The sequence below is a fragment of the Rhineura floridana genome, chromosome 15 (assembly GCF_030035675.1).
Source record: "Rhineura floridana isolate rRhiFlo1 chromosome 15, rRhiFlo1.hap2, whole genome shotgun sequence".
NCBI lineage: Eukaryota > Metazoa > Chordata > Lepidosauria > Squamata > Rhineuridae > Rhineura > Rhineura floridana.
The window spans coordinates 5,210,910-5,354,227 of NC_084494.1; the positions used below are offsets into that span (position 1 = coordinate 5,210,910).

The 143,318-nt window shown below is 45.4% G+C and overlaps 3 protein-coding genes across 10 annotated transcripts; 1 reads left to right on the top strand and 2 right to left on the bottom strand.

The window, feature by feature from the left end:
• Window positions 1-10,573: 10,573 nt before the first annotated feature.
• On the bottom strand, window positions 10,574-40,882 carry TRIT1 (tRNA isopentenyltransferase 1). Of its 4 annotated transcripts, XM_061596680.1 has the most exons (12): window positions 40,210-40,372; window positions 36,111-36,203; window positions 31,626-31,768; window positions 27,087-27,183; window positions 25,699-25,853; window positions 22,935-23,077; window positions 22,284-22,395; window positions 21,820-21,932; window positions 19,094-19,171; window positions 16,055-16,164; window positions 12,938-13,055; window positions 10,574-10,941 (listed from the first exon to the last, which is right to left on the bottom strand). In XM_061596680.1, exons 3-12 carry the CDS (start codon window positions 31,697-31,699, stop codon window positions 10,787-10,789), a joined length of 1,155 nt encoding a protein of 384 aa, XP_061452664.1. In that variant the 5' UTR covers window positions 31,700-31,768; window positions 36,111-36,203; window positions 40,210-40,372; the 3' UTR covers window positions 10,574-10,786. The 4 variants fall into 4 exon arrangements, with proteins under 4 accessions (XP_061452664.1, XP_061452662.1, XP_061452663.1 ...); XM_061596678.1 differs by lacking the exons at window positions 36,111-36,203; window positions 40,210-40,372 and adding an exon at window positions 40,513-40,882; XM_061596679.1 differs by lacking the exon at window positions 36,111-36,203.
• Window positions 40,883-50,741: 9,859 nt separating this feature from the next.
• Window positions 50,742-62,520, bottom strand: MYCL (MYCL proto-oncogene, bHLH transcription factor). The gene is made up of 2 exons (XM_061597347.1): window positions 61,767-62,520; window positions 50,742-53,483 (listed from the first exon to the last, which is right to left on the bottom strand). The coding sequence occupies exons 1-2, from the start codon at window positions 62,218-62,220 to the stop codon at window positions 52,888-52,890; spliced, it is 1,050 nt and encodes a 349-aa protein (XP_061453331.1). The 5' UTR covers window positions 62,221-62,520; the 3' UTR covers window positions 50,742-52,887.
• A 20,234-nt stretch (window positions 62,521-82,754) lies between these two features.
• Window positions 82,755-134,292, top strand: THRAP3 (thyroid hormone receptor associated protein 3). 5 transcript variants are annotated; one of them, XM_061596188.1, is made up of 12 exons: window positions 82,755-83,218; window positions 108,687-108,755; window positions 111,280-111,441; window positions 114,822-115,709; window positions 119,372-120,124; window positions 124,953-125,125; window positions 126,821-126,926; window positions 128,062-128,146; window positions 130,737-130,918; window positions 131,976-132,168; window positions 132,428-132,586; window positions 133,303-134,292. In XM_061596188.1, the coding sequence occupies exons 3-12, from the start codon at window positions 111,305-111,307 to the stop codon at window positions 133,303-133,305; spliced, it is 2,679 nt and encodes an 892-aa protein (XP_061452172.1). In that variant the 5' UTR covers window positions 82,755-83,218; window positions 108,687-108,755; window positions 111,280-111,304; the 3' UTR covers window positions 133,306-134,292. The 5 variants fall into 5 exon arrangements, with proteins under 5 accessions (XP_061452172.1, XP_061452171.1, XP_061452167.1 ...); XM_061596187.1 differs by having other exon boundaries at window positions 82,756-83,218; window positions 132,431-132,586; window positions 132,948-134,292; XM_061596183.1 differs by having other exon boundaries at window positions 82,757-83,218; window positions 132,948-134,292.
• The last annotated feature ends 9,026 nt before the right edge of the window (window positions 134,293-143,318 follow it).

A 143,318-nucleotide genomic window follows, 5' to 3' on the forward strand; every position in this document is an offset into this window, starting at 1 on the left:
TGGGTCATGCCAGGGGGTCAAGACCCTCCAGCCTCCCTCTCCCATGACACCTCTGCAATGGCAGGAGGAAAAGGAGCAAATCTTCTGCAAAGGCCGTGCCCCGTACAGATAATAACGATGCCTGGGGTAGCAGGGGAGGGGGCAGGGCTGGGTGGGGTGGACATGTATCCTATTTTACAGGGAACAGTCCTCTAACCTGAAGGGCTCTCCGGTCCAAGTCTGGATTAAAGATAAAGAACCCTAAAAGGGCTTGAAGTTGCCCCTCCACAGTGATCACTTGGACTCAGCTGAGCCATAAGATAATGGAATCAATTCCCTAGGGAGGTAGTGGGCTCTCCGACACTGGAGGCATTCAAGAGGCAGCTGGACAGCCATCTGTCGGGAATGCTTTGATTTGGATGCCTGCATTGAGCAGGGGGTTGGACTTGATGGCCTTATAGGCCCCTTCCAACTCTACTGTTCTCTGATTCTACGACTGACTGAGCAGGCACAGAGCTCACCTGGCCACAATCTTGTTTCCCACTATGGCGAGACGTAGCGTCGTTCCATTTAAATTATAGTAATCGTTCCTATATTTGCATCAATACATACAAATCAGGATAAGCACATTTTATGCAAACAAGTGCCCTCGTCTTTGGTGATGTTTCCACTTTGGGGGCAATGCCCAAGGCGCCACTGCACCCCCTGCTGGCCGTTTGAAGCCTGGCTGGCAGGGGCCAAACAGAAGAGGAGGTTCGGCTTGCCCCTGTTTGAACCCGAACCAGGTAAGGCCAGCCTCACCGAGTCTGGGGCCTGACAGACGTTTTGGACTCCAGCTCCTGTCAGCCCCAGCCAGCATAGTCCAAAACATCTGTAGGGCCCCAGGTTGCGGAAGGCTGGCCCAAATGACCACTCCTCTCCTGTTTGACCAGCGCATGTCCTGGTGCCAGCAGTGGAACATCCAACATGGACTTCTCCCTGCTCCCACAAATAGCAGCAGAAGAACTCTGGGAAGTTGTTATGTGCAAGGCACGTTGGAACGAAACAGGCCAAGAGCAGCCAACATGGTGCCTGCCCGATGTTGTGGAGGGCAACTTTCACTATCCTTCATCCCATGCTGGCTGAGGCTGATGGGAGCTGGAGTCTACCCACACCAGAAGGTCTAGCCTCGAGAAGACTGAGGGGAGATATGATAGCACTCTTCAAGTACTTGAAAGGGCAACACACAGAGGAGGGCAGGGATCTCTTCTCGATTGTCCCAGAGTGCAGGACACAGAATAATGGGTTCAAGTTACAGGAAGCCAGACTTCAGCTGAACATCAGGGATAACTTCCTAACTCTTAGAACAATGTGACAATGGAACCAATTACCTAAGGAGGTGGTGGGCTTCAATATGCAGCTGGACAGCCGCCTGTCGGGTATGCTTTAATTTGGATTCCTGCATTGAGCAGCAGGTTGGGCTTGATGGCCTTATAGGCCCCTTCCAATCCCACTATTCTGATTCCGAGGGCACCACCGTGACTATCTTTGAAACAGACTGCTGCATTCGCCTTTACTCTGGCAAGCTACCGCTTTTGAAGTTCTCTCCTCTCTTGTCATTGTTCACAGCACAGGACCCTTGTCCTAGATGGAATTGACAGCTAATGCTAGGGTAGCCTTCTGCAAGCTGGTGTCTTCCAGCTGTTTTGGATTATGGCTCCCATCAGCTCCAGCCAATGCTGGTTGGGCTGATGGGAGTCATGGTCCAAAACAGCTGGAGGACACCATGTTGCAGGAAGCCGTGCTGCAGTCAGAGGGGGAACACGCCGCCAGCTAGGATGTTTTGCTTTCCAGCTTCTAGCTTCAGTCAATGCACCCAATTGCTCTCTTTTTACTTCCTCAAAGCCTTTGTTTGCCCTGCTCTCTGGAGTGTGGCGTTGGGGGGGAGGAAAAGTGAGAGAGAGTACACGAGCGCTTCAGAATTCACTTCTTGTTTCCCTTTTGCACAGCACAGCAGTGAACATGCATAACTGCAAATCTTTGCCACCATTTCCCAGAGGTGTCTGCTCCATGGCTCCTGTCAGCGCAAGTTAATACTTAGCACTGAGAATCAACAAGATCTAAAGTTCACTTTTAAAAAAAAACCTTCAGTCTAAAAGGTTCTGCAGGAATTCCTTCTTTCTTTCAGGCGTCTCTTGAAAACTGAACTTTTAGACAGGCCTTTTAACATGTTCTTTCTCCCAACCAATACAGTAATATTGATACTTTTATTATTGTTTTTAATGCTATTTTCTTGTTTTAACATTTTATTATGCCTTTGTATGTGTTCCATGAAAAGTGCAACTTATAAATACTTTAAACAAAACAAACAAATGAAAGTAACATTTTCAAAATGACATTCTAAATTGTGCCAAATTTACGAAAAATTATAAAATATAGTACTAATCCTGATGGCTATCCCTGAGGTTCCTCTGGACCAGCCTTCCCCAACCTGGTGCTGTCCATATGTTTTGGATTATAAATCTAATAACTAGAACCTGGGAGACCAGGGTTCAAATCCCCATTTGGCCATGAAGTTTACTGGGTGACCCTGGGCCAGTCACTATTTCTCAGCCTAACCTACCTCATAGGGCTGTCTGTGAGGTCAAATGAGGAGGGGAGTCTTGTGTACGTCACCTTGAGCTCCTTGCAGGAACGGTGGCATATAAATGTAAAAGTAAATAAATAATAAAATAAAAATAGTCCACAATACCTGGAGGACATCTGGGTTGGGAGAGGCTAATCTAGAGCACTACTGCCTCTTCTCGATATATTCAGAGATTTTTGTTCCATTTCCCCAAATGTTCATTCTGACCACCTGCACCGTCAAGAGGTTTTGTTTGGGGACTTGGCAAGCGCCTCTCCCTCATAGCCACAAGAGAGACCACAAAGCTCTTTCAGTCAGTAGCCACACACACACTGAAAGAGGAAGAGCAGTCAAGACCCAGCCCCAGTCCTGGCCATCCACCCCGTGCAGACACTGCAAGGGACTAGCGCTGCCCCTCTGGGATCCCCCAAGGGTGCAGCCACGTACATACATTTATTGAAGGCATTTCTATACCACTTAATTAGCATTTCTAAACAGGGTACTTAAAAATAAACTATAGAGAAAATGAAACAATAAAACCAAACATTACCTTCAAATGCCTGCTGGAACAAGAAAGTCTTAGTCATGTGCCTGATGTTCAGCAAAGAGGGTGCCTGCCTAATCTCAGCCAGGAGAGAGTTCCACAGGCTTGGGCCTACAAAACTAGCCTTGGGATGGCTCCGCAAGGACCACCCTCACCACTGTGAACCCATCTGAGCCTTATGGCCAGTTCCAGAGGCTCTGCTCTGTTGAAAACACAGTCGCAGGCCGGTATAAGGGACAAGGCTGTTCACGGTGATGCGGGGGCTGCAGTTACGAGACAGGCTCCCTCTCGCCCTGCTTTTGGACTAGCAACTGAGTTTTTTCTTTCCCAGACAGGCATTTGGGGTTTGAGTTTGCTGCTGCTGCTGCTGTCGCATTCCCTAGTTTTGTGCCATCTCCGCTGCTCTAACTCTTCAGTGCTTGCTATTCCATGCTGTCATCTCCCCTGCCAACTCACACATCTTACAAAGTGCACTGCACTCCACAAAAGCTTATGCCGCAATAAATGTAATAGCCTTTAAGGTGCCAAAAGCCTCTTTGTGGGTTTTGCAGCAACAGACCGCTGTCCCTCTGGAAATTTTTCATAATGAAGTGATTTTAAGTGATCATGTGGTTATTTCATACATGGTTCTGTGTGCTGCATTGAACACAATTTTTCTGCAGAAAAGCAAGATATAAATGTCATGAAATAACACAAGATACAAACACCCAAATTCTGGAGTAGGTGTTTCAGAAGTTCAGACCACCTCCACCCCCAGCTCTTCATTTATTTTAATGGTACGAGGGCTTCAAGGCCACCCTGAAGACACGACTGCTAACTGGGAACCCTCTCTCTAACACCCCCCCATGCATGCCCTGAGTGGGTACTCAGGGACAGCCACTCTATGCATACCGAGGCACTCTCTGCCCCTTTTATTGCAAGAGACCAGGGTTCGAATCCCCACACAACCATGAAGCTCACTGGGTGACCTTGGGAGAGTCACTGCCTCTCAGCCTCAGAGAAAGACAATGGTAAACCACCTCTGAATACCGCTTACTATGAAAGCTCTATTCATAGGGTCGCCATAAGTCGGAATCTACTGGAAGGCCATCCATTTCCATTTCTTCAACTTCTCCAGTTAGAGGAAGGCAATGGTAAACCACCTCTGAATATCTCTTACCATGAAAACCCTATGAACAGAGTATCTAAAATGCAAAAATGAGATAGTGCTGGAAGATGAGACCCCCAGGTCAGAAGGCACTCACCGAGCTACTGGGGAAGAACAAAGGACAAGTACGAGTAGCGCTGTGACTAATGACGCAGCTGGGTCAAAGCTGAAAGGAAGCCCAGAGGCTGATGCGCACAGATGCGAAAGGAGAGTCCGGAGTTGTACGACACACACAGTAGGAACATGGAATGTGAGAAGCATGAACCAGGGAAAGTCAGAAATTGTCGAGCAAGAAATGGAACGTATCAACATACAATACGTGGCGTGAGTGAATTAAAATGGACGGGAATGGGACATTTTCAATCAGGCAGCTACAAAATATTTTATGCAGGAAATGAGAAATTAAGAAGAAATGGGGTTGCTTTAATAGTGAGAAGTGATGTAGCAAAAGCAATTAGGAGCTATAGCAAGATCTGAGATTAAATGGGAAATCTATTAACATAACCATCATCCAAGTCTACACTCCAATGGCAAATGCAGAAGAGGAGGAATTGGAGAGATTTTACACAGAAGTACAGAAAGAAATTGACCACACACCAAAACAAGATGTGCTGATAATCATGGGGAACTGGAATGCCAAAGTAGGGAACAGAGAACTAGAAATTGTGGGAAAATGGGTCTTAGGAGACAGAATGAAGCAGGAGACATTGAATTCTGTGAAGCGAATAATTTGTTTCTTGCAAACACGTTTTTTGAGCAACCAAAAGAGATGATTGTACATGTGGACATCACCAAATTGGAATCAAATTGATTATATAATTGGTAGCCGAAGATGGAGAAGTTCCATACTTTCTGCAAAAACAAGACCAGGAGCAGACTGCGGTACAGATCATGAACTGGTCATATCGAAAATCAGAGTAAAGCTAAAGAAGAACAACAAAGCAATCATAATGTCAAAATACAATTTAAATAACATCCTAGAAGAATATAAGGATCAAATAAGGAACAGATTTAAGGCTTTAAACGTAGTTGACAGAGAACCAGAAGAACTATGGAGTGAAGTCAGAGACAGTATCAGGAAAGAATGCAAAAAGACAATACCTCTAGTTAAAAAGAGAGAAAGACCTCAATGGATGACTGAAGAAACTCTCAAAATGGTTAAACAGAGAAGGAAAGCAAAAGCAAAAGGAGACAGAAACATGGTTAGAACCCTAAATACAGTGACTAGTATGTAGGGACAAAGAGAACTATTACAATAGTTATTGTATAGAAATAAGAGGACAACAAAAGGGGTAGAACAAGAGCCCTATTCCAAAAGATTAGAGAAATGAAAGGGAAATTTAAACCAAGAGTAGGAATGTTGAATAATCAACAGGGGAACACACTGACTGACCAAGCAATACACTGAAGAACTCTATGTACTGTGTACAGTTCTGGTCGCCTCATCTCAAAAAGGATATTATAGAGTTGGAAAAGGTTCAGAAGAGGGCAACCAGAATGATCAAGGGGATGGAGCGACTCCCTTACGAGGAAAGGTTGCAGCATTTGGGGCTTTTTAGTTTAGAGAAAAGGCGGGTCAGAGGAGACATGATAGAAGTGTATAAAATTATGCATGGCATTGAGAAAGTGGATAGAGAAAAGTTCTTCTCCCTCTCTCATAATACTAGAACTCGTGGACATTCAAAGAAGCTGAATGTTGGAAGATTCAGGACAGACAAAAGGAAGTACTTCTTTACTCAGCGCATAGTTAAACTATGGAATTTGCTCCCACAAGATGCAGTAATGGCCACCAGCTTGGACGGCTTTAAAAGAAGATTAGACAAATTCATGGAGGACAGGGCTATCAATGGCTACTAGCCATGATGGCTGTGCTGTGCCACCCTAGTCAGAGGCAGCATGCTTCTGAAAACCAGTTGCCGGAAGCCTCAGGAGGGGAGAGTGTTCTTGCACTCTGGTCCTGCTTGCCGGCTTCCCCCAGGCACCTGGTTGGCCACTGTGAGAACAGGATGCTGGACTAGATGGGCCACTGGCCTGATCCAGCAGGCTCTTCTTATGTTCTTATGTTCTTATAAAAGAGATGCCAGGATGACAGATTCATTCACGGAGGAACTGCATGATGAAGAACCAGTAATTTTAGAATGTGAGGTGAAAGCTGCTCTTAAAATAGTTGGAAGAAACAAATCACCAGGAACAGGTGGCATACCAATCGAGTTGCTACAACCTACTAAGACTGAATCTGTCCAAATTTTGACAAAAATGTGTCAAGAAATATGGAAAACTAAACAATGGCCCACAGACTGGAAGCGTTCAATATATATCCCAATTCCAAAGAAAGGGGATCCCAGGGAATGCAGGAATTATTGAACTATTGCCTTAATATCCCATGCAAGTAATGTAATGCTCAAGATTCTACAACAAAGGCTCTTACCATATATAGAGTGAGAAATGCCAAATATCCCAACTAGATTTAAAAAAGGAAGAGGCACCAGAGATCATATCACAAACATACGCTGGAAAATGGAGCGGACCAAGGAATTTCAGAAGGAAATCACCCTGTGCTTTATAGACTACAGCAAAGCCTTTGACTGTGTAGATCATGAAAAACTATGGAATGCTTTAAAAGAAATGGGGGTGCCACAGCATCTGATTGTCCTAATGCACAACCTATACTCTGCACAAGAGGCTACTGTAAGGACAGAACATGGAGAAACCGACTGGTTCCCCATCGGAAAGGGTGTGAGACAGGGGTGTATTTTATCACCCTATTTATTTAATCTATACGCAGAACATATCCTACGGAAAACGAGATTGGACCAAGATGAAGGAGGTGTGAAAATTGGAGGGAGAAATATCAATAATTGAAGATATGCAGACGATACCATACTCTTAGCAGAAACCAGTAATGATTTGAAACGAATGCTGATGAAAGTTAAAGAGGAAAGCACAAAAGCAGGACTACAGCTCATTGTCAAAAAGACTAAAGTAATGGCAACAGAAGATTTATGTAACTTTACAGTTGACAATGAGGACACTGAATTTGTCAAGGATTATCAATACCTCGGCACAGTCATTAACCAAAATGGAGACAACAGTGAAGAAATCAGAAGAAGCCTAGGACTGGGGAGGGCAACTAGGAGAGAACTAGAAAAGGTCCTCAAATGCAAAGATGTATCACTGAACACTAAAGTCAGGATCATTCAGACCATGGTATTCCTGATCTCTATGTATGGATGTGAAAGTTGGACAGTGAAAAAAGTTGGTAAGAGAAAAATCAACTCATTTGAAATGTGGTGTTGGAAGAGAGCTTTGTGCATACCATGGACTGCGAAAAAGACAAATAATTGGGTGTTAGAACAAATTAAAACAGAACTATCATTAGAAGCTAAAATGATGAAACTGAGGTTATCATACTTTGGACACATCGTGAGAAGACGTGATTCACTAAAAAAGACAATAATGCTGGGAAAAACAGAAGGGAATAGAAAAAGAGGAAGGCCAAACAAGACCTGAACTTACAAGAACTGAAGAGAGTGGTTCATGACAGATGCTCTTGGAGGTCACTGATTCAAAGGGTCACCATAAGTCATAATTGACTTGAAGGCACAGAACAACAACGACAGCAACAACAAACTTCTCCAGCTGAGGATCCTCACCGCTCAAAGCAAAGTACAGTATGAGGCAGAGCTTGCAGGTTCAAACGAGCCCCACCGAACCCTCCCTTTCCCATTTTAACCCCTTTTCCTTCTAGGGAGGCTGCAGTGAGGATGGCTGGGGTCAGGGAATGTACAAGATGGAATTTTGATAAAAGATACAGGCGGAGGGGAGGGGAGAGGAGGGGCAGTGAGGTAGGCTTGCACTGTCTTCTAATCCCACTGTAATTAATTACCTTAACTTTGGTCCAAGCCATTTAGCTAAAGTGGCTGGCAGGAAGGTTTGGCAGCTCAGGGAGGACAGATGGGAGATGGGCATTTGTCTGCAGATTAACTGAGGGCAGATGGAGCTAAGTGGCATTCCTGGTCCCCCCCCTCGCTTCTTTCTCTCTCTCTCTCTCTTGCAGAGACACACACACTGACACACCAAGTGATGACAACAATCGCCCCAAACATGGGAATGAACAATTGTGGGGGGGAGTGGAAGAGGGATTCTTGATCCTCACCATTTCCCTTGTATTATTATTGATTTATTTTTATTTCTTTGATTTATATCGCCCTTTCTCCCAGCAGGAGCCCAGGGTGGCAATGCAAGAGGCACAAGAGGCAAGGCAACAAACTGTCTTCGCAGAAGGGGCCAGCTCCAGCAAAAGAGGCATGGCTTATGGGAGAGCGCCCAGTTTGCACGCAGAAGGCCCCGGGTTTCAATCCCTGTCGGAAGCCCTGGAGAGGTGCTGCCCGCAAGAGTACTGAGCTGGAGGGGCCAATGCCACGAGGCAGCGTCTTATGTGCCAAGGCCCCTTTGGCACCTCGTCTGCTAAGGGAGCACAATGCGCTGCGGAGTCCTCCTGCATGCGCCTCACTGAAATGACAGGGAAGTAGCATGCTCTGGCCCAGCCCCCGTTTGTTAAGAGGCACTGCCAGTCACCTGTAGACAATACTAAGCTAGATGGGCCAATGGTCCGACACCGAGTCAGTAAAAATGGACATGGACTGCCTTCAAGTTGATCCTGACTCACGGCGACCCTACAAATAGGGTTTCATGAGGCTGAGAGGCAGTGACTGGCCCAAGGTCACCCAGGGAGCTTCATGGCTTGTGGGGATTCAAACCCTGGTCTACCAGGTCATAGTCTAGCACCTTAACCACTACACCACACTGGCTCAGTCAGTAGCCGGGTGCAAAACTCCCCAGGTGTGTCACACCTGAGACCCTCTCTTAATGGTACCCCAAATCTGCCGCCTCTCTGTGCCATGCCTTGCCATAGAGCCAGCTCTGGAGCTAGGCTCAGGCACAAACAAGCTGTGTCCATTCTGTGGAGCTCTGACCTATTGGGCCACACTGTGCTTGCCTAAACTGACCTCACCAGGCAACTGTGCCAGTTTTGACATTCACCAGCAGAGCTCTGCACAGCAACAGCTGATCTACCTGATGCATCCCCCCCCCAACTTACAACTCCATCTATCCATCCATCCCATTCCCTGCGTGGATGCTGCCTTGAAAGGAAGCCTGCTCCCAAGGGGGCATTTCTCCTTCCCCAACCCCATTCAGCATTTCTCTGGCAGCCACAGGAAGGCCTAAACTTTTAAAGTTACAAAAACCCACAGGGGAGGAATCATGTCACAGATCACGATTTAGCTTCCTTGGCAAACCAATCCCAAAAGGTTTGGTGGAGACGGCAGGAAGAGCAGAACTGTATTTATTTAGTTGCACACAAGGAAATGGTGGTCATTCCTTCCAGAACCAAATTCAGATACCAGCCAAGCTCTTTCAAGTACCTCCCAGAGGTTGCCAGATCCTTTCTTCGGGCAGATGCCAGGTCCCCATGCCTACAGTTAGGGAAAGGACACCACCGGCTCTGTAAGACTGCAGCCACATAAAGAGCCCTCCAAAGTTTTCTCACAAAAGGGCCCCTTTTTGTGTTCAATTTGCAGGAGATGAACATAGCAAGGTGGTATCGCTCCAAAAGTCTTCTGTAGTTACTTATTCATATGAAACGGGTTCCTACACACAATGCTACAAAAACATACAACTGCATGTGAAACAAGCACCGACAACTGAAGCTTGCAGCTGTGGTTGCCTCTGTTTCACCTCACGGGGGCACCTTCAAACCCCCTAAGAATTACAGCAGGGAGAGGGGAAACCCTTGGCCTTCCAGATGCTGTTGGACTACAGCTCCCATCAGCCCCAGCCAGTGCCGTTAGCAGAAAGGGATGATGCGCACTGGAGTCCAACGACATCTGGAGAGGCACAGGTTAGCAACAACCTCTGAGCTACAGGAGAATGTGGCCTTATGGCAGGATGGGGAACCTTTTTGGCTCCCGCGGGACAAGTTTGACAGTTGGGTGAGCCACTTTAAGCTCCTGATCGTTCCACTGAAGCCCCACCCTTACCTGTCACACACTTGGCATCATGCATGATGTCAGGTGTAGGGTGGGCGTGGCTCTGGCAGGCCACGATTGGCCCCGTGGGCCAGAGATTCCTTCCTGCTGTCTTATTACAGTGACATTTCTGTGTTAAAACCACTTGGGGATGTTTTGCAACGGAGCAATTCCTCACACATTTACTTGTCCTCTCAAGAGGATGCTTGACTTTCCCACCACTGCAGGCAGGCTGGTCTAGTAATAAAAAAAGGCACTGTAATCAGCTGTAGTGGAATATAAAAATATAGCCTTCATCTTTTTAACAAAATTGTAAAGAGGTAGATTGTCACCCTGGTATTCACACCTGGATCAGCTTGATTCTTTGTGTACAATGGAACTGTTCACTCCTGGAGAAAGGTGGCCTTGCATTTCTAAAGCTAGAAATCCTTGATGAGGAGAGGATCCACCACACACCCGGATGGCCAAAGGCCAAGCTGGGTCTACATTTCACAGGCTTCCATGCTCCTGTTCTCCTTTCCTTTGCTCTTCCCACCAAACTCTGCACTGCCATCGGAGCACTTTGTGGAACAAGGCGCTGAGGCCAAGCGACGCAGTTTCTTCTGCTGGAAAAGGTGGTTCTTGGATTTCAGGTGAGCTGCCAACACAGGTAACAGGAAGAGTCTTTCAGGATATTGTTTTGGAGACAAAACAATAAACAGTGTTGCTTTTCTAAATAATGCAATATATATATATATATAACATTATATATATGTATACACACACACTACTGTTTATAACACACACACACATATATGTTCTGCATGCCCGGATGTGTTTCAGGTGGGGGGGAAAGTACCTGACATTTGTGTCGTCTCACTAACTGTTAGCCACGTCCTCTGAGCAAGATGCTAATCAACAGTTACTTCCATTTATTCTAAATTTGCAGTTGTATGAATATACTGAGCACTATTATATAAAGGGTAATCATGACTCTGGCCTGGCCTACACGCACGGTACAGAAGGAAGAGGGCTTGAGACAGCAGAGAATTATTGTGGGGACGTACTGGACTGTATCACTTCTGATTGCAGAGATCACATTTTTGAATGCACTCCTATATAAAACATACACACAAAAAACACTCCTGCAAGGAGAAAACTGGCACAAAGTGAAGTGGTCTGTGGTAGCTGTGCTAGTTTGGTTTTACTTGCAGGGAAGGTTTTGTTTTGTTTTAACATGGGGAAAGTACAGCATTCTCCACCTACAGAATTAGGTGATAGATTCTGGAGAGAGTCACCCCAGACCACAGAGAGTTGCCATGTTTTTTTAAAAGAAATGCTCCAAGTAAGAATCCTGCATGTAGCAGTCAGCTGGGAGAAGAGGAGAAAATGACAGATGGCCAAGTATGTTTTATGTTGGATTCCTGCACTGAGCAGGGGGTTGATCTTGATGGCCTGATAGGCCCCTTCCAAATCTACTCTTCCGTGATTCTAGTCTAGTAAATACAAGAGGGCAATAAATAGCACTCCACACACTTTGCAATCGGAAAAGGTACATTCCAGGATTCTACCTCTTCTGCCTATTGCCTCATTCTGTATACAGTGTTCACCTGCTCTAGGCAGCCTGCACATATAGCAGAATCCTGGGGTGGCAGAGAGAGCTTTATTACGGTAAGTGGGAAGGACACATTTCAATGCTTCCCCCCTTGGGTAGAAGACCCCTGTAAATGAAGTGAGAAAAGTCCTATGTGCCTATTTTCTATCAGCAGGGAGGCTTTTATTTGTTTTTTAAAAAAGAGGGCTCATTTAAAAGATATTGTGATCTCCACCTGCAGTCTGAAGTGATACATTCCATTATATCACCGTCATGTCAGTCTGTTGCAAACGCAAACCATGACAAATCCCCATTGAAAAATCCTTGCTGCAACACTGAAAAAGAAAAGATTTGAAATCAAATTATCTCCCCACTACATTCATAAAGGGCTGACTTTCCAAACTTTTCATTTAGCTAAGACAGCCTTCCCCAACCAGGTGCCCTCCAGATGCTTTGGACTAAATCCTACAGTTGTGCTGGCTGAGGGTGATGGGAGTTGTAGTCCAAAACATCTGGAGGGCACCAGGCTGGGGAAGGCTGAGCTAAGGTCAAGAAAACCCAAGTGTATCCATTTCACCTTCAGTGACAGGTCGTTCCTAGTCAGATTCCTGCTGTCCTAAGTAAGTTGTAGGATCCTTTCCCTCTCCTTGAAGAAATGTTCAATTCTGCCCCTCCAATTTAACACAGAAACAGAGCAATCTGGGCCAACAGAGCTCCGTCTTCAGGGTCCCTTTGCCCAAGGAGGCAGCCGCGTTGACCGCTACAGCTGCTGAAGACAGGGAGGGGGAAGGGGAGGAGGAGAAAACGGCAGATGGCGGCTTCCAGCAGGGCTTATGTGGGCCTCCTCCCAGCTTGCAAAGTGGCTGCTTGTCAGGAGCTGATCACATGGGCAGAGGTCAAGGAGATCTTTTTCGGGGAGAAGGGCTTTGTTCCAGAGCACTGGGACAGCTTTGTTCCTTCTGTGGGCAGGGTTGGGGAGGGGAGAGCAGATCTCCACCTCCCACATTATGGGGGAAGAAAACTACTTAAAAAAAAAAGCTCCCGCAAATGGAACCTTCACCTTTCCATTCCCTGTCCCCGATGATGACTCTGCCGCACGGCTCACAGGTGTGGTGACTCCGCTTGTCCTCATCCAGCTTGTCCTCCATCATTATGGGCTCGGCCGGTGGCTGCTGCCCCTTTGGGAGGAAACAGTATTTGAACAAGGCAACCAGCTGCTCCTCCGTCCTGCCACGTGCCACGTAGACCTCGCCTCCGTGGCATTGGAGCTTAAGCAAGCCGTGCTTCCCACCCTGCAAAGTATCGCCGTCCCCCACCCCAGGCCCAGATACGGCAAGAGCTCGTCAGAGACACTTGTTCAGGGTGAACTTTATTGGACCTCTCTTTTCTTTGGCCCAGTAGCAAAACGCCAGGCAGACTCTGAGCAGGGAGAGGGAGCCCTGCAGGAGCTCAGCACGCCAACCTTGACAGCAACCTGGTGCCTTCCAGATGTTTTGGCCCACAACTCCCAGCACCGGCTGAGGCTGATGGAAGCGGCAGTGCAAAACACCGAGAGGGCACCAGCTTGGCAAAGACTGCTTTGCACATGGTTCCTTTACTCACACCAGCCCCGAGGAGTCCCTGTTGGTCACCCAGTGCCAAGAGGCGATGCCTGCCCCTGGCAATCCCAGATTTTGTCTCAACTCAGCCGTCTCCCAAATTATAGCCTGCTTACCTTCCTCACAGTGCAGAATAGGGTCCTAAGCTTGCCCGTTTGCACTGCCTCTCCCCACCCCCTTTATCAGCATGAGAGAACCCCAGACAATGGCCTTCTATGTATCTGTAAGCATATACGAACCAGGTCCCAGGTCCCATAAGAAGCTGCATCATACAGAGCCAGACCTCAGTACTGTCTACACTGACTGGCAGCGGCTCTCCAGGATTTCAGACAGCCCTGCCTGGACTAGGGATGCCATTGGGGGTTGAACCTGGCGCCCAGAACCTAAGGCGAGGCACGGCGTTGACCCAACTGGCAGCAACAGCCACAGTGCAATCAAATTCAGCATATGTGGAAGGGAACAATCGCCAAGAAAGCCCAGCGCGGTCACATTTGATTTCAAAAGAGGAAACTTCTCCAAAATGAGGGGATTGGTAAAAAGGAAGTTGAAAAAGGAAGGCCAAGAGAAGCAACCACCTCCAGAAGACTTGGGGGCTATTTTTTTAAAAAACAAAATCACAACAGCAGCTCGGCTTGAATGTCTCCCCAAGCTGCTGACCCTCAGCCCAGAAACATCGATGCAGGTGAAGGAGGAAGTGGGGAAAGTGTCGCCTGCCAGCAGCAGTCAGAAGCAGGACGGTTTTCATGGCAGGGGCTGGAAACTGGCCAGGGAGGGGGGACTGGGACGGGACAGCACAGCACCGGGGGGGGGGGGTCCTGCCCAGATGTGTATTAGAGGCAAGAAAGCTTTCTTGAGGAAATGGAAGTGTTGCCCAACTGAGGAGGAGAAGAAAACAACACAAAGTTTTGGCAAAAGAAACCGACGGGCAATAAGGGAGGCAACAGAAGAAGAATGAGAAGAGCACATTGCCAAAAAAGTTAAGACCAACAGCACCAAAATATGCAAATACATTAGAAGCAGGAAGTGGGCTAGGGAGGAGGGTGGACCTAGGAGTGGCAAGGGAGTCAATCGTGTGCTAAGAGGGGAGGAAAAGGTTGCAGAGGAGCTGAGGGACATCTCTGCATCTGTTTTCACACCAGAAGATGTAGGGCAGATGCTTATGCCTGAATGAACTTCCTCAGGAAGAGAGTCTGAGGAACTGAGGCAAATAGTGGTGAAAAGAGGTGAAGTTCCAGGCCTTACTGACAAGTTAAAACAAGTCATCAGATCCAAATGATATCCACCCAAGAGTTCTGAAATGACTCCTGCACTGAACATGGGGTTGGACTTGATGGCCTTATAGGGCCCTTCCAACTCTACTATTCTATGTTTCTATGAAATGTGAAACTGCTGATCTTCTAACAAAACTATGTAGTAATTCATTCCCGAGATCACCCTTTGCATCTGAGCAGCCAAGTGGCCAATCTAACACCACTTTTTAAAAAGGCATCCCACATCTTTGAGTGTGTTAACAAGCACAGAACAAAACAATGGGGCGATCTGGTAGATGCCGCATACTTGGACTTTAAAAAATACTTTTGACAAAAGCCCTCTTCAGGCGTTCTTAAATTCTATCCATGATGGAGGCTGCAGAGCAGTGGGCTGGTCCCTGACCCCCTTTCATGCATTGAGCGGGAAGGTTTGAGGAGAAGAGATTGTACGTGCCTTCTGGTGAATAGGCATACAGTCTTCCCTGCGACTGAGTAACCTGATCCTGGGGAGAGCTGTAAGAACATTCAGCCACTCAACTCGGGAAGGTGAGGAGTGGAGGGGGCAGGGTCAGCACACACAGCTTCACACCCCCTCCATGGAGGAGGTTTAAGAACACCTGAAGAACATTATTATCTCTCACTGTAGGCTTCTCAGAAAACTAGCAGTCAGGTGACAAGAGGGCAGGTCCTCTTACAGACTGGTAACTAGCGAAAAACGTGGAGAGCAGGAATACATGGACAGTTCTCAGAAAGGAGGGGTGGAAGAAGGATCCCCAAGGCTCAGTATTGGGGCCCATGCTTCTGAAGTTGTTCATGAATGCACGAGAGTTGAGGGTCAGCTGTGAGGTGGAGGTCAGGCTTGTGGATGACACCAAATGATGCAGATGACAAAAACCGACTGAAAAGAGCTCAAAAAGGCTCTCTCCCAACTAGGTGAAGGGCATTAAAACAGCAACTACAGCTCAATGTACTGATTGTAAATTGATGCACATTCACGAGATGAGGCACTTCAGGTGGCCTTCAGACTTCCGCGGGTTCCTCCAGGTCCTCCTCAGCTGCCCTGGGCTTCTTCTTCAGAGGAGGTTCCCTCAGAGTTTGGGTCAGGCAAGATCCTGTGAAAAGGCCCCTCTCTTCAGGCGCCTCCATGACTGGCAGCTGCCAGTCAGAGCTGACAAGACTTGGCTCGATGAACCAAGGACCTGACTCACGATATAAAGGTGGCTTCCAGCTCCCCAACAGTGAGTCCCAAATCCCCTCTGCCAATATGAAAAGGGGCCCTCCCCGTTTTTATTTTGATGGGTGATACAAACCCCACTGCCTGCTAGCTACCTGCGAGAAGCTCTTCACAATCTGGACAGCCGGTTCAAGCACTTCCTCTTCCCACTGAGAGAGATCCGAGACTTCCAAGCCATAGACGGGAGGCACGTTTGGACCTGGACCTGGAGAGACACAGGAAAGAAAAAGGCGGCAACAGCAGCAGCAGGGGGGTCAGGAGCCGCCCATCTGCCTGTCTCGGTCCCCAAGGACCATTTGCCTCTCTCCCCTTCCCTCCCCAGCAGCAACAATCTCACAGTGGCCAACGAGATGCCTCTGCCGAGCCCAGAAACAGGACCCGAGTAACAGCACTCCTCCCGCTTGTGATTCCCGGCAGCTGATTCTCAGAGGCCTCTGACAGTAAAGGTGGAACATAGCCATTGGCAACAAGGGAGACGTCCTTCTCAGTGGTGGCCCCCAAATTATGGAGTGATGTCTCTGACTAGGTGTGCCTGGCGCCAACACTGGTATCTTTTCGGCGCCAGGTCAAGACTTTCCTCTTCTCCCAGGCATTTTAGCCTGTGCTTTTACATTGTTTTTTAAAAATGTATTTTTAAATTTGTATATTTGTTTTTAATGTTTTCAATTGTTGTAAACTGCCCAGAGAGCTTTGGCTATGGGGCGGTATACAAATGTAATAAATAAATAAATAATCCTCAACTGGTCCTTGAAAAACACAAGAAAAGGAGGGATGCCAAGGATCTCTTTAAAGGGATAAAAACCACCACATGGATACGAAGGGCCAGAACAGACATTACTTTAACTGCATGGAGAACAGTCACGGTTGGGTTTTTTAAAAAAAGTTTAATAGCTGGTGCAAGTCCCCACCCAACCAGGACCAATTTTCATCACAATCACAAGGGGGGGGGGGTAGGAGAGTTTTAACCCTTCCCTCCTCCATCATGATCACAACTAAAAACCCCTCCCCCTGCATACACAGTTAGGTTTAAGTAGCTTTAAGTGGGGGGGGGGGGAGCTTCCATTAGTTGCCATCTCCAGCCTTTGTTGAGAATTGTGGTGTGGGGAGGCATTTTTTGTCATGATTGCAACTGAGGGTAGAAGGGTTAACCTCTCTGCACATTGCGGTCCCAGTGAAAAATCAGGTCCCTGTGCCAGGTACGGAGAAGAGAAAAATCTGGGATAAAATGACTATGAATAAAGCAAACAGTAATTACAGATGTATTATGACTTGATTCAGTTTCTATGTGTGGCTGTGTATTATGGAACTGGAAAAAACAAATAAAAAGACAAGGGGGGCAGACAGAAAGTCAATGCAGGCCCTGCCCAGGAGTAAATTTTATGGCCAGGAGAGGTGCGGCAGGTGTCTGTCCGTGCAATTAATATCCGCGTTGGCAGAGCCTGCCTAGATTCTCGGTGACTCTGAGTCGGCCACCTCCAAAACTCCAATGGGCCTCCACTTAAGTTGATTCTTCCAAGGAGCAAATCAGAGGCTGAAAGAGAAGCGACGACAAACCCAAGCACTCAGCTTGCCTCTCACTCTCCTTCATGGTCTCTGTGCCACCCAGGATATCCAGCGAGTAAACTCAAGAGACAGGGACTTTTCAGTGGTAATACCATGGCTCTGGAGTATTCTCCTGATCTAGATCCATCGGACACCTCCTCCCTGCCTCTTTTCAGTCTTTTCTGCAAGAAACTGAAGGCATTTTTATTCTGGCAGGCTGTGCGTGCATAGCTTTGCATCCTGCTGGTGTCTGATTTTACTGTGATTTTTTTCCCCCATGTAAATGCATTATCTTATATTGTTAAATGCTTCATTGCCTGGGCCCCTGGTCACCACTGGGCATGTGGCCCTCGGAAGGTTGACCAGACGGGAATGCAGCCCTTGGGCTGAAAAAGTTTCCCCATGCCAATTTAAAGCAATGTCCAAAGCACTGTGTCCATTCTCATGTCTAGACTTGTTCTTTTAAAGGCAACTCTTGTCATGAGGATGCAAAATCCTGCATCAAATTCAAAGATCCAGGGGCCTGCAGTCTCACATCCCCACCTGCAAAGTCCATGGGACTAGCTCAGGGAGACCCAGTCCCCCACCCCACCCCACCCCACCCCAATGGATGCTCCTTCTTGCTTCCATCCACCTTTCTTCCAAGGGCCTGGCACTTACCTGCCAGCTGGCTGGGCAACCTCAATGGCAGCCGGGACAAAAGGCAGGAGTGCCAAAATCTAAACAGGTGATGCCTCTTAGTGCCCTGACCACAAAAACCCACCCCACCCCAAGGCACACCTGTCAGCTTCTGGGCTGAGAAGCAAGCGCGGGCTGCCATGCACCTGTGCCGGGAAAAAACTCAGTGATCGAGCCAAAAAGTTCTTTTTCCTCCTCCCTTCTCGGGTTTCTTGAAGGCTCCGCCCCCTCGCCCCCACCAACCTACCAAGAACCTTTCAACAAGTGCTCGGCTCCCAGCTGTCAGTCCTGGCTCTCCTCCAAACCTGGAGCAAGGCAGGGAAGGAAGTCCTACTGGCTCCCAGCCAGAGCCATCCGCACAGCTAGCCAGGGAAGAGCCAAGCATGTTGGGAAAGGCGGCTGTCTGCTCGGCCTTTCACTTCAACAAGGCTCGGGGGGGGGGGAGTGGGGAGTGGGGAATGTGCGAGTGTGCGTAGAGGGTCTCAATTAATTTGTCTCCCTGTCTGGCCAGTGAATGCAAGGGAGCAAGGATAGATGAGTTTACAACTCTTACCCTGACTACACAGGCTGAGATATGGCAACGGCTCAGGCCGTCTGCACAAGGAGATCAGATCAAAGGTGGGACGGAGCTCAGAAAGGGAAGCCCCACCTTCTTGGGGGGGTCTGCTGTTGCTGTGAGGGAACAGCACTCTGCACATGCTCAAAGAAATGACACGTTTTCACAAAACTGAGCTCTGGTGCAAAAAGCCAGTTTGAATGCTTGCCCTAATTAAGAGCTGAGGGGAGAGGGTGGGTAGGGGGAGGGTGCAAAGCCTCCCACGAGGCAGAAGCAGGAAAGGGGAGGAGAAGGCAAACAGGTAGGAGAGAAGGGGCTGCCTCCCTCCCTCCCAGCAAAGGGACAGAAAAGGACTTACGCCTCAGGAAGCGGTTCCGGACCCACTTGTTCTGCTTCCTGGCATACCTCTTGGTCACTACCTTCAAGGCCTGAATTCCTAAAATAATAAAAGGCCAGGAGGCAGGGGGAGAGAGAAGGTAACAGTGAGGAAGGACCCCGGCAGAGAGCAAACAGTTATGCAGGAAAAGTTGCGGCATGCATGCATATTTCACTTGCCAACCCTGGAGGAGCATTCTCAGCAAGATTTGAGGGCAGAAAACAAAACACACATCCTCCTGAGAAGCTTCTGCAAAAGCAAGGCAGTGTTTACACCGCAAACACTAGCTGATTTCAAACCAGTTCAATTGCCAGGCACTGCCCTCCAAGAATCCTGCAGAGTGGTGCAGGGTCTGGGAACCCCTTGTTAGCGATCGCATTAATTTTCCCTGAAACGGTCCAATCATTTTTGGGGAAAGGACGTAGATCGGTGGTACAGCATCTGCTCTGCGTGCTGATGTGGTTCCAGGTGAAACCCCCAGCATCCCCAGGTCAGACCAGGAATCCTAGAGAGCAGCAGTGGAAATACGCTAGTTGCCAGATCAACACATTTCTATTAGCCACACCTGGAGGGGGACGAGCTGATCTGTTGCAAAATCTGTTTGAAGATGAATTAAAACACACACACACACACAAGCTACTTCCACCAGGTTTTACCGTAAAGAGGGGTGGGGTTTGAGTAGCTGTCATGTGCCCCCATTTTCAGAAGAAAGAGGTGGAGACGAGCTGGAACCGGCAGAACAGTAAGTGCCTTTCTACCCTGAGTTAAGCTGTGAGCACACTAGTCACCTACAGCAAAGCATTTCCACTGGCCATACCTGGAGAGTTGTTGGCAGGCTGGCTACGAGCCTATAAACCTGAGAGACACTCCACCCCAATGTGGCCTACATGATTTTTAAAATGGCTTCAGCTTGGTTCACTTTGCAAAGAGGCGGCTTGCAACCTGAGGGGAAAAGTAGCTGAAAGGTTAAGGTTGTCATCTCAGCTGAGAGGATGTTGTCAGTCATGTGCACAGGACATGGCCTTTGGCAATCCAATCAATGCAATCCCAAAAACAATTGTAAAAGTCTGGCCCTCAGGAGAGGAGCCCATTGTTCAAATCTTATCAAGCAAGCTAAAAAAGTGACCACCACCACCTGTCTTCAACAAAAGAAAAGCCCATTGCCCTGATCATTTCACTCACAATATGTATGGAAATTAAGGAAGGGCACCTGGCTGATCCAATCAGTTTTGCATCCTCCTTTCAGGCTTTTGTCCAGAAAGGTATAAAAACTGGACTCTGAGAGCCATTTACTGGTTCTGGGCTCTGGGCCCTGGTTGTCCAGTTCCATTATGAAATCACCTGCTGAAATCACCTGTTCTGTGTCCTGGTTGCTCAGTTCTACTTTGCTGAACATCGCTCTACCTGAAATCACCTGGTGAATCACTTAGCCAGCCAGAATCCAGAAGTCTGACTCCCCTGCTTCTCCGTCACTATCTCTGGACCTCTGCGTGATGCAACAGAGGTCTCTGCTTGCTGAAGCTGCTTCAAAAGCCCTTTTCAGGGCTCCAGTGCTTTCCCCGCTTTCCCCTGGACCTTTGCTGGCCAAAGCAGAGATCCAAGAAACCATTTCAGGCTCTGCCTGCTGCTTTTGCTGTTTACCTGCCTGACCCAGGAGTTTCAACATACTCCAGTTCTACTTCCAGATTGCCCACTAGCGATATCTTGCTTTCTACCCTGTCTTCTGGAGGTCCTTCCCCTACAAATTGTAGCCTCCACATCTGCTCCCTCTTCTGTCTTTGACTGTGTGTGTGACTGTGTTTCAGAAGCCACGCTCTGGTCCTCCCGGCTCAGCTGGCACATGACTGAGGCCTTGTTTGCAAAGTGAGCCCAGAGAGAGAGAAAAACGGCAGGCTAGCATGCCTTCCTTAGTTGTGCTGAATTCATCCATCCCCATCTCCTCTTATGCCTTGGGTGCTTGCTTCTTCATGTGTGTCTATGTTGAGTGTGTGTGTCAATTTAGTTTTATTTAGCTAATTCCCTCATGCATATTGTTACTAAATTATCCCCATTGATGTCAATTAGATATGTATTGTTACGGAGCTATTCCCCCATTGCTTCAATGTGTATATTTTGATTGTGTGTGTGTATGCTCAATAAATATCCCCATGTTTAAGATCTGTGTGAGTGTAAATTACTAGGTCAATCGGCCAACATGCACTATTGCCAATGTCTAAAAGATCCTGATTCACAAGACTCCTAGAACATGTGAATGTGAAACACGTGTCTACAGAGTCTTGCTAACAGGGGGAACGAGGTGATTTGCCAATCAGTTGTGAAATCTCTTTGAAGCTGGATTTTTTTTTAAAAAAAACGCACTCCCACCAGGTTTTACAGTAAAAGGAGGCGGGGTTTGACTAGTGTCGCGTGCCCCCTTTTTCAGAAAAGAGAGGTGCAGATGCACTGGATCTGTCAGAACAGCAAGTGTGACTCTACCCTTAGTGTCAACAGTGCTGACCTAGAGGGACTAAGGATCTGACTTGGTATGTATGTAAAGTGGAGTTTTCCAAAGTAGTGGAAAACTCATTCCATCTGCAATACAGAAATCCACTTTTTATAGCAACAAAACCCAAAACTCAGTGCCCAAGTGTTGCCTTTTCACGAAGAAAGCCCATGCGCTTCCCCTCACTGTGCAAAGAGCAGCCCCCTTCCTCTAAGGCAGGTCCCACCTTGGTCCAGGAGCTGGTGGCTCATCTCCTCTGAGCACTTGCCCTCCGTTATCAAGAACTGGTGGAATTCCTTGAAGCCGATGGACTGGAAAATGCCATGTTGATAATCCTGGCTAAGGAAAGAAGGGAAAAAAGGGATCAGGTCAGCCTGTTCTCTGTCTGCAAAACACCACAAGCCCCTCCATATATCAGGAGCCGGGATCCAGACCGGCCAGTCCATTGGGCAACAGGCACACCTGTTCCAGTCACTGGCCCAACACAGGCATGTTTCAGATTAAGCCATAGCCTTCAGAAGAAGTAAACCAGTGCATGTGTGGGTCTCTGCTCGGTGCACTGTCTATGGACCCCCACCCCCCACCGGGCACACTGCACCCACACAGACCCAGACTCTGCCCTCCATCCCACCCCTGGTGGAGGAACCCCAGGGCAGGTCATGGGCAGGGGGAGGATTAGGAAACACTCACCTGTTCTCATCCACCCTCTCCTGGTTATATCGCCGGTGAAAGTTTCGCAGCTCTTCCAACAGACCGGTCTCCAGCATCTCATCGACACGCTTGTCCAACCGTTCTTCTAGAACTGACAGAGACCACCACCACCCGGCAGAGGCAGGTTGAAGACGCAGCCACACAAAGACTTTGGAAGAGCATCCCACACCAACTCAAACCACGCAATGCATGCACAAGGAGCAAGCGGGCAGCAATCACTCTGGACTCCACAGAAAGGATCGGGCCACGTGTGGTGTTCGGCACCAGCCACGTCCCTGGCACATGATCCCAGACAGTAGGGAAAAAGCATCCTTTTTATTTTCCCTGATGAATTATCGTATTAATTTGGTGGGTTTGGAATTTACTAGGGAGCAGGGGAGGAAAGACTCCTTTCCAGGCCTGAAGTCCACCAAATAATTAAAAACATAATAATGCAAAAGCCCACAATATCCACACTTCTCAAGCCAGTAACCTTATAAAAGATTAAGAAAAACACTGCAGGAGATTATTGCCACTGCCCTCCCCAGAAAAAGCACGAGGAGGAGTATAGGAGAAATGTATATAAAGGACAGAAAAATAACCAGCTGAGGCCTTAGCTTGGAGCTGCCTCCACCTCTCCCTCTTTTTTACCTGCCTGTTCAGCATAAAGCCATAAGATGCAAGGGTTGGGGTACTTCAGGGGGCCCCCCAAGGGCCCTCCCCCTTCTTCCTCCTGCTGCTGTTGCAGGAGCTCACTGTGGGGGATGCCAGTTTCTTCAAACACTTGCAAACTCCTGTAGGCAAGAAAGATAGAGAGGCAGATTCGGGGGCAGAAGAGTGTTTTGCCCACCTTTGACAAGTGTCATGCCTGGTGGAACACGGGCACAGGAACGGAGTGGGGCAGAAATATCCCCCGCCCCCAATAAGCAAAATTCTTTTGTACTGTACAAAAAAGACTTTACAGCTTTTCTTTTCTTTGGGTATGGATGATCTTGCCAGTTGCTGAGCAGACTTGTGACCCTCCAGACATGGGACCAACTCCCATCCGCCCCAGCCAGCATGGCCAATGGTCAGGGATGATGAGAGTTGTTGGCATCAACATCTGGAGGGCCGCAAGTTCCCAACTACTGCTCCATGTGGAAGCCTAGAGCAGGGTCGTGGACCCTGGGGCCCTCCAGATGTTGTTGGAACACAGCTTCCATCCACCCTGACCACTGGCCTGCCGGCTGGGGCTGATGGGAGTTGAAGTCCCGCAACGTCTGGAGGGCATCAGCTGCCCAACCGCTGGGATAAACAAGCTGATTGAGTGGGTCATTTAAGCCATGGGAACCTCTTCAGACCACTTTGTCCCAAAGCCCCTGGAACGCGTTAGACATCCCTTAAAGCTGCCAGGGCAACACATTTCAGCTTAGTGGCAGCTCTTTCAACCGCCTTCTGGGCTCACAAGGGCCCTCTTGCTCAGACAACCAGTGTGACACGCAAGGAAGGGGATCACAAACCTCAGCCCCTTTTTGGAGCTTTGATGATTGAAAACGCCCCACCAATGCACTTGGTTTACAAGTTTTCATGAAACAGTATTCACAATAATAATAATAAAAAGCATTATTACGGTCAAAAAAAGCTGAAGGAAAGCAAGATCACCCAGCGAGGTGGTTCAACATGACACAAGTGCCAGGGACCCCCACCCACACAGAATGGGCTCTCAGAGGCCGGTGTGCCACTAACATGGTATTTCAGCCAGCCTGATGTGGCCTGGGCTTGTGATGTGCCCTCTTTTCTCGATGTGTGTGGCACAACAGCCAGCCAGCTTTCTTTGTGAAGTCATCCATGTTGCCTGTTACAGCTCCACTCAAAGCCCCAGCATTTGGGACAAGGCTGAAACAGTTCATAGTTGCCAGATGGGCAAAAGCAAAGTGTAGGGACAGGCTTGACACTGGGTACGGCACCTTACAGGGGACAGTCTCCTGGGGGTGGGGGTGCAACTTTTGGATGGCCATAGGATTATTTCAAGGCCCCCCCCCCCAATTATTCCTTGTTCCTAAATTGTGACCTGTTGCCCAAGAGAGAGAGAGAGAGAATCTCAAAGGGGATAGTCTCCTGGGCATATCCACACTTAGCAAGGGGCAGCCTATGCTTAACACTGGGGCTGCAAGGACATGCATGCAAACTGAGGCGGCTGAATCAAATAAGAAACTGAGGACAAAAAGTTACTTTGGCCTCACATATGGGGGGGGGGAGAGGAAGCATGCAACAACCCCCAACCTTGACTTTATGCTTGGCTTGTAAGGCAGAAGGAAGGCTGTCCCTGCAGCCTCCTGCTCCTTTTCTCCAGCCAGCAGCCAGCCAAGAAGTCCTGGGGCTGTGCCGCTCAGCCCCATCACAAACACGCCTCTGATCCATGTGAACAGGGTGGGTGTCTCTCCGCCGGGCTCCCAGGCAGGGCACGGCATGGCAGGTCTGGCCAAGACGGCAAGCTGAGGCTCGCCGCAGCCCTGTTTTCCCACAGAGCCGCGGCACGCAGCTCAGCCAGTAGGGCTACTTTCTCTCTCACGGCAGCTGGAGCCAAGAGCACCCACAGTCTCCCAAAGCCAGCCCAAGAGGTGGTGGCGCTGGAAGCTGCTGCTTTACTGAGTGCAGGGAACAAAAGGTGGGGGAAGGAAGCAGTTCACCTCGAGGGCAAGAATAGGTGCAGCTCCCTCAAAGGCCTGGAAGGGAGAACTGATCCAGCCTAGCCGATTATAAAAACAGAACAATCCTTCACTGTAGGCTAGGCAGGAAGGAGGAGGGCAATCCCATGGCTGGCTGGCTGGCTTTGTGGTTATGGCTGTGCAGGCCCTGAGCAGCTGCAGGATGCTGCCCATGTGCTTAAATGGATCTGGGACTCTCACTCAAGCTCAGGCCCAGAGCCGGCAAACCTGCTGTAAAAGGAGAAGAGCATGTGCAGAGTGTGCCTCTCTCATTTTTGTTATCACAGAAAGGTTAACCGAAAGCATACGGTCACTGAGGGCCACAGGGTTAGGCGGCATTTGGAGGCTTGGAAAAATTTGTGGTGAATAAGATTTGCAATTGACAATGGCTATTACTTGCAACAACCAAATGGAGCTTCCATTCTCAGAGGCAGTGTACCTCTGAATAACAGACGCTGGGGGAAAGCACCAGTGGAGGACTATTGCCTCCATGCCCTGATGCTCGTGAGCTTCCCAGAGGCATCGGGATGGGCAATTTGGAGAACAGAACGCTCAACAGGAGGGACCTTTCGGTGTGACCCCACAGGCCTCTTCTTATGCTGTGTTCTCACACAAATCCATGACTGCGACCCCACGTAGTCACCCTTTTTGACTGACCGCAGGCGACCAAGGGGGTGGAATAACTGGAAGTCTCCCTCACATCAGCACTCCCAGCCGGGGAAACAGACCTGGCCACTTTGCGTTTATCATGAGGATGCAGTTTGGCTGCCATTCTGGGGTCCACCTGGCTCAGTCGGCAATGGAGCTCTTGGCAATCCAGTTTCTCCAGTTCAACTTTCCGATCAGTAGTTCCCTCGGCCAAGCCTGAATGCCTGGCGACCTCCTGCAAGGTGAGAGACAATATTCTGCACATAAGCCAAAGCTTTGACAGGTCACCACAGGACTAGACAACCCTGCAGCTTGCAATGTGGCCCCCTCCTGTTCTTAGTAAGGGGTGCCATAGTGAGGCAATGGGTGCAAAAGGGAGGTGCTCCAACTTGTGTCTGACTGCACCAAGCGGCCCTCCCACTCACCCACCCCAGCTAGCATCAGTTAAGGGCAAGCAGTTGGACAAAAGGGCCATGCAAATTATGCTGCAGAAATAAGAGAAAACAACCAGCAAGGTCTTGCAAATTCTTCTACTACACGGGGCTGTCAAAGACAAAGATTTGCACCCTCTTCCACTAACAAAAGTTGAGCAAAGGGGCAACAGCCCTCTAAATAAATAAATATGTTTTTTAACCTTTTAAACAAAAAGTCTTCAGGGCTTTTAAAAATATGTTTTTAAAGTTGTTTTGTTTTAATGTATTTTAATGTCTGTTTTTATGATGTTTTAAAGTGTTTTTAGTGCTTTTGTTTGCTGCCCTGGGCTCCTGCTGGGAGGAATATAAATCAAATAATGGGCAGGATATAAATCAAATAATAAATAAATGGTGCTTCACCTTAGCAACCGGAAAGCATTATGAAGAGTAAAATGCATAATGAACATTTGGTTTCCTCACAAGCAAATCAGCAATGCATGACTTAAAAAAGACCATCTGGGGCAAACACGTCAGAGGGCCAAGAGCTGTAGCATCAGCACTTTGATACTCGCAGCCAGAGGATTTTGCAGGAATTCCAAAATGAGGGGATTTTTGCAAACATTTCTGTGACTGCAGAATTGATGGGGCCTGGGTGTGTGTTAGGAAAATATATTTGAAAGGGTAAAAATTGCCCCATTACCTGCTCAGACCCATTCCCCAAACAGACTCCTACTAAGCCACTAAGAGCCCTCAGCATGCCACTTGCAGAAAGGAGAAGCCCTGCATGAAGGTGCATGTGGAATACATGAAGCAAGCAAGAAATGGGAAAGCCAGAGGACCAAAGGACCCTTGGTGAACATCCTTTCCCACAACTCAGCCAAGCCCCAGGAGTGAACCGGAAGCCCTTCTACCCAAGGCTTACTTGACTGGGCACGCTTCCATCCATCCAATCCATGCTCTCAGACACGCCACAGCTCACTGAAAGAGCACCTGCCGTGGCGGATTGTGGCATCCACCCACGAACTCAGTGCTTCCACAGAACAGGCCACTGTTACCTCAGTGTCGATCAGAACTTTCCGGAGCAGGGACTCAATGTAATAGTTGGTCCCTCCAACCACAATCGGGATCTTCTTGCAGGCAAAGATGTCTTCAATGTGAGTAGTTGAGGAACATAAGCGAGAATGACAAGGAACAGCCCCATAAGATGTGAGACTTTTAAAAGGAAGGGGGGGGAAAGCAACCCTGAGGACAAATGGGCAATTTGCTCGGCTCTCAAGGGCTACCCTGGAAATTGGCGATAAGCTGGAAGGCTGCTAGTAGGCAGCATATTTGAGTGGCATGCACTTGACGCGACTTGCAACTAGGCATGGGGGAGAAATTTGATTCAGTCCACATTTGAAGCTGATACGGAGGTGTAGTCGGCCAGGGTCCCAAGGGGTCTTAAACCCCTCCATATACCAGGTCTTAAACCCCTTCCTTTTTTGGAACAGGGTCCCAATGTCTCCAGCATTTTTTCCTGCTGATTGGAGCCAATCAGAGAGAAAGAAGGCAAGCCAGCCACTGAGAAGACTCTTCTCAGTAGTTAATACACTCCCCTTTAATGCTGATTGGCTCCTAGGGATGTTGTGGGAGAAGGCACATGAGATGACAACAGAGAGCAAGCAAGCAAGGGAAAATGGAAAGCAGCAAAAAAAGGTGGGGAGGGGGAAGATATTATTATTATTATTATTATTCAATTTATTAGTCGCCCATCTGGCTGGTTGACCAGCCACTCTGGGCGACGTACACAATAAAATGATACATTAAACATTAAAATTTAAAAACCTAACAATAAAAACTTAACCCATCCCAAAAGCTTTCCTGAAGAGCCAAGTATGTGGTTAGTTCTAGCCCAAAGTCAGAGGTAGTAGGAGAGAAGGAGGGAAACGGAAAAAATATAAGGAGGTGGAGAGAAAGTGTGTGTGTGTGTTAGTGTTTCAGGTTTTAATTATGTTCTATATATTGTGTTGTGCATGGTAAAGTAAAATGCAAATGAATATGCCTAAGTAAATGTGGTGGTGCAGCTAATACCAGAGCTTAGGATCAAGAATTTCCATGCTTAAGTTTCCTTCTAAAACTCACAAGCTCTGCTCAAATGCAGTTACTCTGAGTAACCACTCTGAGACAACCAAGAAGGGAAACTCAGTAAAGGAAGTTCCTTATCTTACAGTATCGTAGTACATTTGCCCATGTAGGTACAAAGAAAATAGTAGATCTAGCAGAAAAGCAACACATGGGAGATCTGCATTGATTGTTGCAATGCATCAGTAAGGGAAAGTACTCCAAACACAGTAAGAGGCTGGAAGCTCATTTTAGTGCATAATCTTAGAAAGTGGTGTGGCTTTGCGGGGGCATTACTGTGAGGGGGTGTTTCATGACTGTCATTAAGGGATCCTGCACTTCCGAATTTGCCACTACACTACCGAAGCTGAATCAATCAAATTAGCAGTTTATGAAACAATATGTGTTTCCAAAACACAACCATCCTTCAAAATTCACACTTATCTGAATTTTGCGATGCCGTTCCCCAACCAAATGTTTACAAAAATGCATACATTTGAGGAAAGTGTGCATAAAATGAGTATATTAGTGAAAACAACAAACAAAAATGCATTATAATACAAGAAATTGCTTGCAAAAATGTGTACATTACTCAAAACTGCACACAAAATGTGTTTATTACGAGAAATTCACATGAATATGCTGAAGAATTTTCATGAGCATTTAAAAGAAAATCGCTGCAGGAATGTGGAGAACTGATTTTAAATTAGAAAAATGAATAACTGAGAGAACCGAAATTGACAGATCTTTTCATCCCTAGTTGCAACGGAACCTGGCAGATTCTTGGCTACTATCATCACACTTGGTCTTTGACCTCTTTCCTCACCACATAGACCAATGATCCCCTTCAAGTGGCTTTCCCTGCTCTCCCCACAAGCAGCAGAGCTGCCCACATCTTCCTCAGCTGCTCATGGTGCTTGCTGGCACCCTTGTGCCAGCCTCTGTATCTCTAAATGATCGTGCTTGTGCATGTACCATTAGCAGAACTGGCGTGAAAGCAATAGGCAGTTCAAGCTGGAGGTGTACAGTACAAGTGTGTGCCTGTGTGAGTAAAAGCAGGGAGGGGCTGTCTACTCCACAGTCTGAATATCACTATTCTATAGTGCACCATGAGAACTTGACAACTACTTTTAAACAGAAAGAAAGCTTTGATTTCCAGAATTCTAATGAGAATCCAGTATAGCACACAGGGTAGCCAGGTCTGTACATAACAGTTAATGTAGATCAAGGCTTATAAACCAATAGGAACATGATTTGTTTGTGGTTAATAAACCATGGTTAAGTCACTGGGACACCTATGGATTATCAAATAAACCATGGCTTAGCATTTCGTGCGGATCAAGCTACCATCTACAATTTATTTATTTATTTTAGAAAGATGGAACGAAACCCCTAACGATTAAGATAAATAGTAAACTGTGAGCTGGACCTTGATATCTCTAAACTTTGAAATCATAAAAGGTGGGAGAAAAATTAAGAATTTTTAACTTCTTTTCACTTTCTGCCCTTCTAATTATTAGCATTTTCCCCTTGAAACATCAATGCACTATGTGAACGCGAAACCATTGTTTTTTTAAATAATTGATTCACAGAATTTCTTGTTATTTTCTTGTTATTTTTTCAAAAAGTATACCATTACATGAACACACTAACTGTACAAATAAGTATAAAATAAGCATTAAGTGATAAACAAGATACTGCCAGTTGGTTTCTGGGCCCAGTTCACGGTGCTCATGTTAGTGTTTAAAGCCCTAAGTCACTCAGGTCCCAAATATCTGAAAGGCAGCCTCCTCCCCTACAGACCCTGTCGAGTATTGAGATCAGCAGATCAGGGCCCATTTGGTAGTTCCGCCACCCTTGGAAGCTTGGGGGTGGTAGCCCGGGACTGGGCATTCTCTGTGGCAGCCCCTAAGCTGTGGAACTCCCTCCCAACCGAGGTGCGCCTGGCAACTTCATTGTATAACTTTTGGTGAAGGCTGAAGGTGGACCTCTTCAGTCTGGTGTTTGACACCTGAGATGTATATTTTTAGGACCCACCCTATTTTTTGTGGTGATGTTTAGGTTGTTTTAAAATTGTTGTAATCCACCCTGGGATCTCTTGGTGAATGGCAGGTAATTAATAACAATAACACTTAACAATAAATATCTATAAGATTAATTATGTAGAAAACTAGGGAACCAGGAATATTGCTTGTCAATTTTCTTTACACTGGCAGTAAGAGCAGAGAACATCACTTTATATAAGTAAAAATACTACATAATGCTGGGCTTTCAACCAAACATCATATTCCAATGGTTTATAAACAAGCTCCATTTTAAAAAAAATTAGGTCCTGTCCTTTATTATCACTTTTAAAATAGGTCTGTTAGTAGCGCTATATCCCAATGTATTATAACATTGTTTTACATCCAATAACCTATGCAGTTTCCAATTACTTGAAATTACCAATCTAACTGCAATCAAGAAGGCCACTGTCAGTTTCAAATCATCTTCCATCTATTATTCCTTTCAAACAGCCCAAGAGAGTTTGCTTTGTGTTGCTATTTGACTTCCCGTAATCTCCTTTATTACTGTCGATATTTCCTGCCAAAAAGTTTTAACTTTGGGGCAGGTCCAAAACATGTGCATAATATCTGCACCCAACTTTTGACACTTGTAAATTAAAATTTTTCTTCAGATGGGGAAGGTGTAAGATACTATCTGAATGGTATTTTGTGGAAGCTTTCCTTCAACATGTTTGGGATAACTTTTTTTGGTTACATCTGTCTTATAGAACCAGGCCACTCCTTCTTGGTAACTGAACTGTTTATACCTTGTTGCCATCTTTGTTCAAATTTAAGGTCTGTTTAGTCTAGACTTAATAATATTTTTATACCACCTGACTAAGATTCCTCTACCATTAAAGGTAGAGGAATTTTTCTGCTTCTGTCATTTCCTGAACATTTTTGTTTTCGTATTAGTGATAAAACATACACTTGTAGGTATTGGGAGAATATGTAGATTTCATCCCTCTATTTATGAAGGAATCCTGGTAAGTAATTTTGGCATCATCTCTCCATAAATTTCTAAAACTGGTCTAGACCAGAAACAAACCATAGGCTGTAATCTCCTGGTTTTTCATTATAAAGACCAAGGTAAGAGGTGACAAGGCTGAACTTAGTTTACTTTCCAATTTTTGTCAGACAATATATTTTGATGTTAGATTTTTCCAGTCTCCTTCCTATTAGATTTTGATTTAAGACACAAAAGGTTTATCAAAGGCACTTTTGCCTCCTCTGCTACCCTCCATGATTCACAGAATTCAAATGAGAAACCACAACAAGGACTGTCTTGTCAAAGGTAGATTATAAGCCCTCTGGTCTCTGTTCTGTACCACACCGACCGACCGACCGACCGACCGACCGACCGACCGACCGACCGCACGCACGCACGCACGCACGCACGCACGCACACACAAATAGGGAGGGAAAGGAAGGACTCCCCTGTGAAAGGATATGAGGGTTGTGGCCTTGTTCCTGAAGTCCACCACAGTGTAGTTGGTGACCAAGGGGTCCACGAAGCTGATCATGTGATGCTTGCACAGCCCCTGCTCCTGAGGGGAAGCTTTGTTGGTGATTATGTCCAGACCCTGGTAGACCTGAGAGAGAGAGAGAGAAAGACACTTTGATACTCAATTCAGATCTAGTTCTTACAGAAGTGGTTGATCAGCCTTTGTCTGCATTCCACTGCCGTTCTAGTACACTTGACATCTCCTCCATCAAAACATCCCCTTCACAGAAAACTAGTGTGTCAGGGACAACGGTGCTAACCTAGCCTCCTGACATGCTAGCTTTCTGCAGACAGGTGTGTGAAGTTGGGGGTCTACTAGGCCAGGAGGCAGTATACCTCTGCATACCAGCTGCTAGGAATCACAAGTGAGGAGGGTGCTGCTGCTGTGCTCAGGTCCCGCTCTTGGCCTGAGGGTGCCTGGAGAGGCAACACTGGGCAAGCAGCTTTTTATGTCCTTATGAAAATGGGGCCAGGAATGGGCAGAGGCAGGATGGGGAAGAGGGCCCAGAGGTGGCAAGAGGGGTGGACGGAGGCAGCAGATGCTGTGGAAAAGAAGGACGAAGAGGCAGGAGATGCCAAGAGAAAACCTGCCACCGAGGGCCTAACGCCAGTCTGGGGGGAAAAGCTGCAGTCCTCCAGATGCTGTTGGACTACAACTCCCATCATCCCTGACCATTGACCATGCTGGCTCAGGCTGATAGGAGCTGGAGTCCAAGAAGGTCTGGATTTGTTCTTGATAAATCCATGTTGGCTCCTAGTAGTCACTGCATTGTTTTCAGGGTGCTTACAGACTGACTGCTTTATAATCTGCTCCAGAATTTTTCCACGGATTGATGTTAGGCTGACTGGTCTGTAGTTCCCCGGTTCCTCCTTCTTGCCTTTTTTGAAGATAGGGACAACATTAGCTCTCCTCCAGTCATCCGGCACTTCACCGGTCCTCCATGATTTCGCAAAGATAATAGAGAGCAGTTCTGAGAGTTCTTCAGCCAGTTCCTTCAATACTCTAGGATGCAGTTTATTGGGCCCTGCCAACTTGAACTCGTTCAAAGTGATTAGGTATTCCTTGACCATTTGTCTGTCAACCTCAAGGTCCAATCCTGCCCCTTCAACTTCATGTTTACCAGGAGGGTCACAGACCCTCTTTTGGGAAAAGACTGAGCCAAAGCAGGAATTGAGCACTTCTGCCTTTTCTTTGTCATTTGTCCTAATTTTGCCATCCTCATTGAGTAGCTATCCACCATTTCTTTTCTGTCTTTTATTATGGATGTACCCGACGAAAGCTTTTTTGTTGCTTTAGGCATCCCTTGCTAACCTCATCTCATTCTCAGCTTTAGCCTTCCTGACGCCATCCCTGCAATTCCATGCTACCTGTCTGCACTCTTCCTTTGTGGCCTGGCCATCTTTCCACTTCTCATACGTACCCTTTTTTGTTTAGTTCACTGTCTCCTGGTCCTTAATGCACCAGGCAGGCCAGATGAGGTGACTCTGTGCTAAGCAACCAGGTTCTGCACTCTGGGGCTTAAAGTGTTATGAATCCTGCAAGACCTGCTCTCTGCTTGCCTGGGTCATTTCCCACCTGGCCTTGACTGATTCCAGATACAAAGGTTGTTTCCACTGTCCAGGATGTCTAGAGACCATCAGGGCAGCGTATTGTTTGGAGGCTGTTGCTCGGGTCAAGATTTAATTTTGGAGATGCTTTAATTTGGGTTATGTTCTTCTATTTTTAATTTTTAATATTTATATTATTATGAATTATCAGAAATACTTTACTGTGCATTTGTTCATATGAGGTGTTTTCATTAATTCATTGTTTATATGGCCATTTCAGTTTAGCTGTGTCTTGTAACGGCGAGCAACTAATGCAAAATGTTTTGAAGTTGTAGCTGCTTTGATCAGAGTTCACTACTGCATAAAAACATTAAAATAACAAATTAGAAACCACACCCCTGATCCTAAGCCCCACAATCCTAAGTAGGGTTGCACAGAATGAAGGGTCTGATTGTACTTGCTCTGGAGTGAATGAAGGCACCCTGCAAATTCTCAGAGGCACCCTTCTTCAGACAACCCGTCTCCTGCCAGCTCTTTGCCTAAAGGTGGAAATGATTTATTCGCTACTTGAAGAGGCTGACTGGGCTCCCGCAGAATTCTATCAATCACTGTGCAACCTTTTAAGAAATGAAGCCATGCTGTAAGAACCTATATTCTTCTGAAATACCAAACAGCAAGGTAATTATTATTACTAATTTTAGTACATTTATATCGGAGCTTTCTTCTATTACAGAGCTCAAGGCAGTGTACGTGGGGGCTCCCAGCTGGTCATTCCACCACATGATAGTTAAAAAGCATTTAATGACTTAAAGAAGTTTATATTTTGCATTGAAAATAATAATGTTCTTCACTTCTTTTGTGGGGGAGTGAAGGAAGACAGGAATTATTGCATCATCACGAATTTGACAGTAAAGACAACCCAGGGCTGCAGGAGACTCTACAGGACAGGAAGTGGGAAGCTGCAAGAACTACACCTTGATTTAGCTAGCCCCACAGCTGCGGAGTGACAGGCACTGTGCTGAGGCCGCCCTGTTTGTGTTTGGAGAGCATGCCATTTATGTCAGGCATGCAAAACATAGGGAGGGAAAAGGGATTCATTGGTAAGTTATAAATGATTTGGGGAAGCAGATGGTCCTCTTTCATCAACCTTAGCAAGCTCATTCCCCCTTCTCTCCCCCACATCTTTCCTGGATGAAAGAGGTTGGCAAGGAGCAGCCAGCCACTGCCCCCACCCCCACCACAGCAGCTCTTCAGAAAGAGCCCCATTGTCCCACTGATGGCCCTTTGCCCTCTCATTCATTCTTGCCAAGACAAATATCCTTAGTCCTCTAGGCCCTGGCACTGGTCTTGCACAAAGGGCCTGGGTGCCACTGGCAGGGAGCACCAGGCAGCATCTGCCAGGGATGCTCTGAATGGTCCCCAGACACAAACACGAGTCAGAAGGAGCCTGAAGGGCCCCGGTGGGTGCTCACAGAAAGGACGCCTGTCCAACCCACTGGCTGCAGTGCTGAGAATGGGAGGGTGCCTCCTCTGGGCAGGGGAGGCAGGCACGCATGCTGCTGCATAACCCCAGGATCTGGGGCTCCCCATGGTGGGGAGCAGATATGCCTAGCACACTTAAGGTGCTGCACAAAGGTTGTTTGTACAACTTGCAGGGTCTATTTTCTTGCAGGGCAAGAACATGTTATCAGATCAGAATACAGTAAACTGGAGGAAGGAAAAAAAGAAAACAGATTTAGCAACATCTTTTCTGAACTACCCTTGCGTTGCCTCTCACTGGCCTTCACTCTCATGTGCCTCTCCTCCATTCCACACCCTTCCTCTAGTAAACTGAGCCACAAGAGAAGTTCTGGTGTTCTTTAAGAAACGAATTAAGATCTCTGGTGGCACAAAGGACTTCATCCACAGACAAGGGTGCCTGCTGCTCCTCTCCCCTCTGTGAGTTGCAGCTCTAGCCTTGCCTTCCTTTTACCTTCTGCTCAGGGTGGAGTATGACGGGATCATCCCCCCATTCCCGGTGCAGCTGGATCACATGCCCTCAGAGGAGACTGCCCGCTGCCTCTCTGCATGGAATTATTCCTCTGGACTTGCTTCTTGCCATTCAGGGAGCTTACACAGAATGGCAACTGTAAAGAGACACAATGGGAACCCTCACTGGAGACTTACTCCTGTTCTCAAAACAAATCTCCTTGAGTATATGGATGGGGTGTCTGTCCTATTGTAATTCAGAAAAACAACAACCAGTGCCTCTCCTATTAACATCTTAGTGAACAAAGACAAGGATCAACGGACCTCTTCTGCAATAACACTCTTGTTTGTTAAATGTAGGCCAGCTCCTAGCATTTACTGCAGGCTGAACAGTAGTGGGCTTCATTGCCAACAACAGCAGCCACAGACTAGAGCCCTAGAGAGGCAAGAATGAGCTCCTTCCTTAGTGAGCTGGGGCAGTCTTCCCCATCCTGGTGCCCTCCAGATGCTGGATAGGGTTGATGGGATCTAGAGGGCACTAGCTTGGTCTGGAGGCAAGAAGAGGAGCAATGCTGGGTTAGGTACCAAAAAAAGGACTAGGATTTAAAGAGGAAAAATATAAGCGCATTCTCATCCAATGTGAAGGTGACAAGCAGGTTGTAATGGAGGGTTCCTTGCAATAAACACAGAAGTGGTGGCCTAAACCTTGCTAGGCAGCTCTTTCTATGTTAATTGCAGGAAAACCTGACTAATTAAACATGGAAGGGTCATTCACAATTAATGGTGCTGTGTAGCTTGGCCGTTCAACTCAGAGATTTTCCATACTGGAGTTGAAAAGGTACAATGTGAATCAGGTCTGTGTGTGTGGTCTGAGGGGGTGGGACGAGGGGGGGGCTCCGCACGCATGCACATACCCCAACATCAAGAGAAAAGCAACATCCCACCAGCTGGTTGCCTTCAGGACCTCCTGGTTGAACTTTTGTTTCACCAAGATCGTATTTCAGATACTGTATAAGAATTTCAGACAAGCCTTCATTGTACTACATTTATACCCCAGAGGAAATTAGCCCCCAACCCATTTCTTGATGCTGTGCAGAGCCAGAGGCTGAAAAGGACAATTGCTGGCAACTTACTGAGGGCATCCAACTAACCGCAAACCACTCCGTCACCCAAGATAACATTATTAGCAAAACCTCATTAACTGAATTGAAGGAGCATCCTTGTTACATCTGTTATCATCCAGAAGGGAGCAGTTAAACAACGGAGCCATTTTTCAAAGTCACATTTGAAAGGTCCAGTTCGCACATCACGTTAAACTGTAGATTAAAACAAACTATGGCTTAATGTGAACAAACAGCATGCTGGCACAGGCTGTTCATCAGCAAATGCTTCTCCCTGCTCTTGCCATGCCATAGACTCAAGAAGCCAGAGTCTGGCTTGCTGTGTCATCCAGTCCTGGGTTCATGGTTTGTTTCCTCCAAACAAGCCTCCACTGGTAAGCCAAGGACAAATCTTGGTTACCACCACTTGTGGTTTGATTGGAAGAAAGAAACCACAAGCCCAGATGTTAAGATGACATGACAAGCCAGACTCTGGCTTGTTTTGTCCATAGCAGTAAGTGAACAGCACTGTGGAAAAGTTTGAGTAACGCGCACCGGCATGCTGCTCATTCACATTAAACCATAGTCTGTTTTAAACAATGGTGTAATGCGACCTGCGAACTAGGCCACAAGTCCAACCCAAAGCCCTTCCACATTCCAATGAGCTCTCAGGCTTCACCAACTGGGGAGGTGTTGAGTGACTAAGTTCTAAGGGAAGCCTCAACTGGTGTAAAAACTTCACTTACCAACACACTTCAGAGTCCAGATAATGTGAACAATTTCAGAAGTAATACAAAGGACAAAAACGTGCTTGCTAACACAGGGAGGGTTTTTTGAACCTGGAAACACAGTTGACACAGTGTGCAACTGGGGAAGCAACCATTTTATAATTCAAGTGGCCATTTAATTCCAGTGTGTGTGTGTGTCGTGTCTCCCTGTTCCTCTGCCCAAACACCATTTTTGCCATCAGCAAAAACAGCATAAGTGAAAGCTGGCAAACTTGGACCGAACTGAAGGCATATAACAACAACAACAACAAAAAAAAACGATTTCTGCACCCAAATAAATAAATAAAGCAAACACAGCATTGGACAGCGAGGTTCAAAACCTCTTTGCTTATCCTCTGATGAGCTGCCACCCTCTGGTCATCAGATCAATAATCTGATGAGTGGAAACAGGGCAAAACCCTCCTCCTCAGCTGATGTGCAGAGACAACTGGGGTGGGGGACTGTGTGCACATGTGTGTGTGTTCATGTGAGACTGTGGGGTAACCACACCGACCTTTGGCCATGCCCAATGCTGGCATGCAGCCCCCAGCCCCCAGAGTTAGCCTCCCCTGTTTTAAACTGACTCCTGGGAAAATCCAACAGGAGTGGGGTGTGACCAGTTCTGGATGAATAATTCCTAACGGGTGAGAGTGAAAATATATACCTGATACTCCAAAAGGGACTGGGGTAGAACTAGGGAAGGAGCCACAGTAGAGCTTGATAGCAGGCAATATAATTGTTGGAGAAAACCTGTGTGTGTGCCAAAGACATCTGGAGAGGGACACCACATATAAGTGTTGATGTACTCCAAGTCAACGCAGGGGAGGCAGAGTGTTCCGTTTTAAAGGAGAAAGCAGGCATAATAGACAGGCCTATGCAGCTGTTTTAGATGCTTTTTAATAGCCAGCCATTTTAACAATGGTTTTGTATTGTTTTAAAATGTTTTTATGTTGTTGGACATCGCCCTGATGCTCTGCAAGATGGTGGAATAGAAATACTTTTATAAATAAATAAATAGCATAATGGAAGCCTGTTGGAATGCAGAGAACTAGTGGGGAATGGCTATCTCTGGATACAAACCCAATAAGAAGATCAGGAAAGGGTGATGTCACTCTATATATTAAAGAGGGCCAAGAGCCAGACAAATCAGAATTCTCAAAAGGAAGACTTCGCCACAAAACTGCTATGGGTGGGAATACCAGGCCCAAAACACAATTTAGTACTTGGGGACATTCTATTAGCCTCCAACAGAAATACTCACAGTGAGCTTGAGATGTAGAATGAAATCAGGGAGGCATCCAAAGTAGACTGTAATTACCCTCATGTAGACTAGACTTGATCACAGAATCACAGAAGAGTAGAGTTGGGCCTATAATGGCATTGAGTCCAACCCCCTGCTCAGGGCAGGAATCCATTAATGTATGTCATGTTCTGGATACAACAAAAAAAGTAGTTTCTAGATATACCCACTGGTGGTGCCCTAGGAGAGTCGGCCACGGAACTGATCAGACAGGTAATCCTGAACTTAATTCTAAGTGGAACCCAGAAACTGATGTGAGATGCAAGTGTTGTTGAACCAACTGGAAATAGTGGCTACAGTCAAATTATGTACACAGACAATTGCCAGGAAAGTGCAGCAAAAGAGGAAACTTCTCCAAAATGAGGGAGATTGAAAAGTGAAGAAAGGTCAAATCTCTGCAGAACACTTGAGGTTATTGAAAACCATAGTAAGAGAAGCTCAGATAGAACGTATACCTCAGATCAGGAAAGGTACCATCAAGTCTGTGAGGATGCCAGCATCGAAAATGGAAAATGAAGGTAGCAATTAGAGGCAAGAAACTTTCCTTCTTATTATTTTATTTAAAATATTGATTAACTGCTTAAAGAAAATGGAACTCCTGCCAAAATGAGGAAAACAAAAGAAATGCACACAAACAATAAGGGATAAGAAAAAAGAATGTGAGATGCACATCACTAAACACTAACAATAAAAAGTATTCACTTTTGTCTGTTCTGAGTAAACAGGCAGAAACATTATTGAGAAAAAATGATCAAGCACATAGAAGGTGGACAAGTCTTGTACCATGGCTTCTGCAAAGGAAAGTCCTCTCTCACTCCTCTTTTTGAGAGTGACACAAGCATGTGGATAAGGGTGTACAACTGGACTTTCAGAAAACTTCTTGAGAAAGCCCCTCACCAAAGACTCCTCAGAGAATTTAGCAGTCGCAGGATAAGACAACAGGTCCTTTTATGGATTGGTAAATGGTTAAAGAACAGGAAGCACAGAATAGTTCATTCATTATCTGGTGTTAGGGTAGAGCGGTGATACAGCCAAATTTGCCAGGGACACAAAAATTATTTAGGGTGGTAAAATCAAACATTTTTCAGGGTTTAAAACAGGCAGGAAACCACCATGAGTGCAGACAGTACCTTGCAACAGACCCGTGCCTTTCAGGAGCTGGAAGGCAAAAGGAATGGTGATGGGGGGCAGAGTTAGGGTGCTCAGTCCCACTGGCCCACCCCACATGTTTAACTGACCCAACTGTAACACCCGAAGAGGGCTCACAGTTACAACCAATCCCACAAAGAGGAACTGGAGAAGAAGCAGACAAAATTTGTTTTAACGAAAATTAGAGATTAGCGAAGAGAGAGGCCAACTTTTGCATTTTCAATTTTGTGAATCTGTAAATTCCACGCAACCCTTTCGAACTGTTACCAGTTATGGGTTGTATTATGGTTGGGGATAGCCTAGGAGGGCAATTTTTTCATGACTGTCGGGCAGTAAAGGATAAAGGAGAAGACCCAACTAGGGAAGTGAAAAAACCCTAAGAGTTGTGTTAGTCCATCTTTGCACAGCCCAGCCCACTTGGCTACCAAGCCAGCTCAAAGAAAAAAAGAGGAGAAAAGCAAAGTGCAGATTTAAAAATGTCCCTGCTTGGTTGCTTAGAAGAGGCTCTTCTTCCTCCTGAAAAGTGAGCTGCTGCCTACCAGCTTACCCTCGCCCAGAACCGGGGCTTCTCTCTAGGTACCGGGAAGGTGTTAGCAGAGTGCCCTGTTGGCCTGCGAAAAGCACAAGTCACTGAGCAGGCACCCTGGAAAAAAAGGGGCCAGCGCCCCCAATTCCCTCCCTGCCCTGACAAGCCTACCTCTTAAGCCCAGCTTAATCTGCGGGGGCTGGCTGTCATTGCTGGACGCGCGTGCTCAGAAGCACTCTCTCCATTACCACACCTGATGGGCCAGCACTGACAAGAGGTCCCGGGGCTAAGCCCTGCCTCCGCCCCCTTCCCTTGCATCAAGGGAGGCGCTTCTTTCCTCGCCAAGAGGAGCAGAGGCTCCAGCCCGCCCAGTGCCTGCGTGGACGGGCTGGAGTGAGAAAGGTGCTCTGCACGCGCTCAGGGACACCCTCACCCCGATGGGCCGGGCGGGGGCGTGGCGGGCCTTGCTCCTACCTGCATGGAGTCCGCGCTGATGATCTCGCCGCCCAGCCGGAGGCCCAACTGCAGCGCCAGCCGGGACTTGCCGGTGCCCGTCGCGCCCAGGATGACCACCAGAGGCAGCGGCCGCGCCGCCATCGCGGGAGAGCGAGCGAGAGGCCTGCCTGGCCGGGTGGGCAGTCGACGCGCCACAAGGCCTCTGTGGCTCTGCTCGGCCGCTTCGCAAGGGCCGGAGGAGGAGGAGCAGACAGGCAGGGAGGCGGAGTCGTGGAGGGGCCGAAACGCACGCCGGGGCCGCCGGCTCCGAGAGGGCCTGGCTGAGCCAGCCGCAGCCAGCGTCGGGTCTCGAGCCGCGGCGCTTGCGCGTTCTCGGCCCCCTCCTGCCTTCCTGTGGCCCCCAGGAAGAGGAGAAGGGAGGCGGGAACATCTGTGGTCCTCCAGGGGTTGCCGACCTCCAGCTTCCCTCAGCCGCAGCCAGCGCGGCTGATGGCAAAGGAGTGTGTAGTTAGTCCCATCTGGCGGGCCAAAGGCTCCCCACGCCTGCTGTGAGCCAGCGGGCGGGGGGCATCTGTGGCCCTCCAGGTGTGGCTGGGCTCCCGACTGTCTTCGTCCCGACTGTTGGCCAGGCTGCCTGGGGTGATGGGGGCTGGAGCTCAGCAGCCACACCTGGAGGACCACAGATGTGCCCCACCCCGTTACTGCAACAGCAAAAACAGGCCCTCACTTTCTGGTAAAGTACTCTGCACATGCTCGGCGTCAGGGTGTCCCTGTGTGCTGCTGCCGCCTTGCTAGCCTCTTGCAGCACAAGAGTCTGGTGGCATCTTAGAGGCGGACAGGTTTACTGGGCCAGGATTAGAGCCTATCTCCTCCTCAGATGCATTAAGAGTTCTCTGTCTGGTCAGAAGCATTTCCGTAGTGTAGTGGCAAGTTCAGAAGAGCAGGGTCTCTTCATGTCACACCCCCTCACAGCCATGTCCCCACAGAGCCACACCCTCTTCTAAGATTATACAATAAAATGAGCTTTCAGCCTCTTACTTTGGAGTACTTTCCCTTATTGATGCATTGCAACAATCAATGCAGATCGCCATGTGTTTGTTGCCTTTCAGCTAGATCTACTATTTTCGGTGCATGTACATAGGCAAAAGTGCTAAGATTGTGTAAGGTAAGGAACATCCTTTGTTGAGTTTCCCTTCTTAGTTGTCATACTAAGAGTAACTGCATTTGGCAGAGCTTTTGAGTTTTAGGATGAAACATAAGCATGGAAATTCCTGTTCCTAACCTTTGGTGTTGGTTGTACAATACACTTAGATAGTACTCCTGACTTTCGGCTAGAACGAAACCACTCATCTTCCCCTCCCCACCTTGTTTGCTGCTGGGTTGAGAATGAGATCCTTGTTAACAAACAAACTGGAACCCTTGCAGAAGAGAGACACCTCTCCCCTACATCCTTTTCCATTTCCCCTTGCTTGCTCTCCATCATAATCTCCACACTCCTCAGGCCTTTCCTCACATGCACCTTCTGCCACAACAACAGATTTCCCTAGGAGCCAAATAGCATGAAAGGGGAGTGTGTTAGTTACTGAGAAGAGTCTTCTCAGAAGCTGACTAACCTCCCTTCACTCTGATTGGCTCCAATCAGCAGGAAAGGATCATAGAATAGTAGAATTGGAAGGGGCCTATAAGGCCATCGAGTCCAACCCCTGCTCAATGCTGGAGGCTTTGGGATCCTGCTCCCAAAAAAGTAAGGTGTCTAAGACAAACACACCCCAGGATGACTAAACCTCTGATTTTTCTACAGCATGTCCTTTTCTTTAAAAAGCACCTCCTTGTCATGGGAGTTGGAACAGTGGGGAAGGCAATCTGTGCTCTACATGGGGGGGGGATACAAGGAAGGACCTTCTAACCAACACCTGTGTGGAAGATGTACATGAGGAGTGAGGAGGAATGCTTCACCTGTGACTATTCTGCACTGAACAGGGAGCAAGACTGGACTGGATGACCAGTGAAGGCCCTTTCCCCTTTGTGTGGAGGGTGTTGGCTGCCATTTGGCTACTTGTAACCAACTTGGAATGGTAGCTTCAGTGGCATAGACTCCATGTGATTATTCTCGTAAACTGACACATCTGGGATTTAGGTCCACCCCTCTGCCGCTGACAGCCATCTGGATCTAAAGTAGCGTTGATGCTGGAATTAATCACAAAATATGGTACTATGCCATACCAGTATTGTCTAAATAAAGGGCCTGGCTGGAGAACTGCCATAGCTTAGTGGCAGGCCCTAGCCTGGGAGCAGAAGGGATGGAATAGGCTGTTCCTAAAAAAAATTCTGCCTTCCCCATTTTTAAAAAATAATTAACTTTATTACAGAAAAATATCTGCCCCCCTAATTTCCCCTCCCCCAACTTTTAGGCCAACCATGGGCGTGCCCAGTGGTAGAGCCTCTGCTTCGTATGCAAAAGCTCCCAAATCCAGTCCCCAGTGGCATCTCCAGGTAGAGCTGGGAATGTCCCTTGTCTGAACCCCTAGAGATCTGCTGCCAGTCAGAGAATACAGTACTGAGCTAGCTGGACCAATGGTCTGACTCGGTAGAAGGCAGTTTCCTATGTTAAGGGTGTGGCCCATAACAACTGGAACTTCCAAGCACCTTGGAGCGTGAGTGAACATGGAAAGCCCATAACAACAATGGGTGGTATTCAGCTAACTTTTACTCAGCGCAATGAACATGACTAAGACCCATCATACATCTAATCCACTTTAAACAGCCGTGGCTTCCCCCAAGGAATCATGGGAAATGTAGTTTGTGAAGGGTGCTGAGAGTTGTTAGGAGAGTCCTATTCCCCTGACAGAGCTGCAATTCCCTAAGTGGTTGAACAATCAATCCCTTTTCCCAAAGAACTGAAGCTCTGTGAGAGGAATAGGGCTTTCCTAACAACTTTCAACACCCTTCCCAAACTACATTTCCCAGGATTCCTTAGGAGAAGCCATGGCTGTTTAAAGTGGAATAAATGTCTTATGTGAATGTGGCTTAAGTTAGGTCCATTAATTTCAGTAGGTCTATTCTGAGTAAAAGTTAGCTGCCAACCATCCAATACAAACCAGGGATAGGGAACCTGTTAAACCCCTCCAGAGGTCACTCCCATCAGCACCAGCCAACATGGCCAACAGGGATGATAGGAGTCGTAGTCCAAAAACTTCTAGAGGGCCAAGGTTTCCCATCCCTGTATTAAACCAAAACTTTTTTTTAATGAATTGAGTCATATATGCTTATGTCAAGGGCTGAAGGAGATTATAGCCACATGCAGAGTGATAAAAAGAAAGGTTGACTTAGGGGACCAAACTTAGGAGAGGGGGAGATATTACCATGGCAACCATATTGGAAGAGGGAGAATCTGCCATTGGTGACTGGGTGAAGAGCAGATGCTCTGCGGAAGGATAAAGAGATGAACTTGTGACCAAAGACAAGAAGAAAGGGATTGTTACGGTAGCAACAGAGTCAGGATGAAAAAGGATGGGGAGACAGTCACCAGGGTGGGGGAGGCTATTGCCAAGGTAACCGAAGGGGTTCTGTGATTTTCTGCCGTGACAACAGAAGGAGGAGGAGAGACGGCTCTTCTCCTAGCAACACACATCTCTTGCCATGGCAACAGGAAGAGCAGAGATTCCTGTTCAAAAGCAGGAGAGATCATTGGCAGAGATGGGATTAGAGCAGCCTCAGCCAAAGTGACACAATAATTTACTATCCCAGTCACGAACCCACCTCCCTGTCACCCTTTATGCAAGATGAGGTGAAAAATGTGTGACGTTTTACTCACCCCATGTCGAAAATAAGTAAATAAATAATACCACTTCCTGAAAACAAATAACAATGCTTTCTGAAAAATTGTTCCAGATTTGGAGGAAGAATTTGAGCCTGGCTTTGTCTGTGTATATATGTTTACATGTGCAGGATGTTTGCAGTAGTGTAATATGGAATATCTGAGGTAGATTTAAAAAAAACTGGTCTTCTGGTCGTGTTGCACTTAGGTTATGTATGTGGTGGCATTCAGTGCTACTCCTACTCAGAGTAGACCCACTGAAGTTAATAATATTGTTCTTACTAATTTCATTACCCACCCTTCCCCCTGATGTCCCAAGGCAGGTTACAACAATTTAAAATACATTCTTAAAAACAATTTATAATCACAAAAATAGAGTGGGTCCTAAAAATAGCCATCTCAGGTGTCAAAGGCCAGAGTAAAAAGGTGTATCTTCAGTTTTTGCCAAAAACTACAATGAAGTTGCAGGATACACCTTTGTGAGGAGAGAGTTCCACAACTTAGAGGGCACCACAGATAATGCCCTCTCCTGGGCTACTACCCCCCCGAGCTTCTGACTAACTTAGGTTCATTAATTTCAATGGGTCTACTCTGAACAGGACTTAGTTGAATACTACTCATGTTGTATTCACAGCCATAGAAGCCAAACCGTAGGAGGTTCAAAGAGGACACTGTATTTATAGAAGAGCCTTGGCTCACCTGCAGAGTGCAAGCTTGGCATCTCCCTTGGTGTGTCCCATTAAAGGCAGTCAGCCTGAGAAAATGGACCACAGCTCAGGCGTAGAGCACTTGCTTTGCCTGCAGAAGGTCCCAGCTTCAGTCCCCAACTTCTCCAGGTAGGGTTAAGAATATCCCTTCTGAAACCCTGGAGAGTTGCTTCCGGGATCAGGGACAGGAAACCTGTGGCCTTCCAGATGCTGTTAAGACTACACCTCCCATTATCCCTGACCATTGGCCATGTTGGCTGGAGCTGCTGGGAGTTATAGTTCAGCAGCATCTGGATGGCCACACATTCTCCATTGCGTAGGGCGTAGGGGCAATACTGAACTAGATGAGCCAATGGTCCAACTTGGTATGACGCAGCTTTCAGGTTCCTAGGCCCAGTGCTACCTCCAGACACCCAGAATGCCCTCAAACGGCCCACACACAGCCACTGTTGACAGCTACTGATGCTCCTCTGCTCCGTCAGCGCTATCACTGGCTTGCTTGCCAGAGTCAATGAGCAGGCAAATGGTAGCAGCTCCTCACCACTACCATTGCTTCCTTGTTCATCCCTTCTGGGCCAGAGCCAAGAGGCAGGCAACCAAGAGGGTTGCCACCTCGTCTGCTTGCCTCTTGCTCTGGCCCAGAAGGGATGAGCAAGGTTACAATGGTGAGGAGGAGCAGGTTCACAGTGGCTCTTGTCAGTGGGCTCTCAGCAGATGCCCAGCCGTGCCAGTTTGGCACCACCCTGCCTCCACCCCAGAGCACGGAAAGCTGCTGCCAGTCAGAAGGGACAACACCCAGCTAAAGACTGACCAACTCTGTGTAAGAGCAGTTTTCTCCCTCACTGCCACGAGAGGTTGATCTTCTCACCTGCTGCACCCTCTCCCTTGCCCTCAGTGAAAGGTTTGCGGCCATCTGAAGGCTCTACTTAAGTAAGCTTTTGGCTGGGCCATCTTTCTATTTGTATAATTCCCCCCAACACACTTTGGCATTATGATGTTGTTTTTTGTTACGGTTAGGGGTGTGGCTTCATTTTATTATGTAGGCTGCCTTGAGTGTTCCACTTTGGTATGTAAAGGCAGGAAGCACATCCACAAAGGATGCTCCACTTGAGAAACTCTGATTCATAAGGACTCTCCTTGCTTAGCCGGACCAAGACCTCTCCAACCCATCGTTTTGCTTCCAACAGCCTGATGCCTTGGGAAGCTTACATGCAGCTTATGAAAGTGATGCCCATTTCCTCTTGCCCTCAGCACCTCACATATTCTGAAGCATACACAACCTCTGTACTTGGAGATTTCTCCTCCATGAATTTACATAAGCAAGGAATACACAAGAAGCAACCTTCTATTCTCTTCTATAAAAATATAATTTTCACATTAGGTACTAAACGTCCCAAGCTGAAAGCCCAGACAAGCCCATGGAATGAGAACAAGGAACTACACTTTTAAGGTGGCCAGTGGCACATTATCTGTGGCTTATATGCAGAAGGTCTCAGGTACAATTCCAAGCATGTCCAGATGAAGACAGGTAGCATGGCTAAGGAACATCTCTCTGCATGACGCTGGAGAGCTGCTTCTAACCAGAGTAGGCAATACTGAGTTCAGTTTACCAGCTTGCCTTGGTGCAAGGCAGCTTCATACTCCATAGGTCCCCAAGGGGCAATTCATGCTACCAAGAGAATTCATAGTTAGCTGTTACTGTGCAAAATACTAGCATGTACACATTTATTGTGCAATTTTAAAACTCATCAGTCTTGAGTAATAAAACATTACTACATTATGTTTTGGACCTTGATCCAAATTCAAGCTCTGCCACTGGGAGGCCCAGGAAAATCACAACCACCGAGTATAATTCGTCATCTGTAAAATGGGAGTATTAGTAATCTACCTCACACTAAGAGCAAATAAGACTGTAAAGCACTTATTGGATTAAAATTATGAACAGGCTAATTATACAGCCATGAGAGTGGTTGTATACTATAGCCAGAGTGGATTTTTCACACTTTGCAATGTTGAATCAAAAATAACCCCCCTGCCATTCTGATGCTGCCCATAAGCTCACTGCAAAACAAAACCTTACAAAACTTATAGTCTTGAACTCAAAAATGCTTGCTTAACAACCCTCTAAATTTTCATGGAGATACACAAAACAGTCCGAGAGAATCGAGAGTTCAAAGTGTAAAATGAGAGAGAAAAAACCAGACCCCGTTTGAACTTTTTTCTGTCAGAGTTCTCATAATCTGTTGAAATTCATTAAAACTCAGCCATGTTCACAGAGTACCTGTAATCCTATTGCTGACCTTGCCCCATACTCTGACCTGCATCTTCTGCAGTTTAAAGGTAAAAAAAAATGCCTGGCTGATTTTTAATTAATTTAAGAAATTTAGTTTTGAATTCAATGATAAGGCCGGGCATGCTCAGTAAGAACCAACTGTCAGTGTTCTAAAAGCCAGACTCACAGCTGCTGGGCTTCCCTAATCAGGGGGCCAGAGTAGTTTGTGGTGCAGTGAGGAGATTTTTATTTCCCTGGCAGAGCTCAAGTGGCCAGAGTTGTTTAACAGGCAGCAGCTCTGATTGAAGCTCTGTGAGGGGAAGAGAGCATCTCCTAACAACTCTCAGCACCCTTCGCTAACTACTCTTCCCAGGATTTTTTGAGGGAAGTCATGACTGTCTAAAGTGAAATAAAGACCTGGTGTGGATGTGGCCAGGGACAGTTTTATTTTTAAATTTGGGTGGGAGGCTACATGTGCCTGCTATAGAATAAAAAGGTGGGGGAAAGCCTGAAAAAGAATGATACTGTACTGGGAAGGAAAGGGGCTTCCCCTCTGCCCATCCATTCAATCTCCATCCCTCCCCATTCCTCCCTCCCCCTCCCCTTCCTGTCCTCCTCCTCCCCCCACCCCTTCGCCAGGTCAGTTTCACTTATCCTAAGCATGATTGCGCAGGAGTAAACCCCACTGAACTCAAAAAGCATACAAATATTCAAACCTGCCCTCCTCCTCCCTCCTGTTCCCTCCCTCTTGCCCCTTCCCTCCCCCTTCCTTCCCTCCTCCCTCCTCTCCCCCTCCCCCATGGTCAGTTTTATTTATCCTAGGACTACGACCTGGTAGACCAGAGTTCAAATCTCCCACACAGCCATGAAGCTCACTTGGGCCAGTCACTGCCTCTCAGCCTCAGAGGAAGGCAATGGTAAAAACCACCTCTGAATACTGCTTATTATGAAAACCCTATTCATAGGGTTGCCATAGGTCAGAATCAATTTGAAGGCAGTCCATTTCATTTTCAAGCATGTTTCCACAGGAGTAAACCCCATTGAACTCAATAAGCATGCAAATGATCAAACCTTCCCTCCTATCACTTCCCTTTTGCTCCCTTCCAATCCCTCCTTCCCCTCCTCTCTCCCCCCTTCTTCCTTCCCTCTACTGTCCCCTCCCCCTCATGGTCAGTTTTACCTATCCTAGCCATGATTGCACAGGACTAAATCTCACTGAACTCAATAAACATGCAAATTATCAGGACTGCCTTTTTTTTTTGAAAAAGCAGGAAAACTGGGCAGCTATAGTGAATGCACCTGGCGAGCAGGAGACCTGACCTATATCTGGAGATATTGTACTGTCCTACAAATTTGTCAAAATGCAAACACAATTTGGGTTGCTCTTTCACAGTCTAATCCACTTCCTGTGTAGCTTGGAAGAATTTGGTAACGTGCCTCTGAGCATATGGCGAGTGGTGTAGCTGCCCAATTTCCCTGCTTTTTAAAGTTTGATAGAAATACCTGTTGGCTATAGGAATGTTCTTAAACTGCAAGATTTTTTTGCCTATAAGTAAATTTCTCTGCTTTTTAATCCGGGAGGTATGTTCTTAAACCGCAAGGTTTGTTGCCTATTAGTGAATATTAATAATAGTCTGCTTCATCAGCAGTGCCTATTTTTAGAAGTCAGAGCACTATTGAAGTCCGGAGGCACCTGACCTACATACCTGGTTTACAACACGACTCAGACCTGCCCCAGCCTCTCCTTAATCCTATAAAACAGGAACACTTTCTCACCTGCCTGTGGAGGATTTATGCTCCAATATTATTCCCAAACTGCTTGGTCATCATCTACTGCAAGGGCAAAGAACCTTTTTTTCCTGTTGAGGGCCACGTTCCTTCAGGTTTGCTATGTTATGGGCCACATGAGGCACAAGTATTCTGGATTAATTAACCAGGAATAAAGAGCTATAATCCAATATCAAGCTGACATTCTCAACAAAGATGATGAGGGGTCTAGAGACAGAGTTCTGGGAGGAAAGGGTGAAAGTACTGGGTATGTAGAGCCTGGGGAAGAGACAAGGTGATATGACAGCCCTTCAAATAATGATGTTCTTCGCATAAAAAACAAATTTGCACCATCTGTTGCTTCAGAGGGTTAGAACCCAAACCAATAGAGAAACATTATTTAAACCAAAGTGTGCGCGCGCACGCACACACGCACGCACGCACACACACGCACACACGCACGCACGCGCACACGCACGCACGCGCACACGCACGCACGCACGCACACGCACACTCTGCATGATTTTTAATTGTAATGTTATTCCTTTGTTTCTTATATTGGATTTTCTTGAATTGCAATCTGCATTCCATAGAACTCAAACCATAATACGGTAAAAGCAGCAATAAAATACAATTAAAAATCAATATGAATATCTAATGCAGACATGCGACAAACTACTTGAACAAAGGTCGCAGACCAGTTTGGGAACCACTGGCTTAAGACTAAAGACAAGGAAGAACTTCCTGATGACGTAAACTGTTTCACAGTGGAAAAGTCAACCTCAAAGATTGGTGGATTCTCCTTTGAATGAGACTGTTAAGCAGAGTCAGAATGACCCTAATAGAACTGAGGGGATATGAAAGGTCATCTAGCCCAACCCCCTGCCAATGTAAGAAATCTGCTATAGCACACCTGATGGGCTGTGCTGAAATCCTTGTCCCCATTTTGACTGCAGGGTGGGTGGGTAGCTGGAGGTGGAAGCAGACACAGAAATGGATGCTTTCTGCAGAGAACTGGATCCAGATCTGAGGGGAAGCAAAAGATTTGGGGTATATTAATTCCTACCAAAGAGAAGATTTCAGCTGCACTGTTGATGATGTGAATGATATGTGAGACAGGAAAGCGGAAAGCAGGCAGAGCAAGGACTTCCAGAGATGGGGAGGGAGGGTCAGTGTGCTTCAGACTTGGGCTGGTCCATCTCCTCAGGGCTAGTGGAGGAGGGATGATGGACAAATACAGTGAATTATATAATCTCAGACATAAGAATTTCTGCCCCTGCTGAAAATATGGTCTTGCCTCAATGTCTTTTTCTTATCCCAAGATCGTTACAATACTATAAAATCCTCCTCAAGGCCCCAGATTAAAAAGAAAAGAAGAATCGCACACCAAGAGCAGCAAAGAAAGAATTCCAACCTACAGAGGCACTTTTAATAGCTGTTTGTGCTGCGGGCTACGAGAGCCTTCCCACGGATCTGCTTCCCATGCTCTTTCTTCAGAGGCCATGCCAGCACCCCGGCCCCCAGTTTTGTTTTTCCAATATATTGCCCAAATCCACCACCACATCAACTATATAAACAAGAATTCAACTACACAGAAACCCTTGGACAGGTGTATCTTTTCAGATAAGCGTCTCATCCATTTCTTGGTTCAAAAGGGAGGGAAAAAAGCAAGACAAGCCTGTGCTTTTTGCAATTCATTTATTTAAGAATTGTGAGGTAACAAAGAAAGTGCTAAGCCTGACCACCCAGCATCGAAGCTCTAGTGGGCCAGTCAAGGAACGCCTGAGGGAGCCCCTGATGCATTGTGGGAGATCAGTCTGCACCCGCCAACTCTGTGCAAGCAACGATAAAGGGTCATCCATCACCTCCAGCTCTGCCCTCGCCCTACACAAGAGACAAAGGAGGATGGGTGGGAAGAATCTGCATAAAAGAGGGGAGGGACGGAGGGATAACACCAGCCAGCTCAACAAAAGCTCTCAAGGAACTGGCTAACCAGAGCATACCCCCAACACTCCTATTTATGCATGGGGGCGTTTCCTGGGAGTAAGCCCCACTGGACACAGTAGAACTCAGCTGTGAGTAAACATGCATTAATGGTGCACTGCACAGTTCCCCCAAAATACATCCACACAGCCCTTTTGTTTCCAGAGAAAGGGAGTGTGTGCTTGTCAAGGGAAGGTTTCCCATAGTAGAAGAATCAGCAGTGTATCTTCAGTAGAAACCTTATCTATTGGGGACAGTTGAAATTACATGGTTCCCACTTAAGGTAAGAGTCTCCCTCAGGCAGTTAAAACACCTTTAAGACTTCTGATATTCTCACCTTTGGAGTTTGGAAGTCAGGACCAGACCCCACTCAAACTGGTCATCCCAGCCAGCAAAAACCAGAGATATTTTTTCCCCATAGAATCTCAAGTTTGAACCATCCCATCTACAAGCAGTACAGGGAGCCCCCTAACCCTGTTAAAGGAGGAGGTGTTTATCTTTTTAAACATTGGGAGAAGACAGAGAATATTGTACCAAATAACTTCTAAAAAAAGGAGTACAAAAATACAGTATTTTTTTTAAAGCCATCCAGTATAAAGAATCAGGCAGTCACGACAATGGATTCTAGGATATACAAAATCAAAGTTAAGCAGCCACATTGCCAAAGTGGAAAAATCGGAATGAGGTAAATGAAATCTAAGGTGATCTCAGTGCATTTCCAGTGAAAGAGCTTGGGGATGCCATTTGTCTTAAACACAGACAAAAAGCCTCTAATAGCCCTTGTGAGAAAGTCCTACTCACCCTCATCTCAGGCTGGGCAAGTACCCTTGAGAGCAGATACTGGCCACTCTTTAAGGGTGATGGAGGAAGACTCACATCAGGTCTCACACTTGGGCACAATCTACTTGAAGGTCTTCTGAATTAATCCCATTGAAATGAATCTACTTCCAAATGTATTATGCCAAGTTTTACTTAGGCTGCCGTTAATTCCCCCCCCCCCATCTCGGGCATTAAAGGCTCTGATCTCAGCCTGAGGACGTGTCTTGCTGCAGATCTCAAGCTAAATCCAGGCTGCCTCCAAACGTCAACTGTGAAGTAACTCTCAGCACAAAGCAGCCTTTTCCAACCAGGTGCCCTCCAGATGTTTTGGACTACAGCTCTCATCAGCCTCAGCCAACACCGAAGCCTTTGAAGGTTACTGGAGGGAGCATTTAAAAATTCACCTCTAATAAAGTCCATGGGGGAAAAGAGCTCTAGATCCTGAACAACATGGAACACAGGGCAGGGAGTGTGCTAGGGGGAAGACAACAGAATATTGGGTAGAGTTAGTTGACGCACTATAAAAAGGAGCAAATTGCACAAGAGATTTGTCCAACAGCAAGAAACACAGCCTGGAGAGGAAAGGTGCCATGTAGAGATATCTATGGCCAGCGTTTACAATCCAACCTTGGGGTAAAAAAGGGAAGCCCCTCAGGACAAATGACCACAAGGTCCATCCTTGCCCATCCTTGACTTAGGGCCCTCCTTCAGAAACTGTTGTGAAGTACATTCCACAATACGCTCTTCTAGAGAGGCACTCAAGTTTGTGCTGATCCCAGCCTGAACAGAGGCCCACTCAGCTCATGTAGAAACTACCATTTCGCTGTAGGAGCTGAAATCTGAGTAGTTAGAGACACACACACATGCCCTGATCACCATCACTCCTGTAAAAACAGAGGAGATTCTCCAGCAACCACAGCTGTATAAGAGTGGACCGGGGGAAACAGTGTCTGGAATTCTGGGAACTGAAGTTCATAAAAATAAAAAAGTGCAGATCAGCCTAGACAGCAGTATGGAGTTCCTGGCAGCTAATGTGCACCCTTGAGGTACGAAATCCGTTTCAACAGCTGAAGCTGATGCAATTTTAGCAGCTTCTTCTCAGCAACCATCTGCTGTTCAGTGCTGATTAGCGACTGGAGATACTCTGAAGCTTTGCTCAAGACCACCACTTTGGGGGTTTTGGGGCAGGTTGCAAGACCAGGCACCTGGTCCCTCAGCGCCAGGAAACGTGAGCGAAGGTCGTTGCGCCGCTTGCGTTCCAAGTCATTGTGATTTTTCCGCTTGGTCACATCCTCACTGTCCGAGCTGGGAGCGCTCCCGGATTTCAGGAGGAAAGGTTCAAGAGAGGAAGCTTCTGCCACTTGTCCTAGGGACTGTGCACTGTGGCAACCATGAGGGTCATTGTCCTCCTCTTCCTCTTGGGTGCTTTCTTCCAGGACAGCCTCATGGGAGCAAGCCTCAGGGGGTGAGCGGGCCGCATAGTTGTGCTGCTGCTGGTGGATGGAGATGTGGAAACGTTTCATGCATGGGTCCAAGGGGTCGGCTCGCACAGTGATGGTGACTGGCTTCCTCACCCCTAGTGACTGCCTCTTCTCAACTGTCACCACATCAATTTCTTCCCCTTCTGCGTAAGGAAACACAGAACAATCAGTTAAACTTTGGCAATGACCATAGGCTGTTTTAGGTGGTAACACATATGAGTCTTTTTTTTGGGGGGGGGGGAGTACACAAATGTTGGCTTAATGCATCCTCTTCCCCAATCTGGTGCTCTTCAAATATTTTGGACTACAACTCCCATCAACCTCAGCCAGTGTGGACAGGGACGATTGGAGTTATGATGCCCTCCAAGTGTCATTGGAGTACATTGATTGCAGAAATCTGACTTCTAACATGCCCCTAGAATCAATTTACTTGTTTACTGGATTTATACCCTGCCTTTCTCTCATCATGAAAATCAAAGTGGCACATATACATGCAGGAGCAGCAAGGTTCCAAGGCGATCTCACTGACTAGACCCAACCTGCTCAGCTTCAGAGCCAGCTGTGTGTATCAAGTAGAACTGGATTGCTTCAAAGGGTCTGGAGCTAGTTCCCAGGTCCTTATTTGAAAGACAGCTGCAGGAGCAGCCTGAAAAAGAGCCAATGCTTTAATTTTATGATAAGAGAGGAGATTCAGAAGCACAAAACCCTTGATTGAGGCTGCTCATGCAGCTCCATTTCAAGTAAGAATCTGGGAACTGGTAACGAACATCAACCACATCACAGGAGCACCACATTTGGGGCAAGTTATCACCTTCCGAGAACTGAGCCATGAAATACTTCTTTTAAAAAAGACACAAAGAGCTCTACTAAATCCCCCTGCCCCAAACTGAGCATTTACAAAAAGAAACACACACACACGAGAGAGAGAGAGAGAGAGAGAGAGAGAGAGAGAGAGAGAGAGAGAGAGAGAGAGAGAGAGAGAGAGAGAGAGAGAGAGAAGATAATGTTTGCCCAAATATCAATCAATAATGATGAAGAAATGGGGACCTCCACCAAATGTCTTCCGCTCTGTCTTAGCCATGGATTCTGTGAAATGGCCTTCTGCAGCATCAGCAGAGAGACCCTCTGCCCAATCCTTCTGATGGGGTACCGGTGTCATGTGAGAGCAGGCGGGCGACCTTCCTCCTTGTCTCCTTTGGTGCCTGAAACTACCACAGAGACTAGGCTGAAGCAGGAAAGGGCTAGGACCTATGGGGATGAAGTGCAGGGGAGGGTGGTTATTCAGAATGCATCTGCAGAGTCAGTTTCCTGCGGCATTTCATGAGCCATATACTGGGATGAAAACTACAATGCAGCTTTAAGAACTGATGGCCGAGTTTGCTTATTTTCCTCTTCCCTTCACGTCCCTTTTTCCTTTTGTGTTGAGCCTTTGAGATTGTAAGCCTAAAGACAGGGACTTGCTTGTTCTTACTGATGTTATGTAAAACCACTCAAGAGCATTTTTGGTTGAAGAGCAGGATAACAGCAATACATTTAAACAAATGTTTAAATATATAAAGATACGCAATACTCTAGAACTGGCCAACCGAGCTTCAAACACCACCAATTAATATTAATTTGCAGGTAAAGAATAACAAAGATGAAAGAGAAGTCATCACCTCAAGGCCAGTCAAGGCAGGCTGGTGTTCTTTTTGTTTTAATCTTGCAAACTGAGAAATCCTTCCCAATCATCTGCAAGTCCCTTTGCTACAACACTCTGATCTACGTATTGCTCACTCCTATGAAGTGTTGGCCATGGTTCTGGGTTCAAATCTCACCCAGTAAGCTGCCTTAATTTCAAGGCAAAAACTGAATTCTTGACCTCCTGCATTTACTAAAAGGGCTAGAAGCCTGATTTACTCTGGCTCAAGCAACCTGACTTGATGCTATTGCAATTATCTGAGCAAATCTGGCATTGTGAGCTCCATTCTAGGGACAGCTGAACACTTTTGTCCCCAAGAGTTTGTTAACAATTGTGCTGGAATGAAGATTTTTGTCTTTGTATTCCTGGAGGGAAAGAGGTGTTTCTCCCAAAGGCAATTGTCAGGGACAAAAGGCCATACCAGCATCAAGGGATTCCTACCCTCCCCCCCCAATCAAAAAGACTGGGGAGGGGAGCAACAATCACCATTGGGCTGGAACAAAGTTTACTGCTCAAGCTCCATCTCTCTCTTCTCTGTCTCCCCCCCACTGCTCCTTCATTGTTCACTGGAATTGTAAATGAAGTGGGGAGAGATGGCCTTTGCCCCTACAGCTTCACACTTCAGGACGGATTTGCTACTTTTCACAAGTAGTGAATCCTATTCAAAGTGTCCCATTCCCACCCACCCCACATCCCATTTAGGAAGAGACGCATTCTTCCCATCCAATATACAGAAAGGGGATGAAAGAGAAGGTCCATTAGGTTTGGGTAACTTTCAAAAGACATCAGTTATAAATCCTTCAGGCAAACTGGTCAGGTTTTTAGAAAGAAGTTTAAGGGGAAAGGTTATCAAGACAAGCATCCCAAGTGAAGCCCTATTAAGTCTGCATGAGCAAAACAAACAACCCCAGCCATCTGGTTTACAGCAGCAACAGCTTTCCCAAAGGAAAATCCTTTCTCTATATTTGACAACTTGGAATTAGGTTCTGCGGAGGACAATGGGCCTTGTATGCCTAAAATTGCAACCTGTGCCTGTTTGCACAGAAAATCTTCCCTAGAAACTGACCAAGGGTCACTGTGGAGCAAGTTACACCTAGCAAGAAACAGGAGGAACGTTTTCACATAAACACACAATGAAAATAATTTCACGTTAAACAGAACTCGGTGCTGTGCCTCCTGAGCAGCTGGAGTGATTCAAAGCTTGCCTCCAGCATTTTAAGAGTGGGTCTTGCTTGCCCTCAGGAATGAAGATACACAGCAGGTTACATGCAAGTTCTTGTCCTCCTTTTTCCAAAAGCAACGCCTCTCTTCTCCTCCCCCCCCATCATGCAGCAGAACACAGGAAAAGTCAACACCACAGGGATGGGGAACCTGTGGCCCTCCAGCCCCAGTCTGCTTTGGCCACACCAGCTGACCCTGATGACAGCCGGAATCTAACAACATCTAGAGGGCCACCAGTGTCCCCACCTCTGCAACCCAGTCAGCATTGGAACAGATCAGGGTGGGCCAGTAAGAGCCACTCAGTCTCCAATGCAGCAGCTCTACAGAAAAGAACCTCCCTTCACACATGGGGGCAGGGGAAACTTGTGCTCTTCAACTGTGTAGGTGGGAAGAACTGCACTGCTTCTGTCAAGTCAGCACATGCTGGCTGGCACTGATGGGAGCTGTAGTCCAAAAGGCCTGGAGGGCACCAGGTTGGGGAAGTCTGGTTTAGCAGAAGTCAGCAGTCAGTGTCTTCACTACCAATGCGCCGGACATTCCGTCCTTGGTAAATGCAGACTCACAGAAGCAGCAGGGTACATGGTAGGCACCCACCCTTGCTCCTTCTCTTGGATCCTGTGGGGCACAGGAAGGTCTCCCGTAGAAGGCTCACTTTCAGTAGGGCTTGCGCCCCACATCCTTCCAGCCCTCCACAGAAGTTCTCATCTGCACCACACAACACCTTGGCGCCTCTTACCGAGTTGTCGGAGCCTTGTTTCTGCCTGCCCAACTTTGAAAAGAAAAACACAAACATACAGAACATGGGCCAGCTATGTTAACAGCCACGCACACACCTTGCATTTTGAAGTGTTCCCCTTTGAAAACTGTCATTGGGCAAACAATCAGCATGTCCCCACTAATAAAAGAAGTGTGACTGGCTGGCAAGCGCAACCTCCAAGCATCCTGGCAATCAGCCAACAGTAGGAATGCTGCTGTCGCCTATCCTCCATCCCTCCCTGGCAGTCAGAGAGAGAGACAGAGAGAGAGCGCGCACACGCAAGGTTGCATCTGTTGCTTTTTGTCCCGGAAGTCTCGTGACTGCATCTGAAGAAGGAGCCTGGATGTTGATGGGGTGAAAAGTCCAAGTCAGCACAGGAGCCCGATTAAATAAATCAATAATATTCCCCACCCCTTTTGTTAATTGTGATTAAGCCTCTTTAGAAATTGCCTCTCCTAATGTAATTAAATCTCATACCCCCTTTGTTTCTCAGCCTAGCCCCTATTCAGGCCATGTAACGAGTCATAAGCAGGTCACTACTTACTTACCCATTGACTGAACCCAACAAGGATGACCAACAAGACCAGAGTATTGGAAAGTGTGCCTGTTTCAAGGCTGTCAATATTTCAAGGGATAACCCCCCCCACACACACACACAGAGAGTTTATTATTAGCAATGTTACTCCTGAGCACAATTTGCAGGGTTGATGGGAGTTGTAGTCCAAACGCTTGGCAAAGGCTGCTATAGAGGCTCAACAATGCAGACTGCTCCTAAAGATGTCCCTGCAGTTTGTGAATACAGAAACATCCCTTACCTAATTCTGTTGCTTGCCTACAAATGAGTACCTTTCCCTTGGATTTCCTACATCAACCAGGGGGTTGGACTCAGTGGCCTTAAAGACCCTTTCCAACTCTGCTGTTCTATGATTCTTTGAGCAGATGTGCAAATGATGGACATAAATACACATGGAAGGAACACATTAAAAAACTTAAGATTTACAAAAACACAGAGAACAGATCAGCATCAGAACAAACTGGATGGGGTTGGGGGAGGGACAGGTTGTGAAAGATGCTCCTTGGAGATCTGAAGGAACAGAGAGGCAGGCCTCTAGCCAGGAGTGTTCCAATGGTATTCCAGTGGCATTTATGATCCAGTTCACACATTCTCTCCCCACATGCCTCCCCAAACGAGCAGAATAGCAGCAACTCTTTTGCTAGAACCATGTTAACATGGTTAAGCATGGTTAACGAGCAAAGTCAAGGAAGCTCTCAGAGGCAAAAAGTCTTCCTTCAAAAAATGGAAGTCTTGTCCAAATGAAGAAAATAAAAAAGAACACAAACTCTGGCAAAAGAAATGCAAGAAGACAATAAGGGATGCTAAAAAAGAATTTGAGGAGCACATTGCTAAGAACATAAAAACCAACAACAAAAAATTCTATAAATACATTCAAAGCAGGAGACCATCTAGGGAGACAATTGGACCCTTGGATGATAAGGGAGTCAAAGGTGTACTAAAGAACGATAAGGAGATTGCAGAGAAGCTAAATGAATTCTTTGCATCTGTCTTCACAGTGGAAGATATAGGGCAGATCCCTGAACCTGAACTAACATTTGCAGGAAGGGATTCTGAGGAACTGAGACAAATAGTGGTAACGAGAGAGGAATTTCTAAGCTTAATGGACAATATAAAAACTGACAAATCACCGGGCCCGGATGGCATCCACCCGAGAGTTCTCAAAGAACTCAAATGTGAAATTGCTGATCTGCTAACTAAAATATGTAACTTGTCCCTCGGGTCCTCCTCCGTGCCTGAGGACTGGAAAGTGGCAAATGTAACGCCAATCTTCAAAAAGGGATCCAGAGGGGATCCCGGAAATTACAGGCCAGTTAGCTTAACTTCTGTCCCTGGAAAACTGGTAGAAAGTATTATTAAAGCTAGATTAACTAAGCACATAGAAGAACAAGCCTTGCTGAAGCAGAGCCAGCATGGCTTCTGCAAAGGAAAGTCCTGTCTCAGTAACCTATTAGAATTCTTTGAGAGTGTCAACAAGCATATAGATAGAGGTGATCCAGTGGACATAGTGTACTTAGACTTTCAAAAAGCATTTGACAAGGTACCTCACCAAAGGCTTCTGAGGAAGCTTAGCAGTCATGGAATAAGAGAGGTCCTCTTGTGGATAAGGAATTGGTTAAGAAGCAGAAAGCAGAGAGTAGGAATAAACGGACAGTTCTCCCAATGGAGGGCTGTAGAAAGTGGAGTCCCTCAAGGATCGGTATTGGGACCTGTACTTTTCAACTTGTTCATTAATGACCTAGAATTAGGAGTGAGCAGTGAAGTGGCCAAGTTTGCTGATGACACTAAATTGTTCAGGGTTGTTAAAACAAAAAGGGATTGCGAAGAGCTCCAAAAAGACCTCTCCAAACTGAGTGAATGGGCAGAAAAATGGCAAATGCAATTCAATATAAACAAGTGTAAAATTATGCATATTGGAGCAAAAAAATCTTAATTTCACATATACGCTCATGGGGTCTGAACTGGCGGTGACCGACCAGGAGAGAGACCTCGGGGTTGTAGTGGACAGCACGATGAAAATGTCGACCCAGTGTGCGGCAGCTGTGAAAAAGGCAAATTCCATGCTAGTGATAATTAGGAAAGGTATTGAAAATAAAACAGCCGATATCATAATGCCATTGTATAAATCTATGGTGCGGCCGCATTTGGAATACTGTGTACAGTTCTGGTCGCCTCATCTCAAAAAGGATATTATAGAGTTGGAAAAGGTTCAGAAGAGGGCAACCAGAATGATCAAGGGGATGGAGCGACTCCCTTACGAGGAAAGGTTGCAGCATTTGGGGCTTTTTAGTTTAGAGAAAAGGCGGGTCAGAGGAGACATGATAGAAGTGTATAAAATTATGCATGGCATTGAGAAAGTGGATAGAGAAAAGTTCTTCTCCCTCTCTCATAATACTAGAACTCGTGGACATTCAAAGAAGCTGAATGTTGGAAGATTCAGGACAGACAAAAGGAAGTACTTCTTTACTCAGCGCATAGTTAAACTATGGAATTTCCTCCCACAAGATGCAGTAATGGCCACCAGCTTGGACGGCTTTAAAAGAAGATTAGACAAATTCATGGAGGACAGGGCTATCAATGGCTACTAGCCATGATGGCTGTGCTCTGCCACCCTAGTCAGAGGCAGCATGCTTCTGAAAACCAGTTGCCAGAAGCCTCAGGAGGGGAGAGTGTTCTTGCACTCTGGTCCTGCTTGCGGGCTTCCCCCAGGCACCTGGTTGGCCACTGTGAGAACAGGATGCTGGACTAGATGGGCCACTGACCTGATCCAGCAGGCTCTTCTTATGTTCTTATGTGTTAGCCATCTTATGGAAATTACTTTTGCTTCCCCAATCTGGGGCCCTCCAGATCTAGTGCTGCCTGGGGCTGATGGGAAACAGTCTAAAACATCTGGAGGGCACCAGGTTGGGGAAGGCTGCTCCAGACTGAGCCAGTGAGGCACATGCAGCAAAGTAGTGGCTGCACGTCACCTAATGTTCTTGTTATGCTTAACTTTCTGCTCAAATAAATGTGTGCAGTTAAGCCACAGAACCTCCATTCCAGGCACTATATGGTTGGCTTCCCTCAGTTGTAGAACCTGCATGGAGATGGCTTTGAGAGAGCATTGAACGCTGGATGGATGGCAGGCAGTGAGAGAGAAAATGGTATCATGAAGTCTATAGTATTTCCCATCTTAAATCCTTCCAGAGCTGTCTTGTTACCAGGGATGTAGTCGTCCAGGGTCTTGGCAGGGGTGTCTTAGACCCTTTACTTTTTTGGGAGCAGGTTCGCAGTATTGCCAGCATCCTGTGAGCCAATCAGCACAACAGGGGAGCATCTTCACCACTGAGCAGAGGCTTCTAACCTGCTTCCTTGACCTTTCCTGCCGATTGGAGCCAATCAGAGTGAAAGGAGATGAATCAGCCACTGAGAGGAGTCTTCTCAGTAGCTAACGCTCCCCCCTTTCCTGCTCATTGGCTCTGTATTGTGGGAGAAGGCATTAGCGAGGATCTCATTCTCAACCCCAGGGGGAGGGGCTATGACTAACAAGAAAGGACCCTGCACTTCTGAATTTGCCACTCTACTACTGCGTGTTACAGCTGCACAGTGGCAACCCCTGGACTCCAATCGGAAGCCTGCCACATTAACAGTGCCACCCTGTACCCCGCCTCAGGCACAAGTCTATTGCTTAGTTTCCTGGTTGTGTTCATAACTCTCTAGAGGAGCCAGGAAACTTTGGAGAAGTTCACTCTGCTAAAATGCAACAGTTCAAGAAATGTTCTGCCTTGTCTCCCCTTCCCCCCCCAACCCACTGAAGGGGGGAGGAGATTGTGCAAGTACTGCGCGCTTTTCCTTTTTGTTGTTGTTCTTGTGTGAGGCACCCCAGCTGTGCTGGAGGGTGCTAAATTGGGAGCGCTGCAAGGCGGCGGCAAGAGGGGTTGGGCTCAGCAAGTTATGCAAGCCCCAACAGCCTTGGAAAGTTGGGCTGGGAGGCCAGCGCAAACTTCCCCACGAAAGTAGAAGCTCTTGCGCAGACGGGGCGCCAGCCTGCGAGCAGCAGCGTAGAGACTTTTTAAGAGTCAGCTTCCCTCCACGGGGGATCCCGAAGGCTCAATTCTGCTTGGAAAAGGGGGCGGCGGTCACGGGAATTAGAGCGAGCGAGCGCCCGGTCCCGCGTCCGCCAGCCCGCGCGACTCCCCACTCCCCGGCCTTACCCGAGTCGCTTTGACTCTCCGAGCCCGAGGAGGCCGGGAACTTGCCGTCGGTCACCGCGGCGGGCCAGGCGAAGACGGCGCCCGGTGCCACGCACTCGCCCCCCAGCCCGGAGTCGTGCGGCGCTTGAGGCGGCGGCGGCGCCGGCAGCGGCTTGGCGGCCAGCTTCTCGCCCATGGCTTTCTCCAGGCGCTCGCGGGCCGAGAAGCCGCTCCACATGCAGTCGCGGAGGACGAAGGCGCTCAGGTTGTCCAGCAGCCCGCCGGACTCCAGCAGGTAGTCGGCGCCCGCGTCCTCGGCGGGGCCCGGCGGCAGAGGCGAGGCGGGTGGGCTGGGCAGCAGCTCGAACTTCTTCCAGATGTCCTCGCTGGGCGCGCTGGAGCGGTGGAACTCCTCGCCTTGCGCCTCGTGGTGGTCGTAGAAGTAGGGCTGCGACGGTAGCGGGTCCAGTTCCATGGCGAGTCCTGCGCCCGACGGGAGAGTTACTGGGCCAGCCGGAGCTCGCGTCGACTCGCAAGGCAGCCCCGCTGGGGTCGAGGGCGCGCGCTCCCGGGTATCGCGCCAGTCAGCCAGCCCCGGCGGAGCGGACCTCAGCCGCCCGCTCTGCGCGCACGGCAGGCGCTGCACCCTCGCCTTTCTGCGTCGGGCGGGCAGCCCTGAGCTCACCTGAGCGCACCGCGCCTGCAGCTCCGCGCGCAGACGACCGTCCCCGTCTGAAATTACGGCGTCTCTTCTTTCCCACCGCCAAAGCGACCCAGCCCGGATCCAGACGCATTGTTCGCCCGCTCCCTTATATCGCGTCTGGGAGGGGAGAGCCTTGTGCCCCGCCCGCGCCAGAAACCAAACCAATTAGGAGCGCTCGCTTCGCGAAAGGGGCGGGGGCAGGTAGCGGGGCGCCTGTCCGCTCCGCCCAGAATGAGCGGGTCATGTTGGCCCACCTTGCTGCCAGCCGGCGATGGGGAAGCAGCTGCTCCTGCAGCTGTTCCGGTGTGTGTGTCTCCGACCCGTCTCTAGTCTCAGGTAAATAAGAGTTGCCAACCGTGGGTGATTCCATTTGTTGCTGTCGTTATGTGTCTTCAAGTCGATTATGACTTATGGCGACCCTATGAATCAGTGACCTCCAAGAGCATCTGTCATGAACCACCCTGCTCAGATCTTGTAAGTTTAGGTCTGTGGCTTCCTTTATAGAATCAAACCATCTCTTGTTTGGCCTTCCTCTTTTTCTACTCCCTTCTGTTTTTCCCAGCATTATTGTCTATTGTCGTGAATCATGTCTTCTCATCATGTGTCCAACTCCAAAGTATGATAACCTCAGTTTCATCATTTTAGCTTCTAGTGACAGTTCTGGTTTAATTTGTTCTAACACCCAATTAAATGTCTTAGACCCTTTCCTTTTCTGGGAGCAGAGTCCCTATGTCTTCAGCATCCTATGAGACAATCAGTATGAAAGGGGATTGTGTTAGCCACTGAGAAGAGTCTTTTAGCATGTACCCTTGTCCTTTCCTGCTGATTGGAACCAATCAGAGTGAAAGGAGGCAAGTCTGCCAGGAGAAGACTCTTCTCAGCAGCTAACACTTTCCCCTTTCATTCTCATTGGCTCCTATGGATATCTGTTGTTGTGGGAGAAGGCGTTAACAAGGTTCTGATTCTCAACCAAGCTGCAGAAAAGGGGAGGTGTGGCTGTGACTAACATGAAGGAACCCTGCACTTCTGCATTTGCCACCACACTACTGTTCTTGATGTATGCTTCTCTTTTTTAATTGCAGTGTCCACACACACATTTGGCATCAAAATACCAGCACGTATTCACTCCCCACACCAATTTGATCCAGATTTTTCTTTTTTTAAAAAAAAATCATTGAAAATATATACAAATACAATAAACAGATCAAAAAGGGAGAAAGAGCAATACAAAAAGACATGAACCCTCCTAACATTATAGTACAAATAGCATTGTTGTTGTTGTTATGTGCCTTCAAGTCGACTACAACATATGGCAACCCTATGAATCAGTGACCTCCAGGAGCATCTGTTATAAACCACCCTGTTCAGATCTTGTAAGTTCAGGTCTGTGGCTTCCTTTATGGAATCAATCCATCTCTTGTTTGGCCTTCCTCTTTTTCTACTCCCTGCTGTTTTTCCCAGCATTATTGTCTTTTCTACTGAATCATGTCTTTTCATTATGTGTCCAAAGTATGATAACCTCAGTTTCATCATTTTAGCTTCTAGTGACAGTTCTGGTTTAGTTTGATCTAACACCCAGTTATTTTTCTTTTTTGTGGTCCATGGTATGCGCAAAGCTCTCCTCCAACACCACATTTCAAACGAGTTGATTTTTCTCTTACCTGCTTTTTTCACTGTCCAACTTTCACATCCGTACATAGAGAACAAATAGCATTAGGAAGTAACAAAACACCTGTCCTCAAGGACATCTAGGCTGCAATCCAATGCATGTCTACTCAGAAGTAAGCTCCATCGGGTTCAATGGGGCTGACTCCCAGCTAAATGGGTATTGGATTGCAGCCTTAGTCAGCAAGTAACAATAAGAAGAGAAAAAGAGGGAGGAAAATGCTGAAGCCAACATAAATCACGACCCTCCCAAAGACACACAGTTTCTCCAAAAGGATGGATGAGCTAGTGGAGGCTGAGGTTCATATGGGCAGATGTACCTTTTCTGGTCAAAATCCACTAGGTAAAAACAAACCCATTGGCAATGGCCCCTTGCAATAGCTCAGTAATAACCTGTTTTCAAATTAAGTCCCCATCTTGGGGAAGGGCCCTAGCTCAGTGGCAGAGCATACTCTCTGCATCTAGAAGGGCCCAGGTTCAATCCCCAGTGGCATCTCCAGGTAGGGCAGAGAGAAATCACCTGCCTGAAAACCTGAAGAGTTGCTGCCTGTCAGTGTAGACAGTACTGAGCTGGATGGCCCAACGGTCTGACTGAGTGTAAGGCAGCTTTCCATTTTCCTGTCTGGAAGCACTTGGCAACTCAGGCATAACCACAAAGCAGATTCTCTGCACATGCTCAGAGGCAGTCTCGCTTACATGTTATAGGACTGAAATTAAGCTGTAGTATTACTGTGAGAGCCAGTGTGGTGTAGTGGTTAGAGTGCTGGACTACGACCTGGGAGACCAGGGTTCGAATCCCCGCACAGCCATGAAGCTCCCTGGGTGACCTTGGGCCAGTCACTGCCTCTCAGCCTCAGAGGAAGGCAATGGTAGAACCACCTCTGAATGCCGCTTACCATGAAAACCCTGTTCATAGGGTCGCCATAAGTCAGAATCGACTTGAAAGCAGTCCATTCATGCTACTGTATGACCACAGCTATGCTGCTGCTCCAAATGCATGCTCAGCCCAGATGGGTCAGGGAAAAACACACCACCAGAAAGCATAAAACCGGTGCAAAGATGGCAGACATGCCCACCAATCAGGGACTGTGCTGCTGATGCCACCCACAGACAGAGGGAGCCAATCTGTGCAGGCCGCCCTGGGGCCATGTTTGTCATGTCACCACACCCACAACAGGCAAGAAACACAGAGGACGAGGCAGCACCACCAGCACCGCCAAAGGAGCCGTGTAGTACTGTCTGTTAAAGTAGCCATAGATACACCAGGGAGGTTACTGGTTCATGTACAGTCTGCAAAGCAGGCAGAGAAGTAGGCAGGAGGTTGCTGGTTCAAACCCACACGGTATTTTTTTCTTTCTTTCCTGCTAAACAGGAGATAGTTGTGGATACGCTCAAAGAATGTGCAAACATGTTCCCAGGATCATTGGTTCAAGTACTACCTGGGCTAAACACATTATGATTACACACAGCCCACACCCAATTTTGACTGGGACACGATGTTCCCAAAATCCCACTGGTTGGTGAGGAGGAGCCAGGATTGTACCAGGGCCAGGATCCACATGGCATCACAGTCCAGCAGAGACGCCTCTCCAGGGGCTGGGGGTCAGCCAGTAGCAGCCATGGGAGGCAGAGGGAGTGCCCCTGGTCCTCAGGTTGCTGGGCCGAGGGGAGTGGGCAACGGGAGCCTGTGCTATGACAATCTGGGATGGGAAGCAAGAGGATGAGGGTCCACCAGGCACGGCAGGGCTGTTGGGGACAGGAGTCCACCAGAGGGCAAGCTGTAGCAAAAAGGGCAGCCCAGAGGAATGTCCCCCAAGACGAGGACCACCCTGTGCCTTCAGGATGTCCTGAGGTGGCATGATCAAGCACATTGCTGCTGGAACGGTCTGCTGACCTCGTTGCCTTAGGTGGCCCCAGAATGTGTCTGGCAAAGGCCGAAACCTGGGGGACACGGCCTACGATTGGGTCTAGAGGTCCTACGAGTCCAGATGGGGAGTTTCGCAGCCCTGAATGCAGAGGGCTGGGGAGGGGTCTGAGCCGGAAGGACCACAAAAACAAGGCTCCAGGCAGCTTCATTGTTGGTGGACGCCAAGCAAAGGGCCTTTCACAGGGAATATCACAGGGCTCCTGGTGCTGATCGCCCACTTTCTGTGACTTGATGCTCCAACCGTGGGATCAGCAGCATACAGGTGAGGGGCAGGGGGCCTGACCAGGGTGGGGTGGACCCTGCAGGTGCATCACAGCTGAGCCCCTTCAGGGCCTTTTCTCACCCTTCTCCCTACAGCCACTTGGCTCACTGCTGTTGCAGAAGGTGGGCACCACAGCTCACCACGCTGCTGACGCCAAAGGAGGCCCACCATCTCTCCCACCCCATTGCCACAGTTGGTCAACAGTGGCAGTGAGGGTAGTAGTGACACCAGGCCACTTTTCCCCAGCAGGGACACCCCAACGGGGCAAAAGCAGCCAGCAGAGGAGCAGCAGGTGCAATAGGCAACCCCCTCACACACCCCATGGCCGCAATAGCAGCAACTCTCAGGACAATGTGATCATATTAATAGGATGCTGGACCTGCTTCTGGCTGTAGGGCGGGAGCGGAAAGGGTGCAGCAGCACTCACCCAGATCTGGTCCCCATTGGAGGGGTAGGATGGCCTTTCTGATGAACCTTGGCTGCTTGCATGCCTGCAGATTGAGGGAGGGAAAGAACAGAGCTTCAGGCAAAGCTCCCAGAGGGAGGAGGCTGGTCCCCCAGATCACCCCTCCAGTTTCTAGGGCCCTCAGCATCCCTCCTGTTGTGAGAGTGCTGCATTCAGCCCCCCTGTGCATCAGTGCGCAGATGCACACACAGACTTGGTGGCCCCATCCTTGGGTGGAAGGGGGAAGTGAGCCCCCTTCAGCGGTCAGCATGTTCTGCTTGGCACACTTGTCCAGCCCATTTCATGCAATGCCATTAGCCCCTCCCTTCCCTGTGGCATGGCGGGGGGGGGGAATCAGAGATAAGGGGGATGCTTGCCCTTGTGCGAGGCTACAGCAGAGGCCATAGGCAGCACTTTGCTGATGTTGCTGCCCCCTGGTGCAGCTGAGCTTAAACAGGAGAAGGCACCTTTCCTCTCCCCTGGGATTGTGAAATGGGCTGGAAGGAGCAGCATTTTCCTGCACGCAGGGCTGGGCTGGGGCTGGGGGAGCACCCCATGTTTCCTGTATTTCCCTCCACCACCAGCTTCTCCTCTCCCTCTCCTGATCTCATGACATGTTTCTTGGTGGGCAACACCAGAGGGGTGATGTGTTGTGGTTTCATGTCTTCTTTGGTCAGGGTCACCCTCTAGGGCAGCGGCTCTTGTGAAAGCAGCAACCTGGTTGAGTAGCCAGCTGCGTAGGATCTCAGCAGGTCTGTGTAGGGGGAGAAGCCTCCAGTGAAATTCCCTCGGCCAGTGGATGGAGTTGCCACATAAGGGGCAGCAATTGCCGGCTCTCCAGGCCGCACTCAACAGGTCCTGAGCCAGCAATGCTGAGCCAGCAATGCTCCTTTTCTGCCAGGAGTCACAGCAGGTGGGTGGCTGGCCAACCACATCCAAGTGATGGAGACAGCACAGCTGCCCTCACCAGCTGTGCTAGGCATGGGGAGCCCCTCACCCTGAGGCAGCCCACTGCCCACCCTGCTACTCCCGTCACTGTAAATATCACTTGTTCCCCTGGCCACTCTGACATCCATCCTCTGCTCCCTCTCCCCCAGTAGCCAATCCTTTTCCAGCAAATAGCAGTTTGGTGGCTTTGTACCAGTGTCTACGTCTGTGGTTTTTCCCTGAGGCCCTGGATGGGGAACCTCAAGCCCAGGGGCCACACGGGGCGCTCCAGGCCTCGCTGTTTGCCCCTTCCACAGGCCAGACCCTCCTTGAGGGCTTTTGCCTGATTGGAACGTGGTCTTGAACGGAGATAATGTTTCTTGCTTGCCTGGAAGGAGGCTGGAAAGAGTGGGGTGTATATGTGGAGAACTCTGGTTTTTGCATGGCTGCAGTGTAACCTACTGTACAAACAGTAGTGTAGTGGCAAATTCAGAAGTGCAGGCTCCCTTCATGGTAGTTAAAGCCACAACCCCTTTTTTGCTGCTGGATTGAGAATGAGATCTTTGTTAATGCCTTCTCCCACAACAACAGATGTCCCTAGGAGCCGTTCAGCATGAAAGGGGAGAGTGTTAGCTACTGAAAAGAGTCCTCTCAGTGGCTGACTCACCACCTTCCACTCTGATTGGCTCCAATCAGCAGGAAAGGACAAGGGAGCATGTTAGAAGACTCTTCTCAGTGGCTAACATGCTCCCCTTTCATCCTCATCGTCTCATAGCATGATGGAGACATAGGGACCCTGCTCCCAAAAAAGTAAGAGGTCTGAGATCCCCTGAGACCCTGGACGACTACACCCCTGTGTACAAAGGTAAGATTCACAACCATTTCTCTATCCACTTTTGCGTCTGGCCCTGCCCACCACCAGTAACAGCCTCCAGAAGGCTGCCCATGAGGGAATGGAACCTGAAAAAGGGTCCCTGCCTCTGCATGAGGTGAGCAGCTTGCCCCTGGCTTTGCTGCTATTTCCCCGGGTTGGTTAGTGGACAGCAGAGCACTGGCTCCCAAACATTTTCCCCCATGGCCTACTGAGTGTCTTGGCAGACCACTTAACTATGTTTCTGCCTGCTGTAGCCATCGTCATGTGCTGTGCTAGAGGCTGTATGATTTTTCATTGTATTTGTATTGCGTCTTTTATGTCTTATGTATTGTATTTCTTGCATTCCATAGAATTAAAATTGTAATACAAAAAATACAATGTAAGAAATAAGAAAAGCACTAACAATATAACTAAAAACCAGAATGAATATTTAAAGTGATGGACATGGCATCTCCCATCTTCAACCACAAATCCACAGACTTGCTGGCCGTGGGCTATCAGAATGAAGCTCACAGACCACTGGTGGCCCATGGACCACAATTTGGGAACCCCTGGCTTGCAGTGACCTGCAAGCTCCATTCAGGTGGCCCATGGTGTCAATTTATTTCAGAGTAAACATGCATATAAACTAGGACCATATCAATAACCATTAATTAATTAACACAGTGATACACAGGAAAACAGTCATAATCTAAAGACATCTGCATTTTTGGACCTCTCTGAAACTTGGGATCTTTTCCACTTGGCACATTCTTAATCCTGTTCATCTGCACAAACTGCCTCCAATGTCATTTCAGGAACAAACTCCCCGCAGGGCAAAATTCCACCCCACCCCCAAATTGGGTTTTGCTCTCATTTGATTTTCTTTTTGGCATTCAGCCTGAAGAAAGATTGTGAGGAACTCAAAAGCTTACCCTCCACACACTGAGAACCGTAGATGGTCCTAAATATGAGATATTACTTTTAATGTTGCTGCTTTGGTTTGGGGCTTTTTGGGGTTGCTTCAAGACCTGTTTAATGAGCATACAGACTGAAGTGTTTGCAGAGAGATTAGAGGAGGTCACCTGTGTAATGAGTATTCATCCAGGTTTGCTTGTGTTCGTGGGGAGATTAGACAGTGTTGCATCAAGTGGTTATCCCACACTTTCCAGTGTAATTTCTTATTGCAAAAAGCACAATCTTTTGATGAAGTGAGTCTGTTTCACAGGAACTCCAAATCAGCTTCTAATTGCACAACCAGAATTTGCCCAGATGCGATTGAATCCCACCCCAAATGAGTGATAGTCTGGAAGCGCCCCGGTGTGATTTGCAGTAGCCTCAATGGGGGCGGCAAACAGATTGTTTAAGGAGCTGAATCTTAACTCGCTGATCAATACTACCATCATCTGGTGACTTGATGGCATTGCATTGGAAAAATTTTCTACCTGAGGAGCATCAAACCCGTTGAGAGAGCCAAACTCCTCACAAAGCAGTTGCCCACAGGCTGCAGCTAGTTGTTTTTGCTTCCCAAATTGGCACTTGTAATGTGTAGGGTGACTTCTAAAGTGCCGTTTGCTGACTTCCGGGAAGGGTGACTTCGCTTGTGCCTGCTTTTTGAGATGAGCTCTCGTCTCAGAAGAAGCTTTTTCAGTGTTAAAATCAGTCAGAACGTTCTTTTTGACTGGTAAAGATTTTCTCCCGGGCAGGGAGAAACATAGAGATTAACCACAAAAGCCTGTTTTTGTTGGGAGGACTGGATTTCATTAATTTATGAGAGAAGGTTCAGCCAACAATGCCGGACGGACTTCCAACAAGCTCTAACTGATTAAGCGACACGTTTATCTTTTCTTCAAAGAAAAATGGACTTTAACAGGCAAGCATCCTTCTTTCTGTTTTTTTTCACTTGGTTTAAATTGTTGCAGCAAAAAGAGATTTGTCAATGAATCAGCTATAAAGAATTTCTGGGTGAGTTATAACTCTTCTCTTTTATTCACGAAATTAAGGAGGAAAGAAATTGAAAAAGCTTATCTTTGTTTTTATTGCAAAAAGCTGGCCTGGAAGTGCATTCTAAAGATACAAACGGAAGAGGGATTTCTATTTCGAGGAGGGGAAAAAAATAAATAAATTTGATTTATGAACTTTGGAGTATTATATGTCCGGGACTATTTTCTTTTTGGTCTATTTCATTTTGACGAATCTACTTGTTCACGACACCACTAACTGTTTTGAAGCTGGGAACTAAATTTGTTTTGTATTCCTGAACATATAAGAGATAAGGCAGGCTGTACTGTCTACACTGTGATGTCATCAAGCCTGGAATATTAACCCAATTGTGGCTGAAATAATTTTTGTTTTCGTGGTTTTAAGAATGGCAATCAGGAAAGTGGCTGAGACCATGGGACTTCCGGGAAGGGTGACTTCGCTTGTGCCTGCTTTTGGGACGGGCTCCCGCCTCAAAAGAAGCTTATTCAGATATAAATCAGTCAGAACATTTTTTTTTTTTGACTGATGAAATTTCTCCCGGGCAGGGAGAAACGTAGAGATCAACCTCAAAAGCCTGTTTTTGTTGGGAGGACTGGATTTCATTAATTTATGAGATAAGGTCCAGCCAACAATGCCGGACGGACTTCCGAACAAGCTCTATCTGTTTAAGCGATACGTTTATCTTTTCTTTAAAGAGAGAACGGACTAACAGGCAAGCACCCTTCTTTCTATTATTTTTTTTACTTGGTTTAAATTGTTGCAGCAAAAGGAGATTTGTCAGATTGATCGGCTTTGGACAACTTCTGGGTGAGCTATAACTCTTCTCTGTTATTCACGAAATTAACAGCTTATCTCTGTTTCTGTCGCAAAAAGCTGTCCTGGAAGTGCATTCTAAAGATATAAACAGAAGAGGGATTTCTATTCCTGATTTCTATTCCAAGGAATATTATATTGTCTGGGACTATTCTCTTTTTGGTCTATTTTATTTTGACGAATCTGCTTCTTCACGACGCCACTAACTGTTTTGATGCTGGGAACTAAATTTTTTTTGCATTCTTGAACATAGAGAGATAAGGCAGGTTGCTCTTGTTTATACTGTGATGTCATCAAGCCTGGAATATTAACCCAATTGTTGCTGAAATAAGAAGTGGTTCTTCTTTATTTTTGTTTTGCTTTGTTTTCGTGGTTTTAAAAATGGCAATCAAGAAAGTGGCTGAGAATCTGGAAGTAACTATGTTTCAGAAAATAATGGATGAGATTGAGATAACGAAACAAACCCTGCGACAGGGTAGTAAGGAGCTGAAAATTGAACTGAGCAAAATGACGCAGGAGCTTAAAGAAATAGGGGATCCTGTGAGAGAGGAGAATGAGATCAGAGATGAGAAAAGAAAAAATAAAGGGAAGATACAAGCCCTGGAGATTGGAACAAATGTGGAATTGGAAAAAGATCTGGAGTTTATGGATTTTAGAAATAAAATCTACTGTTTGGAATTTAACGTTATCTCTGAAGAAATTAATGAAGATATTAGAGATAAAGTTATCAATGGCTTGGATAATCTTCTGGACTGGAATGATGTGATGGAGCTTGATATAGAGAAAATCTATGGAATTAACTGCAGCCATGTGACAATGGAAAAACTCTTGAGATGAGCCAGTGCATTTTGTAAAAAAGAAGAACACAGATATGACTTTACAACAGTATTTCAGCAACTTATTCAGAATGGATGGCAAGAAAATATTTGGGATAGAGGAAATTCCCATCAGACTCTTATTATATGACTATGGCTACAACAGCAAGATTATTATGGAATACTGATAATGGAAGATTGGACACTGAAATTACTGGACTTAACAGGACTATTGAAGATGGAAGATGGAACTAATAGGGATAATGGAATAATGGCTATTGAAATTATTGGACCTAACAGATTCTGATGAGATGGATTAATCGAAATGTTTATTTGGACTATGGTTATGACAATAAGATTATTATAATTATTAATGAGATGGATTAATTGACATGTTTATTTGGAGAAAAATTGATAGATATATTTCTTAAAGAATTGAAACCTCTCTTTGACTTTTTGTGGAAAGAATAAAGTAATGTTTATGAGATTTGATGATTAATTAAGATAACTACTGGAGGAAAGTGATTTTATAATATGATTTAAGAGACAGGATTGTTATATATTGTAGACCTATAACTGATTTGATATGTGACAAATGGGAAGTCAACATTTTATTTTTTTTTGTTTAATCATTTTTGTTTTGTTTTGTTTTTTGTCTTTGAATGTTTTATGATTTTGTTTTCTATGTTTTATGAAAATTTGAATAAAAATTATTGTAAAAAAAAAAGGAAAGTGGCTGAGACCATGGAAGAAATTATGTTTCAGAAAATAATGGATGAGATTGGGATAATGAAACAAACCCTGAGACAGGGTAGACAGGAGATGAAAATTGAATTTGGCAAAATGACGCAGGAGCTTAGAGAAATGGGGGATCTTATGAGAGAGGAGATTGATGAGATTAGAGATGAGAAAAGAAAAATTAAAGGGAAGATGCAAGCCCTGGAGATTGGAACAAATGTGGAATTGGAAAAAGATTTGGAGTTTATGGATATTAGAAACAAAGTTTATTGTTTGGAATTCAGCGTTGTCTCTGAAGAAATTAATGAAGATATTAGAGATAAAGTTATCAAGGTCTTGGATAATTTTCTGGACTGGAATGACGTGATGGAGCTTGACATAGAAAAAATCTATGGAATTAACTACAGATATGTGACAATGGAAAAATTCTCAAGAGATGAGCCAGTGCATTTTGTAAAAAAGAAGAACAGAGATATGACTTTACAACAATATTTCAGCAACATATTCAGAATTGATGGCAAGGAAATATTTGTGATAAAGGAAATTCCCATCAGACTCTTATTATATGACTATGGCTATGACAGCAAGATTATTATGGCATACTGATTGTCAGGTCCAGGATGAGACTGAGGAACCAGACCAGTGGGTGAAAGCAATTCAGTTTTTATTAGAGTGACATCCACACAAACGCTGCGCCTTCTCATAAAGCGCCACTGACTTACAGATCCTGCGACATGGAAAGATAGTTGACAGAGCGAAGTGCACTTTACCGCCCAACTCTCAAGTAGGACCCAAACGGGAGCAAAGCCTTTCACTCCGCCTCAATCCCCCCTCAGGGGCCACCTGTCTCCCCCTCCCCCTTTCTTGTCTCTTCACTCGTTGTCGAGTACGCGGTGAGGGGGGAAGCGCCGGCCCCTCCCCTTCTGAAGATTCCGACTCCGGTATGGGCGTAAGGGGAGGTCCGGGCGGAGGGGGAGGCGTGTGAACTTTCAAGGTTGGCTCCGAGACTCTGGCGCTCCCAGGATCTCCGTTGCTGGGCAACCCTATCTCTGGACATTCCTCTCCTTCTCCTTCGCTCAAGTCTGACAGGGAGCTCCCCTCCCCCTCATCTTCTGACTCTAAATCCCCGGGACCCCAATTCCACGTCCCGACATCATCCCCTCTTCCAGGCTGAGCCCCCCCCCCTCTAACTGGCTTGGGACGGTGGGGAAATAACTCATGAAACCGTTTCACTAACTCTGGAGCGTGCACATCAACTTCATTTTCCCAACTCCTATCTGCAGACCCGTACCCTTTCCAATGGATCAAATACTGCAATTTCTTGCGTCTTATTCGGGAGTCCAAGATGTCCTCAACTTCGTACTCCGTCTGCTCATTTACCCTGATCGGAGCCCCTGGAGGTTCCACTGGCCGCAACTCACTAGGGGGGGGCTGCTTTGGTGAGCAGAGATCGATGAAACACAGGGTGTACTTTGAATGAATCGGGTAACTTCAGCCGGTATGCCACCGGATTAATTTGAGTCTCTATTTCAAAAGGCCCCACCCTCTTATCTTGCAGTTTTCTGCATTTGCCTGGCATTGGGAGGAATCGAGTGGACAACCATACCTGGTCTCCTGCTTGAAGGGGGGGGCCTTCTCTCCGGTGTAAATCGGCAACTCGCTTGTACTCCGTCTTGGCTTCGTCCAGTTGTTGTTTCAGGGTCTGTTGGATGGCTTGTAACTCCTGTAGAAATTCTTCAGCGGCGGGCACCAACACTCCCCCCGAACTGCTAGGAAAGGCTTTAGGATGAAATCCATAATTTGCGAAGAACGGGGTTTGCTGAGTGCTGGAGTGTAAGGCGTTGTTGTAGGCAAACTCTGCAAAATGTAAATACGAAGTTCAGTCAGTTTGTTGGTAAGAAACGTAACAGCGTAAATATTTCTCCGAAACGGCATTCAAGCGTTCCGTCTGACCGTCTGTCTGGGGGTGATGGGCAGACGAGAGTTTTAACTCCGTCTGCAGCTGCTTCCAGGGCGCCCTCCAAAACTTAGCCGTAAACTGAGTCCCTCGGTCCGAGACTACACTGTTGGGCAATCCATGCAACCGGTAAACCTCCTTGATGAATAATTGGGCCGTTTCTTTCGCTTCTAAGGGCCCCGGGCAAGGGAGAAAATGTGCCATCTTGGTAAGTAGATCTACCACGACTAGAACGGCAGTCATCCCTTGTGACTTTGGTAGATCAGTTATAAAGTCCATGGAAAGGTCCTTCCAAGGCTCACTGGGGACCTTTAACGCTTGTAACAGCCCTGCCGGTTTTCCCGTTTGATGTTTAGCTCGCATACAAACCGAACAGGATTTCACATAGTCCTCAACGTCCCGGCGCATCTTCGGCCACCAAAAGTCTTTAGCTATATTCTGAATGGTTTTGTAAATCCCGAAGTGTCCTGCAGTGACCGAGTCATGGCACTGGTGTAGAATTTTGAGTCTTAAGTCTCCCTCTGGCACGACCCTGGCCGTTTTAAACCACAACAACCCATCTCGCCAGTAGAAATTCACCTCTGAGTCTGGATCCTGCCCCGCCTCGTGAATGTACTGCTGCATGCCCGTCCCTTCCCGTTGCGCTCTTTTGAGCTCTTCCTCCCATGAAGGTTGGCATGATCCTAGTGTTAATTTCTCCCGCGGGATCACGTACTGTGGCTGGTCCTGGGGCTCACTCTCCTTAAATTGCGGCTGTCTGGACAAGGTGTCGGCTCTCTGATTCTTGGCTTGGGCGTGATACGTAATCCTGAAGTTGAACCTGGCGAAGAACTGGGACCATCTGATCTGCCTCTGGTTCAGCTTCCTGGCTGTTTGCAGACTTTCCAGGTTCTTGTGGTCGGAGCGCACTTCAATTTGATGGGAGGCTCCCTCCAAATACTGCCTCCAGTTCTCGAAAGAGTCCTTAATGGCCAGTAACTCCTTCTCCCAAACCGTGTAGTTCTTCTCGGCCGGCTTTAACTTTCTAGAGAAGTATGCGCAGGGGTACAACTCCTTTCCCTCGGGATCTCCTTGTAGCAACCCCCCCCCGATGGCAAAGTCCGAGGCATCAGCTTCCACTATGAAGGGACAGTTCGGATCAGCGAAGCGCAAAATGGGTTCGGTAGCGAATTTCTCTTTTAACTCCTCAAAAGCCTTCGTAGCGTGCTCCGTCCATTGGAACTTTTTCTTTCCCCTTAAACAGTTGGTCAGGGGAGCCGTTAGTTTGGAAAACCCCGGGATGAATTTCCTGTAGAAGTTAGCAAACCCTAGAAACCGTTGCACATCCTTTTTCGTGACGGGTTGCCCCCAGTCCTTTATGCAACTCACTTTCCCTGGGTCCATCTCCACTCCTCCTGCTGAGATTCGATACCCCAGGAAGTCCAAAGACTCGAGGTCAAACCCACATTTCTCCAACTTAGCATACAGGTGGTTTTCTCTCAGTCTCTTTAACACGGTTCTTACGTGTCGGTCGTGATCCTCTTGATTCTCCGAAAACACCAGGATATCATCTAAGTAACAGATTACATACGTGTCCAGTAAGTCTCTAAATACATCGTTCATGAATTTTTGGAAAATTCCTGGACTTCCCAAAAGCCCGAACGGCATGACAAGGTATTCAAATTGACCGTAACACGTGAGGAACCCCGTTTTCCATTCATGTCCCTCCTTCATTCTGATTAGATTGTAGGCTCCCCGCAAGTCCAACTTCGTGAAAATCTTGGCTGAACGTAGCCGATCTAGCAACTCTGAGATTAAAGGCAGTGGATAGCTGTTAGGGGTGGTGATCTGATTCAGTGCGCGGTAATCATTACACGGGCTGAGCTCCCCCCCTTCTTCTTCACGAACAACAAAGGCGCCCCGGCCGGAGACTGTGACGGGCGAATGAATCCTCGCTTCAGGTTCTTTTCCAAGAACTCTTTCAGAGCCACCCTTTCAGTCTCTGTGAGCGAGTAAATCCTTCCCGACGGTATGCTGGCCCCTGGCACAAGATCGATTGTACAGTCGTAAGGACGGTGGGGGGGTTTCCGTTTCCTTTTCGTCAAACACATCTTGGAATTCCTCATACTTCGGAGGGAGCATCGCTGGCGTACCCTCTTGTATGACTCCTGCTAAGGTGTTCTTGATTCCTTCTGGTTGGCAGTTCTCCTGACAGTACTGAGATGTGAACCACACCACCGCCTCCTTCCAACTTATTTTAGGCTCGTGCATGGCGAGCCAGGGCATCCCCAGAATCACCTCAAAGCTTGAAAGATCTGATACGTACAGTGAGATGAGCTCTTCATGCCCGGGAATTTGAAGCTTCAATTCCTCCGTGGCTTGCGTTACCCCCCCTGACTTCAGGGGTCTCCCGTCAATGGTCTCCATGGAAAGGGGGGTGTCCAGTGTCCAGCTAGAGATGCCATAACGCTTGGCCAGCTTTGCGTCGATGAAGTTGGTGGAGGCTCCACTGTCGATTAAGGCAGTAGAGTTGAACATCACTCCTCTGGCAGTTGTAATCCGCACAGGTAAAACCAGCCCTCCTTTGGAGGGAGGCTGGGTCATCGGGGGGCCTTTGTACAACGCTGCCCCCAGCCCACCGGCCTTCACGTGGACTGGGCATTCTAGTTTTCCGACGGCTCCGTCTTCCCCTTCTTTAGCCCACAGTCTCTGGCCATATGACCCGGTTTGGAACAATAGAAACATAAGCGTTCTCGGCGTCGTCTTTCTTTCTCTTCTTCTGAGAGCCTTGGTCTGCCCCCCCCCGCCCTTCGGTCGCGCTACCCGTCGTTCCCGAAGTGGAGGGATTCTTGCTGTGAGGCGCCGAGGCGGAGTATCTAGGGGCCTCCTGTCTCTTCTCCAGGCGTCTCCCCTCCAGTCGGTGATCGATCTGCAGGCACAGCCGAATAAGTTCTGGTAGGTCGGTGGGGGGGGGCGGTCCTGGCCAGTTCATCCAGGATCTCCGCGTTCAGTCCGCTCCGGTACATGAACATCAGGGCTGCCTCATTATAGCCAGTCTCTTGGGATAAAATTTTAAATGCATTAGTATACTCGGAAACAGTTCCTTTTTCTTGTTTCAGAGCGCCTAGCTGCCGCGCTACAGTTTTCACTCTTTGCGGGTCTTGAAACATCTCGGTCATTTCTTGTATGAATCCTCTGTACCTTCCTAGGAGAGCATCCTTTCTCACCAGATACGGAGTCACCCACTTTGCAGCTTCTCCCTCCAGGAGGCTGATCACGAATGCCACTTTAGCACCATCACCTGGAAATTCTGCATTCCTGACATCCAAGTATAGTTCACATTGAGCCACGAAGGTTGCCAACTGATCACTTTGTCCCGCATACTTTGGGGGTAATCCAATGGGCACCTTTACCGCAGCGGCTGGAGGGGCGGTTCGCATCCGATGGATCGTGGCTTTCAAGGCCTGATTATCCATTTTCAGCGCCTTGACTGCTGCCAGCAAGGATTGAACATCCGTCTGTAAATCAGCTACATTAGTCCTCAAGAGTCTCACTTCTTCCGTCTCAGAAGTGGGATTTGTTCCCCCCTCCGCTCCCTTTGACATCTTGTCCTCGTCTCGTGGAGAGAGCATTGAGAGTAATTTAGGTGGCTCTGTCAAGCTGTCAGGTCCAGGATGAGACTGAGGAACCAGACCAGTGGGTGAAAGCAATTCAGTTTTTATTAGAGTGACATCCACACAAACGCTGCGCCTTCTCATAAAGCGCCACTGACTTACAGATCCTGCGACATGGAAAGATAGTTGACAGAGCGAAGTGCACTTTCCCGCCCAACTCTTAAGTAGGACCCAAACGGGCGCAAAGTCTTTCACTCCGCCTCAATCCCCCCTCAGAGGCCACCTGTCTCCCCCTCCCCCTTTCTTGTCTCTTCACTTGTCGTCGAGTACGCGGTGAGGGGGGAAGCGCCGGCCCCTTCCCTTCTGAAGATCCCGACTCCGGTATGGGCGTAAGGGGAGGTCCGGGCGGAGGGGGAGGCGTGTGAACTTTCAAGGTTGGCTCCGAGACTCTGGCGCTCCCAGGATCTCCGTTGCTGGGCAACCCTATCTCTGGACATTCCTCTCCTTCTCCTTCGCTCAAGTCTGACAGGGGGCTCCCCTCCCCCTCGTCTTCTGACTCTAAATCCCCAGGACCCCAATTCCGCATCCCGACACTGATAATGGAAGAATGGATACTGAAATTACTGGACTGAACAGGACTATTGAAGATGGAAGATGGAATTAATATTGATAATGGAAGAATGGCTATTGAAATTATTGGACCTAACAGATTTGATGAGATGGATTAATCAATATGTTTATTTGGACTATGGCTATGACAACAAGATTATTATGGGATACTGATAATGGAAGAATGGCTACTGAAATTACTGGACTTAACAGGATTATTGAAGATGGAAGATGGAATTAACATTGATAATGGAAGAATGGCTGTTGAAATTATTGGACCTAATAGATTTGAACGAGATGGATTAATCGACATGTTTATTTGGAGAAAAATTGAAAGATATACCTCTCAAGGAATTGAAACCTCTCTTTGACTTTTGTGGAAAGAATAAATGTTTATGAGATTTGATGATTGATTAAGATAACTACTGGAGGAAAGTGATTTTATAATATAATTTAAGAGACAGGATTGTTATATATTGTAGACCTATAACTGATCTGCGACAAATCGGAAGTCAACATTTTATTTTATTGTTTAATTGTTTTTGTTTTGTTTTGTTTTTTGTCTTTGAAAATTTGAATAAAAATTAATGATAAAAAATAAAAATAAAGTGCCGTTTGCTATCCAACCCCAATGTGCTGCCAACATGACAGGCAGTGTGGTGCAGTGGTTAGAGCACTGGACTGGGATCTAGGAGACCAGGGTTCAAATCGTGGCTCAGCCATGAAGCTCACTGGGTGATCTTGGGCCAGTCACTGTCTCTCAGTGGGTTGTTGCGAAGATGAAACGGGGAGGCGGGGAGGAACTATGTACGCCACCTTGAGCTTCTTGGAGGAAAGGTGGGATATAAATAATGATAATAAAAATAATATCTTACTTCCTCAGATTCCTTCACCAACACCATCGCTGCTCCATCACCAGCACTGAAAGCCCCTACCATGTAACCCCCCTTACCAAGTGCCATTGCTTCCCTCCAAAATCCTCTCGCATGCCAAAATGCCCCCCCCCAATCAGCCAACACGTCTCCATCATCTAGGCCTCCTTCTCCCACTGAGCAATTGCCACCCCCACTGCCCCTTCCACCGTCTTCTGCTTTGGCTGCATTGCAGAGAGAGGCAACTTGCACATTTCACTCCCATGTGCCTTTAAGAATTGTTCTCTGCTCCCATGTGCTGTGCTCCGTTCTGTGATGCTCTCCATGCTTCCTCAGATGTGAATTCTGAGGAAGGGGAAAGAGGCTGATGCCAAGACAAGCTGGACCAGTTCTTGCTCATCAGCCTCTTTGTCCTACGACAAGCATCCACTTCCCAAAGCTGGAGACAGTTCAGTTATTTACGGGGGGAGCACTAGAGATGCTGTGGGCCACACTGAGATCCCCAAGGACCTGGTAATAAACCCTGGGGCAAGGGCACTACGTTTGACAGCCTCACTCTTTTCAAGCACTGACCTCGGTCCAGACAAGGGGGTCCAGGAAACTCAAGCTGGAGACTTGAAACACAACTACTGCTTCAGCAGCAGCCCTCCTCAGCCTAAGCTTTAAAGAGGAGCTGGAGCTCTATCTCTGCTGCTAGCTCCGCCTTTGCTGGGAGGAGCCTCTTCATTCCCAGGAGGCCAGTCTGCTTCTGCTGTTGTTGCCTTGGGTGGAATGGGGCTGCGCTTGGGTTTTTGAGCTGGAGTCCTCCTGAGTCACAGGGCAGCAAGATGATATCCTTGGGAAGAAGGGGTCCTGGCACCCCAAGCTCTTCTTGCGGAAGCTCTTTCAGTTGGGGAAGTGTTTTTGAGGTTGGCCCTGAGGGCAATTCCTTCTCCCACTGGGAATTCCCAGCTTTATTTCCTGCAGAAGGAAGTCTGACTCCAAGATCATGATACCCTCTACAACCTTCCTCAATGTGGGGCCCTGCCACCAGATACTTTATATTGCAGCCAGGTGGGGCACTGGCCCAAGGGCCCCTGGAGCTACAGGGGGCCCTCCGCTCTCATTCCGTGATTTGCGGAAGCATCCGTGGACCGCCATCCCCCTGCTATCCCCACGCTTCACCTACCTTTCCATTGTTTTTTGCAGCGCACGCAGGTTTGCCATCAATCAAGATGGTGGCCGAGGTTTCCCCAAGGGGCTGAAGCCTCTGCCGCCATCTTTGTTGATGGCAGCAACGCACACGTGTAGCATGCATGTGCGCCATCAGCCAAGATGGCGGCAGAGGCTTCAGCCCCTTAAGGAAACCTCGGCCACCATCTTAATTGATGGCAAATCTGCACACAACAAAAAACAACTGAAAGATAGGTAAAGCGGGGGGATGGCGGTCTGCGGATGCTTCTGCAAATCGCGGAAGGAGAGTGGAGGGCCCCCTGTAGCTCCAAGGGCCGTCGGGCCAGTGCCCCACCTGGCTGCCCTTTAGAACCGGCCCTGGGGGGAACAAAGGGAAGTGTTCTGCTCCTCTGATTCATGGATGAAAACCATATGCCTCAAATTGGGCTTCTGCACAGCCTTGCTTTCCCCTCGTGCTCTGTGGATGTTTAGGAGGTGATTAGGGAGGAGGTGGAGAGTGAGATGGGGGTGGAGTGGAGAAAACAATTGTTAAAAAATGGACAGTAGTGGTGAAGAATGGAGTGCAGGGAGAAAGGAACCGGAGGGCAAGGACATGGATGGAGGAGAAAGAGGCAGCAAAAGTAATGGAGAAAAAGAACTGTGGAGGTGAGAGATGATGATGCGTATGTGTTAATACTATGTTTGCACTTGGCTCGCGAAGCGGCCTCCATCACCCCCCTGGTTTCTTTGCTGCATTTGCAGTGTTTTACTCCAGGGGAAAATGTTTGTTTGGGTGGGTGTGCCTTAGTTGGTAGCAGGGCAGGGTCCAGGAACTGGCTGGCTAAGATAGATGCTGCTTGCTTGCTGAGTCAGTGTGTGGTTTGACATGCAAAGATCTGAGCACTGCCTTCCTTACCAACAGAGAGACCACCACTGCTGTCTTATGGATAAAAAGAATTATTCTACTACCCTCCATGTGTGTGTTTATTTTTCATGTTATTTTAGACTGCTAGGTATGCAACACCCAAGGCCAACACCTTGTAGGCACTCTAGTTTTTTAAAAAAGTAACTTAACTGTAATTGCAGTGATTTCTTTTGAATAATGGTGAAGTAATCAATTCTGTTCAGAACAATTGTAATGGTTATTTATTCCTTTTTGGGTGCCATGTAACAGAAACTGTAATTTATTCCTTTTCAAAGGTAATCTTCCAAGCTCTGTTTTTGACAAACGGGTGGAATATTCCGAAGCGCTGCATTTGCTTAACCTGCGTGGTTAAGGTGTCAAGTCTATAGATCCAGAAGTTTCCGTTTGTTTCCCATATTCTCGAATCGGATGGCATTCCTGCTACAACAAATTAGAGACGCTGGCTGTTCCAACTCCCCCTCCCCCGCTTGCAGATGTATTGTTCCTAAAGCTGGCGTGAGGGTCAGCTGCTATTGTACTCAATAGGGCATCCTGGGCGTTTGCACTCAAGTGATATAAACTACAGTTGTTTGACATAATGAGTTCAGGATTAACGAAGTTGCCTAGTTGGTTTTTTAAAAGCAACAGCTGTGGAGTTTGTCACAAAGAGCTCCTGTCCTACAAAATCTAGCTGGCGTGGGGACGCACTTAAGTCCTGCGCTTGCTCCCTCATAAATCACCAGCTGTTCACTCGAAGCCCTCAGAGGGAGCCATTCCATCACTACACAGAAAAAAAAGCATCTCGAGAACGCGCTGCGCGGGGCCTCACGTCCCACGAAGCCGTTTCCCCATGCATTGGGAGTTGTAGTCCTTCCTGGGTGGATGCTTCCATGACAACCTGCCTAGTTTAGACAGAAAAGGAACTCCATCAGGCCAAAGAGCGGCTTTGACGAACGGGCGAGCGCCGGAAAAAAGGGGACGAGGTTGCCGAGAGAGAGCGCGCGCAACTATAGCCTGTGTGGCGGTCGGCGGTCGGTGGCGGGCTCCTGCAGAGAGGCACGCTGGGTGTTGTAGTGCTCTCCCTTAGAAGCCGCCCGTGGCAGCAAACGGGCTCAGGGACGCCGGAAGAACACCATCTCCCAGCAACCTCTTCGCCCTTGTAGGGATGCGCGCGCAGAGCGCCTGGGCCTGCAGCTGCTGTGGCGGTGATCCGTGAGGCAGGCAAAGGCAGGCGCGAGAAGGCCGCGTTTGAGCGGTGAGTGGGAGACTGGGGGCCGCAATATTTCTTTTTCCCTCCCCCTTAAGACTAAAAACGACACAAAACAAAAACAGATGGCGAAGGATTTTTGGTTTTACCTCACCCCGCGGCATTAGGGTGCGAACCGAGGGAGTGGGGGAGGGGATGTCGCGTGGTGTGAGAGAAGTCGGTTTGCGGTAGGTCAGAGGCCAAATGGAGGCAGCGGGGGCCGTTATGTTTATACATCGGGGCCTTTTTCTTGCCCTCGAATACCGGTTTGGAGACACGCGACAGTGCCTTTGGCGAGTCTCATCTAGAGGAGCCGGGCCGGGCCCCATCCTTTCCCCTCCCCCCCTGCCTCCGTCGGGCTTGGGTTGGTTTTTCTGAAAGGTCGGCGTGCAACGGGGTGGGGGTGCCCCCTTTGAGTCAGGCTTCATGACGCCCCACATCACTTGTGTGCAAAGCTTATTCTGTGTTTATTTCATCTTAACCATTTGCGTCTTGCCTTTTTTTCTTTAGCAAACGCTGAGGGCTGGCTTTCCAGTTGTTGTCGGGCCCTCCCAGTTCCCATCAGCCCCAGCCCGCATGGTCAATGATCGGGGATGATGGGAGTTGTAGTCCGACAGCCTCTGGAGGGCCACAGTTTAGCCATCCCTGCCTCCAGTCCAGAAAAAGAGGATAGAGGGGGAAAGAATATGCTTTCGTTACAGTTACATGAATTTAAGCTTAGTGTCAGGAGGAGGTGGAGACTAGAGGGAGTGTGTCAAAACTTTGTCGTCAAAATTTTCCCTCTTAATATTCCAACTTGCTGTAATTCTTGGGACTGATCATATGCAACTGTGCAGCAATGTAAAATAGGTGCCAGGTGGGCCCTGAACATGTGATGACTGCCTATTTCTTTCTCCTTAAAATGATGCTAGTCTTTTTTGGGTGGGTGGAGTTAAACTGATGGGATCTGCATGTGACTTTTAATTCCTCAAGAATGAAGTACCAAGGGGGAGAATTCCTATAAATGTAGGTGTGAAGGTGTTTTGGTGGTATTGCATGTCTTGAGATTGGTTTATACACTATAGGCAAGCTGAAGTATCTGTTTGTGAAATGCCCCATACATAATTTTCTTAATAGTGTGTTAATGGGATTTACTTTCTCTGTGTGTGCAAAAAAGAGAGAGCAAGCAGAAAAATGTAGTGTGCAGTATGTGGCTTTGCATTTTCTGAAGGTCCTGTTAAGAAAGGGCTACTGTAAGGTATGGAGTTCTGGTGTTTTAAGGAGGGGTTGAAAGTGTTGGTAAGGTGTGTAAGGGGAATTTAGCAGTGATATGGGTTGAAAAAAATGCTATATCTTTTCTCTGAAAACTTCCTAGCTAAAACTGCACCATTTAAAAAGTTAATTGGTATCATGAATTAACATAGTAGAAGCTGCATTAGGCAGCTGGAAAGGATAGAATACTTAGGAGAGTGCTATGACTTCGTTTGAATATAATATTTAAGCCACACTAAGGGCACTTTATTGAATTATTTTTCCTGTTCAAATATTTATTTCAGCTACTTATGGTATTGAAAACTCTTCTCAGATATTTTATGTGGCAGGTAGAATTAACATGGTGCATTCTATTAGTTTGGTTTACTAAATATAAGTACACATATTAACCATTGATTTAGGGCAGAAACAATCCAGGATGTTTTTAATTCAGATTTTTTTTTTGAAAACTCATGGAATTGATTTTGATTGTTTGCAAGGTTATTTGTATTGGAAATATTTCTTGTGCTATCTTTTGTTCTAGCACAGGCGGGCAGTACAGTAGGGCCCAGCTCATACAGCGGGTTACGTTCCGGACCCCCGCTGTAAAGCGAAAACCACTGTAAAGCGGATCCCATTGACTTACATTGACCAAAATGGCGCCAGGCGGCAAAAAACCGCCGTAAAAGCAGAACAAGTGCTGTAAAGCGGGGCCTTTCTACAATTCACAACCACTGTATTAGCGGAACACTGTAAAGCAACGCGCTGTAAAGCGGGGCCCTACTGTATTTTTTTGAGGTGGAGAGAATTTACAACTAATGCTGCAGAACAAAAAAAAAGCACCGCATTTTGGCAAGCCTTGTATGCTATCTAGCATGTAATGATAAAGACTTGTTTTTAAAAACTGAAATCAGTATTGCTGATCTACTATTAAAAAGCTTTTCCAGAACCATTTGTCAGGGAATTTCAGTTACTTGCAGCCTGATTTTATACATATTAACTCAGAAGTAAGTTGTAAGTCCCACTGAGTTTTTGAACAATATGTTTATTGTAAAGATTTTCAAATACGTAGAGTGACAGGACATAATGTCCAACATCACAGGAAAACATCCCAATACAATCATACAATAAATAAATGTAATAATAATGGGATAGGAGAGAGGTTGGAGAGCCAAGAGATATCATGATAAAGTATTGCTGAAAAAGAAAAGGGGCATATGAACAACATCATATTATATCATTATTTAAATTATACATTGCATAACATGCGAATGACAAAAAAGTACAAGGAATATTAGGGCAAGGTATAAAGAAGAGATGGTAAGTATAATTCTGGAGTTATTCAATCAAAAACATCCCTCCACAGAGAGTCATGGGTAGAGGGAGGATTCCAGTCATGTTCCTTTTTGCAACATAGCTAATAAACGCGAACCATTTTATGTGAAATGTATCCTTTCAAAGGATTAAGTCCCTCTGAGTTTAATGGGACCAATATCCATGTAACAGTGTGTAGGATTGTCCTTGGTTGATCTAACTCAGCCTTTCTCAGTCTTTGGTGCCCCATATGTTGCTGGACCACTATTCTCATAATTCCTGCCCCTTGGCTTTGCTGGCTGGGGCTTATGGGAGTTGTAGTCCAACAAACATTTAGGGACCCAAAGGTTGGGAAAGGTTGATCTTACTCACAATTGACTTCTCTGACTGCTAGTGGATCTTAATGCCTTTACTAGTGATCTTTTCCAATTCTGCTGCCTGAAAGCCTTTTAACAATGCTAGGGATTGAATCTTAGACCTTGTATGCAAGTAGGATGTCCTCTAAATGGTGACTCCTCCCATTAATTTGAAAACAAGTTGCAGTGGACTCAAGTCAATGAAAATTCTTGCCACAAAAAATGTAATGTCTTTAAGACAACACAAAACTCGTTCTCAGAAGACTTGTAATTCCTCCTTTGCTTATTAGTAGAAATTCTTTTGGACAGGAATGTAAACTTGGCATTGTACTGGCTCTTATAAATAGTAAATATGTACCTCTTATAGAAAATGGAAATATTGTACAACATATTTTCTGGTACAAACAAACCCCCAAATGTGAAGAAGATGCAAAATTGGTCCTTTTTCCTGATTACGTATTTAGTCTTGAAATTATCTTACCCTTAAGGAAATACTGTGGTGAGATTGAACTTCAAAGCTGGCTGGAAGAAAGCAATATCTAAAAAACTAATCTTGGTGAAGTAGTCTGCTCAGCCCAGGTACTCCTTAGTACTAAGTAAAATAGAAAGACGGGTTAAAAGGATACACTCTTGATTTTGTACTGTGGCCATACGTTGGAAACAAGGTTATTTAATGGTTTTTATTTGAGAACATGCTGATTTTTCCATCCAAGAATTTAAGCAAAAGCTGTATCTACTGCTATGTTGAGTCTCTCTGAACCCAGATACTGGTGGCCTAAAACAGTGGTTTAGGCTTTAAAATGAAATGAGCAGCATTTCACCACTTCCCTAAGAAATACACACCTTGTGCTTTGTCCTTTCTGCCAGACCTTGCAGCCTGCCCTTACATAAAAGCTGAAAACAGTCTCTGTGTTGAACATGCTCTAACGCATCACTGTACTAGGGAATGACTCGGGTCTTCGTGACTCCCTTTTCCTTGGAATTGTTAGTTGCTTTGTCCCAAGCCCCACATGTGATTTAGGGTTTGTAAAATATCACTTGTCACTTCATGTTGTTTCCAAGGATAAGAGTGACTGACAGTGCTGTATCTATTAATTTCAGTGTGTTCCTTGCCATGAGGGCATCTAATATACTTCATCCAGGGACTCACTGAGTGCCCTTCAACAAGTCACTCGTTGGGATGGTTCACATGTAGTACTAAACCATGGTTTGTTTAGTGTTATGTGCACAAGGAGGAAGGAGCATGAGCAAACCTCAGTTTTGAAATATGCCAACTGCAAACCATAGGTTATGAAACTGGCTTAACTAAAACTCTGGTTAGTTAAAAGCCCATGCTTTGAAGTTGGCTTGTTTGGAAATTGAGCAGAATTAGTTTTAAACCACAGTGTCTGGTTAGTAAACTGGGATTCTGTGAAACAAAATAAATGTGCAATCCTGAGACTTGTCTCTACTCCTTCCTGCTCAGACTCATGTTTTTAAAAGTAAATTGCAAAAATGTTTGAAACTGGGGTCCCTGGAGGCACATTTGTCGTGGGTAGTACAAAATGCCAATTTCACACAAGAAAAACTGTGATGGTCAGAACCCTGCCAGACAAGGCAAAACACCTATACACAGACCAAAAGGAAAAAAAGCAGACACCTCCAATCAAACAGCAAAAAAAAAAAAAAAAGCTCTCAATTTTTTAAAAATTGGGTGGGGTAGGGGGCCTTAGCAGTGTGAATGAGAACGTCTGAGAATGCCATGGTGCCCATTTTTGAAAGATAACGATCCTATCACCAAATGTGAATTACTAAAACTTTTATTAAACGAACAACCTGCAAGTTCAGAGAACGAAGAAGCAGGCCAGTTTTAATTTAATAAGAAATTAAATTCTCAGCCAATTTTATATTATGCAAGATTCACTTTTAAAAAAATTAATCCCTTTCATCATCACACCAGCACTGTGGGGTGGATCTTCATCAGATTTTGTATATTACAATGGTTGCGTTTGCCCATAATGCAAAAATCGTTTTAGTGCACCTTGTATCTCTTTTAATAAAATAGCCCCTAGTAAAACAGTTGCTGGGACTAAAGGTAGTTTTATCAGTGAAGTATTGCAAATTGTTCCCCCCAAAATCTGATACAATTTTCTCCATATTTTGACAATATCTCCAAGACTGTCTAGAAATAATTGTCACCTTTATATGAAATACACCATGATGAAATAATTAAAGGGGTTTCTAAAATATTTATATGTGTACTTGCAATAACGTAGAATTCTAAATAGGTAGCATTATGGTCATTATATGCAGGTGTTGCAATGGTTTTTATTAGTCAGATTGTCTTGGATGCCAGACCTTTGACTCCGACTCCTCTATTTTTCTACTGTCTGACTCCGACTCCTTCATAAATGGCAAATGTATATTAACTAGTAATAACAAGTTTACTGTTGTAAAATGGTAGCACAAGGCATTCATCACCACCACATGAATCCAGAGTTTGGAAAAGTTACTTTTTTAAACTACAACTCCCACGAGCCCAATCCCTGGGGCTGATGGGAGTTGTAGTTTAAAAAAGTAACCTTTCCAAGCTCTGGATTCACGTGGTGGTGATGAAATGCTTTGTGCTACCATTTTACTACAGTAAATTTGTTATTACTAGTTAATATACATTTGCCATTTATGAAGGTGTCAGAGTCAGTACATTTCTACCGACTCCACCCAAAATTGCTTACGACTCCGACTCCACAGCCCTGCTTGGATCAGCTGCCAAAACTCCACAAACTTCAATCCTTTTCTGTCTGAAAACAAGTTAATGGTGTAGTATCTCATAGGCGTTATTGAAAGTGCTACAGAGCTGCAAACTTAAACCAAAAAGCTATTTCTTGAGATGCCTCATTGCTATTTTCAGAAGTAATTGTTCTTTGTTGTGATGGGAAGTAGAGAGAGCCATTGTTCTGTTTGGGAGTGACAGAAAATGCTGAGGAGTGTGAAATAAGAGTTAATTGGCTTCTGTGAGAAAATTGCTGAGACCCCATCCCAGTCTGGATCTGCACTGTATTGTCTGCTGCTGATTTCTTACATATGCTCAAGGCAGTGTCCTCTTAGTGATTGGTTGATTTATTATTTAAAGCTGCTTTGAGTGTATTTTGCTATAAAACAGTCAGTTTCCAAATTCCCCCTTAGTGTGTCATCTTGGGCACAAATTTTATTTTCCATTGATGGACTGAATTTACCATTCTAATTCTCCCCCTCTTGTAGTTGTGTGTAATGTGTCCTTTGGAGAGTTTGGGAATAAATAAATAAATGATTTGGCTGAGTTTCTTCCCCATATTTCAAAAGTTTCTGTTGGTTAACTTGGCGATCTGGACAGTTCATAGTGATTGGAGTGGCAAACTTCTGTACTGTGACTGTTCTTAATTATTTTTTGGAACTGAAATAGAGAAGAAAGTGTGCTGTTGCCCCTAAGCAGCTGAACACATGTCATCAGTGGCCATCAGCACGTCTTGTGGCAGTTCATTCCATACATTGTGTGTTGTGTAAAGTACTTTATTTTGTATGCATTCCATTGGATAACCCTAATTTCTATATGAGATGGGGAAAATATGCCGCCTCTTCCACACCATGCATGATTTTACAAACCTGTATCATACTTCCCCCTATCTCTTTTCATAAACCAAAAAGCACCTAATACTTTACTTTTCATTGTAGGGAGGATGCACCAGCACCCTTATTGTTGGTCCTTTCCTGTAACTTTTTCAGCTCTGATATCCTTCTTTAATTTGGCTGTAGGCAACCAGAATATGTTCTGCAGAACCTCTAAGCTAGAGTGTCCTAGCTATATCTTCATGAAACAGTTGGAGCAAATTGCTCTAAGACTAGAGACCCACCAAGATTTGCAGCAAGACCAGATTCCCACTACATAGCCTTTAGGGGCTATGTAACATGGATAAAATCTTTAAGTCAGACTCATAAGGGCATACAAAGACTGTGCTGGATTGGACCAAAGGGCCATTAATTCTTACAGTGGCCAAACAGGTGAGAAGCCACAAGTAGGACGTGAACACAACAGCATTTTCCCCACTTGAGCTCCCCATCCATTAGTGTTCAAGGGCATAGTGCCTCCAATACTGGAAGTAATACAAAGCCATCATCATGAATAGTAGCCATTGATAGCCCTATCCTCCATTAATTTGTCTCATCGCCTTTTTAAAGCTGTCCAAGTTGATGGCCACCATCCTGTGATAACGGAGTTCACAATTTAACTCTGTTCTGTGTGAAGAAGTACTTTCTTCTGTGTGTCCTGAACTTTCCAATATCCAGCTTCTTTGGATGAGCCTGGGTTCTAGTATTATGTGAGAAGGAAAAAACTTCATCCACTTTTTCCAGAGCATGTATAATTTTATACACCTGTATCATGGTACTCCCATTCTCAGTCAGAGGCCACTGGAGCTTACAGGAATGGGTTAACTCCTCCTGAAGGCAGAGTCAAACTTTTGAAAAAAGTGTTAGGTAGCGGCCAGCCGGAAGGGAAGGAAACCACCCTTTAACTGCCAGTCTTGACTCTGCCTCCAGCGAATTCACAGAGTCAACTGTTCCCCATAAGGGATACTGGGGGGGGGGAGTTTATTCTTTCCTCTGCAAGAGAGGGGAAAAGCAACAGCTTCCTTCTCTTTCTAATGATGCCTGTCAGTGATTAGGCAGCAGACGGGGGAAGGAGAAGCGCTGCCTAAGCGCTTTGAAGCCCCTTGGCAGGTCAGTAGCCGGGACTCATCCCAGGCCCCTACCTTGCTCCATTGTAGGCCTTCTCCCTGAAACGTACGAAGACTAGGGGAAGAGGCCAGATTAGACGTGGCACCCCAGCACCTGGCGGTTTCTTTTGGAGGTAGCCAGGAGTCATCCCAGGTCCCTCCTTTGCCGTATTGCAGCCTCCGCCACAGAGGAGAGCAGAGAACCCTGGGAGCCGTGCAACCAGAGGTAGCCGGGGAACATTCGGGGGCAGAAAACCTCTTCCTTGCTGCACCAAAGGCCCTCTGGTATCGGTTGGTGGAGGCGCTGGCTGAAGCAGTGTTTCCACGTGGCTTGGGGGGTAACCCGTAGCTGTCCTGGCCCCTCCTGAGTCTATTTTCTGCTGTCGCCAGGTCTTCTCAGTGGGGGAATGGAGCGAGCTTTTATGTTTGGGGGTGGGAAAGGAACTGTGCCACAAAGCTGAGGTGGGGGCAGCTCTTCTTTGGTCTCCCTGAGATCTGGACAGCAGTAGGCTTTGGCCCAACTAGCCCCCGCAGTAGCAACCACTGCACGAGGCTTTTTGCAACCCCCCCCCAATTACTTATTTAGTCATGGCTTGCTGGGGAGAGCATGGCCATCAATCTTCAGTGGAGGAAGAGGTCATGTCCCTCAGTGGGGGGGAGAGCATTGCCAAGGGGACAGTCCTCTCAGCACACCTGCCTCAGTGGCAGGTGTGATTGTCTTCTCCTCCTGAGGGGATGCCTCTGTCACGGGTTCCCTACAAATAGCCGAGATGGGGGGTGAGCAGGAGTATGAGGCAACGGCCCCAAGATCCTCCAGGAAAGTAAGACATCATTCTTGTCATTCATCTGGAGACATGACATAGTCATCTGTGATGGCATGGCTCAGTAAAGCAATGATGAGGGAGGCAGGGGCTTCTTTAGCCAAGCATTTAGCCCGTTCCCACAAGAAGAAGTGAACCAAACATGGCAGGGTATGCTCACCTTCGTCTTCCTCCGTGGTATCCTATTCTGTGTCTTCTTCATTGGGCACTAGCCCAGTTAGAAAGAGGGGAAAGAGTAAACGCAAGGGCTCTTGCAAGTCCGGTGCAGAGGGTAAAAGACATACTTCTGGGACACGGAGTCCCTCCAGAGACCTCTCAGCCCTGATTCCTTAGGGGCAGGCCAACTGCATTCCTCAGGAGCAGAGGATTCAGAAAGGGAAGAAGGGGAGTTGTCAGGGGATGATACCCCACTTCCCTTTTCCACCCACAAGAGGCTATATTTGCCTGATACCTACCCTGTTCTGGTCACCAAGGCCATGGCATGTTTTCAAATGGAACTACCCAAGGAGACCTCTACCCAAACAGACGTAGAGGAGAGGCAATGAAGGTCTGCAGATGTCTTCCCCAGGATGGGAAAAAATCTCACCAACATTCCTTTCCCTAAATTCTTCAAGGACGTAGTCAAAGGGGAATGGGAGCAAGGTCCCAAACCCAAGAAACCTCATATGTTGTCTAGGAAGCTATCCAGCTTTCCTACGTCAGTGATGGATAGCCTGAAGGTCCCAGCCATAGACAAGCCAGTATTTGCCTTAGCGGCCAAAATGGCAATCCCTAAGGAAGGGAACACTTTGTCCAACCTGAGCACAGGCGCAGTGATTCCATGCTTAGACGTGTGCATGAGGCTTCGCCCCTTTCCTTTTTTTTTATCATTAATTTTTATTCAAATTTTCAAAGACAAAAAACAAAACAAAACAAAAACAATTAAACAATAAAATAAAATGTTGACTTCCGATTTGTCGCAGATCAGTTATAGGTCTACAATATATAACAATCCGGTCTCTAAAATTATATTATAAAATCACTTTCCTCCAGTAGTTATCTTAATCAATCATCAAATCTCATAAACATTACTTTATTCTTTCCACAAAAAGTCACAAGAGAGGTTTCAATTCCTTGAGAGATATATCTTTCAATTTTTCTCCAAATAAACATGTCGCTTAATCCATCTGATTCAAATCTGTTAGGCCCAATAATTTCAATAGCCATTCTTCCATTATCTATATTAATTCCATCTTCCATCTTCAATAATCCTGTTAAGTCCAGTAATTTCAGTAGCCATTCTTCCATTATCAGTATCCCATAATAATCTTGTTGTCATAGCCATAGTCCAAATAAACATATTGATTAATCCATCTCGTCAAATGTGTTAGGTCCAATAATTTCCATAACCATTCTTCCATTATCAATATTAATTCCATCTTCCATCTTCAATAGTCCTGTTAAATCCAGTGGTTTCAGTATCCATTCATCCATTATCATTATCCCATGATGATCTTGCTGTCATAGCCATAGTCATATAACAAGAGTCTGATGGGAATTTCCCCCATCACAAATATGTCCTTGCCATCAATTCTGAATATGTTGCTGAAATATTGTTGTAAAGTCACACCTCTCCTCTTCTTTTTTACAAAATGCACTGGCTCATCTCTTAAAAGTTTTTCCATTGTCACATATTTGTAGTTAATTCCATAAATTTTTTCTATGTCAAGCCCCATCACATCATTCCAGTCAAGAATTCTGAATATGTTGCTGAAATATTGCTGCAAAGTCATATCTCTGTTCTTCATTTTTACAAAATGCACTGGCTCATCTCTTAAGAGTTTCTCCACTGTCACATATCTGTAGCCAACTCCATAGATTTTTTCTATGTCAAGCTCCATCACATCATTCCAGTCCAGAAAATTATCCAAGACATTGATAACTTTACCACCAAAATCTTCATTAATTTCTTCAGAGACAACGTTGAATTCCAAACAGAAAACTTTATTTCTAACATCCATAAACTCCAAATCTTTTTCCAATTTCACATTTGTTCCAATCTCCAGGGCTTGTAGCTTCCCTTTAATTTTTCTTTTCTCATCTCTAATCCCATCAAACTCCTCTCTCACAGAATCCCCTATTTCTTTAAGCTCCTGCATCATTTTGTTAAATTCAATTTTCATCTCCTGTCTACCCTGTCTCAGGGTTTGTTTCGTTATCTCAATCTCACCCATTATTTTCTGAAACATAATTTCTTCCATGGTCTCAATCACTTTCCTGGTTGCCATTCTTAAAACCACAGAAACAAAAATTATTTCAGCCACAATTGGGTTAATATTCCAGGCTTGATGACATCACAGTGTAGACAGTACAGCCTGCCTTATCTTTTATGTGTTCAGGAATACAAAACAAATTTAGTTCCCAACATCAAAACAATTAGTGGCGTCGTGAACAAGCAGATTCGTCAAAATGAAATAGACCAAAAAAAAAATTTTTTTTTCCCTCCTCGAAATAGAAATCCCTCTTCTGTTGGTATCTTTAGAATGCACCTCCAGGACAGCTTTTTGCAATAAAAACAAATATAAGCTTTTTCGATTTCTTTCCTCCTTAATTTCGTGAGTGAAAGAGAAAAGCCATAACTCACCCAGAAGTTCTTCACAGCTGATTCATTGACAAATCTCTTTTTTGCTGCAACAATTTAAACCAAGTGAAAAAAGAAAATAGAAAGAAGGATGCTTGTCTGCCTGTTAGAGTCCGTTTTTCTTTAAAGAAAAGATAAACGTGTCGCTGTAATCAGCTAGAGCTTGATGAAAGTCCGTCTGGCATTGCAGTTTGAACCTTCTCTCATAAATAAATGAAATCCAGTCCTCCCCACAAAAACAGGCTTTGTGGTTAATCTCTACGTTTCTCCCTGCCCTGGAGAAAATCTTTACCAGTCAAAAAGAACGTTTTGACTGATTTTAAAGCGGAAAAAGCTTCTTCTGAGACGAGAGCTCGACTCAGAGGCAGCACAGGCAAAGCAACCCTTCCCGGAAGTCAGGCTTCGGCCCTTTCCATGAGGGTGTCTACAGCTGATTCCTTTCTAGCTTGAGCTTGGTAAAATGGGCCAGGACGCTCATGGAGGAAGTCCTTCCCGATGCCAGGCATGTTAAAGAAGACCTTACCAAACTAGCCAAGACTGCAGAATTCCTGGCCAATTTGTCTCTGGATAGCTTACAGTAATCAGCTTGTGCCTTGGGATACTCCATGGTGGTGAGGCAGAACATATGGCTTAAGCAATGGGAGGTAGATCACCTTTCCTGCATTCCTGGATTCCTGCATTGATCAGGGGGTTGGACTTGATGGCCTTATAGGCCCCTTCCAACTCTACTATTCTATGATTCCAAGACCAGCATGTCAACTCTCCCTTACATTGGGGTGGGGCAGCTTTTCGTCAAGTTCCTAGATCGTCACCTGGTGGGGACCAAGGATAAAAAGAAGGCCTTGCGTCCTGCTAGGAAGAAGGAAGAGAACAAGGCTCAAAAGAAATACGAACAATTCTTTCGTCCTGAAGGATACCCCTCCACTTATAGAACCAACAGACAGTTTCGGGGCTTCTGGAATTCATCATGGAATGCTTCACATCAGCAGCATAGAGCCAGCACAGCAGGTGGCAACTTCAGCAGACATCAGGCTAAGTCCAACCCCAAGCAGTCCCAGTCATGACGCTGTGGGGCCCCAAGTGGGGGCCTTGCTGCAGTTATCTGCCAACATTTAGGCAACCTCCACATCTGATAGATGGGTACTAGAAACAATTATGAAGGGGTATTCCCTGGAGTTTTCAATCATTCTTGGAGATAAGTGGAGGCCCAGCACTCCCATCACACAACCCAGAAAAACGGCAGAGAACACTAGATGCTATAACACATTTCATTTATATAGGCACCATAGAACTGGTTCCAGAACTCCAACATTCCTTTGAGGTCTTCTCTGTGTTTTTTACAGTGCCCAAGCACAATGGAGACTACCGTGCTATCTTGGATTTGAAATTCCTGAACCAATTCATCCAACCCAGGAAGTTCAAGATAGAGATCCTCAGGTCAATTGTGGATGCGATTCAGCCAGGAGATTTCCTTTGGCCTGTTGTGAGAGCCAGTGTGGTGTAGTGGTTAAAGTGTTGGACTACAACCTGGGAGACCAGGGTTCAAATCCCCACACAGCCATGGAGTTCACTGGGTGACCTTGGGCCATTCACTGCCTCTTAGCTTCAGAGGAAGGCAATGGTATACCCCCTCTGAATACGCTTACCATGAAAACCCTATTCATAGGGTCGCCATAAGTCGGGATCGACTTGAAGGCAGTCCATTTTTTTGTCCATAGATCTCACAAAAGCATATCTCTGTGTCCCGATTCTACCCCAGCATCGCCGGTTTCTGCTTTTTGTCAACGATCAACATCAGTACCAATACAATGCCATCCCATTCGGCCTCTTACCTGCCCTTTGCATGTTCACAAAGCTCATGGCAGCCATAGTGGGGCGCCCAAGAGGTGCATGCATATGTATATCTGGGTGACCATCTGGTTTGAGCACCATTGATTCAGGAGGCAAAACAGTGTGGTGACTACCATCAGCTGCTTAGAAGACCATGGATTTGTCATCAACAAGGCCAAGAGTCATCTGATACCTATGCAGTGTCTACAGCATCTGGGGGTGGTGATAGACACCGTTCAGCCTAAGTTGTTCCTGTTGGCGGGCAGGATATCCAAGATTCATGGTCAGCTCCTCACCTGCTTGCACATCCACCAGGTCCACCTGATGGACTTAGCCAAGCTACAAGACTCCGTGATAGCAGCCATCCAAGGCACCAGGCAGAGAAGAAGTAGGAGAGTAGGCTGTGTCTTAGCACTCCAGGCAAATTATTCAGACTGATAAGATAGTTGGGCTGCAAATGCTTTTTAAGACCTGGTGTGTTCTGTGAGGCCTGGAAAGTCAACTGACTCAGACTTAGGACTGCAGTCTAGAGGGCCCCTTATCTGAGAGCTCACTAACGTGCTGGACACCCTGGTTCAAGACCTACCCACTCCCCTTGGCACCTTACAGCTATACTTATAGGATGATGTCACCGTGTCTCTTTGGGGAGGAAGACTTGAAGATTTAAGTGTCCAGAACTTTCCAGAAATGTTCTGGTTGTAGCTAGAATAGATAGAATAGAATTCCTTCTTTGCACCTCGGTCAACTGACTGAAGTAAATTTCCAAGAGAAGAGCTATGGATTTAATTACTCATCCAGTTTAGAGCTGTCCAGAATATAATAGTTCTACATAAAAAGAGACTGCTGAATTGAGGGGACTGCTGCAGGCAGTTCTTCAGAAGCTGATCTATGTCATATAGCTAAAGGGAATAAAAATACAGACTATCTCTTCCCTCAGATCTAAATATTTCTTGTGTTCTGGCATGGATTCTGGGTACTGCTGTTGGAGTGAGACAAGCAGATTCTTCACCATAGCAACAGCAGTCCAGTTTGCAGAATGCTTCGCAACATACAGTTTACTCACTGATTTTATGGTAATAACTCATCAAACCATAAGTCGTTTTGCTGCCACGCCGGCAGTTGACCTGTATTACATGTGAGATTACAGGCATGTGCTTCCCCTTTCCTTGAAGGTATAACACTGAATAAAGCCTCAGTTCTGAAAAGTTATTTGCTTGTTATATGGTGATGGTGGTTTTATTTATTTATTAGCTTTTTTGCACATGCATAGTGCTTTACAAGTTTCCTTCTTGTTCATTTATTTATTTATTTATTGCATTTGTACACCTCCCCATAGCCGAAGCTCTCTGGGCGGTTTACAACAATTACAACAATTGTTTGTGCCTGGTTCTGCGAAGTAGATTGTTTACAGTTCCCATTTTTACAGATGAAAACTGAAGCTGTATGACTTGTCACTGTGTGAGAAGAACTGGACCAACATCAGTGTTGTTTTGACTTAAGTCATGATTTAGACTGCTTCGCTGAAGGACTCGATTTTAATTATTTAAATCACTAGTGAGGAAGAGTCTGTTTAATCATCATTCCATAGTAGAACTACGTTATTGCTTAATATGACCTTAATGGATATTCAGAGATGTAGGTTTCATTAGAAGGTAGGTATACACTAAGCAATTCTAGATTGTTTAAATGGGATTATAATTTGATCATTTTAATATTAAAGCAGAATGAACTTGTGAAGTCATTCAGGTGAACCAGCTACAACTATTAGGATGTTCAGATGACTGGAGGCTAATGTTGTCCCTATCTTCAAAAAGGGCAAAAAGGAGGAACCTGGGAACTACAGACCAGTCAGCCCGACATCAATCCCTCTAAAAATTCTGGAGCATATTGGCAATCTGTAAGCAGCTTGAAGACAATGCAGTGATTACTAGAAGCCAACATGGATTTATCAAAAACAAATCCTGCCAGACTAATTTTACCTGATTTTTTGATTGGGTAACCTCCCTGGTAGACTGTGGGAATGCTATGGTCATAATATGGTCATAATATAGCTGGGGGTGCTCCTGGATCCATCTTTGTTGCTAGAGGCCCAGGTGACCTCAGTGGCTAGGAATGCCTTTTACCAGCTTTGGCTGGTGAGACAGCTGCGGCTGTTTCTGGACCGGGATAGCCTGACCACTGTTGTCCATGCACTGGTAACCTCTAGGCAGGATTATTGTAATGCGCTTTATGTGGGGCTGCCCTTGAGGTTGGTCCGGAAGCTGCAGCTGGTGCAAAATGCGGCGGCGAGACTGCTCATTGGAGCAGAGTATCACCAACATGTCACCCCACTGCTGAAAGAATTGTACTGGCTGCCCATTTGCTACCGGGCCAAGTTCAAGGTTCTAGTTTTGGCATACAAAGCCCTATACAGCTCGGGACCAGGATACCTGAAAGACCGTCTTACCCCTTATATACTCAGTCGATCACTGCGCTCTGCAGGTGAGGGCCTCCTGTAGATACCATCTTATCAGGAGGTTCGTTCTGCACAATATAGGAAATGGACCTTTAGTGTGGCAGCACCTACCCTGTGATAATTCCCTCCCTTTGATTATTAGGCAGGCGCCATCTCTGCTATCTTTTCGGCACCTTTTGAAGACTTTCCTCTTTCAACAAGCCTTTTAAGTTGACACCTATCCCCCCAGTCAGCATCTGTGTCAGAATTGTTTAATATGTTTTTTAATAATGTTTTTAACCCTTTTTTAAGGTTGTTTTTTAAAATGTTTTTAATGCTGTTTTGTTTTAATGTATTTTAAGATCTGTTTTTATGATGTTTTAACATTTTTTTTAGTGCTTTGTTTGCTGCCCTGGGCTCCTGCTGGGAGGAAGGGCGGGATACAAATTAATTAAATAAATAACTATATCTCAAAGCTTTTGACAGAGTGCCCATGATATTCTGATTAGCAAGCTAGCTAAATGTGGGCTGCATGGAACAACTATCTGGTGGATCCACAGTTGGCTACAGAATCTTACTCAAAGAGTGCTTATCAATAGTTCCTTCTCAAAGTGACGGGGAGGGGATGAGCAGGGTACCAACTGCAGGGCTCGGTCCTGGGCCTAGTGTTCTTCAACATTTTTATTCATGACTTGGATGAGGAGCTGCAAGGAACACTTATCAGATTTGCAGATGATATAAAATTGGGAGGGATTGCTAATACCCTGGATGACAGAAACAAAATTCTACACCTAGGAAAAAGAAACCAAGTGCACAGTTATAAGATGGGGGATACTTGGCTCAACAATACTACATGCGAGAAGAACCTTGGAATTGTTGATCACAAGCTGAATATAAGCCAACAGTGTGATGTGGCTGCGCAAAAGGCAAATGCTCTTTTAGGCTGCATTAACAAGTGTAGTTTCCAAATCACGCAAAGTATTGGTTCCCCTCTATTTGGCAGTTGTTAGGCCTCATCCTGAGTACTGCATCCAGTTTTGGACACTGCACTTTAAGAAGGATGCAGACAAACTGGAACAGGTTCAGAGGACGGCAGCAAGGATGATCAAGGGACTGGAAACAAGCCCTCTGAAAAAAACTGGGCATGTTTATTCTTGAGAACAGTGAGGGGAGATATAATAGCACTTTTCAAGTACTTGAAAGGTTGTCACACAGAGGAACACCAGGATGTCTTCTTGATCATTCCAGAGTGCAGAACACGGAATAATGGACTCAAGTTAAAGGAAGACAGATTTCAGCTGAACATCAGGAAAAACTTCCTAACTGTTAGAGCGGTATGACAATGGAACCATTGACCTAGGGAGGTGGTGGGCTCTGCAACACTAGAGACATTCAAGAGGCAGCTAGATAGCCACCTGTCGGGTATGCTTTAAACTGGATTCCTGCATAAAATGGGGTTGGACTTGATGGCCTAAAAGGCCCCTTCTGCCTCTATTATTCTATGATTCTAATCATGGTATTTTTGTCATGATGTGCCAGAATCACCACTACCAAACAGTCTTCTAAACAGTACTACTGTAAGATTTTTTATTTTTCTGGTTAGTTTTCTTCTTAAACAACAACATTAACAAAACATGCACATGGATTTTTAAAAGGTTAAGTATTTCAGTTTTATATATATAGACGTTCTTTAAAAAAAGAAAATTTAGGCAATTTCAACCAAGTCAGCATGAGAAACGTAAAATATTGGGTGGTACAGTTAACTCAGTTTTCTTCACTGTTGTCTTCCTTGTTCATTGTCTGGAAAAGAATACAACCCTTCCTCCTTTTTCAGTTCCAACTTATTTCTCAATTTAGAATGAAAGGCCAAAAGGAAGAAAAAAACCCTCTGTACCTGCAGAAGAGGCTACTGTTGTGAAGAGCTGGATTACCACTTCAGTGGTCCCTTCCTTGTTCAGATCTACTCCATCTCCCCAAATTTTCTTTTCATTGACCTTCTCTATCTTTGCACTTAGAGAGAGGCAAGGCCGAGAGAGAGAGCGCTACATGTACACCACCTGCAGAATAGGAATGATCAGGTTATCTTCCATCTCCATAAACTGCTGTTCGCATATTCATAGAATATAATTAGAAGTTATATAATTTGTATTCATGATGATATCTTTGACCTAGGCTCTTCTTTTACTAGTTTTTTAAAGAAAATTGTGAAATCTGATCTGAATTTTTAAAATCTGATTTTTAACTTTAAAAAAATCACTGATTTTTTATCAACCCTGATGTCAAAGTTAAACCCTTGAACTTCTGCTGTTAAGCATGTCTGACATTATCCTCTGTCTTCCTGAGAAATTCTTGAAACATTGTTTTATTTTCCCAAGTCAAACGAGTTTCTGCATGGATTCAGTTGGGTATAAGAAGGAACAAACTTCACATAAGCAGAATTCAGAATGGGTCTAATATTTATTTATTTATTTAGTATCCCACCCTTCCTCCCAGCAGGAGCCCAGGGCGGCAAACAAATACTGATGGCCCTGGCTATAAAATATGCTGCTGTTATTGCACCGTGCAGGAAGTTTCCCTTTTTGGTTGATGTCGTTTATTTGAAATCACTGAAGTACTCATTTTATTTTGATCTGTGCCACTTAATCTTAAACACACAGAATTAAGCTTTTAATGCTGTTTAAATTAAGGAATTTCAGCATTTAAAAAACTCTTGTTAGCAATAAACAGCAAGTTTTGATCTGGTAATACTGGGCTGCATCATTAACTCTTGGATATTACTTTTTTATGCAACGGATAGCTAAACTATGGAATTCAGTCCAAAAAGAGGCAGCGGTGGTCACCAACTTGGATGGCTTTAAAACAAGATTAGACAAATTCATGGAGGTTAAGGCTATCAATGGCTACCAGCCACAATGGCTGTGCTCTGCCATCATAGAGGCAGTATGCTTCTGAAAACCAGTTGCTGGAAGCCACAGAGGGTCCTGTATGCGGGCTTCCCATGGACATCTGGTTGGCCACTGTGAGAACAGGATGCTGGACTAGATGAGTCACTGGCCTGATCCAGCAAGCTCTTATGTTCTTACATTGTTTTTACAAAAGTATGGATTCATTGCAGATACCCACTTTTCTCAAAGTTAATAGTCAATAATGTATTGCAGATAATGCCTCACTTTACAGACTTGAACAATCTGCTTTGAAATAATAGCTACAGACCTGGTAAGAGGTGGTACATCATGAAGGGTGTTATTTTATGGTGTCTTTAGTGGAGCACGTTTACCAGATTCACTATATGGCCCTGGGCAAGCACCAGTCTTGTTTTTCCCACTATAAAATGGGAATAATGATTGTGTGCCTCACAGGAACATTGAAAGAATGAATTTATATAGTGACATCAGAATACATGATGCCTTATATATAGGCTGAAATAGATGCCCCCCCCCCACTCCCAGGAGCTTGCAGTCAAATAGTTGATGGGAAAATTAACAGAGGAAAGGCAGAGAGACAAAATAGGGAGAGTTACACATACTTAAAGCTTGAAATGAGAGGAACATAATGCATTTTATTACTCCATTTATAGAGGACCAGATTGTTGTTGCTGCTGCTGTTAATTACATTTGTATACTGCCCCATAGCCGAAGCTCTCTTGGCGGTTTACAACAATTAAAAACATTAGAAACAAATATACAAATTTAAAAACACTTTAAAAAACAATTTAAAAAGACATGCTAACATGCCTGGGAGAAGAGGAAAGTCTTGACCTGGTGCCGAAAAGATAATTTGGAGGCCACCACTCAGAAAGCCCTCTCCCATGTTGCCATCCTCTGAGCTTCCCTCGGAGGAGGGCCTTTGATGTTGAGCGTAGTGTATGGGTGGGTTCGTGTCGGGAGAGGCGTTCCATCAGGTATTGTGGTCCCAAGCTGTGTAAGGCTTTATAGGTTAAAACCAGCACTTTGAGTCAAGCTCGGAAACATACAGGCAGCCAATGCAAGCGGGCCAGAATTGGTTTTATATGTTCAAACCATCTGGTCCTTGTTACCAATCTGGCTGCTGCATTTTGCACAAACTGCAGTTTCCAAACCGTCTTCAAAGGCAGCCCCACGTAGAGTGCATTGCAGTAATCTAACTTGGAGATTACCAGAGCATGGACAACTGAAGCCAGGTTATCCCTGTCCAGATAGGGGTGTAGCTGGGCCACCAACCAAAGTTGGTAGAAGGCACTCCATGCCACCGAGGCTACCTGAGCCTCAAGTGACAGATGGTTCTAGGAGAACCCTAAGCTACAAACCTGCTCTTTCAGGGGGAGTGCAACACCATCCAGGACAGGTTGAACATCCACCATCCGGTCAGAAGAACCACCCACTAGCAGCATCTCAGTCTTGTCTGGATTGAGCCTCAGTTTATTAGCCTTCATCCAGTCCATTGTTGCAGCCAGACACCGGTTCAGCATATTGACAGCCTCACCTGAAGAAGATGAAAAGGATAAATAGAGCTGCATGTCATCAGCATACTGATAGCAACACACTCCAAAGCTCCGGATGACTGCACCGAACTGTTTCATGTAGATGTTGAACAGCATGGGGGACAGAACTGACCCCTGCAGAACCTCATACTGGAGAGTCCAGGGTGCCGAGCAATGCTCCCCAAGCACCACCTTCTGGAGCCGACCTGCCGAGTAGGAGCGGAACCACTGCCATGCAGTACCTCCCACTCCAAACTCAGCCAGTCGTTCCAGAAGGATACCATGGTCGATGGTATCGAAAGCTGCTGAGAGATCAAGGAGAATCAACAGTCACATTCCCCCTGTCTCTCTCCCGACAGAGGTCATCATACAGGGCGACCAAGGCTGTTTCCATGCCAAAACCAGGCCTGAAACCCGACTGAAATGGATCCAGATAATCGGTCTCATCCAAGAGTGTCTGGAGCTGGCCTCTAAATGGTTAAACTTGCTGTCATCCTCTCCCCCATTTATTCTAAAATTGCTTGATTTTCAAAGTGGTGTGTTCATACAAGAGCATCACAAAGTGAGAGAGAATAAAATATGTCCTTTTTTTACCCTACAGCATTTTTTTTTCTTTTCATGTATAAGGGTTGGTGTTTTCCTGTGTTTGATCCAAGGGTTAATTCCTTTATCTATATCCACTTGGGGCTTCTAACTGAACAGTGAAACTTGCATGGAGTATAAATTACCTCCCCCAGGGGAAACAAGATTTCCCTGGTCTATAAATTGAAACTTCTAATACAGCAAAGTTGTTGTTGAATATGAAAGCCTCCTGTGTTGCATACAAAATTGACCAAAAGTGCATAATCCCATCTCCAAAAAAGTTATTGATCCCTAGTACTTCTTTACTCAGCGCATAGTTAAACTATGGAATTTGCTCCCACAAGACGCAGTAATGGCCACCAGCTTGGATGGCTTTAAAAGATTAGACAAATTCATGGAGGACGGGGCTATCAATGGCTACTAGCCGTGATGGCTGTGCTCTGCCACCCTAGTCAGAGACAGCATACTTCTGAAAACTAGTTGCCAGAAGCTTCAGGAGGGGAGAGTGTTCTTGCACTCAGGTCCTGCTTGCGGGTTTCCCCCAGGCACCTGGTTGGCCACTGAGAAGAGGATGCTGGACCAGATGGGCCACTGACCTGATCCAGCAGGCTCTTCTTATGTTCTTATAAAAGAAGCTATGTCTAAGCAAGGCCATAGAATTCATTGAGAAATACAGTAGACTTTCTTGTCTCCCATCTGCTTAGGACAGACTTCAAAGGCAGTACAAGTTTCCTGGGAAGAGGAGAGGTGGTAGCATATAGCCCAAAGCTTATGGCTAAGGCTTAATTATGACAAGGTGTGAAGATAATAAATGGTCCGTTTTCAGGTCCAAGGCAATTAAAGCATCCTTGGAGATTGAGTATTCTGCCTTTTGTCCTTTGAGACTGAGATGGAACAGGTGGTGACTTCTTGTTTTTACAAACCCAGGCGGATTGATAGAAGGATTGGCTACTTTGAGGAGGAGTGTTTGGCTGACTGCCACACCTGCTGGTGAGGGACTTCTGGGCTTTGTTGTGTTGAACAAAAGGTGTGTTTTCCTCTCAAGCTTTAAAAAAACAACAACACTGAAGTCTTATGTGTCTTCAGTTGGCAGCTATGACAGTAGGAAGCCTAGCAAACAACTTTCAGTAGCAGAGTCCCAAGTTTCCCCCCATCAGCTCAAAAGTACAAAACGCCAAGCAAAATATCCTTTTATATCTGTGTGATTATAGATAACTTTACACTACAGCATGCAAGTAATTTGATTTGTGGACAAAAAGAGTCCAGTGAAAAATCTGTGTTGCACAGGGCAACTTTTTGTGAAGAAGTGGGCCTTGTGGATGGCACCTTAGGATCCATCTGGGGGAGTAAGATGAGCTGAGGGCCACAGTAGGTGCAAATAAATGGCTTTGCTGCTGTTAATACCTAATATTCCATAGGGGTTATTTTGGATCATGGGATATACAGTTAAAACAGTGAAGCATACGTTTCTATTCAGTAAATACTTTTTATGTACATATTTTCTTTTTATTATGTCTTGACTGGATCTTGAACTCATTGCCATCTTTGGTGTCAAGATAATAATCTCCTGGTACAAATAGAGAAGACCCTCGACTTGGTTCACTCTTGCATGTTATCTGAAGCTATTGAGTTTGTCAGCACCTTTTTGTGCAGCACCTGCTCTCTGTGCATGCCATGTTATGAATTGCCTCTTGTGAGTTGACTGCAGGGGACTGAACTAGGTAGTCTTCTGGCCCTTTCTAACTCTGGGGTATACTCTTTCCTATCTGCTTTGTTCTGATATCTTGGCACTCATAAGCACAAGTCTTTCTAGTTAGCAAACAAGACAAACAAAAACTACTTGTAGTTAACAAAGATAGTTGTATGTTGGATAGGAGGATTTGTTAGCTTTCATCAAGAAAAATTTCTGGCATTCACATTTCCTTCCTATAACTCCAGCAAACAAATGTGACAGCCTGCAGAACAGGCTTTTCTGAGATAGTTGCAGTTCTGTACTCTTCATTTTGAAGACCAATGCTTCTCCACAAAAATTTTGTTCTTCGACTGTCATTCTTCGTTTAACTTTGGCATTTAAGGGCCAATTTCAACCAAGCTAGAGTGGCAATTAGCAAATGATAAGATTTATCATTTGATAAGCTTGCTTCTGTTGTCAGCATTACAACAAATGCTTAGACCGCAAGATAACTTCAGGAAGTTCATGGAAAGAAACCTTCCTACCCTATCTGCTCTCTGCAGTAGACTGTACTCCCCCCAAAAGTGCTTTGCTGAAAGGCCGGGGGCCCTCCTGAACAGTGTAAGGTGGGCTGGGGAAGATATTGGAATGTTTACTTCCATGAACTTCTTTGAGTTTCAGTTTGTCTAAGGATCCAAGCCAGTGAGTCTTGCAGCACTTTAAAGATTCTGGTACATGAAAACTTATGCCAAAATAAATGTGATGGTCTTCTAATTAGGGTGCCAAAAGACTAGTTTTTCTTTTTGCTTCAATGGGCTAATACAGCTGTCTCTCTGGAAATTTCTACAAACGGGTTTATGTGGTGATTGACATTTTATTTGTCTTAGCTTATGTGATTGTTGCTTCCTCTTCGGATGCACACCTTAACGTGGTGAGGGGGCTTGAGAGTGTTGAAGAAGCTGAGAGCAATGCCGTCAGGAGTCTAGACCAAGAGGCTAGACTCCTAGCAGGGGCACCCATGGCGGAATGGTCAAAGCTGAGACACCAGACTAAGATGCATCCAGACTCAGAGGAAGGCAATGGTAAACCACCTCTGAATATCTCTTACCACGAAAACCCTATGAACAGAGTATCCAAAAAGACTAAAGTAATGACAACAGAAGATTTATGCAACATTAAAGTTGACAATGAGGACATTGAACTTGTCAAGGATTATCAATACCTTGGCACAATCATTAACCAAAATGGAGACAACAGTCAAGAAATCAGAAGAAGGCTAGGACAGGGAGGGCAGCTGTGAGAGAACTAGAAAAGGTCCTCAGATGTAAAGATGTATCACTGAACGCTAAAGTCAGGATCATTCAGACAATGGTATTTCCGATCTCTAAGTATGGATGTGAAAGTTGGACAGTGAAAAAAGCGGATAAGAGAAAAATCAACTCATTTGAAATGTGGTGTTGGAGAAGAGCTTTGCGGATACCATGGACTGCAAAAAAGACACATAATTGGGTGTTAGAACAAATTAAACCAGAACTATCACTAGAAGCTAAAATGATAAAGCTGAGGTTATCATACTTTAGACACATAATGAGAAGACATGATTCATTAGAAAAGATAATAATGCTGGGAAAAGCAGAAGGGAGTAGAAAGAGAGGAAGGCCAAACAAGAGATGGATTGATTCCATAAAGGAAGCCACAGACCTGAACTTACAAGATCTGAACAGGGTGGTTCATGACAGATGCTCTTGGAGGTCACTGATTCATAGGGTCGCCATAAGTCGTAGTCGACTTGGAGGCACATAACAACAACAAATGTGATTGTTGAGCATGGCAGTCCCAGGCTCCCTGGTTGAGGCTCTAGCATCCACAGTGAATGTGTTGGAAAGAGAGCAGTGGCTCATTCTCAGGCAGGGGTGATTACTCTTTTAGGCCTGGCAGGTCAGATTATTACCTGTCCAACTCCTGCAGACCAACTTGGACAGATGGGTTGCCCCATAGGATCTGACAAAGTTCCTTGCGCAGCACTTCCCAGGCACCCAGCAGTCAGTTGGTTCTCAGGTACTTGGGAACCACAGTGCAAGGGACCTTGCCAGGCCTGTGCTTGGGAAAGCTGCTTGCTGCAGGGATCGGCTATGTGATTGAGTTCCCCACAGGGAACTCAGTCACACAGCTGATCCAATCACATCTCTTCCTGCCCCACACCTGACATCACATAAGACAATAGGTGTGGGGCAGGTGGACGCTGTTTGGGAAAAACAGCCTTGCAGGCCAAATTGAGACCTATGCCAGGCCTAATTTGGCCCATGGGCCAGAGGTTCTCCATCCTGTGAACCTAATGCAGCCTGTGGGCTAACTGTCAGGCAACTGGGTACAGATGGTAACCCTGCAAATACTTGCTTTATACTTCCTATTCTATCTACCTTTCTCTTTTAAAACATTTTTCCATTGCTGTTCAGCCAGAAGGGCTTCCAGAGCAACTTACAGACCAATAAAAATAGCACAGTCCTTGCTGTCAGGTTTGTTTGTTTGTTTTTTAAAAGATACGACATAAAAGGAAAAAGAGTGGGTGAGTGAAGAGGAAAACAAGCAAACACCGGCCTCAGAATTCTTAATGTAGAAAGGTTCTTACTAAAACTATAACCAGTTGGGTTGGAAAGAGGCTGCTCACAGTTCAAAACAGGCCGTGACAGGACCCTGAGAAAGTCAGACTTTCTTAACAGTGGCTGTGATGTAAGTGGAATGGCTTTACAGGGAAGGATCTTGGCTTTCAGGGGGCCTAGCTTCTTGTCACTCTTACCAGGAGACCCAGTTGATATCATCACCCCCAGAGCAGATGGTCCTACCACTGCTCCTTGCAAGGCAGTTGGTTCTGAAAACATTTTGGGGGAGGGCTAGTCCAGCTGGTGAAAGCAGCAGCGAGTGGAGATGGAGATCCTTGCTGCCTGCTGCTGCTTTGCTGTCTTGCAGCGCAGTTGTAAAAAGAAAATGGAAGCCGGTCAAAGAAACGGGAGTTTTCAAAACAGAATGTGTTGCTCTCTTTTTTCTGCTGTGTGGTACCACTATAGTTGACAATATTCTGACCCCCCAAAAAAGTAGGTGATGACAGGAGATACTGACAAGCATCATCAGACAGCTATGTGAATGTTTTTACAGGCACATTTTATGCCTTTGTATTTCCGGCCCGTCTCTCTTTGCAGTCATTGCAAAGGTGTCAGATTACTACTGTGGTGTGTTCAGGCTTGGTAGGTTTACACATGGACACAGTTGCCTTGAGAAAATAGGTTGGTTTGTGCTGGGGTAATAAATTTGAAGAAGGCTTATAATTCAAGTCACGCTGCCTTCACTCACACCTTTCCTTGAGGTATAACCGTTGTTATGGATGTTATCCTGTAAGCAGTTGCAGTACAAACAATTACTTTTATTTTGCAGAATTGTTTGATTTCAAGTGGAAGGAGACCACCATTCAGCTGTGGCAAGGCAGACCCTATTTCAAGTAAGGTAGGTTTTCCAAAGTATGTCAGTGTTCATGGTAGGAATGGCTTGAGTGTGCGTGCTGCATCGCTTTTGTGCAAATGTATTTAAGATACTTATACCCTGCTTTTTGACTATTTTTAAAAGCATGCTAAAAACTGAGTTGTATCCAGAGTTAGCCATACTCAGAGTAGGCCCACTGAAATTAATGGACGTAAGTTAATAATGCCCATTGATTTCAGTGGATCTTCCCCTGAGTATGACTAACACTGGATGCAACCCTATATCCTAAATACATTGTAGCACTGATTCTTGTTATGGGGTCAGTCCGTGCCAAACAAGGTTACATCATAGGACTGCCTACTCATTAGGAGTTCTTAAGCAGAGGCTGAATGGCCAGTGATCTTCTCTGGTGTGGGTATCCTGCATCAGCACAAATTCAGCCACACCGTTTGAGGTCCTTCCAACTGATTTTCTGGCTTGCTTTTTAAATTGCATATTCATTATTAAAAGTTTCTACTACTGCTGGCAGAGCCCACCCCACTGAAAATTGTTTTAAGTGTGTGCTCATTTTTTGCCAAAGAATGAGATGTACCATGCCTTTAAGGGGATCATCACAGGCCTTGTATTCTTCATGTTTCCCATTTTTGTTCATCTGTTTTATACCATACTGAAAACAAAAAATATTTTTAAAATAAAGAACTATGAGTGAAAGTTAGTAGACACAGAAGTTAATTGGCCAAACATTTAGGAAAATTCCAGATGTTTAAGAATTTCCATTCTCATTATTTCCTGTGTGCAAGTAAAGTTGTAGCTTTGGGGGGGGGCAAATGTCCAGTAAGAACTCCCTATTGTGTATATTTCAACTTTTATTTTTTAAGCCACAGCAATATGTGCTCTTTGGAGACTGTTCTGATTCTCATCTTTTTTTAATCTCCCCATTTATATCCTGTCAGCAGAAGCTGAAATCATGAAAATCTAATCTAGGGCTTCTTGAATCCTCAGAACACAGCTGGCTCTGAAACAGGAGCTCTGGTGCCGGAGTGGGAGGAGAGCGGCACGTTAACCCTTGAGACCCCACTGTCTGGAACTCACAATTGTGTTGTTGTTTCACCCCTTGTAATTGCTTGGAATGTGTGTTGGAGTGTGTGTGGTAGAGACAACATCCAGATTTGTCCCTAGCTTCCAAGAAGCAAAAGTATTCCCAGTTAAGGGATGACTCTAATGAATTAAGTCAGAATGTTCTTTGCTGCACAGACGAATGTGAGCTTCAGTTTGCTCTTTGTACAGTGAAAGTGACGGGACGGGCCAGGTGTTAGCTTATAGAGTTAGGTCTATCCACCAGCCTTGTCAGAAATAGAGGGAGGACTTTCAGGGTCTTCACTCAGGATTACTTGAGGTATGCCATTTCCCCAGTTCCATTTCAAAAGTGGCTTGGCCATGACTTGCTCTCTTTTTATTGCTAGCTTGAATTAGGACTACATTGGGGTTTGAGGGTGAGATGAACTTTGTACTAAGTGCTGTTCTGTTGGATTGTATTAAAGTTACCACTTTTGGGGAAAAACATTCCAGATATGGATTATGCTAACGATTTGCAACAAATAAATTTGCAGTAAGTTGTTTTTTATCTAGCTTTTAGAATGTTTTACATTTGTAGCACTTTATAATACTGATAAAATAATTCTCTTTTCAATTTTGGATGACAGTGAATAAAGTTGCTTCTCACTTGTAGCAGTGTGTGAGGTTTTCTTTTGAGACGTCTGGTTTTTTTCTGCGATATGTTGGGTTTTTTTCTGTTGAAGGAGGTTATTTGAGTTACTGCCAACTAACTTGGGTATAAAAGTGGGCATATGAAAAGTTCTCCTTGAGGAACCACCTAATCATTCTCTGCTCAGTTATGCCCGAGTCATTCATGATGGTTGATTTGCCCCTGATTATTTTTAAAATCATGGAACTTCCGCTTCAGATAACTCTGCTACATTTCTGCCTGTTAAAAATGTGGTCCTGCCAAACCATTTTTGATGCTATAGAGAAGCTTGTTTTCCAGTACCAACATTTGAAACCTTGAAATACTTGGAAGGGCTTCTGATTTAGTTTGGCTGCAAGAGGAGTCCCTAGTGGCTGCATGATTGTGACAAGTGTATAACTTGGTTTACCAGCACTAGGGCTTTTCAGAGAGCCAGCACCTCATCCCTGGGAGATTGTATGTAAGTGTTCTTTTGTCTTAAGTGAGGAAGAAACACCTATGCTAGATTATGGCTGTTAGGACTCCATTTTTGCAACATGCAGGAAGATTTCAGGGAACTTGAATGTGTCTACACTTTGTGATTAGTAGATTTAAAACAAAAGCAGGACTGAAAATGTTTGTTCTGGAATAAAAGAATGCCTAAATTAGTCCAAAAACTGCTCAAGATTTCAGATGTTCTCCTTAAAGTTCAAATGCTGTTGGATATGTTTTTTGTTTGTGTTGCAACAGAATTTCACTGTTCTTGAACCTCTTCAAATAGCCAAGGAGAGAAGCTGGAAAATAAATCATCTTTTTTATTGACAGGCTTAAGTGAAAGGAGTTATCAGATATGTCAAAAACAAATAAATCAAAATCGGGGTCCCGTTCCTCTCGTTCAAGATCTGGTTCTAGATCCCGGTCCCGATCTTTCTCAAAGTCTCGGTCCCGATCCCGGTCTGTTTCTCGATCAAGGAAACGCAGACTCAGGTAAGTGCCATTGGTTGCTTCTGATGGTGTTGTTGTGTTCTTGGACATTTCATGCACTTGAGGAGAGCCTGCACAAATTGGAATTCTGCTGTGGAAAGCCTTTTGCTAGATTCCAGTTTATTCTGCCATCTTACGTTACTGCTTTTGTCTGCCAACCAGTTCTATTTTTATAACCTTACCATCCAAATAGCTCTTGCTCAGGCATGAAAGAGAGTAGCTTTTTTTAACCCTGTGCTTTCTGTGTTTTGGCTATGGAAGGCCCTTTTGAGGCATTTTTGGAGTTGGCTGTTGGCAAATGTTCTGAGCAACGGGGCTGCTTCTGGCATTCTTCTGACTTTGAGGGATGCTGTAAATTATAGTGGGAACTGAACAGAGGGGAACATTTCTTGTGCTGTGCTTTGACAAGCTTGATGAAATCTGTGCTTATGATTTTACATCCAGATTTCTACTGTATTTCTCCTCAGGTCCTTATGATTAGATTTGTAATTGCCTAGCTTTTGATAGCAAATAGCAAAGAATGGACTTTTTCATTCTCTTTGTTTAGTTGGAAATGATGTAGAGCAAACAATTCTGCAACTAGAGTTGTGGCCCAGGGAAAAAAAACAGAAAAATTGGGGGGAGGGGAAACAACCTGTGTTTTTTTTCTGAAGTCTTTTTTGTTTTTCTGAAAAAATGGGATTTCCCTCCCTAGTTTTTTCCCAGGTCTTCACATCTCTGTTTCATCAGAAACTGTTGATGGCTTCTTTGGAGAGATGGGGTAGTTGTTGTCTACAGGCTTTTAAATTTGTGGTTCTTTTAAAAAATTCCTAACAGTGCAATAACTGGTTATTTGATGAAAAGTTACTAACCTCAACTCACTGCTCAGGGCATCTGTCAAAGGATGATGTAGTGGAGCTGGGAACAAAGCTGCAGTGAAAGAGAGATAAATATTTTCACTACTGAAAGTTAGGGAAGGGATCTTATCTTGTGCCATTCCAGTTAGTTGCTTATAGCTGGATTCTTAAAAAGAAAAACAGCATTCTGAATAATCCCTGAGAACTACTTACTGGCACCTCTTGCAGACTCAGCTATTCATGATGTGGCTTTGCTTTTCAGAAACATTTGAGTCTCCAATTAGATTGTTTTTATCTGCTATTTGTTTTGTTGTCTTTTTAAAATAATTGTAAAGGGATCACACATTTTATGTAGTTTGTTGGGACTAGAAACACAAGTGGCTGTTAACAATTTGAGCGTGGTTTTTGAAAAGATACAGAAAGGGAACAGTAAAATGCAACGGGAGGGGAGGACAAAGCCAGAAGGAGGAAAGGAGCTGAAGCACAATCTCCTTACAGAGGGTAAAAGCATTAGGAAGGGCTTGCCAGTAGGCTGGGAATGTCCTGCTTCGTTCAGGGGAGTTGTGGCAAATGGAGAGTGAGCCAGCATGCAAAATTTCCCTGGTTGCAGGCAGCTGCTAGAGAAGTTTTGGTTGTGCGTACAACTTGGCTAGAGAAGCAAAATGGAAGATGCTGGTGTGTACAAATCTAGCCAAAGTTTAGCAAACACCCAGAGGTAGGTTTCATACCTTAGGTTGGTTATCATTCCTTGGGGAAAATAAGCTTGCTGGTCAGAATCTTGTGGCAGAAAGAAGCTGGAGCAGCTGATTTCTTTTGGTGGCTTAGCTTCAGAGAATGTGGCTTGTACTGCATTTATGTCTCTTCAGGGAGTTTCCCTTTTCTCTGCTTCATCTCTAGTCAGTCTGTTTAGTTCTTTGTAGGAGTCATTCCACCCCAGTTCTATTTTCTGGCGTGACCTGAACCCATGAGATGTCAGATTCACTGGTGATTACTTAGCCCAGGCTTTCGGGGAAATAACATACACCTTTCCCTGCCGTTGTACAACCTCAGCTGCATTTCATGTACGGTGTCCTTTCAAATGATTTCTCATGAACAGCCTTCACAGATCTTTGAAGGGAAACTTTTCAACTTCCATGCCTCTAAAATGGCAGAATGGATTTTGGAAGGATCAGGCAACAGGTCCCTCAGCAGTTAATTGATAACAAAATGCAGTAACCGCCTGGGGACTGGCTCCTGCATGGGCTGCTTAGTGCTTTCGGAACACCTCTTAATTGGCTCACTTTCACTGCCTGCACCAGGCTGTGTGCATGTCTCTTCCCTCTTAACGTTGCTGAAACTGTTTGCGAATGAGACAGAATCCAAGGTAAGTTGCTTTGTTTTTCTTACCAGTAAAAAACAAGGCTGCATTTATGGAAGAGACAAGGCTGCAACTTCTCTTCATGCAGCTCCTCACCAGCATAACTTCTTTATAGATAATCCTTCTTTTTTAAATATAAACCTTGCCTCTTTTCAGGCTAGTTATCCATTTGGGCTATTCTGACTTGTAGTGGCTCTTCAGGTTATGAGTTGTAGTTTTGTTATTTGTCTCTCTCCGCCCCCCTCATCTTTCACTTGGGAGATGCAATGTGGGGCCTTCTGTTTGCAAAGCATCTACTCCTCTGCCAAGTCTTACTGCAGCATTCATGAAGAGCTGGACCCTTATTTGTGAGCATAGGTGTGATTTTTTTAAAAAAATATTTTAGTAGCTTTGTATTAGTTTGCTACATCTGCATCCCATTTTTCCTCCAAGAATTTCAAAGTAACAGGCATGGTCCATTGTATTCTTTTACCAACTCTGAAATGATTGGGCTGCAACAATATTGACTGGCCCAAGGTCACTCAATGAATTTCATGGCTGAGTGGGGACTTAAACCCGGATTGCTTTGATCCTAGTCTGACACCCTAACCACACTGATTTTCAGAGAGCAAAGCAAAGGGAACTTGCTCCTAAAATTGTGTCTTCTACCACATCTGTAGGGTGCCTGTCATACTAGATATGTACATGCACGCATGTCCTATTATGTGTTAAATAGAAATAAATACTAGAACACACAATCTTGCTTAAAGAAAACAGAGGCTTCAGCTGTGCCTTTAAAGTTGTTGACCAGATAAAATTTGATAGGTTAAAAATACAATTGTCCTCCCTGCTCTGTAGGGCTAGATTTTTCCCCTTGCTGCAAGTTCTGGAAGGTAGGTCCTTTTGAGGATGAGCCTCTGGAGGGGAATGCCTCTTACTATGTTTCTGTATAGTTATCTTGTAGGAAAACTCTTATTTCTACAATAGCTTCTTTCTTCCATCTGCATTGCGCTAATAATAACTTTATGGTGTTGAGAGTTGTTTTTAAGGAATAGGTGCACGCTGATGACAATGAAACCAAGAGAAGCTGGAGATGAGCAAAACGGAATCCTAGGTGTCATTATGGAAACAGATTTATTCCTTTGTATTGCAGTCAGAAGGCTGCAGTACCACGTGTAGCAGTTTCCAAATGCCTTTTTCTCTCTCCTCAGTTCTAGGTCCCGTTCGAGATCATATTCTCCATCCCACAACAGGGAGAGGAACCACCAACGAGTCTACCAGAACCGGGACTTCCGAGGACATAACAGAGGGTATCGGAGGCCATATTATTTCCGTGGAAGAAACAGAGGGTTCTACCCATGGGGCCAATATAACAGAGGTGGCTATGGAAATTACAGGTCCAATTGGCAAAACTACCGCCAAGCCTATAGCCCTCGTAGGGGCCGCTCACGTTCTCGGTCACCCAAGAGGAGATCTCCATCCCCAAGGTCTAGAAGCCATTCTAGAAACTCTGACAAGTCCTCATCTGATAGGTCGAGGAGGTCTTCATCATCTCGGTCCTCCTCTAATCACAGCAGAGGCGAGTCCTCCAAACGTCGGTCATTGAAGGAGAAGAAGTCATCTTCTAAGGATGCCAGGGGATCTCAAGGTGCTGGAGACAACCAAGGGGATGACACCAAGGAACAGCCGTTCTCTGGAGGAGCTGCACAGGATGCAAAATCCTCAGAGGGGTCGAAACCTTGGCAAGAAGTGGGCGCTTACGGCACAGGTTCAGCTTCAAGGGCCTCCGCTGTGACAGAGTTGAGTCCAAAAGAGCGCAGCCCAGCACTAAAGAGCCCTCTCCAGTCAGTTGTAGTGAGGCGCCGTTCACCCAGGCCAAGCCCTCTTCAGAAGCCCAGTCCTACATCTTCCAATGCTTCACAGCTAGGCTCAGTTCTGCAGAGCAGCAGCTCCTTTCAAGCAGCCTCACATCAGTTTGAGCATAATTTAGCAGGCCTGAGCCCAACAAGGAAAAGCCCTGTGTGCAAAAGCCCCACAACAATCAGTTCCATTTATGGGGCATCTCAGAAGGAGGAAATGGGGATAGCCTTCTCCAAAAGGCAAGTTGTCTTTTCCTAGAATTGATTGATTCATTGATGTTTGCCTGACTTTCAGTTGATTGATAGCTTGGTACATAGGCTAGCCATAAGTAATCTAAAAAGTTTAGTTTAAGCTAGTCAAGTTGGAAAATCTGTTGTGAAAATAGCAAAAGAACAGACTTTGGAAAATAATAAAAGTATAGTTGATGTTTTTAATTGCTGTAGGATATCAGATTAATTATTAGCAGTATTTCTAGGTTTTCCAGAATTGATCAAGGTGGCATACAAGATAAAAATAACCAATTTAAAAAGAACTACAAAATAGTCAGCCATGTGGGTTTTCTGAAAAACCTCACTGCTTCAGAGGAGATTTGATTTAGCAGATTTGTTTGATTTATATGTAGTAAACAAAAAATTAAAAGTATGCCATGTTAAGTTATACGCTGTATAAATTTCTGAAGAGATCTTTTAGTAGCGATTTGTAGGTGAACTGGATAATTTGATTTTGGGGAGAATTAAATAAAGTATACTTTGTGGTTTTAATGTCGTATTTGCACAAGGTAATAGCTTTGCTTTCAAAATATTTTTAATGGAATACGTGAAATATGTTGAGACCTGACAACTCAGTAACATAAACTTCCTTTATGTTGTTTGGAAATTATGAAAAAAAGGGTTTTTTAAAATCTAATTTTAACATGCCTGAAGTACTGTGTGCATAAGTATATATGCTTCCAAGAGATAGTTAATTACAACTTTGATTTTAGATTTTACTAGTATTGTATCCATTCTAAAATTTGACCTGTTTATTCACTGAGCTGAATCATATGTATTACTAAACCATGGTTTACTGTTGCAGCTAGACTCAGGTTGTATGCAACCCCTCGCCCCTTACATATGCCAGAGGAGGTGATTGGAAGTATCCACTTCTGGTTTTAAACTAACCAAAATTCCTCATTACATCTTAACTGGGAACTCTTGTTAGTCAAACTATGGTTAATGGACAAGCCAGGTCATAAAGCACAGTTTGACCCTAGCTTGTTTGAACTAACCAGAGTTTCCTGAGATTGAGTATAATTGGGAGTTCTGAATAGTTTGAAATTGAAAGTGGAAGGTTTCAATGTGGTACATATATTGGAGGGGGTATACAAGCCAATAGCTTGTACACAAAGCCTAAACCAGTAATTGGGCAACCTGTGGCCCTCCAGATGATGTTGGTCTCTAACTCCAATCAACCCCAGCCAGTATGGCAAATGATCAGGGTTGATGGGAGTTATAGTTCCACAGCAGCTGCAGGGTCACAGTTTGCTTACCCCTGACCTAAACCACGGTTTAGCATTGCAGGCTTACTGGCCCATTTATACTACTAATTCATGTTATGACACAGTGAATTTCTAAAAATTTAACATATTCTCTGGAAAGCTTTCCATAATTCTTTACCCCAAATCAGTGAAAATAGTGTAGCATGCATTGTTGATGTTTTTTAAACATAAAAATAAACCCATAAGGTAGCAACAGCCAAGTAATTTCATGTTAAAAACTTTGGCAATCAAAAAGTTCAAGGCAGATTGTTGTGTAGCTTGGTAGACTTTACTGAATGACATCTACCATTATGTAGTTGGGCCCACCCCCGCCCCCAAAGAAAGTCTCTGCTCCTTAGCAGATTTGCATCCCGGACAGAAGGAGCACAGAGCTCTAAGCAATACAAGAAAGAATTAACCCTTCAGTTTTCCAAGTATGAGGTTGGCCTCTGGGTACTTGGCTGACTCTTACTTGTACATATTGTAGAGCCTCACTCATGATGGCCAATAGTATAAATACCTTATTTTTTAAAAAAAGGATTGACTACACATTTATAAAAATTTAATAGCTGCTACTAGCTATGGTTGCTAAAACTGTTGGCCATGACCAGAAGCTAGGTGTTATTGGGGATCATCACTGTCTTGGTGATCTTGTGAATACTTGAAACAGCTGCCTGGCCTTGGCTGTTAGACCATTGCTCTCTCCAGCATGGCAGTTGTTGTTTTCTTACCAGAAAAAAAGCTGCTCCTTTAAAATTGCAGTAGTACCAGTGGAATGGGGCTTGGTGGCTACTATGAATTCCTTTCATTTCATTTCATTCCTTTCAAAGTTCATTTGTATCTAAATTGTAGAATCAGATCTAGCTCTGAGATTGTGTCAAGTTTTAAAATACACTGCCTAATACACTGATTTTTAAAATGTTGGTTGCTGTTTTATTTCCCTCTCTACACAGCAGAGGAGTGCTTGTGTGTGTGTGTATACTTTTTTTTTTTAAGTGGGATTGTTGCCAAGGGAGTCACAAAGTGGCTTATGATAAATAATGCAACATGGATGCATACAAAAGCCTTTCCCAAAAACATTACTACCTTTTCAGTATATAAAAAAAGAAAGATTGGTGTTGGTAAGTTCTCCCAAAGTGTTTGAGAGAAAGTTTGCAGAAATGAGATTTGTGTGTAGGTTTTGTGTTTATGCACACTGTGAAGAACAGGTGTTTCCTTGACCCTTTTTAGAAGGTGTGGGGGAGAGAATTGTCTCAGATTTCTTGGCACTGGTTTCAGATTTTCAGGAGTCAGCATTTAGATATATAGATGCCAAGTCTTGTACAGTACTTTTAAAAACCCCAAAACAGATTTCTAGACACCACCAGCATCACATTTTAGGAGCAGAGGATTTTTCAGCTCTGCTTTCAGAAATGTTTGACAAGGCTGTTAAAAAAAAAAAAAGGTGCAATATTTGTCATTCTCTGGAATCTGCTGGCAGACTCAGCTTCCAGCAAATGTTGAAAGTAGCTGTTCAGAAGCCAGTTTGTCTATCCAGTAAAGATTAAGCAATGCAAAGATGGCAATTGGCAAATGTGTTTTAGGAAGGAATGTTACTTGATTTTTTGCAAATACAGTCCTCCCAAGGAGTCCCAAACACCAATCAGTACAAGGCAAACTGGTTTTAGTTGATGCCAGTAACTGTATCCTCCTTTCAAAAGCATGTTATTTGCAGATGCTCCACAATGATTTTTTATTCTCACTTAATTTTGTTGTCTTCCATGAAAGCATGGTTTTGAAATTCACCTCTAGCTGCAGTAAAAAAAAATTTTTTTTTTTAAATTGACCATGAAGATTAGATCTTTTCCAGTCGCAATCCTGTCAGTTTTAGTTGGGGATTACCATTCTTGATAACATTACTGAGTATTCATGTTCCTCCCAACCAATGAAGCATTTTCCCCTGTTAACCTTTTTGCTTTTATTTGTGTTTTGAATTGTCTATAGCTTCCATAGGAGACTTTCCTTCAAAAATTTGAAGTAGCTTTTGAGGCTTTTATTTCCACTGTGTGTTACTTAAAAGCACAGCAATCCAAGGTGAAAATATTGATGGGTTAATTCTCCACAAACAGGTTTGTAAGTGAATGCACAGGTTGGGTAAGATCTTTTACATATTTCCTGCCTTCTAGCTGTGGCAATTAGGTTCTAAAATACCATTTTATTGGTTTACTAAGCTTTGTGTGTCCAGGTTCTGTGACCTATTGTGAATAGATGTATTAATTTCAAAGCATTAAGAAAAGGCCAAACAAAGCTTTTTATCAATAACATAGGGATCTTCCAAAGTCTGCTTAATCAGAACTTTAAGAGAGTTCCTGAATTGATGGTGGCTCTCACTTTCTTTATAAATAGGTATTTGGAAGAGCAAAAAGCTGAGAATGGGAAAGATAAAGAGCAGAAACTGACAAATTTGGAAAAGGAAAAAATGAAAGAGAAGGGAATTTTCTCTGACATGGGATTAGCAGAAGGTAAAATGAAAACGGATCCATATGCTTCCAAAGCTGACACAGAAAAGATATATCGTGGAAGTCAATCCCCAAAGCGCTATAAGCTCCGAGATGACTTTGAAAAGAAAATAGCAGAGTTCCACAAAGAGAGCCACTATGGCAAAGAGGAGGCAGATGAACCTGAGAAGAAGGTTAAGGGCAAAGGGCGAAAGGAATCCACTTTTGAGGAGGATGAGGAGGATGAGCCCAAGTTTCTGTCTAAGACGTTATCTGCTTCCAGCAAAAACCAGGAGGAAGATCGGACGGGCAAATGGGAAGGTCTAGTGTTTTTGCCTGCAGCCAAAGAGAAGCAGAGGAAAGCTGAGGAGGTGGAGGAGGAATCCTATGCTGAGCAGTCTAAGAAAGAGGAGAGGCAGGCTGCCAAGAGAGCAGAAGCCAGCCACAGAGGGTTTGTGCCAGAGAAGAATTTCCGAGTGACCACTTACAAAGCCGGCCAGGAAAAAAATGCTACTTCACCACCACCAAGAAAAGCTTCAGAGGGCAGAGACAAGACAAGCACCCGGGGAGAGGGCCTGGCCCCTGGCAAGTCCTCCTTTTCCATTACTCGTGAGACCCAGGTCAACCTCCGAATGGATTCATTTGATGAGGATCTTGCACGGTGAGCGGCTCACTTTCTCTCCCCACAGCTGGAATAAAGGGGAAAGGGTTAGGGTGAGCCAAAGTGGAAAAATCGTTCAGGATTGCAGTATATCTTCTCAGCAGTCTTTTAAAAATATTAACCATCCAGAACCAAGATAGACCTAATAAAATGGCGTGAACTACACTCACTTTGAAAAGAGATAATTCAGTAGTTTAAAAAATGTATTCTGTAAATGCTAAAGGAAGGTTGGTCTGCTTTATTCTTTGATGTTGGCCATGTTCAGACATAAAGATATGTCAGTGTTTCTCGCTTATCATGGCTGATTGTGAATGAACAGCACACTGGTGGGTGCTGCCCCGTTCCCCAGGCACTCGCAGAATGACAAACCAGGAAGCCTTGGCTTCCCGTTATGTCCAAGCCAGGGAGCGTAGTTAATTGAGAAGTTGTCAACCTTTTTGGGCCAGTGGGCACACTTGGAATCTTGAGCGAGTGCTGTGGGGGTGTGGCGTAAAGCAAAATGGCTGTGGGGGGCCATGGCATAATGACTGCTGCATCTAAAAGAGCAGAAAAGAGACAGGACTACAAAATAGTGCATGCCAGTGCCCCCCTCCCATTAGCTATCCTATCAGTTGGGGGAAGGCACCTACATCAGCCACCATTGCGCTTGCTCAGAGAGAGAAGCTCTTTGAATCTCTTGTCAGAACAAATGGGAGGATAGGTGGGTGCCCAATCCTGGCATCCAATGAAATGTGAGCATGTTTAAGAGGGTGTGTTCAATGTAGGAGAGGCTGAGCCAGTGAAACATGAACCAAGATGGGAGAACTGGAGTGCTTGGTCTTAGATAAGAGCATTGATATAGTGAGCATAACGAAGACCTGGTGGAATGGAGAAAACCAGTGGGATACGGTTATCCCTGGATATAAACTATATCAGAAGGACAGGGAAGGACGTATTGGTGGCGGAGTCGCTCTATATGTGAAAGAAGGCATTGAATCCAGCAAGCTCGAAACCCCAAAAGAGGCAGACTCCTCCACAGAATCATTGTGGGTGGTGATATCATGACCCAGGAGGGATTTAATACTGGGAACGATCTATCATCTCCCTGATCAAAATGCTCAGGGAGACCTTGAGATGAGATATGAAATTGAGGAAGCATCCAAACTAGGAAATGTGGTAGTAATGGGTGACTTCAACTACCCAGTCATAGACTGGCCGCATATGTGTTCCAGTCATGACAAAGAAGCAAAATTTCTAGATATTCTAAATGACTATTCCCTAGACCAGTTGGTCATGGAACCGACCAGAGGGACGGCAACCCTGGACTTAATCCTCAGTGGGGACCGGGACCTGGTGCGAGATGTAAATGTTGTTGAACCGATTGGGAGCAGTGACCATAGTGCTATTAAATTAAACATACATGTAAATGGCCAATTGCCAAGAAAATCCAACACGGTCACATTTGACTTCAAAAGAGGAAACATCACAAAAATGAGGGGATTGGTAAAAAGAAAGCTGAAAAACAAAGTCCAGAGGACTCGAAAATGCTTGGAAGTTGTTTAAAAACGCTATATTAGAAGCACAACTGGAGTGCATACCGCAGATCAGAAAAGGTACCGCCAGGGCCAAGAAGATGCCAGCATGGTTAACGAGCAAAGTCAAGGAAGCTCTTAGAGGCAAAAAGTCTTCCTTCAGAAAATGGAAGTCTTGTCCGAATGAAGAAAATGAAAAAGAACACAAACTCTGGCAAAAGAAATGCAAGAAGACAATAAGGGATGCTAAAAAAGAATTTGAGGAGCACATTGCTAAGAACATAAAAACCAACAACAACAAATTCTATAAATACATTCAAAGCAGGAGACCATCTAGGGAGGCGATTGGACCCTTGGATGATAAAGGGAGTCAAAGGTGTACTAAAGAACGATAAGGAGATTGCAGAGAAGCTAAATGAATTCTTTGCATCTGTCTTCACAGTGGAAGATATAGGGCAGATCCCTGAACCTGAACTAGCATTTGCAGGAAGGGATTCTGAGGAACTGAGACAAATAGTGGTAACGAGAGAGGAAGTTCTAGGCTTAATGGACAATATAAAAACTGAGAAATCACCGGGCCCGGATGGCATCCACCCGAGAGTTCTCAGAGAACTCAAATGTGAAATTGCTGATCTGCTAACTAAAATATGTAACTTGTCCCTCTGTGCCTGAGGACTGGAAAGTGGCAAATGTAACGCCAATATTCAAAAAGGGATCCAGAGGGGATCCCGGAAATTACAGGCCAGTTAGCTTAACTTCTGTCCCTGGAAAACTGGTAGAAAGTATTATTAAAGTTAGATTAACTAAGCACATAGAAGAACAAGCTTTGCTGAAGCAGAGCCAGCATGCCTTCTGCAAGGGAAAGTCCTGTCTCAGTAACCTATTAGAATTCTTTGAGAGTGTCAACAAGCATATAGATAGAGGTGATCCAGTTGGACATAGTGTACTTAGACTTTCAAAAAACGTTTGACAAGGTACCTCACCAAAGACTTCTGAGGAAGCTTAGCAGTCATGGAATAAGAGGAGAGGTCCTCTTGTGGATAAGGAATTGGTTAAGAAGCAGAAAGCAGAGAGTAGGAATAAATGGACAGTTCTCCCAATGGAGGGCTGTAGAAAGTAGAGTCCCTCAAGGATCGGTTTGGGACCTGTACTTTTCAACTTGTTCATTAATGACCTAGAATTAGGAGTGAGCAGTGAAGTGGCCAAGTTTGCTGATGACACTAAATTGTTCAGGGTTGTTAAAACAAAAAGGGATTGCGAAGAGCTCCAAAAAGACCTCTCCAAACTGAGTGAATGGGCAGAAAAATGGCAAATGCAATTCAATATAAACAAGTGTAAAATTATGCATATTGGAGCAAAAAATCTGAATTTCACATATACGCTCAAGGGGTCTGAACTGGCGGTGACCGACCAGGAGAGAGACCTCAGGGTTGTAGTGGACAGCATGATGAAAATGTCGACCCAGTGTGCGGCAGCTGTGAAAAAGGCAAATTCCATGCTAGCGATAATTAGGAAAGGTATTGAAAATAAAACAGCCGATATCATAATGCTGTTGTATAAATCTATGGTGCAGCCGCATTTGGAATACTGTGTACAGTTCTGGTCGCCTCATCTCAAAAAGGATATTCTAGAGTTGGAAAAGGTTCAGAAGAGGGCAACCAGAATGATCAAGGGGATGGAGCGACTCCCTTATGAGGAAAGGTTGCAGCATTTGGGGCTTTTTAGTTTAGAGAAAAAGCAGGTCAGAGGAGACATGATAGAAGTGTATAAAATTATGCATGGCATTGAGAAAGTGGATAGAGAAAAGTTCTTTTCCCTCATAATACTAGAACTCATGGACATTCAAAGAAGCTGAATGTTGGAAGATTCAGGACAGACAAAAGGAAGTACTTCTTTACTCAGTGCATAGTTAAACTATGGAATTTGCTCCCACAAGATGCAGTAATGGCCACCAGCTTGGATGGCTTTGAAAGAAGATTAGACAAATTCATGGAGGACAGGGCTATCAATGGCTACTAGCCATGATGGCTGTGCTCTGCCACCCTAGTCAGAGGCAGCATGCTTCTGAAAACCAGTTGCCGGAAGCCTCAGGAGGGGAGAGTGTTCTTGCACTCGGGTCCTGCTTGCAGGCTTCCCCTAGGCACCTGGTTGGCCACTGTGAGAACAGGATGCTGGACTAGATGGGCCACTGGCCTGATCCAGCAGGCTCTTCCTATGTTCTTATGTTAACATGAAGTGAGCAAGAAGAGCAAGCAGTTTCCTTCGCATTGTGGATTTCTGAAAGGATACTTGCTCTTCCACAGGCACTGTCGAAGGCACTAATGAGCACGCTGGTGCATGTGGACACCATGTTGATGACCCCCTGCCCGGAGTTCTTATCCAAAGGTCACTTGAAGCAAGCAAGCCAAGCTATAGTTCACAGCAGAAAAAAGGGCCCCCTTCCTCCTTTTCTTCAGCTTAGAAAATTTCTTCCCAAGCCTCAAATACAATTGTGAAGCACGAGGAAGCCATATCTCACTTTGTTGGGCACAACTTCTGTCTCTAGCCATAGTGGTACCAATGCCCATTGGGAAATAATGCAGGAGAAAAAGCAGGAACATGAGTGTGCATGCAAACAAAACATATGGAATAGAGGGTTGTATCCAACTAAGTTTTATGCTGGGAATAGACACATTGGAATCAATGGACCTAAGATAGTCGTGTCCGTAGGTTTCAGTGGATTTGCTCTGAATAGGACTTAACTTGGATACAACTCAATAAATGTAAAATATCACTCCTAAATTTATCATTGAGGGCCTTCAATGACAAGTCTTTGAATCAAAGAATTGGAGACTGACCAACATAATCTGTGTTGTCCTCAACCCCAAGCCAGACATCTGTTCACTAGCCTCACCACAGATGAGTTCAGACACTCATGTCCGCCGTAATTGAGAGAACTGCAGAAACAAGTTTGCTTGCTAATAATTGAAGAATACAGCTAGTGAACTTTCATAGCTACTATGTATTTTATTCCTCATATTGTTGGCTATTGCTGTTGATTAACTTGGCTTTTATACCAAAACAGTGTCTTGTGGCACCTTAAGGGCTAAACAATTGATATGGTAGAAGGTTTTATGGGTTAGAGTTTGCAAGTCCACACCCATGGTTACACAGTATATGTCATCAGATAAATCCCTTATGCCGTGATCTTTGTTAAGCTGCCACAATACACTCTTACTTCGTTCACTGCACCAGGCATACGTGGCTGCCTCTCTGTAAGTTTTTGTTCTTAGCAGATGTACTCATTAATGAGTATTCTTCTTGTGTTTCCCCACCAGCCCAAGTGGAATTTTGGCACAGGAACGCAAGCTGTGTCGTGACCTGGTGCACAGCAACAAAAAGGAGCAGGAGTTTCGCTCCATTTTCCATCACATCCAGTCAGCCCAGTCTCAGCGGAGTCCCTCGGAGCTCTTTGCTCAGCATATAGTGACGATTGTTCACCATGTGAAAGGTGAGTTGCATTTGAGTCTGGTGTTAGTTTATTGATTGATTTAAAATATTTCTGTCCCGGTCTTGGTTTTATAAGATGGTCCCAGAGCAGGTTACAATTGCCAGTAAAATACTTAGCCAGCAATGAAACACAGATAACACAACAAACTCTTAAAATATAAATGTTTTCTAAAGTGTTTATTAAGGCAAACACACTTAAATAATGGATCTGCCCTGTTGCTATAGATCCATAGCAGGATAGGGAATATCGTATACAATCCTGCATCTTTCTCTTGGGCTTTTTCTTTTCCTGGAGTTTATTCACTGTGACTAGTGTTTTATTTTGCAGTTGTGAAGGCTTTCCACATGGGAAGAGTGAGAAATGCATTGAAAGGATTATTGTCTCCATTTTACCTCTTTTGTTTCATTTTCATTTTGGTCCACTTCCAAGCTGTTCCAGTGTGTACAAACTAAGTTCAAGTGGCCAACTGGCAGCTCCCTTAATTTTTATATCTCTCTGGTGAGCTTACCAATGTGTGGGCATGGTAAAAGATTTATCCACAATTTTTACTAATAAAGAAGAGAAAGCTGTTTTTCTAGTTGTGAAAGAGTTGACAACTGAATGCCCAAATTCTTTATTTGGGATTTTGTACACAGTGCCCCAGCTGTGCCTGAACATATGTGATCTGGAACTTCAAAATTCTTACTACTCAATGGCACCAACTTTATTATGAAGCCTGTGTCAGTCTGTGTGGCAAAAAGAGATATTCATCCCTGATGGGTATGGTAGACTGTTTGTCCATTGGCTCTCTATTGAAGAAGTTGACCTAAACTAATTAGCAGCATGGAGTTTCTCAGTAGTTGGGGCAGAATGTTGGGTGTATTTCTTTCCGTTTAGTGTCTTCTTACCAATACCTCCACCCAAGGAAGTCTGGTTTAAAAATAAGTACAAGGGTCACTTCACCTGAATCCATAAGCAATCTAGGAACAGGATGGTATGTGAGAGAAGGATGAAGTACTGAGGCATCCTTTTGGTATTCCATAGACTCCTAGCCCACCTGAAACTCCCCCTCCTTCTGAAAAAAATTAGATGGCTACCTTGCAAGGAAAAACGATGGCAATAAAAAGCCTTTATCTCGACTTTCAGCATTGGGCAATGGTATAAAAATGTATGGAAGACTGCAGTTGCAGAAAAATCCCCCATCAAATTCATATGTTGAAGAGAAAAGGAAAAATCTGACTTTTATGCTGTTTGACAAAACGTAACTAATTTTACAAATGGGACTATCACAGAATGTTCCTTCTCCATCCAATCTTCAGATTTGGATATCAGGATAAATTGATACTATGGCCGCAGTAAGACTGACTGTAGGTTTTCCTATAGAAAAAATATAAAGAAACATATGTATGTTAACAGTCTAGTCAAGTTTGTAATGCTTTGCTGATCTTCATATGATGATAGCCCTTGTATTGGGCGTTACTTATACTTAAGACTTCTGTGGTGTACTTCCATGAATAAAAGCACTTTAAAAAACCCAGCCTGTATCTCTTAACCTGCAGAGAGATGGATCTTCTCCTTTTCTCATTTCTCCCTTCCCCTCTATATCGTTTCCTTCCCAAATTGGTTGCACACCCTCTTGCAGTAGTCACTTTTACGTTGTCTGAAAGTCTAAATGCAATGTTAACTATAAGGTGTTTCCTCACTGCATATCAACAGAGCATCACTTTGGGTCTTCGGGAATGACGTTGAATGAGCGCTTTACAAAATACCTAAAACGAGCGGAGCAAGAGTCTGCTAAGAACAAAAGCCCTGAAATCCACAGGTGAGTGGACCTTTGCACGTAGGCAGGCAGGGTAGGGTAGAAGAACAGGCATCTGTAAGTAGACCTTTGGGGCATAACTCACCAGCACGAAAAAGGGCAGCCTGTAGACAAAAGCATCTGCTAGATTTAGGGTCTTGACGTGTACTTAAAAATCGTGAGGCATTTAAGAGACTTTCTGAATCCCAGCCCTTATATAGTATCAGGGTAGCAGTTTGCTGCTTGCCATTTGGTTGCTGATCAGGAGCAATTGCTTCTTGTGCAAGACAAACTCTGCCTTACTCTCCATCCTGTCACTGTCTTGGTTGCCTATCCAAAAAAGAGTAACTTGGGAAGGCAGATGTTTAAACTGTCATTGTGTGTGAGTATGCATGTTACTTTGCTGGCCTTAAGGACTATGGTGCAAGGATATGCAACATCCTCCCCCAAAACTGAAATCTGCAACTAAATAAAGTATGCAAATTGATTATTTGCTGTTCATGGCAAAGGCAATGATGCTATGGTCACATCCTCACAACTGAAACTTACTCAGCCACTGTTCTGACTTGTGGGATTTCAGCAGATAGTGGTGCTGTCATATGTTCTCAGGCCTCAAGGGTAGAAACTGGCTATTTTAAAAGAAAGCCCTCTGAGATTCTCAGGAAGTTGAATTAAGAGTCTGCATATATAAGAATGAGCTTTCAGTGCAAGATGGAAGACTTGGGAGTAAAGAACTAGCTAGAAAGTACTCTTCCTTTTATCCATCACTCTTTAAGGTGCCTTAATATCATGGATCGTTTTTCTTTGAACAAGTTCAGGTTTACCAGCAACAAGTTGTCCAATGCCACTAGGGAGTCTCATGACTGAACAGGGGATTGAATCTTTCCTTTGGGTCCCTAGATGTTATTGGACTCCAACTCCCATCAGCCCCAGCTAGTATGGCCAATGGTCACGAAAGATGGGAATTGTAGTCCAGCAACATCTGGGGACCCAAAGGTTGGGAAAGGCTGCACTGACATCTGTCCATCACTTGCCATTTCTTACACAATGGAACTGATGCTTAATTGATACATTCCCTGAATGGCAAAAGTGTGTATATGTGGGGGCTCTATGACTTTTCCTTGGCTTTTTCTTACTTGCGCGCTCTCTTTGTTTTTAGGAGGATAGACATTTCTCCCAGTTCTTTTAGGAAACATGGATTCTCACAAGAGGAAATCAAAAGTTCCAAAGAACCCAGCTACAAGGTGAACTGTTGCTTTGATCTGTAGTTAAACGCAATGTGTGCACTTTGGGCATGAACTTGTTGTTTTAAAAAAGTGATATTTTTGTTTAACTTGCTCTCTACTTAAGTTTGTGTTTTTCTTTCAAGGATGGGCATAATTCTAAAAATGAACTACAAAGGGTTAATTTTTATTAAAAAAAATGTATCAACAACCTTTGTGAAGTGGTTAGAAATATGGTAAATGACCCCAAAGTCAATTGAGGTTGAGCTTGAGACAAAAAAAGTGGAATTTTGGAAACAAGTGACCTTGATGATGGAAGAGACTTTTTGTGATATTTTGCTGCTTGTAAGTATGACTAAATCACTTGTCTTACCCGTGATATTTCCAACCATGTTTTCAAAAAGACGTGCATGTCAGGAAGAGAGGAGAGTAAATCAGATCCGTATCTGAGCCAAACACACAGATTTTTTTTTGCTAATGTGGTGTTTTCTGTTGACTACCGTTAGTTTATTTTTAAAAATGCTACTGAGACTTAAATGCTCTCTTGGGGGTCTCTTAAACATTTATGGGCAGTGAAATGATTGTATACCACTAATCTTAATACCATTAAAATATTTTAAGCCCCCCCCCCAAACCATCCTGAGTTTAAGCATTGTCTGTTTACTTTCATACACATTTGTCTTAAAGGTTTTTAGCAATGCTGCCAAAGGTTTGCTTTCATATCATGCCTGTGTTCTCAGTTTCTCCACACACACTTGTCGCTTTTGAAAGATAATAGACTGCTGGATTTGATGCGGCCTTATCTCTCTTCCACACCACCCGACGGTGAACATGCGTGTGCATGTGCACACATGAATAGGCACATACTTCAGGTTTACAAACAGTCAGGAGCTTCTTAGATGGCTCTGCATGAAATGGAACTGCACAAATGGCTACAACAACCTGTCTAGCTTTCACTGATGACATTTGAGGATGAAACGAGTTTCGATTGTGGTGATGACAGATCGGCTTTATTTTCTGAGTTGAAAAGAGAGTTCTCCTTCACCTGTGGAAGGCAAAAGCTGCTCAATCATCCAACAATGCCAGCACCTTTATTTTAGCCAAAAACTGGGCTAGAGGCTTGTGTAAGTAAAGTGCTAAATAGAGAGCTGCTACCCATTCTCTTTTTAAGTCAAAACTGACTGTCCCACTTCTCCCTGGTCCGGTTATACCAAAGTTACAGAGTTGGGTAAAGAGGCTCTACAATAACAAAGACACTTGTAACAATTCAAAAAAGACTTCTTGGGTTGCTTTCCTGCTATCAACGGAAGATTTGTCTTTTCCAATATAGTTTAATCATCTTATAATTTTCTTCTGTTTTTAGCCATTTCTTCCCAGATCCTAAATAAATATCCTAAATAAGGACAGGGGTGGTGAAATAGTGGGACGGGACATATTGTGTCTTCATTGTTTCTGCTTTGTTTCTGGGAATCTCATTCTGTAAAGGGATCTTCAAGGATACCCAACTTTTCCTGCTACAGCTCCAAGCACACTGTTGATGCTGAATAAATGTTTTATGTTCCTAAGTATTGTTAAGAATAAGTAAATTGGATGCATTTATTTTGTGCAACATGTTCAGCTGTCAGAGTCCGAGATCCCAAAGAATTAAGGAGCCTCTTGCCAAACTGTCAGTAGGAGTGGTAAAGGGCAAGAAAAATGGCAATGGAGACAAGGAAGGGGGTGTGGACACTAGTTTTTAGCTGAACAACAGAATCTGGGGGTTGTATAATCTTGGGGAGGGTGCAGTGGGCACAGCCTGAGCTCCAACTCTTGTCCCGTAGCAGCCATGTCAAATTTGGCTCCCATTTAGTTTCCAGGAGCAGGTCTGTGTTCAAAACTTTTCTGCCATCCAGAGTGTGAGAAACATGAAGCCTAGTTCTGTGCTTACAGTGTACAACTCTGAATTTGGGAGGTGAAGATGATGGAGAGCAAAATATTCAGCAGCCCCTTCAAGGCTCATTGTGTATCTCTCTACAGCCAGTGGTGATTAGAGGGGGAATACACAAATGAAGGCTGGCTCCTTCTTACCCTTGGATCTAGAATGGAAGGAATTGGCTCTGCTGTGATATTGAGAGCAGAGCTGGTAGACATTTTCCCTTCTCTTTCCATAACTGCAGCCAATCTCTCCTGCTGTGAGAAGAGAAGGGCCTCTTCCCAGGCATGGGGAATAAATTCTGTTGTTCAGTCAATTCCCTGCAGAAGGCAAGAAGCTATCAGAAGAAAAGAACACAGTTCTTAGCTTTGGCATTTAACAGATAGCTGTCCCTTGAGTCTTAACACTCCCTGTTGTTGTTTTTCCTTTGGACACCAAAGGCTCTTGGCTTTGGCAATGAGTTTCCTCCCTGGTTTGATTAATAATTACTTACATTTGGCAACAAGATAAGTGGATGCTGAAAGACTGAAATCTTTTGCTTGGGTCTTGTGAAGCCATTCAGTATGTGCATTAGCACCAGCATAACTTGCTGTGCTTGAGGACTTTTTCAGTCCAGAGCAAGGTAAAAAGAGGGTGTAGCTGGGAAGGAATTGCTGACGGTTTAGGTGTCAAATCTTTTCCCTATTTCTCTCCCTGCAGGCTGAAAGCAAATATAAAGAGGACCCGGTTGACCTGCGGCTTGACATTGAGCGTCGTAAAAAACATAAAGAGAAAGATAAGCGAGGCAAGTCAAGGGAATCGGTGGATTCCAGACCCTCGAGTCATTCACGGGAGAGATCGACAGAGAAAACGGAGAGGTCCCATAAGGGGTCGAAAAAGAAGTATGTAGGAGGAGAGCCACTCTGCACTTTATTCTTTCCTTTTTATTAGAAGTGTTACAAACTTCTTGTTTGCTGACCATGCTGATAATGAGGTGAAATAATGAAACATCACACAGAAGAGGCTAGTTGAAGGATGGGAAAACCGTCTCGGCCCAAGAACTGCACTGATGCTTTTAAAGAAGCTTTGTTTTAAGATGTTTTTAAAGATGGTTATTTTTAATATATTTCAAAGTCTGTTTATGAGATGTTTTAGAGTGTTTTTAGTGTTTTTGTTTGCCACCCTGAGCTCCTACTGGGAGGAAGGATGAGATATACATTTAATAAATAATAATAATTTCCTCAAGGGGAATCTCCTTGGGGGGGTATGGACACATGCTGGTGGGAGTGGGGCAGAAGGGGGTGGCGATGGAGGTGACTGTAACAGTAGGCTCAGTTCAAGTCATGCAAAAGCCAGAAATTTCTACAGACACAGACACTTCTCCACCCTCCCTCCAGTCAAGTAAGAGGCACTCTGGCTTGCAGTTTGGGGATGGTCTGGGAGGGGTATCGTGGCCTAGTAAAAGTCCCAAGTAGATAGGCCTTGAGGGCCACATTTGGCCCCTGGCCTCAGGTTTCCCAGCCCAGGGCTAATTGGTACTTGTGTGTACTTGAGCACTGCCGTTCAGGTCATGTTTCATAACTGTGTGTATGATGAGCACCTGTGTTGCTGGATTGGACCAGAGGCCCAGAGAACAAGAGGCTGGATAAAGGAAGTGAGAGTGCACTGGCTTTCATGTTTAATCTCTGCATCTCCCGCTGAGTAGCTTCCAAGACACTGGTCTCTGGAATCACCGGTTGCAAAGACCCAAATTAAAGATGCTGTGCGGCCATTGGAGACCACAGGGTATGCGCAGTGCCAGATGGTTGCAGAGGCAGGGAAGTCCCTGCTTTTTGATGTGGGGGGGTATGATTCTGCCTCTCCCACTTGCACCCAGAGGGCGGAAAGGGGAGGACTGAAGTTGAGGCAGCAGAAGCTTGCCCTCCCTTGACACTCTTGCCTCTCTCCTCCTTGACTCAGGAAGCACCGGCGTGTGCGGGAGCGATCGAGGTCCAGCTCTTCATCATCCCAGTCCTCCCGCTCTTACAAAGCAGAGGAATACCCTGAGGAGACTGAAGAACGGGAGGAGGCTGTCCCAGGCTTTGACAAATCTCGCCTTGGCACCAAGGAATTTGCGGGTGCGACTGAGAGGGGCAGAGCCCGAGGAACCTTTGTAAGTTGCTTTTTCAGAGGGTGTGTCCCTTCCATGTATTCACCGAGCAGGACACCATTATCCCTCCCTCTCGGGAGAAGCTTCCTACTTAGTGCACAACCTACATCACAGACCTGATGAAAGGGCAAACAGCTCCTTTTAAAGGGGGGGGGGGAAATGCTGCAGAAATCTTGATAGGCCATCCCAGACCCAGCCGCCACCTCTTGCTGTCTGTCTCTCCCCTTTTGACTTTTCCTTCCTCTCTCTCTGCTGTTGGCAGCAGCAGTTCCGCGCCAGGGGCCGTGGCTGGGGAAGAGGAGCCTTTCCTGGCAACAGCAACAACAACAACAGCAGTGGCGGCAGCACCGACTTCCAGAAGCGAAGCCGGGAGGAGGAGTGGGACCCCGAGTACACGCCCAAGAGCAAGAAGTACTACCTGGTACGTGCACAGGGCCTCTGTGTGTGTGGCTGTGAGATGCCTATGTGGAAAGTGTCCTGTCCACTAGGGGGCAGGTGCCAGGTTCTGTTTGAGGGGCTGGGTTTGGGTTAGGCTCCGGTGGCTTTGTCCTTATTGCCTCTTCAGCCAAGTGGCTTTACTGGAGGGCTTAGTCACACAACACAGATGGTGAGGGGCTTATTCCTGGGTGGTTCTCCTCCTCTCATGCCTGTGGTGGGAAACGTGGCAGCAGTCACTAGGGACAGCGGGGAGGGAACCAGAAGTGACACGGGGCCCCTTGGGGGGCTGCTGAGGAATTCTCCATATGCTGACTGACCAACTTCCTTTTCTTTTCCCCTTGCAGCATGATGACCGCGAGGGCGAAGGGGGTGAGAAGTGGGTGAACAGAGGCCGAGGCCGGGGCATCTTCCCCCGAGGGAGGGGCCGTTTCCTGTACCGGAAATCGAGCACCAGCCCCAAATGGGCCCATGACAAATTTAGTGGAGAGGAGGGAGAGATTGAGGATGATGAGAGTGGGGCTGAAAACAGAGAGGACAAAGATGTCCTTCAGTCGGTGGCGGAGTAGCCGTGTCCAGCGGAAGGGGGGCCCTGAGACTCTGAAGCAGCAAGAACCTCTAGAGGGCGGCCTCTGTCAGTCTGGACTGTAATTGATCCTTATTGACTAGTTGAATGTGTTTTTCTCCTGTGTTTTTTTTTAGTGACCCCCTGGAGGACAATGGAGTGAGTTCAGCCCAATACTATTGGCAATCATTTTGTCTTTTTTTTTTAATGTGATGATAGAGATGGGGAATTAATTCCTCATTTCTCTTTGTTTCCCCCTTCTTCCTGTTTGTGGGCTTTTTAAAATCCTTTGTTTTTAAGCATTTGCATATATATTAAAAAAAATACACCTTACAATGGTTAATTTTAGAAAGGCCTTTATGGTTCTTTATATATAGGAGAAAAATGCATGTGAATAAACATCTGAATAGAAACCGTTGGGACCAAATTCTGTGGTGGTCTTAATTTAAAGGAACTTTTTTCCTACTTGAATTTGGAGTCATTTTTTTTTAGGGAATCGCCTTTTGTTTTCCTTCTTTTATGCGTTGAAGTTTTAAAGTTTAGCATGGCACCGTTGGATATGGGAGGGACCCTAGTTCCCCATCCACCCCCATCAAAATGCAAAACTGTTGGCTCATGCTAGCAGCATTTCAGTCTGTTCATTCTAGATTTCTTGCATACCCTCTTTTCCTCCAACTGCCAATCTGAACACTATTTTTGGGGTCACATAGTTTTCTAAGAAACTTGTGAATATACTAGGTTTTAAAAAACAAACCTATAGCATGAAGAATGAGGATTTTTTCCAGTATTTTTATTACTTTTGTAAAGCAATTTTGACTCACTTCTGTGATGGCCATGGTAAGTTGCTGATACGTTGGGTTTGTGATTCTCTTGAGCTTTAAATCTGCAGCACCCAAAAGGCATTGGGCAGGTGATGTTCTCTCTCCCAAGCCAACCGCAGAAGATGTAGTTGCTCTATCGAGAAATCTGTCCCCTGCAAATGAGACTTTGCAGTGCTTCTTTGTTCCCCTTTTCCTCTCTGTGCTATAAATAGAGCTCATTTTGTGGAGCTGGTGCAGTTCTTGCTTGGCAAAGCCTGCAAATTTTTGTTTTGACTCCTTGTTCAAATAAAATTAAATTGAAATGAACCATGTGGACCTTTTTTAATTACTACTTTTATTGATTTTTTTCCCTTCCCATGCTATGATTGCAGCATATAACCTTACATCAAACAGGGCCAACATAGCAATGCTGGGCAAAAGAAAACAAACAAAAGAGGTGTTCAGAGCTCATTAGGAGTAGCAGGAACATGCCCAGCAGCCATGAGTTCAATATTGCAAATAAGTCCTATGTGTGTGCCTCTCCACCTGATTGGCTAGGACTCCCAGATGGGTGGAGGAGCCTGCCCCCCTCCCTCTCTCTTCCTCTCTCTCTCTCTCCCTCTGTGTGTGTGTGTGTGAGAGAGAGAGAGAGAGAGAGAATATGCATAGCCAGTGTGGCTATGCAAAGCATATTTGCACTGCCACCTCACATGCTCATTGAACACCTGAGGGGGGTTGTTTTGAGGGGCCCTAGAAAAGAGGCAAAGTGGGGGAGGAAAGAAGTGTTAGGACCAGGGGCTGGATTGGGGTTCTAAGCAACAGATTCCAACATAGAAGCAACTATAGTGTGTGTGAGAGAGAATGTCACCAGGTGGTCCATAGGCACAAATGTCTATACTTTCCGGATACCATAAACAGGCTTCATTCTTTTTGCTCTTTATGCTGTCAACCCACTGGCTCATGAAAGGCAAATGGGGGGGGGGGTCCATGTGTGCAACTTGATTTTTTTCTTGCTTTATCTTTCTGGGATGTTTCCTTTTTGTTAGAGACACACATCTCTGTAGAAAGAAACATGAGGTAGGTGCAAGGATTAAACCCATCAGAAATGGGTGGGGTATAGCCCAGTTCTGTTGTTTCCAGGAGCTATGATCTTTTTCCTTCTCCCAAGTTTTTAATTAAAACAAAAATCAACCTGCCTTGTTGCCCAAGGGCATAATTAGAGTAACTATCAAAGTCTTTTGGCAGTTCTCACAACTCCTGTCTTCTGGGGCGTTGTGGCGCCTGCTTTTCAGGAGAGGTGCTGTCAGCAAGTCTTCTAGCTCATATCCTTTAGATTAGGTATGGGGAAGCTTTGGTCCTTGTCCAGATGTTGCTGAATCACAACTCCCCCCCCCATCTCTGGCCCTTGTCCTTGGCTCATGGGAGTGGTAGTTCAGCAACATCTGGAGGGCCAAACATTCCCTACACCTGCTTTAGATACACTCTGATCATTCTTCATCTCTTGCCCCTGAGTGGTGACTTTCCCAGAGGCCATAGAATGCTGCATGGTGAACAGGGACTGTGAACCCTTCTGTCAGATGATACAGTTTACTGCAGCATAATGGCTCTGGACTGGGTCTTGTTGAGGGCAACTTCACACATTAGAACATAGTGGACACATTTCATGTAGTGAAGCAGGAACGGCAGTATTACAGAGTCGCAATTGGTCCCATGACTGGCTGCACAGTGAAGAGAAGATGTCTACCACCTTCACATGTTACATATCTGCTGTGCTTTCAAACATGAAGTGGCTCAAAAGCTTTCAGCCTTTGGGTTGTGTTTTTTGGGTTTTGGGGGCTTTAAATTGCTTAAAAGCACCATTTCCAGGTGGGATTTTAGATGCAACCAATTAACTGAGTATGGGTTTTACCCTGCTGTGTACCCTTAGAAATTCAGAGTAGGGTTACGGCCCAAAGCCCATAATAACATGATTTAGTGGCTCTTTGCGGGACAGGGTGGTTCTTAAAGGTAGTCACTATAGAATCACATTCCCAAGTCTGCCCACCTGTCCCAAATAATATTGCTGGTAGAAAGTGATCAGCTTTGGGCTTTTCTGGATCTGGTGGATGACTGTTGAAGACCCTGAGGATCTCCAAGAACACCTTGTATGCGCCTCCAAATGGTGGATTATTTTGGCCGACCAACATTACTGTGAATGCAATAAAGATATAGGGGGAACGTTAAGATTAGAATTAGAAACTTGAACTATACTTAAAGGCAGCTGACCAGCCTCAGATGCTGGAGCACTGGTGTCACACTCACTTAAGAAAGATCCATATTGGGCCAAACACCGTGTCACAAAGCTGCAAGATTTCAAGATCTCCAAAACTTTCCATCAGGCTAGATAGGTACCTAAGGGTCGGGAGAGAATCCCAAATTATGGTAACGTGTTCATTAGGACCAATCAAAACAAATGGATGTGAGCAAGCTTAATGTTAGAACTCTTTGTGAGGGTGGATATTAAAACAAAAGTGCCCGGGGGCGAGGAGGAGGGAGAGAGAAAATTGAGCATGATGTAAAATCCCCAAAGCCTACGGTGTGTAACGGTCTTAAAATATACTACAAGATGAGTTGTTCAGACATAATTAGATCAGCCTCACTAGCTACAAAAGACCACAGGAGGCATGCAGTACTACTGGGGCAAGTCAGCAGTAATGGCTGTTGCCCCATTTAAATGTATTTAACTACCAAATTTTATAGAACAGAGTAGCTGGATTTTATTATACAGCCACCAGAGTGGCTGTATATTATAGCCAGCATGGATTTTTCACATTCCACAATGTTAAATTGAAAATCCCCTCCCATTCCATACTGATGCTTCCCATAAGCTTGTTCCAAAACAAAACCTTACAAAACTTACAGACCTAACTGAGAAATGCTTGCTTAACAACCCTCTAAGTTTTCATGGCAATACGCAAAACACTCGGAGCGCATCGAGAGTTCAAAATATAGAACAAGATAAACATCCAGACCCCTGTTGTAATTTTTTCTGGCAATGGGTCTCGTAATTCGTTGAAATTAATTAAAAATCAGCCATGTTCACAGAGTAAATGAAACCCTGTTACTGATCTTGCCCCATACTCTGACCGTCTTCTGCAGTTTACAAGTAAAAAAAAATGCATGGCTGATTTTTAATTAATTTAAGAAATTTAACATTGAAGTCTGATAGCAGAGGCATGCTCAGTAAGAACTAACTCTCAGTTTTCTAAAAGTGAGTTTGGCTTGGCTAATCGGGGCCACACCCATGCCAGGCCTTGACTTCACATGATTAGACAGTCATGGCTTCCCCCCAAGAATCCTGGGAAGTGTAGTTTGTGAAGGGTGCTGAGAGGAGACTTCTGTTCCCCTGACAGAGCTCCAATGGCCAGAGTGGTTTAGTAGTCAGCCGCTCTGATAGAAGGTCTGTGAGAAGAACAGGGCTTCTCCTAGCAACTCTCAGCACCCTTAATTAACTACTCTTCCCAGGATTCTTTGAGGGAAGCCATGACTGTCTAAAGTGAAATAAAGGCCTGGTGTGGATGTGCCAGGGACAGCTTTGGTTTAAATTTGGGTGGGAGGCTACATGTGCCTGCTGTACAATAAAAAGGTGGGGGAAAGCCTGAAAAAGAATGATACTGTTCACAATGTTTTCCTTTTGGAAAGGAAAGGGGCTTTGCCTCTGCCCAGTGCCCACTCCCCCAATCCCCTCCCTCCCCCAGGTCAGTTTCACCTATCCTAAGCATGATTGCACAGGAGTAAATCCCACTGAACTTAAAAAGCATGCAAATTATCAAACCTGCCATCCCCTCCCTCACATTATCTCCCTTTTGCCCCTTCCAATCCCCTCCTTTCCCTTCCTCCTCCCCCAGTTTCAGATTCAACTGTTAATGCACCCAAAATAGAAATAGAACATAACCTCTAGTTTGAAACACAAAAGGCTGTCTTCGCCATCACATGACAATGACCAATAAAAAGAATTTGAAATGAATAAAAATAAATTTGACACAGATTTCTAGGATGAATAATGAGAGAAATATAATTTTCTAGGATAGATTCTCTGTAGAAACAGTAGTAACACAGAAAAGAAACAAAGTAAGGACACCAACAAACATACAAAAATGTAATTCACCTTTGGAGATGGCAGGTGTTGCCACTACTCACCATATGCTCAGAGGCACATGTTACCAAATTCTTCCAAGGTACACAGGAAGTGGATTGGACTGTGAAAGACCAACCCAAATTGTGTTTGCATTTTGACCAATTTGTAGGGCAGTACAATATCTCGGAGAGGAGGTCAGGTCTCCTGCTCCCCTGGTGCATTCACTATGGCTGCCCAATTTCCCTGCTTTTAAAAGTTTGATTTAATTATCTGTTGGCTATAGGTACGTTCTTAAACCGCAAGGGGTTTTTTGCCTATTAGTGAATATTTTTTTTAATGGAGGGAGCAACCTTTATTGCTGTGTTTCTCCTGCAGTCTCTTGCACTGAGCAAAGCTCACCTATCATGACTGAACAGCTCATATATTCCATCTGAAGAGTGTTACATTCAGCCTTTGGGGCACAATATTATCTCATGACTTCTCTTCCGCTTTAACATCCTGCCCGAGCAGGCAAAGCTAGCCCTAGGAATGGATAAATAGCACTCTTGAGTTAGGAGTGCTTTCAGCACCCCCACCCCATCCTCTGTCAGCCTTGCAGAACTATCCAGAGGGTTTATGGGGCCTGGTGCAGGTGTGAGGCTAGGGGCCCTGCTGCTGTGCTGTACAAGGATCAATGCTTGTTGTGTGTACAAAGCTGAGGGCCACATGCAAGAATTATTGCATGCACAGACTGCATGTGAGAATTCTCACCTGCAGCTCCTCCTTGCGCATGGATCAAGAGGAATGATGGATGTACTTCATTATTTCTTACATGGGAATAAGGAATAGGGGTCGGGTTCTGCTTCTCCTGAGCACCTCCACCAAATTCCAAACCCCTGTTGGCAGAGCTGCTTCTGCTTCCTGGGGCTGCAGATCCTCTAGCTGGAAGAGTCCTGCCTACCTCGCCTTATATACCCAGTGGATCACTGTGCTCTGCGGGTGAGGACCTCCTGCAGATACCATCTTATCAGGAGGTCTGTTCTCCACAGCATAGGAAGCAGACCTTTAGTGTAGTGGCACCTCCCCTTTGGAATTCCCTCCCCCTAAATATTAGACAGGCGCCATCTCTGTTACCTTTTTGGTGCCTACTGAAGACCTTCCTCTTTCAACAAGCCTTTTAAGTAGAGACCTTATCCCAGTCTGTGTCTGTCTTGGAATTGCTTTTTTAAAGATGTTTTTAAAGCTTTTTTTAAAAATATGTTTTGCTTTAATATGTTTTTAAAGATGTTTTGCTTTAATATGTTTTTAAAGATGTTTTGTTTTAATATATTTTAATGTCTGTTTTTATGACATTTTATTGTGTTTTCTTTTGCTGCCCTGGGCTCCTGCCAGGAGGAAGGGCAGGATGATGATGATGATGATAATAAAAGTCCCACAGGTCTTCTGGTTTTGTGCCCTCACTTACTCAGGAGGGATTCCTCCCTTAAGGCCTGGCCTCACGCCAATCCTGCGCCTTTCCCTGTGGTAACTGCCACAGAAAATTACTCCCCAGTGGCACCTTGCCTGGAAATCGGAGGTGGCATTCGCTCACTCCACTCATTTTTACGTAGCGCAAATGACATCAAAGCGGAAATTGAAAAAGAAACATGCCTTAAAGCTAATTGCAGGAAGATCATTTTTGTCGTTAGTACCCAAACAACCTGTAGAACCTTGAAAAAAAGGTTCCAAACACTTGCTTTTTGCCACCCTAGCTCACTGCAGACAGTACATTCAACAAATACAGCCACTGAGCTCAGCTCAGCAGCACCCTTCCCAAGGTCAGCACCCCAGGCAACTGCCTGCCCTGCCCTCCCTATGAGCAGAAGTTCTGAGAATTCTATAACTCACTTGCAACTTTGACATTCAGGTCCTAATATAAAGGTGTTACCATCTGGGGGGCTGGCCTGTGGCCCTTCAGATGTTGCTTGATTCCAGCCCATCAGTCCCAGCCAGCATAGTTAATGGTTAAGGATGATGGAGGCTAGCCACATTTTGGCCACCTCTGTTTACTGTGAATAATTTCTTGCTCTGTTCCAGAGAGCTTTTTCAGGAAAGCTTGTGTGACAGCAGATCCTCTAGCTGGAAGAGGCCCTAGGGTAAATAGCATTCATCTCCAACCTCATTGCAAGGTGTGCTGCAAAGGGGGAAATTGTAGGCCTAAATGCACACCTCTAGCATTCAATTCCACCACCTTTGGAGCATTACAACTCTGGCTTTTGCGTTTTAATGGCCTGTGCTCCAGAAGGCAGTGGGCCTGCATTTAGTGCCATTTCCAAGTGTTGGAAACGCTTGCACATACACCTGGGGCAGCTGCAAGCACCCTCTTGCAGAGGGCCCTGTGCAAATGTGCCAGACTTCAGAGGAGAAAAGCAGACGTTTTCTATGCGCTATAGCCTATGAAATTAAGGGCTGCTGCAGGTGGAGCAGTTCTGAGGGCTCCCCTGCCCCCTAGTGAGGGGCGCTTGGATGGAAGGAATTCTGCTCCTCTAGGGCTTGGCTGTGGGAGAAAGCAGGCAGGAGCAGCTGTGCCCATTTGCTTTCGGACTTGGGAAGAATCTCCTCCTTGTGCTTCCTCATTGCTAGTTTACTATGACATCTTAATGCGTGTTGCTTGCTGTGCAGCATAAAAAAGTTGATAGGATCAAGTACGAGATACTCTAGCCATGCATGAAATACTGACCGCAGGTCTAGCCGTCATAATCAAACCTTGGAGGGAGTCTGCATTAGAAACCATGGCAGATTAAGAATAACAGAAGTTAACAGATGAGGAATTTGGCCATGTGAAGCAGCCTTGAAGGGCTGAGTCAGACTGCTTTGTCCAGGACTGACTGGAGTGGCTCTCCAGAATCTAGGATAGAGAAGTCTCCTTCCCAGCCTGGATACATGAGGATAATTTATGTTCTAGGCAGGGGCCAAAAAACCCCTTTTCAAATGCAGGATCCAGTATCATGCTGTACTTGCTATCAGAGAGCACCAAACACCCCAACAGATGGGAATACACACACATGCAAACCGGTGGCTTTATAGCTCCAGATTCCAGAGAAGTGGAAAGTCTGCTCTACAATTATCTCAGGAGCACAACTGAGAACTAAAAATAAGAAGGTACGTGTGGCCACAGCTCTGTGGGTTATGCTGTAGAAAGCGCACCCTTTTTTGGTCTTGCTTTTAGCTTTCTTTTTACAAAGTCAAGTTTCTAGCCCTTATGATTTGAGGGGCAACAGGACTGCTTAGGGTTAGCATCAAAGTCAGGAGCATTCATACCATGGTATTCCTGATCTCTATGTATGGATGTGAAAGTTGGACAGCGGAAAAAGTGGATAAGAGAAAAATCAACTCTGGTGTTGGAGGAGAGCTTTGTGCATACCATGGACTGCGAAAAAGACAAATAATTGGGTGTTAGAACAAATTAAACCAGAACTGTCACTAGAAGCTAAAATGATGAAACTGAGGTTATCATACTTTGGGCACATAATGAGAAGACATGATTCACTAGAAAAGACCATAATTCTGGGAAAAACAGTAGAAAAAGAGGAAGGCCAAACAAGAGATGGATTGATTCCATAAAGGAAGCCACAGACCTGAACTTACAAGATCTGAACAGGGTGGTTCATGATAGATGCTCTTGGAGGTCACTGATTCATAAGGTCGCCATAAGTCGTAATCGACTTGAAGGCACATAACAACAACTAGGACTGCTTAAAATGCAAGAAGGGTGTGTGGCAACATTCTAAAGGTTGAGCCTTCTGGGTAGGACTCTCCTTGGTCTATGAAACATGAGCAAAAGCTATTTATTGCCTGATCTGTCTCCCTAGGAAACTGACATGGGGATGATCCTGGGAGGAACAGCAGTTTTCCCCGGTCAGGAATGCAGAGCTACCACCTTCTTGTTTCTGCGCAAAAAACTTCTGGAATCTCAGTTTCCATCACTGCATTTTGCTGTTAGATTAGCCAGTTGCCATTTAAATGGCAGATGCAGAGATTTTATGGTGCTGTGGATTGTCAGAGAACAAACAGGTACTTCTGCTTGTGGGGGTCAAGCAAAGTTGGAATGCCTCAGTGTTAACATCCTCCGTATTAAGAGGATGCCATGGGCAGGACGCAAAAGGGGGATATGTTGACATAAGGAACTGCATTCATGTCAACTAACTTATTGTGTGTTTAGGTTACGACACAGAGATAAAATATCGAAGTCCATATTAAGGCAATGCTTTTATTGGGCCAATCAAAATGTCATGCAATATTGTCCAAGCTTTAGAGTTCCCCAGAACTCTATGAGCCTGGATTTTCAAACACATGGGGAGGGGGAAGGCTGTGTCAGCCAAGCTCAGTTTAAGATGGATTGTGGGAGGAGCCAGCAGATATTCAAATGAGACTCAGGAGCTTGCAGGTTTCATGTTGCACTGCAGCATCTGGGAAGAAGAAAGGCATAATGGCTGAGAAACAGGGCCCTCTCAATTTTCATGAGCTGCTTCTTCCCAGGAGGCCGCACTGCAACATGAAACCTGCAAGCTCCTGAACGTGTCTTATTTGAATATCTGCTAGCTCCTCCCACACTCAGTTAAGACTTCTCAGATGGTTCTCTGTCGCCTAATACAAAATGTCTCTAGATTATTTACACACACAATTAAAAAAACCATTGACAGCAAAACAATATCCAAACACACACACACAGAGAGAAACAGCATAAGCATGATTATCATAATCCCTCAAAAGTCTATGAGAAGTGGTACATCTTAACCTGGTGCTGAAAGGCTGTTAACACTGGCACCCGGCAGGCCTCACTGGGGAGGCCACAATTGAAAAGGCCCTCTCTCTTTTTGCCAAACCTCTCTTTGAGGGAGCATCCAGAGAGGGGCCTCAGGTGATGAGCATAGTGCACAGGTATGTTCAAGTTGACAGCTTGACTAACACCAGCAGCCTTTCTTCTTTCCTTGTTTTCTTGTTTTAACATTGAGTTCTAATTACTTGGAGAGTTAGTATATAACAATGTTAAAAAAAAAGAGGGGAGGGGAGCTATAGCCAATAAATCAGGTGTGTCTTTCCTGTGGCCCTTCAGGTGTTGCTGGATTTACAACAGCCATCATCCACAACCATTTGCTATGCTGGCTGGGGGTGACGGGAGCTAGAATCCAGCACTATCTGGAGGGCCATAGGTTAGCCACCACTGCGATCAACTGAATTACCCACCAAAGGCTTCTTCAACCTACAGCCTTCTGGA

Bases quoted from the DNA above. Each gene is read 5' to 3' on its own strand.
- THRAP3 (XM_061596183.1), top strand. From the start codon at position 111,305: ATGTCAAAAACAAATAAATCAAAATCGGGGTCCCGTTCCTCTCGTTCA. The intron at 111,442-114,821 runs GTAAGTGCCATT...CTCTCTCCTCAG, and splicing joins TCAAGGAAACGCAGACTCAG to TTCTAGGTCCCGTTCGAGAT. The intron at 125,126-126,820 runs GTGAGTTGCATT...GCATATCAACAG, and splicing joins GATTGTTCACCATGTGAAAG to AGCATCACTTTGGGTCTTCG.
- MYCL (XM_061597347.1), bottom strand. From the start codon at position 62,220: ATGGAACTGGACCCGCTACCGTCGCAGCCCTACTTCTACGACCACCAC. The intron at 53,484-61,766 runs GTAAGGCCGGGG...TTCCTTACGCAG, and splicing joins GGAGAGTCAAAGCGACTCGG to AAGGGGAAGAAATTGATGTG.
- TRIT1 (XM_061596678.1), bottom strand. From the start codon at position 40,635: ATGGCGGCGCGGCCGCTGCCTCTGGTGGTCATCCTGGGCGCGACGGGC. The intron at 31,769-40,512 runs GTAGGAGCAAGG...TCTCTCTCTCAG, and splicing joins TCAGCGCGGACTCCATGCAG to GTCTACCAGGGTCTGGACAT. The intron at 25,854-27,086 runs GTAACAGTGGCC...CTCACCTTGCAG, and splicing joins AAGTTCTGATCGACACTGAG to GAGGTCGCCAGGCATTCAGG.